Source organism: Asterias rubens, chromosome 4, assembly GCF_902459465.1.
Source record: "Asterias rubens chromosome 4, eAstRub1.3, whole genome shotgun sequence".
Taxonomy (NCBI): domain Eukaryota; kingdom Metazoa; phylum Echinodermata; class Asteroidea; order Forcipulatida; family Asteriidae; genus Asterias; species Asterias rubens.
The window spans coordinates 5,625,460-5,751,485 of NC_047065.1; the positions used below are offsets into that span (position 1 = coordinate 5,625,460).

General features: G+C 40.3%; 9 protein-coding genes across 11 annotated transcripts; 2 read left to right on the forward strand and 7 right to left on the reverse strand.

Annotated features, from left to right (window-relative positions):
• Positions 1–5,813: 5,813 nt before the first annotated feature.
• LOC117289393 (monocarboxylate transporter 12-like) lies at positions 5,814–22,585 on the forward strand. 2 transcript variants are annotated; one of them, XM_033770497.1, is made up of 5 exons: positions 5,814–6,210; positions 7,773–7,916; positions 9,929–10,004; positions 19,945–20,787; positions 21,841–22,585. In XM_033770497.1, the coding sequence occupies exons 4-5, from the start codon at positions 19,983–19,985 to the stop codon at positions 21,966–21,968; spliced, it is 933 nt and encodes a 310-aa protein (XP_033626388.1). In that variant the 5' UTR covers positions 5,814–6,210; positions 7,773–7,916; positions 9,929–10,004; positions 19,945–19,982; the 3' UTR covers positions 21,969–22,585. The 2 variants fall into 2 exon arrangements, with proteins under 2 accessions (XP_033626388.1, XP_033626387.1); XM_033770496.1 differs by lacking the exons at positions 5,814–6,210; positions 7,773–7,916; positions 9,929–10,004 and having other exon boundaries at positions 19,774–20,787.
• Positions 22,586–23,139: 554 nt separating this feature from the next.
• On the reverse strand, positions 23,140–24,290 carry LOC117288871 (beta-1,3-galactosyltransferase 5-like). The gene is made up of 2 exons (XM_033769725.1): positions 24,024–24,290; positions 23,140–23,181 (listed from the first exon to the last, which is right to left on the reverse strand). Exons 1-2 carry the CDS (start codon positions 24,288–24,290, stop codon positions 23,140–23,142), a joined length of 309 nt encoding a protein of 102 aa, XP_033625616.1.
• Positions 24,291–24,345: 55 nt separating this feature from the next.
• Positions 24,346–24,780, reverse strand: LOC117288875 (beta-1,3-galactosyltransferase 1-like). The gene has a single exon (XM_033769740.1). The coding sequence runs from the start codon at positions 24,778–24,780 to the stop codon at positions 24,346–24,348; it is 435 nt and encodes a 144-aa protein (XP_033625631.1).
• Positions 24,781–29,824: 5,044 nt separating this feature from the next.
• LOC117288877 (glutathione peroxidase 2-like) lies at positions 29,825–30,962 on the reverse strand. Its single transcript, XM_033769741.1, has 2 exons — positions 30,627–30,962; positions 29,825–30,364 (listed from the first exon to the last, which is right to left on the reverse strand). The coding sequence occupies exons 1-2, from the start codon at positions 30,960–30,962 to the stop codon at positions 29,825–29,827; spliced, it is 876 nt and encodes a 291-aa protein (XP_033625632.1).
• Positions 30,963–32,295: 1,333 nt separating this feature from the next.
• Positions 32,296–38,049, reverse strand: LOC117288751 (glutathione S-transferase theta-1-like). The gene is made up of 4 exons (XM_033769579.1): positions 37,777–38,049; positions 34,347–34,486; positions 33,738–33,857; positions 32,296–32,815 (listed from the first exon to the last, which is right to left on the reverse strand). Exons 1-4 carry the CDS (start codon positions 37,942–37,944, stop codon positions 32,437–32,439), a joined length of 807 nt encoding a protein of 268 aa, XP_033625470.1. The 5' UTR covers positions 37,945–38,049; the 3' UTR covers positions 32,296–32,436.
• A 1,832-nt stretch (positions 38,050–39,881) lies between these two features.
• LOC117288802 (glutathione S-transferase theta-1-like) lies at positions 39,882–50,303 on the reverse strand. 2 transcript variants are annotated; one of them, XM_033769645.1, is made up of 3 exons: positions 50,031–50,303; positions 46,626–46,765; positions 39,882–40,005 (listed from the first exon to the last, which is right to left on the reverse strand). In XM_033769645.1, exons 1-3 carry the CDS (start codon positions 50,196–50,198, stop codon positions 39,882–39,884), a joined length of 432 nt encoding a protein of 143 aa, XP_033625536.1. In that variant the 5' UTR covers positions 50,199–50,303. The 2 variants fall into 2 exon arrangements, 1 of the variants encoding a protein (XP_033625536.1); XR_004518912.1 differs by lacking the exons at positions 46,626–46,765; positions 50,031–50,303 and adding an exon at positions 40,499–40,573 and having other exon boundaries at positions 39,944–40,005.
• Positions 50,304–52,180: 1,877 nt separating this feature from the next.
• LOC117288878 lies at positions 52,181–62,526 on the reverse strand. Its single transcript, XM_033769742.1, has 6 exons — positions 62,254–62,526; positions 58,827–58,966; positions 58,214–58,333; positions 57,455–57,569; positions 52,727–52,866; positions 52,181–52,238 (listed from the first exon to the last, which is right to left on the reverse strand). Exons 1-6 carry the CDS (start codon positions 62,419–62,421, stop codon positions 52,181–52,183), a joined length of 741 nt encoding a protein of 246 aa, XP_033625633.1. The 5' UTR covers positions 62,422–62,526.
• Positions 62,527–72,097: 9,571 nt separating this feature from the next.
• LOC117289347 (G patch domain-containing protein 1-like) lies at positions 72,098–93,018 on the forward strand. The gene is made up of 16 exons (XM_033770433.1): positions 72,098–72,255; positions 73,390–73,521; positions 74,133–74,218; positions 75,219–75,370; positions 76,065–76,165; positions 76,977–77,200; positions 79,764–79,905; positions 80,962–81,020; positions 81,893–82,049; positions 83,764–84,039; positions 87,533–87,705; positions 88,691–88,818; positions 90,299–90,593; positions 90,733–90,883; positions 91,314–91,678; positions 92,656–93,018. The coding sequence occupies exons 1-16, from the start codon at positions 72,189–72,191 to the stop codon at positions 92,824–92,826; spliced, it is 2,679 nt and encodes an 892-aa protein (XP_033626324.1). The 5' UTR covers positions 72,098–72,188; the 3' UTR covers positions 92,827–93,018.
• A 5,257-nt stretch (positions 93,019–98,275) lies between these two features.
• LOC117289557 (deleted in malignant brain tumors 1 protein-like) lies at positions 98,276–115,829 on the reverse strand. The gene is made up of 10 exons (XM_033770715.1): positions 115,525–115,829; positions 110,879–110,996; positions 109,982–110,320; positions 108,673–109,014; positions 107,498–107,818; positions 106,458–106,624; positions 105,254–105,434; positions 104,257–104,604; positions 101,750–102,082; positions 98,276–99,818 (listed from the first exon to the last, which is right to left on the reverse strand). Exons 2-10 carry the CDS (start codon positions 110,955–110,957, stop codon positions 99,622–99,624), a joined length of 2,307 nt encoding a protein of 768 aa, XP_033626606.1. The 5' UTR covers positions 110,958–110,996; positions 115,525–115,829; the 3' UTR covers positions 98,276–99,621.
• Positions 115,830–126,026: the final 10,197 nt, after the last annotated feature.

The following is a 126,026-nucleotide window of genomic DNA, read 5'->3' on the forward strand; positions in this document are numbered from 1 at the left end:
GTAGGGTAGAGTGACAGCGTGTCTTCTTCAGCTACCAATGGAGCAGTTTCCACGTCCACTATTGTGACAGGGGGCGTACTAGTCGGAGGTGTGGACTTGGCGGGGCCCTCGGAGGTGACCAACATACGGGCAGCTGGGGGTGTCTGCTCCGGTCTCTCTTTCTTCGCATATCTGGCGGCTTTCACACAGATGAGACGGATGAAACCTGGCGTAATGCCGGTTTATCGTTTCCCGTCTCGTTGCTTTGTAATGGCATCTCCTGCAGTACAGATACATAATCGGGCCGTGGTTTTCCTTGATATGTCTCCACAACCCTTGGCGCTGACCTAACCCATCACTGCATTCGTCGCATCGGAACCGTCTTGGTTTGAAGGGTCTTCCTCCTCTTCCTCCTCTTCCTGACATACTTTGTACACTCTTTCTATAGTTAACTCTATCTGTAGACACATAAACCGAAAAAGGGTTGGTTATTATTACATTGCAACCCTGACAAAACACAACAAATCAAATAACCAGCAAACTACCGATACCGAACCGGTAGTCTATGATCCCGCACAGGGTATCGCCTAGGGGGACACTCTATTGAGGGTGTGGTCCCTTCCAACACTTCCCCAGAACTATCAACTGTTGCTGGTGCCGTCTCCTCTACAAAGAATTCCTCTGCCACACTGGGAGACTCTAAGGGGTCAATAGACTGAGGAGTCCCTGACTCCACAACCATTACCTCATCTTTCCTTTCCCATGACTCCCGTTCCCTTCCAAGGTATGGTTTCAATCGGTCCGCATGGACAACCTTACATTTACCACCCTTCTTTAACTGAATGCGGAAAGTAACATCAGACAACTGTTTGATTACCAACCACGGACCCTCCCAACGCAACTGAAGTTTTGGCGTCAGGTACCTTTTCTTGGCTGGGTTAAAGAGCCACATGAAGTGCCCTTCCTTTAGCCCATGGTCTGATGCCCTTCTATCATAGTCTTTGTTTTGCCGTTGGGCACTCTTCCCAAGACATTGTCGAGCTCTCTCATGAGCTCGCCTCATATTCTGCCGCAAACTCTCTGCGAAATCTGTCCCAATACCGTCCTCCACATCGCCACACTCAACCAACAAATCAACCGGAAGGCTCACCTCCCTACCCAACATCATCATATTTTGGGATTCCCCAGTAGATTCGTGGGGAGTGCAACGGTACGCAAAAGTTGCGTACGGAAGACACTCATCCCAATCTTTTGCATTCTTTTGGGGTCGACGAGCACCGCTACCATGTTTACCAGAGTCTTGTTGAACCTCTCCACCATCCCGTCGGACTTCGGATTGTAGGCAGTTGTACGGGTTTGGGTGATGCCCAATACACGGCACATCTCGCTGAAAACACAAGACTCGAAATTGCTACCCTGATCAGAATGTAACTCTTGCGGGACCCCAAATCGGCAGACAAACTCATTTACCAACTTCAGTGCTACTGTACCTGCTGTCGCATCTGGCAGCGGGTAAGCCTCCATCCACTTATTACAATAGTCCCCTACCACCATGATCCATTGATTGCCACTGTCCGACCTCGGCAGTGGCCCGAGCAAGTCTATGGCCACTCTCTCCATAGGGACACCCACACGATATTGTTGGAGGGGAGCCCGCCTCTTTCTGGCGGGTGACTCCCTTTTTGCGCACAAGTCACAACTCCTCAAAAAGGACCTTATGTCTGCTGACATACCGGGCCAGAAATACCGATACTTCACTTTGGCCATCGTCTTATGGACACCCAAATGCCCACTCAACTGCCCTCCATGTAACTCGCCCAATACTTCTTCTCTGAACTGCTTAGGGAGAACAAGTCGCAACCTCACCGAATCACCGGTATCTGACTCCCATTGTCTATACAAGAGACCCTCTTTAACCACTAACTGCTTCCACACAGACCAATACGCCTTGTGACTCTTCGGAAGATGAGACACTTCCTTCCATTCAGGACGATTCTCACCCCTTCCTTTCAGCTTGACCACCCATCCAACAATGTCATCCTCCATCTGTGCTTCTCTTAAAACTTCTGAGGACAAGACTGGTTGAACCACAACACCCCTGACTTTGGGATCTTCCCTTTGAGGAAGCACCTGTTGGACCATAGAACTATTTTGGTCATCAACGGTTCCTTCATCTCTACCACATTGCTTGCATTCCCGCCGGGACAACGCATCAGCATTTCCATGCTTCTTGCCCGGCCTATGCTCAATCTGAATGTCACATTCGGAAACCACTTCCATCCACCTTGCCAACTGGCCCTCCGGGTTCTTAAACTGAAACAACCAACGAAGCGCAGCATGGTCGGTTCTCACCTTGACCTTTCTACCATACAAGTACTGTTTAAAGTGCTTCAAGTAAACCACAACAGCAAGCAACTCACGACGGGTAACGCAGTAGTTCCTCTCCGGCCTGCTGAGTTTACGACTAGCATATTCCAAGACCTTCTCATTCCCTTCCTGGACTTGGGACAACACCGCCCCGATACCATCACCGCTTGCATCGGTGTCTAAGATGAAATCTTGGTTTGGAATTGGATAGGGCAATACAGGTGCAGTAACGAGCATACTTTTCAACTCCTCGAAAGCACCCTGACAAGACTCATCCCATATAAAATCTCGTGACTTCTCGGTTAACGCATGCAGAGGACTGGCTATCCCTGCAAACCCACGGATGACTTTCCGATAATAAGATGCAAGACCCAAGAAACTTCTTACATCTTTCACACACCTTGGAACAGGCCAATCAGCCACCGCCTGTACCTTTTGCGGATCTGTGGCCACACCCTCTGTAGACACTATGTGCCCTAGGTAAGCTACTGACTGTCGGAACAAATGGCACTTGCTTGGCTTCAACTTCAACCCTGCCTGCCCGAGTCTCGCAAACACCACTCTGAGACGCTCTATCATCTCGGTCACTGACTTCCCAAAAACAATAATGTCGTCCAAATAAATCAAAAGAATGTCCCATTGCAGACCTGCCATGACTTTCTCCATGAGCCTCTCAAAAGTTGCTGGTGCATTACAAAGGCCAAATGGCATGCACTTCCAGCGATACAGCCCATTTCTCACAACAAAAGTTGACTTCTGGCTTGCCTCCTCGTCAAGTGCAACTTGCCAATACCCCGAAGCAAGATCTAGGGTCGAGAACCACTTTGCCCCACCCAAGGCATCAAATGTTTCGTCAATGCGTGGGACCGGGTATGCGTCTTTAATGGTGACTGCATTTAATCTTCTATAGTCGACACAAAAACGCTTCGTCCCATCCTTCTTACCCACAAGAACAACATTCGAGGCCCAAGGACTATCTGATGGCTCAATCACACCTCTCTTTTCCAAGTCACGGACTTGCCTGTCTATCTCTTGCTGATTACAGTAAGGTTGACGTCTTGGCCTCTCTTTGATAGGCCTAGCATCACCCGTTTGTATATGGTGTCTAACATCCTCTGTTCGACTAATATCATGGTCACCACTGGAAAAGACATCACGGAAATCACACAAGCATTTCTTTACCTTCTCGTGGTACTTTGAGTCAACACTTGCAGTGCCTCTCTCATATAAGTCACTTAAAAAACCAGGAACTGCCAGTGGTGGGTCTGCTATCAACCCGGGGTTACCTTCTATCAAATCATGCTCAACTTGGCAAATCACACCAACAGTCGTTCCCTTTCGGGCAACTCTCTGTTCCTTACGAGGATTAAACACTCGCAGTGGAACAATGTCGTTCCCTGCCTCTACCAACGATCTGGCCAGTACCAATCCTTACTTTGCCAGTTCACCACCACTCTCTAAAGGTTCACTAGGGCTGGACCTGCAAAAAGATTACTTCTCTTCACTATGGTACCAGTGACAACTGCCTCATAGCCAGCAGGAATCACCGTGTTTTCAAGAACAACCACACGACCAACAAACGGTTCCCCGACACTGCTGGTACATTGTATGTCCTCACCATTCAAACTCCACCTCTTAGTTTGAAAATCTAATTTCCCACCTGTGGGTACAAGGAAATCCATCCCTAAGATTCCAGGACAACGCATCTCTGTGAAAATTGCCCTGACCGACTGGGTGGTTCGACCAATCTGAATTTCTACCTCAGCGATGCCCAGTACTGAAAGTGGACTGCCATCCACTTGTCTCACCTGTATGCTTCCCTCTCCCAAAAGGGGTCTTCGCTCCTTAGGAATTTTGTAGTAAACCTCACTGCTGATTAGAGTGTCGGTTGACCCAGTGTCAACCAGAAATCGACAATCTGAGGCCCTGACTAGCCCATCTACAAAGAAACCATAACGGGGATCAACACTCGACTTAGGCAGATTTATCACTCTTTGCCCATCTTCTACCTTTCTTCTCTTATCGTCCACTATTGAGTTGCCATTGTATTGCCTCTTGGACCCTCTCCGACTTCCAGTCGCCCCGTGGGTCCACCGTGTGGCTGGTTGCCGTTTCTTTGGGGGTTCCTTGCATTCTCGGGCAAAATGACCTTTCTTGTCACAATTGAAACATTTCCAATCTTTCCCCTTGCCTCTCGCAAACTTTTTCCTCTCTTGGGGGAACTCTTCTGCCTGAGCAGGCAATTCAACCGACTGACCTGAAAATCGTCCCAGCAAATCAACCATTGTCTTTAAAGTCTGAGCCTGCAACTCCAAATTGGCCTCCATCTTCTCTACTCTCTGATCCAGACCAGAGTCTATTGCCCTCGCCATCTTAGGAGGTTTACCATCAAGTATCCTCTGCTGCTCCACCTTTTCAAAGTTATCAGTCTCAAGAGCAGCCCGGATCGCCTCGTCCAGATTCTTCGGGCGGGCCAGGTTAATACCCTCCCTTACTGACCGACTATCAACTGCATCAAGAAAATGATTCTTGGCCAACCTCTCACGAGACTCCTCTTGGATCTCAGGGTACGCTCTAAGCGTTAACTCATGGATAGCCTGACCAAGCTCTTGCAGGCTCTCCCTCGGCCCTTGCCGACGATGCCTCAGCTCTACCATATAGTTCTCGCTCTGTCTTCCAGAACCAAATCTCCTCTCTAGTAATTTAACCAATTCACCATAGGTACGCTTGTGACCAGGGAAAGCGTCTCCCAAAATAATTCTGAGAGCATTTCCCTGAAGGCTCGCTGACAAATACCTCGCTGATTGCTCTTCATTCCACCCGTTGACCTCTCGACATGACTCGAAATGTCGGTGATATTCTCGCCACCAAACTTTGCCACTATACCTATCAGGGGTGATATTTGGGCGCCGATTCTTACGCTCCAACATCTTACCCTCTTCTACAACACAAACGTTCGACTTCTTTAAAGGCACTGTACCCGTTACAGCTGAACTCATCACAGGAAGCACTCTTCCCTCAGCAGAATTGTTAGCCACTCCATTTGGACTTTTCAACCTCTTTAGACTAACCACATCTGTGTCCTTCATAAATGGATTTGTACTCTGTCTACCCTGTTCCATAAAACTCTGATTAGACACAAAAGACTGTCCATCCTTGTCAACAGAAAAAGCCTCAGCAGGGGCGGGTGTCTCTGAAACATAGCCTCTTAGGGGGGTACTCTCTCGATCTCCCATCGCCCTATCTTTCATCAGGGGCCTCACCTGGGAGGACATAACACACGACGGCCAACCCGTCGCTCCGCCTACAACACATGCGTAGATCGGTGCAGTCACCGACCAGCTCGCGCACGCGCCGTCGCATAACTTCTTAAACACCTAGTAAATGCACTGACCGTCACAATATGTTTGCGCTTACGTTGATAACTTGCCAGGATAAGTGGGGACATTCAGACAAGGGTGATTGATTGTTGGCTGAGTGCTGATCGGACACAAATGTGTTATCAGAAACAACTAAAAACCTCACTAAAGTTGGGGACGGCCAACACCACAGCTGCGAGCGAGTTTCAACTTTTGACAATTCTTTGAAAGAAGGAACTTCTATATAGCTGAGTGCTGCTTGTTTAGGAGTGTATAATAATGGGTTGCCTTCTCAAAAGTGTTGATTTGGTTGTTAAAATCTTTAAAGATGGCGGCCGTATTGGTTGGCTTGGTGTTACGGGTTTATTCTCGGTTTGGGTTGTATGGATTGGTATGATTAAGGGCCTTGCTCTGATGTTACCGACGCTACAAGAACAGTTCAATGCTTCAACTTGGTTGGTTGGATGGATGATTGCTATTACTGACGCCAGTTTTGAGTTTTCAGGTAGGACAAATTGCTTGGATAAGCTTATGTTCAAGTGGTTGTGTTTTTTACTAGTAAAGTAATAATAATAGATAATTGTAATGCGGCATATCAATATTAAAGGCACCGGACCAAATTTCTGTTCTTATTTGACATTAAGACCGAGCTGTAATATAAAACACATATTGACCGGGCCTGTGAGTGACCAGAAGAGGGGCCTATTTCCCTCGGCCTTCGGCCTCTGGAAATAGGTTCCTATTCTGGTCACTCAAATTCCCTCGGGTATAATAGACGTACACTAGTTACCTCATTGCCAGTCAATATGTTTATAATGAAACATCAATTTCACAAGAAGTTGTGTGATTTTACATGCTTGAGTTCAGGACATCAAAATCTAACGCTGAGGTCTCGAAATCAAATTCGTGGAAAATTACCTTTTTTCTCGAAAACTACGTCACTTATAAGAGGGAGCCGTTTCTCACAATGTTTAACAGCTCTCCTTTGCTTTTTACAAAGTAATTTTTTATGCTAACAATTGTTTTGAGTAATTACCAATTTTGACCAGTGCCTTTTAAAGATGTCCAAGGCGCAGAGACAATGTGGGCCCATAATCAAACAATATGAAAGAAAGCAAAATAACAGTTTTTTTTTAAACATACAACAATGCTAAATATAATCAATGGAAAGCAACAAAACTATTAGAACGAAAACTGAATGACATGTATTTGTTGTTCTTCCGAAGTTTTTTTTTTAAGAAGATGGATTTCTTTCGTGGATTGGTCCTGGACTGTCATGGCCGAGTGGTTAAGAGCATCGAATTCAAGTTCTGGTGCTGATTCACCGGAGTGTGAGTTCGAATCCCGGTCGTGACACTTGTGTCCTTGAGCAAGACACTTTACTATAATTGCTTCTCTTCACCCAGGGGTATAAATGGGTACGTGCGAGGGTAGAGGTTGATATTGTGTATGAATAAAGCCACAAGCGCCTTACAGGCAGCCCAGGGCCGTATACTCCCTAGGGAGCTGAGAAACATTACAGGGATGTTATTGGCCCCATGACCAGGGTACTAATGTAAAGAGCATTGATACGGCTGTAGTGTATTGTGAAATGCGCTATATAAGAAATTTTTATTACTATCACAAGGTGATTGAAACTTCGCGCCACATAAGAAGCCACCATTATCTATATGTGGCAGTGTCATGGCCGAGCGGTTAAAAGCGCCGGATTCAAGCACTGGTGTTTGATCAGCAGGGTGTGGGTTCGGATCCCGGTCGTGACACTTGCTACATAAAATTGGGGAGGTAGTGCTTTCTGCTCTACCGGCCAGGCTTCGAATGGATGATACCCAAGCCTACATTCGTATGGACTGTGAAAGGGGTAACCCTGTTTCAGCCCTAGGAGTAGGTGGCAACGGCCTCTGAAAAAAAAAATTGTAGCCCACACCTTGAAGTGGCCTTCAGGCCTTGTGTGTCAGGCGACTTGCAAAAAAAAGTAAATAAATAAATAAATAGGTTTGGAATGTCCTCAATTTCAGACCCCGTTTCTTTACCAATTATATACACTTTCTCATAATTGTTTCACAGCTCTATTTGCGTCTCCCTTACGAGAGAAATTTGGAGTACGAGTTGTGGTCACTGTGAGTGGTGTACTCATCGGTGGGTCACTGATAGCGTCTTCATTTGCATCCAGTTTGTATCAGATAGCGATCCTCATCACTCTATTTGCCGGTAAGACTGAGTATGAAAGACGCAGACTCTTTAAAGGCAGTGGACACTATTGGTAATTGTCAAAGACTAGCCTTCACAGTTAGTGTATCTCAACATATGCATAAAATAACAAACCTGTGAAAATTTGAGCTCAATATTGGTCGTCGAACTTGCGAGATAAAAATGAAAGAAAAAACACCCTTGTCACACGAAGTTGTGTGCGTTTAGATGGTTGATTTCGAGACCTCGATCAAGTTCTAAACTTGAGGTCTTGAAATCAAATTCGTGGAAAATTACTTCTTTCTCGAAAACTATGGCACTTCACAGAGAGCCGTTTCTCACAATGTTTTATACCATCAACCTCTCCCCATTACTCGTTACCAAGGAAGGTTTTGTGCTAATAATTATTTTTGAGTAATTACCAATAGTGTCCACTGCCTTTAAAGTAAATAAAAGTGAAGAAATGCAATTTGCAGATTTCGGTTTGCATCGTCATTAATCGTTGCACTGCTAAAACATAGGATTCGAACTGCCTTTAGCTACCGGGTTATCTCGGTTGTCTAGCTAACAAGGCACTGTTCTAGAATTGCAGAGGTCGTGGGTTAGAATCTCACCCGAGTAATGTGCCTGTGATTTGTTTTTTTCTCAAAACTCGTGCCAGTACTGACTATGTGCTTACCGTCACATCAGTGTTTATGGGTAAAACCAAGATAAACATCATCTTACTATTCATTTATTGCACCGTGAACTTAACCCATAATATGATGAATCCATGGTAACAGCAAACAAGTTTCGACCTGACACTTTAAAGGAACACGTTGCCTTGGATCAGTCGAGTTGGTCTTTGAAAAGCGTTTGTTGTAAGATGCATATTATTAGAAAGATATTTTTAAAGTAGAATATAACACCCATGATCCACACAAGTTTCACACGAAGTTACGTGGTTTTCCTTTTACCTCATCGACAAACACGGTCGGGGCGACCGTGTTAGTTCGCAAAGTAAAAGGAAAACCATGCAATTTCGAGGCAAATGTGTGTGGATCATTGTATTTTACTTTTAAAACATCTTTCTAACCATATGCATTATAAAACAAACGGTTACCAACGCTTTTCAAAGACCAAGTCGACCGATCCAAGGCACTGCCGTGTTTCTTTAAAGACACTGGACACTATATGGGTAATTGTCAAAGACCAGTTTTCTCACTTGGTGTATAAAATAACAACCTATGAAAATTTGAGCTCAATTGTTCGTCGAAGTTGCGAGATAATATAATGGAAGAAAAAATACCCTTGTCACTCGAAATTGTGTACTTTCAGATGCTTGATTTCGAGATCTCAAATTCTAAATCTGAGGTCTCGAAATCAAACGTGTTGAAAATTTACTTCTTTCTCGAAAACACCGTTTCTTCAGAGGGAGCCATTTCTCACAGTGTTTTACACTATCAACCTCTCCCCATTACTCATTATCAAGTAAGATTTTATGCTAATATTTTAGTAAGTACTTAGTAAGAACTTGGCTTATTACTTAACTCTCATAATTTTCGGATATTGGCGACAACCACCTTCATACTTTAAAAGATTTGGGTACTTTTTGTAACACAAAACACAATGTCCTCAAATTTACATTAAATTTACACCGTTTGAAGGTAATGATAGTAGGCCCCCAGAAACGTATATAAAATATTAGTTGCTGTGGTCCTGTAGTTTTACTCATTTCTCAAAAACTACATCACCTCAGCAACTAATATCATTAATTCTACTATCATTATCTTCAAGTTTAGGGTAAATCTGTGTAGGTTTTTTTTTTTTTTTTTCTCAAACAAAAAGTGCGCAGACCCTTGCAAAAGTAAAGTAGGTTGGTGTCACCACAAAAATCTTTTTATGAATTTTAAATACATTAAAAGAAATTTCATCGCAAAAAAAAATACAGTTATTTTACACTGTTCAAAAACCATTATCGCAAAAAAAAGTGTCATTTTCACTGTCGCGCAAATATCGCCCGCGCGATTCGTAACTTTCCCTCTCGTCTGCAGCATGCAGCAACAAGAACGTCAGGTTATTAGTCCGTGTCAACGTGTGCTGTTGGTGGGTGGTGGAATATGAAATAAGGTAATTAATTTATTTTATTCTGTTGTAATTATTCAGAAATATAATAACATGTTAATAAGTAACGCATAGAGTATGGAACGCCAAAGAGGCATTTAATCATCGGTGATGGTCTTTTGCAACCGGTCAACTTTAGTGATCGGTGGTGGCTTTTTGCAATCGGTCAACTTTAGTGATCGGTGGTGGCTTTTTGCAATCGGTCAACTTTAGGGATCGGTGATGGCTTTTTGCAATCGGTCAACTTAAGGGATCGGAGGTGGCTTTTTGCAATCAGTCAACTTTAGGGATCGGTGGTGGCTTTTTGCAATCGGTCAACTTTTGCAACCGGTGATGGGATTTTGGGATATCCGAATTTTGCGTCCGGTCGGTGCAGGCCTACTTCAAAACCTATGATTGTGTAGATTGTGGATATTAGTTGTCGTTATTTTCTAGTTCACACCACCATGGAGGAATAAATTACACTCACCAGCGGGTTGACTGACTTGCCAAACATTTTTAGAAGAGTACCATTTTATAACTATGTAAGGGGGAACGCAACAAACATCAAATTAATCAGCTCTTTCTAAAAAGATAATAATAATAGGGGAAATCTGAAATCATACAAGTAGCCCTGTGTAAACAGACCCGGAGGTGAGAACATTATGACCACACAAAAACCGTTTTGATGGAAAACACATATTATGTGCATCATGAATGTGATGGACAAACACAGACCGGGACGCACTCAACACGTTTTATAAAAGGCTAGGTAAAGTATTATACAAATATTTCCTTGTAATAAACGGAGAGGCACGTATTAATTGAATCCAAAGCGAAAGACGTACTATATAAAGTTCTTAATTTAGGGGGGGGGTGTATAAAGTATAAAGATAAAAGAGTTAAATCTTATATAAAATTGAAGCTTGAAAATAAGCTTTACTCTAAACGTAATTTTGTTTTAAATTATTAATTAATTAACCTTGTGATCTTCATTTGCATATTTAGTTAGTAAATCTTAGTAGAGCACCATATCTCAAGAAGTATACTTCCGGGTCAACCGGAAGTTGGCCCATTTTTTGTTTCAGTTATACTACACAATCAATCTTCATTTTATGTTTCAGTTATAGACTCCTTTTAAATTTTTACTTTGGAAAACCGTGACCCCATGTTGACCTCTATTTTCGGGTCAACCTGAATTGGGACCAGATCTCAAGACCTATACAACCTATTTCAAACTTGTTCCAGTTTCCGCGACCCCATGTTGACCTCTACTTCCGGGTCAACCGGAAGTGGGACCGTATCTCAAGAACTATACAACCGATTTTCAAACTTTTTTTTCAGTTGCACACTCCTTTGTGTTAAATATTAACTTTGAAAAATGTGTCCCCTTGTTGACCTCTACTTCAGGGTCAACCGGAAGTGGGACCATACCTCAAGAACTACACAACTAATTTTCAAACCCTTTTTTACTTAGAGACTCTTTGAGCATTAAGGATTAACCTTTACAAAATTTGGCCCCCATATTGACCTAGCTCTACTTCCAGGTCAACCGGAAGTTGGACAATATCCCAAGAACTTCACAACCTATGTTCAAACCTTTTTTCAGTTATAGCCTAACAAACAATACAGTATCGGGCCAATGGTGGCATGTACCGGCGTCGAGTTTCGATACGGTGCCGTTAATTATGATGATGATATTGAGCCAGAATTGGGCCAGTGCTGGCCTTCTTCCGGTCAAGCGTCATGTCCTTGCTAGTAAACATTGTAGATATTAATAAATCTTGATTGCAATAATGTAATAATTTGGAATAACTGATTGCCCAATGTATGTATGTTATCTGGGTATAAAATGGTACTCTTCTAAAAATGTTTGGCAAGTCAGTCACCCGCTGGTGAGTGTAATTTATTCCTCCACGGTGGTGTGAACTAGAAAATAACAACAATTAATATCCACAATCTACACAAATGGTGTGCCACTTCGAAACCAGTATTGGCCCAGAAAAAGTTTTCTATACCATTTTGTCAAAATGGCGTGGCGCTAAAAAAAAAGTATTGGCCCAGAAAAGATTGTCTATGGTGCAGCTACAAAACCAGTGTTGGCACAATAGAGGTTTTCTACCATTTTGCCAAAATGGTGTGCCGCCAACAAACCAGTAGACAGATGACAGAAAGTAAAACTTTCATTATCAGACGAAAACTCAACCAGCATTTTAACTCGTAAGTTTTTATTAATAAAATAAAAATGCAAAATGTATATCAAATAATATTAAATTTAAATGAAATTACTTTGCAATAAAAAAGTTCATTACAATAAAGTGTAGTTGTCCATGATAAACACAAAACATAAAAAAATGAAAAAACAGCAGCAATGAATAAATCAAATTAAAAATGCTATGTAAAAACCAATAAAATAATAAAGGAGGTATACATTTTAGAATGTTGTTTTATTAATAGTTTTCGGTTTCTCAAAATGCCGGTACCATCAGGGGTCGATTTCACAGAGAGTTAGGCCTAGTCCTAACTTAGGACATAGTCCTTGGAGATATAAGAAACGTATGGCTAGTCCTAAGTTAGGACGATTAACTCTTCCTAACTCGAGATAAGACTAGTCTTGACTCTTTGTGAAATCCACCCCAGCTTCAATAACTTGCATGGGCTAATTTCTTTTTAAATATCAAGTCGGTTTAGTAATTAGAACATATCTCTTTACCGTTTTGCCAAAGCCAGTATTGACATGACTGGCCCCGAAAAGGTTTTCTATATGACACCATTTTGACAAAAATGGTGTGCAGCTACAAAACCAGTATTAATAATAATAATAATAATAATAAGACTTGGCTCAATGAGAGGTTTTTTGCCTGTTTTCCCAAATGGTGTGCCACAAAACCAGTATTGGACCACTGCAGGTTTTCTACCACTTTCCCAAAATGGTGCACCGCTACAAAACCAGCATCGGCCCATTAAAGGTTCATCATTTTGCCGAAACGGTGTGCCGCACAAAACCAATATTGGCCAAGACAGGCAAACCTCCGTCCTAACTAAAATAGTTTGCCTCTATAAAACCGACATTGGCCCAGTGTGGGCACTTTACTAGCAAGGACATGACGCTTGACCGGAAGAAGGCCAGCACTGGCCCAATTCTGGCTCAATATCATCATCATAATTAACGGCACCGTATCGAAACTCGACGCCGGTACATGCCACCATTGGCCCGATACTGTATTGTTTGTTAGGCTATAACTGAAAAAAGGTTTGAACATAGGTTGTGAAGTTCTTGGGATATTGTCCCACTTCTGGGTGACCTGGAAGTAGAGCTAGGTCAATATGGGGGCCAAATTTTGTTAAGGTTAATCCTTAATGCTCAAAGAGTCTCTAAGTAAAAAAGGGTTTGAAAATTAGTCGTGTAGTTCTTGAGGTATGGTCCCACTTTCGGTTGACCCTGAAGTAGAGGTCAACAAGGGGACACATTTTTCAAAGTTAATATTTAACACAAAGGAGTGTGCAACTGAAAAAAAAGTTTGAAAATCGGTTGTATAGTTCTTGAGATATGGTCCAACTTCCGGTTGACCCGGAAGTAGAGGTCAACATGGGGTCGCGGAAACTGGAACAAGTTTGAAATAGGTTGTAAAGGTGTAACACACACACGAACTGACTCAGTGCAAAAGAATTAAACTTTTAAACAACCACTTTTAATGCTCTTCACAGCTCTTTCTTCATCAAGATATTAAACAAACTTTAACTTTTAGCAAAAAATTGCAAACTGCAATAAAACTCTAACAGATTTATCAGTTCACGAGTTCAATTCCGCGATTATATTCGATTTATCAGTTCACGAGTTCAATTCCGCGGTTAATATCAAGGATACGGGCACTGTAATTCCTCCTCCACTCGACACCTTGCAGCTACGTACATGTACAGATGTAGGTACGCAGTAGGTCAAATAGTTCAGAAGTCCCGGGGAAACTTGTTGCAGCTAGGTAGTACGTCTAGACCCAGTCCAGCAGTCCACGCATTCCACAGTCCAGCAGACAGCGAGTCCAGATGTGGAAGGTCCGCAGTTTCATTCGTCACCAAGTACCAACACTCCAACAGTTTAGAGTTTATTCAACTTGAGAAAGCTGATTATTCATAGAGAAGATCTAAGATTGTAGATCTGAGATCTGAGAGCCAACAACTGCCAATAAATCTTTACTGGTTTGCAGGAACACAAAACCTGCTAACAGAAGGTTATTATTTCTCCCTCAACTATTATATTTCAAAAAACAAAATGATGAGCAAACTTTTACATGACATGCATAACAACAAACATGTCTGCCATAAAACACTCTCACATGGCCTGGACATCTCCAGTCAATTGAGGGCGCTATCCCCTGTTCCAGCCTTGAGGGCGCTATCACCTTTTGAGCTCTGGGCTACATAGGTCTTGAGATCTGGTCCCAATTCAGGTTGACCCGAAAATAGAGGTCAACATGGGGTCACGGTTTTCCAAAGTAAAAATTTAAAAGGAGTCTATAACTGAAACAAAAAATGAAGATTGATTGTGTAGTATAACTGAAACAAAAAATGGGCCAACTTCCGGTTGACTCGGAAGTATACTTCTTGAGATATGGCGTTCTACTAAGATTTACTAATTAAATATGCAAATGAAGATCACAAGGTTATTTAATTAATAATTTAAAACAAAATTACGTTTAGAGTAAAGCTTATCTTCAAGCTTCAATTTTATATAAGATTTAACTCTTTTATCTTTATACTTTATACACCCCCCCCCCCCCTAAGTTAAGAACTTTGTATAGTACGTTTTTCGCTTTGGATTCAATTAAAACGTGCCTCACCGTTTATTACAAGGAAATATTTGTATAATACTTTACCTAGCCTTTTATAAAACGTGTTGAGTGCGTCCCGGTCTGTGTTTGTCCATCACATTCATGATGCACATAATATGTGTTTTCCATCAAAACGGTTTTTGTGTGGTCATAATGTTCTCACCTCCGGGTCTGTTTACATAGGGCTACTTGTATGATTTCAGATTTCCCTTAACACACAAAACTATCGGTAGAGACTCTTGTTCAAAAACATTTCCCTTCACAGAATATAAATATTTGTATTTCCCCGGCATACACCATTTCCGGAAGACGACAACCAATTGTGGGACATAGATAACCCTTCCACACACTCTCCTACCCATTTGTTATTATTATTATTATTATCTTTTTAGAAAGAGCTGATTAATTTGATGTTTGTTGCGTTCCCCCTTACATAGTTATAAAATGGTACTCTTCTAAAAATGTTTGGCAAGTCAGTCAACCCGCTGGTGAGTGTAATTTATTCCGCCATGGTGGTGTGAACTAGAAAATAACAACAACTAATTTCAACAATCTACACAATCATAGGTTTTGAAGTAGGCCTGTACCGACCGGACGCAAAATTCGGATATCCCAAAATCCCATCACCGGTTGCAAAAGTTGACCGATTGCAAAAAAGCCACCACCGATCCCTAAAGTTGACCGATTGCAAAAAGCCACCTCCGATCCCTTAAGTTGACCGATTGCAAAAAGCCATCACCGATCCCTAAAGTTGACCGATTGCAAAAAGCCACCACCGATCACTAAAGTTGACCGATTGCAAAAAGCCACCACCGATCACTAAAGTTGACCGCATGCAAAAAGCCATCACCGATCCCTGAAGTTGACCGATTACAAAAAGCAACCACCGATCCCTAAAGTTGACCAACTGCAAAAAGCAACCACCGATCCCTAACGTTGACCGATTGCAAAAAACCACCACCGATCACTAAAGTTGACCACCGATTGCAAAAAGCCATCAACGGTCGTGAATATGCATGACCGATCGCTATATACCATCACCGATCATGAATATGCATGACCGATCGCTAAAATGGACCACCGGTCGTGTTTTATCACTGCTCGCTAAAGTTGATCACCGATCGCATAGGACCACCACCGATGACAAATTTGATCACCGGTTGCAAAAGACCATTACCGATGATTAAATGCCTCTTTGGCGTTCCATAATAGAGGACTTGCCTGGCTGAGAATGAACAAACGTTAACTTACATAAGCAACATTTTTAGTTTCCCTTTTCAAATTTCAATCTCAACTCAAAAAAGTTTCATGAACTAACGTACTGCGGAGTACATGTATGTTGTACTGCTGTACATAGTATAAAACTGCTATTGCTACACTACTTTTAAGTAAATACACCACCATACACGAGCAACCGGTTTCTGTTGAGCCAGTCACCAGTGCAGTGACGGCAAGTTATGAGCAATTCAGAAATTAGCTGTGAGTCACAAACAAACTAAACAAAAAAAAACAATTTTATTAGCATGATTTATAGTCGCCAAGTTTTTGGGAAAAAGGTGAAAATCACAAAGGGCAAAGCGATGTTTTCAGGAGAGTCGCGTATTAAATAGTAAATACCAGTACTGCTACTGGTCCAGCGCCTCCAATCTAAAGCCAACAAGGTACGAACGAACCCTAATAGCAAGGGTTGCACAAGTAACGGGACAAACAATCAGGGAATTAAACATAAATCAGTTGTAAACCTCAGTCAACGCCAGCTATCTGAAACTTAAACGAATGTTTTATCCTTGGGTATGAATATTGCCCAGAACTAGTGAAGACAATTGCTTTTTATCAATATGGTGTTCTTAAGATTGACGACCAGACTGGTATTCATAGTTCATATTCTTTGGAGTCCGTGACCATTTATTTGCTACCTTTTTTTCTCGATGGATTTGACGTCAGGAACCATTTAAAAAGAAAATGAGCTCCTATGAACCTCTGAAATGTGATATGAACTTGTTTTATTGCGCAATATTCAAAATGGCCGCCGACGCCATCTTGAAAAACATAAATTGTAATAGCTCTGGCCCCAGATGACCTAGACGGACAAATGAGATGTCCTTTTCCACTATTTCTGGCATGTCAAATACACTGGAATGGTAATTGTAAAGTTTTGGGACCATCTTGACCTCTAAATCCAAGATGGCCGCCGTCGCCATCTTAAAAAAACATACAATGTAATAGCTCTGGCACCATATGACCTAGATGGACAAAAGAGATGTAATTTTCCACTATTTCTGACATGCTTAATACACTGGAATGGAAATTGTAAAGTTTGGGGACCATATTAACCTCTAAATCCAAGATGGCCTCCTTCGCCATCTTGAAACATAACTTCCATATTAGCTCTGGCACCAGATGACCTAGACAAACATAGACTTAAACTATCAAATAATACAATAGAGGCATAAATAGGTTTTCATCACTCAGGATGGCCAGTGATATTTTTAGATAATAATCTTATTAAATCTTACCGAATTAAAATGATTAAGACAAACATAATGAGAACTCAGTAAAACATTTAGCAACTAGAGGGGGTACTTCAAGCAATCAAAGAAAAAGTAAACATACATAAAAAAAACAAGTCATAATTACACCTAGCTTCTCATACTTAATTAAAAAACAGCTGATAAATTCATCTTGCATTCAGTCAATTTAAATTAAAAGAGGTTGGATGGTCCCTATAAACAAAACAAAAACCATAATTGATTTTTCATATGTTAAAAATGAAACCCTGATTGTTCTCTCAGTTTATCTGGTGCCAGAGCTGTCACATTTCATAACTTTCAAGATGGCGGAGGCAACCATCTTGGATTTTGTGACCACGATGATCCCTAACTCTACAATTACCATTCCAGTGGATTTTGTAATGGCACAAATAGTGGGAATATACACCTCTTTTTCCCTATCTGGTTCCATATAGCTAGTATAATTTTCAAGATGGCGATGGCGGCCATCTTGGATTTAGAGGTCACGATAGTCCCCAAACCTTACATTCACCTTTCCAGTGTATTTCGCATGCCAGAAATAGTGGAAAAGGACATCTCTTTTTCCCGTCTAGGTCATATGGTGCCAAGCTATTACATGCTATGTTTTTCAAGTTGGAGATGTCGGCCATCTTGGATTTAGAGGTCAAGATGGTCCCCAAACCTTACAATTACCATTCCAGTGTTTTTGGCATGCCAGATATAGTGGAAAAGGACATATATTTTGTCTGTCTAGCTCATATGGTGCCAGAGCTATTACAAGTTATGTTTTTCAAGATGGTGTCGGCGGCCATTTTGAATATTGCGCAATAAAACAAAAGTTCCTATCACATTTCAGAGGTTCATAGGGGCTTTTTTCCTTTTAGATGGTTCCTGAAGTAAAATCCATCGAGAAAAAAAGTAGCAAAAAAATGGTCACGGAATCCAAAGATATGACCCTACTATAAAGACTATTCTTTTACTCATTTCCTAAAAACTATGCCATTTCAAGCAAAACTATTTCAAGGGAAGTTTTCTACCATGACCATCTTTGTACCATGTAAGTTTTGTGCAAATCTGTGAGCATTTATATTTTCATTCTTACCAATGTTGTACACACCCTTTAACCATATATAAAACAGTACAATCATTTGTCAGTAGTCAAAGTCCACTTGTGGAAGAAAGACATCATCATGGCCAATCTAACATTATTAAACTGTGTAAGTGTTAACTTTATTTGATACGCTTTCAGTGCAAAATCTGTTAGCACCCCCAAAACGTGTGCAACGAGCATGTAATTCCAATATGTGGTTCTGTATACTAAATTTCCATAGTATTGCGTCTAAACTGTGTTAAATTAAATTTTTAAACAAACAAATTCCTCTATGGAATGTACCTCTTAAAGTTATTGTTGGCAGCGATTGACTAAGTGATGTTTTCAGTGAAGTCTTTACTGAAAGTTAATGATATCATCAGTGCATACAACTGTTTACAGGGTGGCTGCAGTGGTTTTTTTTTTATTCATTTTCACGATTAAACATGACTTTTTTTTTATTAAATGCGCAAGTATTAAAAAAAATGGTTTTCAAGAGATTAGGGGAACCCACCATCCCTAAAAGGGAGCCTTCATTTGCATAAACGTGACGTCATGTCGGTAACCCGAGCCGTCGGGCCCCTGGCTGTGTGCATATAGAGACGTGTGCACTGTGTGGCCTGGTACCTAGGCGCGTGTAGTTAGGGACCAGACTCTTTTTGCCGACGATATGTTTGAATTCCCGACATGTCGGCGATGGTAGGGGCGGTAACAATCCACAAAAGGGGGGCGTGACTTATTCGCTAATAACGCAAGTCAGATGTGTCGGGAATAAAAAAACAACATTTTATTGATTTATTAGTTCGATACATATATCAGAAGTAAATATACAGCAAAATTAACTGTTTTATTTTAATTCACTGCAGCATCCCTTTAAAACAACTTGGCATAATATTTTTGCCAAGTTGTACTCAACATTTTTTTTGTATAGGCACTGTGTCTTTTTGTTTTGCTGTGATATTATCACAGCAAAACAAGAAGCACAAAAACATGTTTGAACTGACTTGGACTGCGTTTTTTGTATTACTTACAAATAATTCCACGTGAGTTAAAGTGTGTATGTACTTTTTGTAGGACTAAAAACACAATGTCCACAGATTTACACTAAACTTACACAGTTTGAATATAACGATAGTAGAAAGCTTCCCTGAAAATATTATGTGCTGAAGTGCTGTAGTTTTGGGGAAATGAGTAAAACAATGTCATGAAAATTATTGTAAGCCTTTACAAACGTATTTTCATGAAATAATTTTACTCATTTCTCAAAAACTACAGCACCTCAGTAAGTAATATTTGAAGGGAAGCTTTCCACTACTATTATCTTCCAACCCTGTACGTTTAATGTAAATCTATGGACATTTTGAAAAAGTACCCAAATCCTTTAATAAGGGTCAAATTGTGCAGTAGACTCACCTTCCCGAGTTCTGTGAAAAAAAGTAGGCATATTACTCGGGTGGGATTCGAACCCACAACCTATTTTTTGCTATTCTAGAGCAATATGTCAGATCAACTAGACCAATATCCATTTTTTCAACCAGGGCCAGCAGTTGGTGTCACGAGTGTAGTGACCAGAGAGATGATTGGTCATCATTTCAGAGAATCGCTTACAATGGCACTTGGTTTGGGCGGCCTTGGAAGTTCACTTGCCTTCGTCACCATGGTGCCCCTAACACAGTTCTTCTTGGATACCTACGGTTGGAGGGGAACCATGCTGTTACTCGGTGCGATATTCTCCCATCTTGGTGTCTGTGGAGCTTTGATGAAAGAACCCGCTGTAACAAGAAGTTATGATGAATATCAAACAGTTGATGTAATAGAAGAACCGGCTGTTACCGGTGAAGGAGAAGCAGACGCATCAAACAGTCGTTGTCACTCTTGTCTGGAAACTGTTCACTCATTCTTCAGTAAGACATTCAATATTAGTTTGTTATCATCAACATCATTCTGGCTTATAAACTTTATGATGAACATATGGATGATTATGTACACAGCTTGGTTCATTTACTTTGTTCCAAACACCATTTCGAAAGGACTTTCACTTAAAGAAGCTTCCACTTGTGTTGTTATTTATGGAATCGGCAGACTACCTGCAAGTGTCACCATAGGTCCTTTGGTTCGTTACATCCCAGGTATAAACAACTCGGGTTGGCTAGGCATTGGACTTGTCACACAATGCATCTATTACCTCCTCGATCCATGGCTAATTACTTATTGGCCGATTTTCTGGGCTGCTTTCATCTTTGGCTATTTTTCTGCGGTGCTCTTGTTGCTATTTGACGTCATAATTATTGACATTTTTGGTGCTGATCAGCTGGGATCCGTTCTAGGTTTGATTGGACCTTCCGCCGGTTTAAGCAGGATTTTCTCTTTGTATTTTCCAGGTAAGTGTTAAAGTAAGTTTGCAGACATTAATTTGTGGCTTGTGAACATTAAGGTCCTGCCACAAGAGGCAATTTATTGGCAACCAGTTCCACACAATATCCAAGAAGAAAAGCCAGTCACATTTTATTGTTTACCTATTGTTATTACTCGTGGGGATCGTATAGACATTGTTTGAAAATTGTACTCATGTGCTACTAAAGTGTTCCTATAGCATTCACTGCAGTTGGTTGCCTCCAAGTTGCTCGTTAAAGTTGCCTCGTCAGACAAGCCCCTTTAGGAAACAGACTGCAAAACAATGGTGGCGTATTTAATCAACGTATTAAAGGCATGGACACTATTGGTAATTGTCAAAGACTAGCCTTCACAGTTGGTGTATCTCAACATATGAATAAAATAACAAACCTGTGAAAATTTGAGCTCAATCGGTCATCGAACTTGCGAGATAATAATGAAAGAAAAAAAAACACCCTTGTCACATGAAGTTGTGTGCGTTTAGATGGTTGATTTCGAGATCTCAAATTCTAAACTTGAGGTCTCGAAATCAAATTCGTGGAAAATTACTTCTTTCTCGAAAACTACGTCACTTCAGAGGGAGCCATTTCTCACAATGTTTTATACCATCAACCTCTCCCCATTACTTTTTTACAAAGAAAGGGTTTATGCTAATACTTATTTTGTGAAATTACCAATAGTGTTCACTGCCTTTAAAGTTGCCTCGTCAGACAAGCCCCTTTAGGAAACAGACTGCAAAACAATGGTGGCGTCTTTAATCAACGTTTTAAGCATATCGTTTCCCGCAAAAGAAGCCAACACTTAACATTTTAAAAACAAAAATAATTCCTTAAGCCTGCTGAAAAAATTTAAAAGAACATTAACTATTAAGATGATTAATTAACATGACCCAGTAGGCCATACCATCCATATTCGGGAAGGGAAACAAAATATAGCCAACAATCTTTTTTTACAAACTTCTCAGGTCGCGTGAGTATGCGCGCCTTTTTGTCCACTATCCTGATTTCTGTTTTGTGTTTTGTTGTCTTCATTGTGCGCAGGATTAATCTACGACATTCTCGGGAGCTATACCCTAGCCTTTACTGTAATGGGAGGTGTCCAGTGTCTTACAGTTGTGGCTTTATTACTTCTCGTTTGGTTACAAAGACGCCATCCATCTGGACTCTGATGGGAGATGTCTACTGTCGTGTCAGTTGCATGCAGTTGAGCGAAAGGATGTCTTCAGCCTTCTCGGGAATTGGAAACTCCGATTGTCGTCTTCCACGCATCCCGGTCCAGGATCAGCGTCCTAAGCATAGTTGTTAAACCCTAGACTTGACACAAGTCTTAAACTCGTTTGAGTCTTTTTTGTTTGTTTCAATCCCATCGCCGAACATCAGAAAACTCACCAGCCTGTGCCCTGCGGGACCACACTAGCTACATTTTGACGGCGGATATACTTGAATCGTGTCTAATAATAAACCCCATGTATTGTGGGCCGCCATCTTTGATTAATGTGCGCGAGTGAAAAGCTTTCATTGGCTGTGATTCGTGCTGCTCAGCGCGTAGGCCAACGCGTGCACTTTTCCCTTGTTTAACATCAAAGATGGCGGTCAATGACGTCATGTGGATTTCGACTATAGACCCTGATTAATTTGTAATGTTTGTAGTGACGTAACACTATTGGGTGAAACTGTAATTGACTATTGGCATTCTTGTCCTAAATAAGGACTTGACTCCACAAAAATAATGGCAATTTCGAGGCATATTTGTATGGATCATTGTATCCTACTTTATTAAAACATCATTCTACCCATTATGCATTTTATGACAAACGGTTTAAAACGTTTTTCATAGACCAACTCGCCCGATGCAAGGCAATTCGTTCCCTTTCAGTAAGGGTCAACAGGTGAGGTCGCTATCATTATGTTGCACTACATGTATACGTTTAATGTTATTATGTAGTTTTTGTTGGGAAGCATTTCGAAAGAGCAAACAAATCAGTGAATGTATTCTAAGTTTGCTTTTAATTATTAATTAACATAAAAAAAATTAAAAAAAATGATGCCTGAGTCGGTTTACTACAAAAGGTCTTTATCTAAAGGCTAACTAAAATATATTTTTTGTGTTTCTGTTTCTACAAAAATGATTATTTTAGAGTATTTTTGCTAGTAATTTCTTCTCCCAAAAATGCTTAAAATGTTTTCCAATTGCTTGCTCGTAAGTCGTATTGTTTTTTTAGTTGTTACAGTTTTCTGGTGTTCATGCATCTGTTTTTATTCTCTGTAAGGCTTGGATTGCTATTTTGCTTACATTTTTACTGATGTACTTTTCTTTAACTGCTTCTGGTGTAAAAATCATTATGGAACTGTAACTGTCATGCGCACTCGAACAGGCTCGTTCTGGAGAGAGCGCAATATAAAAAATAAAAAATAAAATATATTATTATAGGTTTTCTCGGTCAAATTAAGAAAATGAGCGGTCAATTTCATTTTCATGCGTTCGAGTTAAAGCAGTTTGTCTCTCCAGTTGTTACTGCGTTTCAAATTCAGAATTCGGCCATTCAGTTTCATTTTGAGTCGAGTCAAATTCCTCAATTAAGCATATCGTCATTCTTTTTCGTGACACACACGCTTCAAGAAGCGTCTGTGAATTTGAATGCTGCTTTGATGAATTGTTAAATTGAATGAATATTTTGTTAAATCGAATCACGCAACATTACATTTGATTAATCATAAAATGAAATCGATGACCCTTTTCACTAGCATTTGATTTCGCGCGAAACAGAATAGCTTGGTGGTTAAATTGGCTGATCATTTGCCGAAATTGACCGAGAAAACCTATATTATCATAAAGGAGAGTACAAAAAACCATAATGAATTAATACGCCACAAACAAAATTACTGCAAGTTGTAAATACTAAAGACAAATGACAAAATTCACGACTTAATCCAAGGAGTCCAAGCCGTAAATGGTCCCAGAGCAATCATTATCGTCTTGACATGTTCGCAATTTGTGAGCCAACAATTTTGCGCCACAGTTTGAGCGCTGCTTGGTTGATTTTATGCTTGTTATGGAGTATCCCAACCCCAATGCCTCCTTTCATCGCACGATTCAAACTCTGAGTCTGCTCGTACAGTAAAGAATACCTCAGATGGACACCGGATTTTGTCAAACAGATCCCCACAAATACATCATCGAGACGAAGGAAAGGTACATACTTCGATACATCGAAGACACTTACAGCTGCATCTCGAGACATTGCGTAGCAAGCGCCTTGAAGAAAAGGTGGATACAAATTATCGGCGAACTCCTCCTTTGGCATGTAACACTTATTTGTCTTGGCCCTGCTCACGGGAATGTTGGTCTGAAGATGTCCCTCTGCAAATTTAGTCTTGGGCATTGTAGACAGACGTTTCACCAGTGTAACAATGTTAATCATCATGTCAGAATCTACACTCACCACAAAGCTGGTTTGAGGGCAGTACATCGAGACCCACTTCAGTCCCATCATGTTCTTGTAAGTCAGATTTGTGTAAGCATCGATGAAGTCTTCTTGGATAAGATCATGAAATGTACTGTCCTCCTCTTAAATTTGTTTCCGAATGATGGGGGTCCGTTGACTCCCCTAGAAGAAACATCGTCAGGACCCGCCTGCCGAGCACCTCCTTGACACCTCCCCAAGTTTTCCGGATTTGCTGCCGGTCCAACTTCTCGAACGGCGCACATTTGACGAGCAAAACCAAGAAGAGTGCTCCTTGTGAGTTGTTCCTGTTGAAGCAGGCAGCTTGGTTGTGTATTGTAAACTTAAACAGATGAGGATTGACGACTGGTTTCACTGTGGTCATCTCAGTGGTTGTATGTTTGTTGGTGGGTCTTGGCGTTGTGATTGGCAAACGGCTACCGTCTACTTTACGCGATGGTAGCATAAAATATCCCAGTGCGACAACCACCAAAAGTACGTAAATCAACGCAAAACGGACGGCAGGTATGGTCTTCATCGTTAATTGGATCTCCTTGTCTCAGATGTTGTTTTATATTAACACACAGACTTAAAGACACCGATGACCTTACTTTAGGTATATTTTAAAATCTCCTCATGGGTTACACAAGTATGGGTGTGCGCTGATTGTGCGGCATACTAAACAGGGGTTCATCAACACTTCATCTTATACCCCCTGCTTTTTTCTGTATGCTTTCTAACCCCATTCATGTATTTCCACTTCACTGCTTATGTTTGTTGTGTTGTCATTTTAGCCTTCGAGAAAGACTCTTCCTGGGTCGAAACGTCAGGCCATTAACTATTTTTTTGTAAGGCGAATGCTGCTCCTTTGCTGGGGCTCACTCATGCCTCTCACACTCGGCTTCATATCTTGGACTCTTCCCTATAGTCACCCGCAGCCAAACCTTTATGTCTTAAGTAAAGTGGGCTCAAAGTTGTATATAACAAATTTTAAAAGACTGCTTAGCTGTTAGTATTTGAAAATATACATGTCGTCAGGGAATTAGAACAAAGACCTGAACAAAACTAAATACATTAGTAAACAGATTGTAAAGTAAAAATTTAAATTAAAGTAGATTTGTGCAGAAAGTTAGTCGGAGTGAAGACCAGGCATTCAGGGGACTCAAAGTCTGGTCGAAACCAGCGTGGTGATCACCCATTAGAACCTTTAAGGGGTGGCTATTTCCGATCCCTCCTTTACTTTCCCACCCGGAATAATCACCCTTTCCTAGTTTGGGGAGAGACATGACGGACCCCAATCACTTACTGGTGCCAGCAGTAAAAGTCATGTCCCTTTGGTACGGGAATAGGATTCGAACCGGATGTCCCAGCTCTGGATAGCACGCAATTGAACTATCCAGTGCACCATGTCGCCACAGTGCCCGTTGGTGTTTGAAGCTGGTTTTTAATACTACTTGTATAATTCACTGGCGCCTATAAGGCAAAATAAAGAATATAAAAACACAACCGAGTATCGAACCCGGTTCTGGTGGCTCTCAGCCAATTAGCACTTCATGTAGCTACGACGCGACCTGAAGAGATATCAAAATATAAAAGTATTTAAACCAAATTAATTTTGTAAGCAAACCAAAATTAATCACGCAACTATAGACGGAATTACAGGTGGGGGTTTATAATGTGAGGTTTTGGAAAGAAGTGTTATCGTGAAAGCAGTTTTAAATTGTAGGAATTGACCAAAATCAATTTTGAGAGATCGATTAGGTAACAGTGAGATCTTCTCTCTACTCTTCAGCATTTATACAACCGCGGCAGTAGGCTTGTGGCTAGGGATGGCTGGGTGTTCCAGATGAATGTTGACCTGATAAGAGTCACAGTGAAACCGGTGAGTACAATGAAGAGATTTTGGCTAATTGGAAAATTATTGAGCTAATTATTGGAAAATCACAAGTCCAGCTTTTTAATGATTTTTTTTTGCCAAAATATTTAAACAAACCACAGCATTTATTGTACTTAAAGGCAGTGGACACTTTTGGTAACTGTCAAAGATTAGCCTTCACAGTTGGTGTATTTCTACATAATGCATAAAATAACAAAACTGTGAAAATTTGAGTTCAATCGGTCATCAAAGTTGCGAGATAATAATGAAAGACAAAAACACCCTTGTCACACAAAGTTGTGTGCGTTTAGATGGTCGATTTCGAGACCTCAAGTTCTAAATCTGAGGTCTCGAAATCAAATTCGTGGAAAACTACTTCTTTCTCGAAAACTATGTCACTTCAGAGGGAGCCGTTTCTCACAATGTTTTATACTATCAACCTCTCCCCACACCAAGAAAGGTTTTATGCTAATAATTATTTTGAGTAATATTACCAATAATGTCCACTGCCTTTAACACAGCGGCAGTAGGCTTGTGGCTCGGGATCACTGGAAGTGGGTTCATAGGTGAATGGTTATTATTTTGCTATTTGACATATATTTGATATTTTTGGCTGATCACTTAGTCCAGCTTCTTAATGATTTGGTTGACAAAATATAAAACAAACCACATGTTCAACATTTGAAACAAATCACAACGGGTAAGTCCGAAGTTGAACAAGTCCTCAGTAGAAGGCCTAATTCCAGCAATTGTATCAAAATTTGAATCCCATAATTATTGAAATAAAATTTAAGAGGTAGGCACTATTTATAAGCAAAATCGGGCCGAATTTAAGAGAAACACATGGGGTTAGTCAAACATTGTTGTCCAATGTAGGCCAAATTTGCATATGCAATAATGTCCGCCGGACGGTTTTGCATAAGCAATCGTGTCCGCCCGGACGCTGCTGCATAATGCAATTGTGTCCGCCCGGACACATTAGCACATACAGGAGTTGTGTCCGCCCCCGTGCAAAACCGTCCTTGCAGTAAATTAAACACCCTTGATCAATGGAACACGTTCGCCTTGTTTATCACCTAAGTGCATGTCATGAATGACATGAAATAAATTTTGTTCGGCCGTTGGGTATTCGCTGCAATCATAAAATCACGAATATTCATGATGCACATTATGTAGGTTCAGTGCATGCACGCTCGCTTACGCGGGCACATACATCAGTCATGTACCATGTCCGCCGGACGGTTTTTGCATAACCCCAGACACGATTGCATGTGCAAAAGTGTCCGGAGCGGACAATATTACATGGTGGACACAATTGCATCTGACACCGGCCTTAGACCTCAGTCATTTCAAATAAGATACGCTGTCAACTCAAATTGCGAACGTGACAGAAGTGATTCTTTGGGCACCTATGTCACTGCACGTTTATCAAACGATGATTGGGTGCGTTCGTTTAGCTTCCCTGGGTCGACCCCGATGTGTGGCGTTTTTTTTTTTACCAGGACGGACGTGTGCAGATAGTTACCCACGTTCGTCCTGGAAAAAAGAAACGCCACACACCGGGGTCGACCCAATGGAATCTCGGGCCCAGTCTATACTAACGTTAGTTTCCCATAGGGTAGACTGGGCACCTCTCTAGGGGGCGCTGTACAAGGCCTATACTCCTCAACCAGCCATAGAGTAAGGACAGACTGTCCTTACTCTATGAACCAACCAATGCAAGGCATTGCTAAAACAAGAAATACCTGAACATAAATATATTAAAATATTTAATCCCCTTCAAATCGAAGAAAAAATTACATCATTCCCTGTTTCACCTTTGTTTCTCCTTTTCAATTCAGCAGGCCATTTCTGCGGCTGCGCTCCCCCATTTGCCCAAAATGAAATGAAAGGGTTACGGAGCAATTTTTAGGGCTAACTCAAAGTGTTCCATGTTAAAATTCGACAGCCAAGTGACATGGCCTACCGTTATTAGAAAAACAAATCTACAACAATCCATCGGTAGTCTAGTTGGTAAGACACTGCTCTAGAATCGCAAGGGTCGTGGGTTCGAATCCCACCCGAGTAAAATGCCTGTGATTTTTATTCACAGGACTCGGGAAAGTACTGAGTATACAGTGCTAACACACATCGGTGTATTGATAAAAAAAAAAAAATTAATATTCTTTATCCCCGATGCAAATTTAACATCTCTTAAATCCATAAATAGTTGATTTACAGACAGAAATAAACTAGTTGCAGGTTTAGATTTTATGATATTATAATCAGATACTGAACAGTGTGCCACTCGGTAATAATGGGAAGTTGACACCAAGGACTGATCCTTCGCATGGGTCGGCAGAGGGGTTGATTATGGTCCCGAATACATAGATAAAAACGCAGTAAGCCTATCTACTGGATTGTAAAAGTTTATCTATTTTTATTCTTCTCTGGGTCACATTCTTCCGGCCAGATTGTTCCCACCATTTTTTTTGCTCGACTCGTATGTCATTATTTTTAGATGTTATTTATTATATAGGGTCCTATATGACGTGGATGCAAGTTCGGAGAAGTTTTCAACTAGTGCGGGCTGATAGTCATATTATTAGTATTGCCACAAATCAAGCCTACTGTATGTAGTGTAGTCAGCAAGGAATTCACAAAGACGCAGAGAAGTTAGTTAACAGGATGCTATCATGTTCACTTCATGTCATGTAAAACAAGGTACCGTAAAAAGACAACTCTACCATCAAAGATGGCGTTACCCAAAAACTTGTATTTAACCAATTATAAGGACACAACACCCATGTAGTCAGGTACCAGGCAATCATCGACCTCCCCTGCACAATCCCTTGACCCTTGACAATGTTTCTTGGCGTGTTAATATTGTGTGTGCCACGCTTTTTCAAACCACAGCACAAAACAATTTACAAACGTAACATCCTGGGAAATGACATTTTATGTTTTCTTTACTTCACTGCTGTGTGCCGTCTCCAAGTATCACAGGCTATCAACAATATTTGTTTGTGATGGCTATGGTGTGCGGTTGAGAACAAGTGCACGGTCCACCATTATTATAGGCCTACATAGACCTAATAATCGCAAAATAAAACTCGCTACGCGTGCGTTAGGCTTGGAATGAGCTGCATGCTGTTCTAATTCAAGTTCGATCGCTATAGCTAGACCAGCATGCACTCATTCAACAGTTAGCACTTGCACAACTTTGGGCGAAATCAGGGCCCAATTTCATAGAGCTGCTAAGCACAAAAATTTGCTTAGCATGAAATGTTTTCCCTTGATAAAACAATACCTGTAACAAGCAATATGCAACAAATGAAAAACTGGTTGGTAATCCTATTTTTATCAAGGAAGAAATTTCATGCTAAGCAAATTTTTCTGCTTAGCGGCTCTATGAAATTGGGCCCAGGTATCAAGTAAGTTTGACCATTGTTGGGACTAATAATTATTTTGTGTAAATACACGAGTGGTTTGATCTTTGGTCACCGGTTGAGCGTTTTCGCGTGTTGGGCATGGTTTTCGCGTGTTGAACTGCGGTAACGAGGCTGCTCAGACCAAACGGTAACCGACTTGTTGACTCGGTATGGCTGGGTTGGTGTCGCCAAAAACGCTGCACCCCGGGCATATGGGATTTTTTTTTTAATAAAACAGCTTATTGCTCACTACTAATTAGACGGAGAAAAACCACTTCTCCAATCTAATAGTGAATTCAAAATTCTTTCATACGTCTTGAAGTCTTTTTCGAATGCGTCTTATCTTGCCTAGTGGGATCATACTGAAGAAATTTATTTCCCCCATGGCGACTGTTTGTTGACATCATCACTATAACCGAACGTCTCAATAAGTCTTCAACATCCCCAGCGATAGCTCTCAGCGGCGTGCTGCTCAAAAACCGTTTGTACGGTTTGCCGTCGTAGCTGATCAGAAACTTCTCAAAGTTCCAGCGGACATCCGGAGCCTTGGGCGGGAGCAGTTTCCCTCGCAGTGACCTGATGGTGGCCGAAGGCTCGTCACTCCAGCCCGGGAGCCTCTGCTTCAGGTACTCGAAGACCGGGTGAGACCGCGGGCCGTTCACTTCGCACTTGCCCATCAGATGGAACTTTGGTGCGAATCCCCGGCCGGGACGGACGTGAGACATGCACAATGGTATCTCGTGGTTGTGCCAGGGTTCTTTGTTACCAAACTGGTCGCAAGGGAAGGCGAGAATGCTCAAGCCACGACAGTCGTACGCGGACACAAACTCATTCATCTGTATAATAAATATTTTAAAAAAATATAACAAATGCAGAGTACCAACATTTCTTAAAGCTGTTTTAAAACAGAAAAACAACTCAAATTGGCAAAAATGTCTTTGCTGAGTATTAATTGAGTGGTGCTCCAGTCGCAATAAGTTTGACTGGTATGTGATAGACAGTATTATGTGCTTCGCAAGTTTTTTTGCTTATGAACAGGCCTTCTGAAAGCAGACCCTGTTCTCAAAACGGAATATTTTATAATAGACCTCTCCCCACCTGTGTGAATTCCCTGGTAGCCTGCTCGTCTCCAGTTGCCATGCACATCACCAGCACCACCCGCCCCTCGAACCGGGAAAACTGCACCATCTTCCCGTTCACGTCCAGGGCAGACAGCTCGTAGAAAGACCTCACCAGTGAAACTGGAACCAACGAACCACTGGACACGAAGTACCCTTCTTCGTCTTCCAGGACGGTCCGCGACACCGAGTCGTCTAAACACCCCTGCCGGTTGGTTTTAAGATCATGAGTCACAGCGTTTGAATTTATAGTCGACCGTAGTGATTCAACCGCTCCCTTTTTAACCTGATCACGCTGGACACTTTTCCCTGCCATTATTACTATTCAAGAGTTCTAATTCGTCGGTAACATTCGCCATACAATTTAACACATCATCCAGTTGAAGCTGCTCTTCGGTTCACATCAGCCTCTGGACCAAGCTTCAGAATGAAGCGCAGAAATGAGTACAAACGAGCTCCCAAAATTTACCACCGAAAACATTACTTATACTAAAGTCCATAATCAGTTGCACAATCTCCTATCAGAATCATAAACCAATGATTTCCATTAGTTATTTATAATGAATGGGCACTGACTGGTCACACTACACAAAATAGTCCGTTTTCAAAGTACTCATCGCTCAATATATGTCATGTAGAAAAGAAGTATGAGATAGTTGTTGTATCGAGTATACTCTGCGGGTCAAGATATAGCACACTTCATGTGCAGTGTGCACACAAAGATGCACCCGTTCCAACACTTATTTTGGTAACTACAATACCCCGTCCTGTGGCTAGCAACTGCTTATTATCTCGACTGAGATTGTGTACGGTTAGCAACCCTATCATCCACACAGAGCCAGATATGGAATATTATGTTTAACCAGAGCGTGGCCCCCGGCTAGAAAGTCAATATTGAGTTTGGAATAACATCAATAATTAAACCAATATAGAAGCTGTCGGGTATTGTTTGGGGAGCGTTCAAGTGCACTACTTAGAATGAGGCAATCTGATTTAACCGGATTTTCATTTGCAGACTGAATTAAACATAATTTATTTCACAATAACCAATGAAATGCATTAACCTTCTATATACTAGTTTTTAATGTAGACTATGAAGTAAATGGAACGACAAACCGTACAACTATATAAGATTTATATACAATAAATTAAAACCATTTAACTATGATATAGAAGCAATCTAAAGGCATAAAAAAACATGATTTCGTTACGGTATATTTATGTTAAGATCATTCCATTTCCACGTCACGAATGTGTTACTTTTGTCGGTCACTGTGTTGTGACTCCTTTCATGACTAAAAACAAAAAAAATGAACACATCAAATCCCATATTAAAGGCAGTGGACACTATTGGTATTTAGTCAAACTAATTATCAGCATAAAACCTCAATTGGTAACGAGTAATGGGGAGAGGTTGATTGTGAGAAACGGCTCCCTCTGAAGTGAAAGAGTAGTTTTCGAGAAAGAAGTAATTTTCCACGAATTTGGTATCGAGACCTCAGAATTAGATTTTGAGGTCTCGAAATCAAGCATCTGATAGCACACCAATTACGTGTGACAACGGTGTTTTTCTGACATTATTATCTCGCATTTTCGACGACCAATATTGAGCTCAAATTTTCACGGGTTCATGCATAATTATGTTGAGATGCAGCAACCGGGAAGACTTGCCTATGACAGTTTGAAATTTGAAATAGTGTCCAGTGTCTTTAAGGGACATGTATAAAGGAAAATTTACAAAACTCATGGGTCCTGATGTGAGAAATGACCGAAACGTGTTTAATAGTACTTCATTTGGCAATGTTGTCGAGAGTGGGATACAGTATTCCAGCTCGAAGTTCGGATATAAACGCCACGTGGTTCTTGTGCACTTCGTCCCAGCACTCCTGCCGGCTCACCCTCTCCAACCAGTCAACAACCCGCGGCCAAAGACGCAGTGAGAACCCCAGCCACTCGGACTGCAGGATGACCGTAGCTACAACAGAGTCAGCGAACGTCAGCGAATCTCCGCAGAGGAATTTAGCGGATGCCAGGTAGCGTTTCTCAAGGCGCTCGAGGTGTTTTAAGAGTTGTTTAATGCCAGTCTCGATGAGTGCTTCGTTGGCAGGTTCGGGTTGGAGTTGAAATTCTTCGAAGACCTGAGGGTAGGCGCACCGGTAACCTACTATTCTGAAATAATAAGTGAAAAGGCAAACAGATGAATATACTTTAAACAATAAATGTAATAAAGGGAATATCGGCATCTGTTTTTAATAGTATGTAAATAAGCCCAAATTCAAAGACTTAAACCAACAAGTCGGAAAAGACTGGTCTCAAGAAAACAAATTACAACAACACAAGTTATCACTTTAGTTTATACGCAAGTTATCTTAAAGACACTGGACACTATTGGTAATTTTGTTAAAGACACTTGGTGTATCTCAACATAAGCATAAAATAACAAACCTGTGACAATTTGAGCTCAAATTGGTCGTCGCAGTTGCAAGAAGAAAAAAAATGATGGAAAAAACACCCTTGTCACAGGTCTCAAATCAAATTCGTGGAAAATTACTTCCTTCTCGAAAACTACGTTACTTCAGAGGGAGCCGTTTGTCACAATGTTTTATACTATCAACCTTTCCGCATTACTCGTTACTCTTTATGATTAGAGCTGCTAAGCACAAAAATTTGCTAAGCATGAAATTTCTTGGCCAATAAAAACAGGACTACCAGCCAAATTTTCATTTGTTGCATGGTGCTTGTTAATACTGGTATTCAGCTTTTGTTAGCTTATCTTGAAAATCACATGGAAATTTGGTTGGCAAACCTGTTTTTATCAAGGAAGAAATGTCATGCTAAGCAAATTTGTGTGCTTAGTAGCTCTATGAAATTGGGCCCTGATGGTGGTATATAACGCCATATGGAAAAGTCTTACAATGTGTCCATGGGTGGATTTCACAAAGAGTTAGGACTAGTCTTAACTCGAGTTAGGACCAGTTACTCGTCCTAACTTAGGACTATCCATGCAATTTGTTTATGTCCTAGGAATAGTCCTAAGTTAGGACCAGTCCTAACTCTTTGTGAAATCGACCCCAGGTCACATTATCGTTACCTGTGTAAATCGTTATGTGCCCAAGCGATCAGAGACTCCACCATCATTCGTTCTGATACAGTCACACCGTAGCCCTTGTAGTTTGTGTAGCGAGTCGAGAGATAACGTATAATAGCCGGCCTGCAAATAAGAAGAGGGAAAGGTTAGTTTCGTTATGTTGATAAACAACAATATTAGCATAAAACAATACTTGGCAACGAGTTATTGGGAGAGGTTGATAGTATGAAACATTGTGAGAAACGGCTCCCTCTGAAGTAACATAGTTTTCGAGAAAGAATTCTCCACGAATTTATTTCGAGACCTCAGAATTAGATTCTGATGTCACGAAATAAAGCATCTGAAAGCACACAACTTATGTGTAAAAAGGTTGTTTTGTCTTTCAATTATCTCGCATTTTTGACGACCAATATATGAGCTCAAATTTTCACAGGTTTGTTATTGTATGCATGTAATTGAAATACACCAAGTGAGAAGACTGGTCTTTGAAAATTACCAATAGTGTCCAGTGTCTTTCTGAAATAATATTAAATGTAGAATGCAATTAATTTGGGCGCAGCGAGGTAGTGAGGTAGTGTCATGTTTTTTGTTAAGTACTGTTGATTATCTTACCCTTCGAAGACGGTTACTTCTCCGTCAACCAATATTGGGACGTCCTGGTGTGGAAGACTACTTGGTAGTTCAGGCCTCCGCCCGTTGGAATCTACCGGAGCAGCCGGATCAATATCCACCAGGGCATATGGGATCTTGTTCTGGAAATCAATTTTATTCACAACTGCTCAGTTTAAAATTCGTATTCCTCAATGCATCTTACCACTTATTGTTCAAAAGTTTTAGTATGATCTAAAACACCCCGACAAACGCTAACTCTCTACCTGTGACAAAAAAAAAAGCAACCACCCCCATCGCACCATCTCCAATCATCTCGACAAAATTACCAAGAAACAAACAACAACATGCAAAAAATAAAAATTAATTTAAATGAAACAGAACCATCCGGTCATTATAGCTGAACCTTGCAGAGCTAAACTGAGAATGATTTCATTTGTGAATGGTTTTGTAAAACATCTTTTTGCAAAGCATTTATTTAACTTGGACTATAAATTAGTTTAAAGGCAGTGGACACTATTGGTAATTGCCAAAGACTAGCCTTTGAGCTCAATCGCTCATCGAACTTGCGAGATAATAATGCAAGAAAAAAACACCCTTGTCACACTTCATTTCGAGACCTCAAGTTCTAAATCTGAGGTCTCGAAACCAAATTCGTAGAAAATTACTTTTTTTCTCAAAATCTGTGGCACTTCAGAGGAAGCCGTTTCTCACAATTTGTTATACCATCAACCTCTCCTCATTACTCGTCACCAAGAAAGGTTTTATGCTAATAATTATTTTAAGTGTTTACCAATTGTGTCCACTGCCTAATTGTGTCCAAGCAAACATCCAATGCCATGATCACTGATACACATTCAGTAAATTTTTGTCAAAACTTCTGGGTGTGTAACAAGCTCTTATATTAAATTTTCGATTGACGGTTTCAATTTGGAAGTAAGAGAAAGTATAGCGAGATATGACTTTCCATACTGCCGCCGCTGCGGTGGGCTATACTGACCCATGGCAAACGCGCCCATTCTGGCCGCGATTTGGGGATTACACATGTAAAACGGTGGAATTTATTGCAAAAGTGTTGGAAATTGCCGCGCGCATTGTGCAAAAATACAGCCGCCGTGTTGCTGTGTGCTGGTGGTGGGGAAATAGCAGTACAAGTCCTAACAGGTTGGGTGATTATTTTGTTCAAACATCTTAACTTTCACCGATACCCTCGCTCTACTACTACGTTTAATAATAATGGCAAATAGCATGTTTGACCATCACTTGCCCCTCTTGTTTTATTTAACGGTGGGTCTGGTGTCCATGTCAATTCGACTTAAGATTAGCTTCACATTCTTTGACCATGCTTCGTTGCTTGGATGTGGAAGTTAATCTACTATAGGGGCCTACAAGAATAATTGATTTATTGAGCAAATATTTGGTAGCACTGGGCGGTGTGATTTCTTGCAACACGAGCACTGAATCAATACGACAGTGCAGTGCATGGACACTATTATTATTCGCAAAAATTTTGGTTGTTCAGGAGCTAGGCCAATATCTCATAGCCAGTAGACAATGGCGATGCCATCTTCATTGTGTCCCTATTGTTTGTACATTACAGTAAAACCATCCGTCGGCCTTGATTTCACCAAAGCCTTTTTTCGAAACCATGGCTCGGGAGCTACGGCTCTGCCCAACCGTTGGAAGCTCCAACACACTTAACAACTACAACAACACACTTCTGTAACTTCTCCACACGTCCTAGCATCAATCTTTGAAGAAAAGAAAAATATGCCCCCTGGCCTCATGGTCAACTCCAAACAGCGGGAACCTTCACAAAACTGTGTCCCACTGTCAGTTGTTCTAGAAGATAATTCTCTCTGCCCAATAGACCATCCCTGTTATATCACACCTTTTCACACATAGAGCCACAGAGCATGGACTTCACGCAAACATTATTTTTGTACAGTTTGAAGACAATTTTAAAGGCAGTGGACACTATTGGTAATTACTCAAAATAATAACCAGCATAAAACCATACTTGGTGACGAGTACTGGCGAGCTGTTGGTAGTATAACACATTGTGAGATAGTTTTTGAGAAAGAAGTAATTTTCCATGAATTTGATTTCGAGACCTCAAAATTAGTGCACACAACTTCGTGGGACAAGGGTGTTTTTTCTTTCAACTTTATCTCGCAACTTCGAAGACCAATTTGAGCTAAGGCCAAATAAATAAATAAATAAATAAAATGATCGTCCCCGCCCGCATCCTTTTTGGGGGCCGCATCCTTTTTTTTTCTTCTTTTTTTTATACTATTTTTGTTCCATAACACAATATTAGTGAATGCCTACCAGTAAATCTTGTTAGTGTTATCCGACCCTGTTAGTGTCCTCATGCAACTAATAGGTATAATAAGTTTGCAGTTGATTCAAACTGAAGAATTGGTGGCCTGTTTGATTTTAAATACTAAGCGGCCATCTTGAAAAAGTAAATAATAAATAGTAAGGTCCTCATCCTCCTCTTTTTTTTTTTAATTCGGACGATCAACTGGTATTTTTTTTATATTTGGCCTAAAGTAAAAGTTCACAGGTTTGTAATTTATGCATATGTTGAGAACTGCATATGTTGAGAAGACTGGTTTTTGACTTAACCAGTGTCTGTAAAACATGATGGCGCTCGTTATATTATAATTTTTATTGTAGGTGAACAACTCAAAACTTGTTCACCCGCTGCTTCTTACAACTCTTCCATGTGAAAATTATGATACAAAATGTAAACATTTCCCATATAGTTATTGTCTCGCCTGCTAGAATTGACCGAAAAAAACTATAAAATAATATGTAGGCCTATGTACAAAGTTAACAATTAAATAGAAACATCTTGAAAGGAAATTAAAGCAAACATTGAAGATTTAATAAATTAAAATTGGGTACAAGAACAATCAAGCATGTATGACTGTGAACAAAATATTTAAAAAATATTTTAACTAGAAGGATACAATGGTCTATACTTGAATTTAAAGGCAGTGGACACTACTTGGTAATCATCATAAAACCTTTCTTGATATACGAATAATTGGGAGAGGTTGATAGTATAAAACATTGTGAGAAACAGCTCCCTCTGGAGTGGCGTAGTTGTCGAGAAAGACGTTATTTTCCACGAATTTGATTTCGAGACCTCAAGTTTAGATTTGAGGTCTCGAAGCGAAATCAAGCATCTGAAAGCACACAACTTCGTGTGACCTGGGTGTTGTTTTTTTCACTGTTATCTCGCAACTTTGACGACCGATTAAGCTAAAAATTTCACAGGTTTGTTATGCATGCATAACTATGTTGAGATACACCAACTGTGAAGACTAGTCTTTGACAATTACCAATAGTGTTCACAGTCTTTAATCATTGTATATTTCTAATAGATTTTTTTGAAACTGTGAAACCTTGAGACGTTTCTTACCTGCGCAAGATACAGCCAGACAGCCCTACAGGGCGGGGATAACCGTATTAAATATAAAGTGACTGGCTTATTATTGCCAGGCAGTACAGACGTGCCATTTGTGTCACCACTACCCGTTCCCGTAGAGCTGCTGGGTGAAGACCGAAACTTTCTAAACAGTGAGTCCATTGCGTGTGCCTCCCACTTCGAAACAGACCCGCAAGAGGAAAAAGAAACCTCCGTCTGCTGAGAGCTATCCAGCCGGCCACGTACAATCAAGGTTTACCCTCCCATTGACTCATGCACTAGTGCTCAAAGACATTTCTTGATGATTTCTTTTCCAAGTTTGAAGAGTAAGAATCTCGATCGATGCGTGATTAAGGCTCTCCTTACAATACAATGAGATGTCTCTGCACAAGTGCTTTCTATAAACACAAGTCTCAATGCTTAATGATGCAACGACCATGACAACTTTGTCCTCGTCTCGTAGTTTACGTGACCTTTACTGTGGGTTAGCAAGGAACTGACTCCAAGAATTCGGGCTCGCTCATCACCTTTGACCCCATGTCAACATTCTGCCCCATTTTTTGTTTGGGAGTGCGCGCAAACTGAGCAAATTTGTTCAAACCCGAATCAAACATTTTACAATTAGACGGTATGGTGTAAGCCTTGTTTGAATAAAGGGACTTGCGAAGTGATGAAGACAAACATTGAATAAGGAAATCAATGTGTAGTGAAGAGGAATCAACTAGTGGTTTAATCCCAACGAGGCCTGGTTCTTGATAATTTTACCGAGACGAAGTCGAGGTAAATTATAAAGAACCAGGCCTCGGCGGGTTAAACCCTATAGTTGAAAACCGATTCAACACACTTTGATTCCAATTCATAAATACCTTTTCGGTCAAAACACATCAACACCTTTGGTCAAAACGTAAAATAAATGCAAAAATTATAACTGTTCAATGACTTCTTTCAACACAACACCCCTCCAGCTATGAAATGGTATTAAAATAATGGTAAGGCCCTCCGCCGCCCTCGGGTAAACAAAATAAGGGAATGCTGTGCGCGTCGCGCGTATCGCGTGATGTGGCACAACAACTGTCCTGGCCGTTGCTCTCGACCAATAGGAATGAACAAACTGTCTTATAAGCTCACGTGTCATGCCCGTGTTGTTAACACTTTTTACTGGTCTTCAACAAAGGTTTATACACACCCACGTGACGGTCTCTCCACCAATAGGAATAGCGAAACTGTCAGAGGTATTTATGACTTCTCTTGCTGAGATAGTAGTGGTTTGAACTAAATTATCCATTATGTTTGACTAATGATCTTGACCTAACCATGATGTATAGAGAGGCGCAATTTTGTACCTGACTCTTCCTGGCATATCCCAACGAAAAGATCGCACATAAATACAGGTCATTTCGACCCAAGACTGAAGCCGTCAGGCGCAGATCAAGGGGCGGGGGATGTACGCCCCTCCTACTGTCAGGAAAAAAACAAACATTTTTTTTATTGAAATCGGAGGTTGAGCTATTGTGAAATTCACGTATTGGAGGGTGTCCAAAAGTCGTGTATCTCATCATACCGAGTTCCACCGTCAGGGACGTTGAATGAGTCTTGACTCAAGTCCTTTTATTTCCAGTCCAACTGCCTATTAAACGTCAGAAGAAAGGAAAAAACTGGTTTCTTAGTTATCATTGAATGGAGGTAGTTCCACCTTTCTCAACAATTTCACTGTTTTTCAGGTTAAACTTGTTTTTCGTGAAGGATTTTTTTGTATAAAGTGCGGGTATAAGTTTGGGATCACCACATGAAAATCACATGGAAATTTGGTTGGCAAACCTGTTTTTATCAAGGAAGAAATGTCATGCTAAGCAAATTTGTGTGCTTAGTAGCTCTATGAAATTGGGCCCTGATGGTGGTATATAACGCCATATGGAAAAGTCTTACAATGTGTCCATGGGTGGATTTCACAAAGAGTTAGGACTAGTCTTAACTCGAGTTAGGACCAGTTACTCGTCCTAACTTAGGACTATCCATGCAATTTGTTTATGTCCTAGGAATAGTCCTAAGTTAGGACCAGTCCTAACTCTTTGTGAAATCGACCCCAGGTCACATTATCGTTACCTGTGTAAATCGTTATGTGCCCAAGCGATCAGAGACTCCACCATCATTCGTTCTGATACAGTCACACCGTAGCCCTTGTAGTTTGTGTAGCGAGTCGAGAGATAACGTATAATAGCCGGCCTGCAAATAAGAAGAGGGAAAGGTTAGTTTCGTTATGTTGATAAACAACAATATTAGCATAAAACAATACTTGGTAACGAATTATTGGGAGAGGTTGATAGTATGAAACATTGTGAGAAACGGCTCCCTCTGAAGTAACATAGTTTTCGAGAAAGAAGTAATTCTCCACGAATTTATTTCGAGACCTCAGAATTAGATTCTGAGGTCACGAAATAAAGCATCTGAAAGCACACAACTTATGTGTAAAAAGGTTGTTTTGTCTTTCAATTATCTCGCATTTTTGACGACCAATATATGAGCTCAAATTTTCACAGGTTTGTTATTGTATGCATGTAATTGAGATACACCAAGTGAGAAGACTGTTCTTTAAAAATTACCAATAGTGTCCAGTGTCTTTCTGAAATAATATTAAATGTAGAATGCAATTAATTTGGGCGCAGCGAGGTAGTGAGGTAGTGTCATGTTTTTTGTTAAGTACTGTTGATTATCTTACCCTTCGAAGATGGTTACTTCTCCGTCAACCAAAATTGGGACGTCCTGGTGTGGAAGACTACTTGGTAGTTCAGGCCTCCGCCCGTTGGAATCTACCGGAGCAGCCGGATCAATATCCACCAGGGCATATGGGATCTTGTTCTGGAAATCAATTTTATTCACAACTGCTCAGTTTAAAATTCGTATTCCTCAATGCATCTTACCACTTATTGTTCAAAAGCTTTAGTATGATCTAAAACACCCCGACAAACGCTAACTCTCTACCTGTGACAAAAAAAGCAACCACCCCCATCGCACCATCTCCAATCATCTCGACAAAATTACCAAGAAACAAACAACAACATGCAAAAAATAAAATTAATTTAAATGAAACAGAACCATCCGGTCATTATAGCTGAACCTTGCAGAGCTAAACTGAGAATGATTTCATTTGTGAATGGTTTTGTAAAACATCTTTTTGCAAAGCATTTATTTAACTTGGACTATAAATTAGTTTAAAGGCAGTGGACACTATTGGTAATTGCCAAAGACTAGCCTTTGAGCTCAATCGCTCATCGAACTTGCGAGATAATAATGCAAGAAAAAAACACCCTTGTCACACTTCATTTCGAGACCTCAAGTTCTAAATCTGAGGTCTCGAAACCAAATTCGTAGAAAATTACTTTTTTTCTCAAAATCTGTGGCACTTCAGAGGAAGCCGTTTCTCACAATTTGTTATACCATCAACCTCTCCTCATTACTCGTCACCAAGAAAGGTTTTATGCTAATAATTATTTTAAGTGTTTACCAATTGTGTCCACTGCCTAATTGTGTCCAAGCAAACATCCAATGCCATGATCACTGATACACATTCAGTAAATTTTTGTCAAAACTTCTGGGTGTGTAACAAGCTCTTATATTAAATTTTCGATTGACGGTTTCAATTTGGAAGTAAGAGAAAGTATAGCGAGATATGACTTTCCATACTGCCGCCGCTGCGGTGGGCTATACTGACCCATGGCAAACGCGCCCATTCTGGCCGCGATTTGGGGATTACACATGTAAAACGGTGGAATTTATTGCAACAGTGTTGGAAATTGCCGCGCGCATTGTGCAAAAATACAGCCGCCGTGTTGCTGTGTGCTGGTGGTGGGGAAATAGCAGTACAAGTCCTAACAGGTTGGGTGATTATTTTGTTCAAACATCTTAACTCTCACCGATACCCTCGCTCTACTACTACGTTTAATAATAATGGCAAATAGCATGTTTGACCATCACTTGCCCCTCTTGTTTTATTTAACGGTGGGTCTGGTGTCCATGTCAATTCGACTTAAGATAAGCTTCACATTCTTTGACCATGCTTCGTTGCTTGGATGTGGAAGTTAATCTACTATAGGGGCCTACAAGAATAATTGATTTATTGAGCAAATATTTGGTAGCACTGGGCGGTGTGATTTCTTGCAACACGAGCACTGAATCAATACGACAGTGCAGTGCATGGACACTATTATTATTCGCAAAAATTTTGGTTGTTCAGGAGCTAGGCCAATATCTCATAGCCAGTAGACAATGGCGAGGCCATCTTCATTGTGTCCCTATTGTTTGTACATTACAGTAAAACCATCCGTCGGCCTTGATTTCACCAAAGCCTTTTTTCGAAACCATGGCTCGGGAGCTACGGCTCTGCCCAACCGTTGGAAGCTCCAACACACTTAACAACTACAACAACACACTTCTGTAACTTCTCCACACGTCCTAGCATCAATCTTTGAAGAAAAGAAAAATATGCCCCCTGGCCTCATGGTCAACTCCAAACAGCGGGAACCTTCACAAAACTGTGTCCCACTGTCAGTTGTTCTAGAGGATAATTCTCTCTGCCCAATAGACCATCCCTGTTATATCACACCTTTTCACACATAGAGCCACAGAGCATGGACTTCACGCAAACATTATTTTTGTACAGTTTGAAGACAATTTTAAAGGCAGTGGACACTATTGGTAATTACTCAAAATAATAACCAGCATAAAACCATACTTGGTGACGAGTACTGGCGAGCTGTTGGTAGTATAACACATTGTGAGATAATTTTGAGAAAGAAGTAATTTTCCATGAATTTGATTTCGAGACCTCAAAATTAGTGCACACAACTTCGTGGGACAAGGGTGTTTTTTCTTTCAACTTTATCTCGCAACTTCGAAGACCAATTTGAGCTAAGGCCAAATAAATAAATAAATAAATAAAATGATCGTCCCCGCCCGCATCCTTTTTGGGGGCCGCATCCTTTTTTTTCTTCTTTTTTTTATACTATTTTTGTTCCATAACACAATATTAGTGAATGCCTACCAGTAAATCTTGTTAGTGTTATCCGACCCTGTTAGTGTCCTCATGCAACTAATAGGTATAATAAGTTTGCAGTTGATTCAAACTGAAGAATTGGTGGCCTGTTTGATTTTAAATACTAAGCGGCCATCTTGAAAAAAAAAAAGTAAATAATAAATAGTAAGGTCCTCATCCTCCTCTTTTTTTTTTTAATTCGGACGATCAACTGGTATTTTTTTTATATTTGGCCTAAAGTAAAAGTTCACAGGTTTGTAATTTATGCATATGTTGAGAACTGCATATGTTGAGAAGACTGGTTTTTGACTTAACCAGTGTCTGTAAAACATGATGGCGCTCGTTATATTATAATTTTTATTGTAGGTGAACAACTCAAAACTTGTTCACCCGCTGCTTCTTACAACTCTTCCATGTGAAAATTATGATACAAAATGTAAACATTTCCCATATAGTTATTGTCTCGCCTGCTAGAATTGACCGAAAAAAACTATAAAATAATATGTAGGCCTATGTACAAAGTTAACAATTAAATAGAAACATCTTGAAAGGAAATTAAGCAAACATTGAAGATTTAATAATTAAAATTGGGGTACAAGACAATCAAGCATGTATGACTGTGAACAAAATATTTAAAAAATATTTTAACTAGAAGGATACAATGGTCTATACTTGAATTTAAAGGCAGTGGACACTACTTGGGTAATTCATCATAAAACCTTTCTTGATATACGAATAATTGGAGAGGTTGATAGTATAAAACATTGTGAGAAACAGCTCCCTCTGGAGTGGCGTAGTTGTCGAGAAAGACGTTATTTTCCACGAATTTGATTTCGAGACCTCAAGTTTAGATTTGAGGTCTCGAAGCGAAATCAAGCATCTGAAAGCACACAACTTCGTGTGACCTGGGTGTTGTTTTTTTTCACTGTTATCTCGCAACTTTGACGACCGATTAAGCTAAAAATTTCACAGGTTTGTTATGCATGCATTAACTATGTTGAGATACACCAACTGTGAAGACTAGTCTTTGGACAATTACCAATAGTGTTCACAGTCTTTAATCATTGTATATTTCTAATAGATTTTTTGAAACTGTGAAACCTTGAGACGTTTCTTACCTGCGCAAGATACAGCCAGACAGCCCTACAGGCGGGGATAACCGTATTAAAATATAAAGTGACTGGCTTATTATTGCCAGGCAGTACAGACGTGCCATTTGTGTCACCACTACCCGTTCCCGTAGAGCTGCTGGGTGAAGACCGAAACTTTCTAAACAGTGAGTCCATTGCGTGTGCCTCCCACTTCGAAACAGACCCGCAAGAGGAAAAAGAAACCTCCGTCTGCTGAGAGCTATCCAGCCGGCCACGTACAATCAAGGTTTACCCTCCCATTGACTCATGCACTAGTGCTCAAAGACATTTCTTGATGATTTCTTTTCCAAGTTTGAAGAGTAAGAATCTCGATCGATGCGTGATTAAGGCTCTCCTTACAATACAATGAGATGTCTCTGCACAAGTGCTTTCTATAAACACAAGTCTCAATGCTTAATGATGCAACGACCATGACAACTTTGTCCTCGTCTCGTAGTTTACGTGACCTTTACTGTGGGTTAGCAAGGAACTGACTCCAAGAATTCGGGCTCGCTCATCACCTTTGACCCCATGTCAACATTCTGCCCCATTTTTTGTTGGGAGTGCGCGCAAACTGAGCAAATTTGTTCAAACCCGAATCAAACATTTTACAATTAGACGGTATGGTGTAAGCCTTGTTTGAATAAAGGGACTTGCGAAGTGATGAAGACAAACATTGAATAAGGAAATCAATGTGTAGTGAAGAGGAATCAACTAGTGGTTTAATCCCAACGAGGCCTGGTTCTTGATAATTTTACCGAGACGAAGTCGAGGTAAATTATAAAGAACCAGGCCTCGGCGGGTTAAACCCTATAGTTGAAAACCGATTCAACACACTTTGATTCCAATTCATAAATACCTTTTCGGTCAAAACACATCAACACCTTTGGTCAAAACGTAAATAAATGCAAAAATTATAACTGTTCAATGACTTCTTTCAACACAACACCCCTCCAGCTATGAAATGGTATTAAAATAATGGTAAGGCCCTCCGCGCCCTCGGGTAAACAAATAAGGAATGCTGTGCGCGTCGCGCGTATCGCGTGATGTGGCACAACAACTGTCCTGGCCGTTGCTCTCGACCAATAGGAATGAACAAACTGTCTTATAAGCTCACGTGTCATGCCCGTGTTGTTAACACTTTTTACTGGTCTTCAACAAAGGTTTATACACACCCACGTGACGGTCTCTCCACCAATAGGAATAGCGAAACTGTCAGAGGTATTTATGACTTCTCTTGCTGAGATAGTAGTGGTTTGAACTAAATTATCCATTATGTTTGACTAATGATCTTGACCTAACCATGATGTATAGAGAGGCGCAATTTTGTACCTGACTCTTCCTGGCATATCCCAACGAAAAGATCGCACATAATACAGGTCATTTCGACCCAAGACTGAAGCCGTCAGGCGCAGATCAAGGGGCGGGGGATGTACGCCCCTCCTACTGTCAGGAAAAAAAACCAACATTTTTTTTATTGAAATCGGAGGTTGAGCTATTGTGAAATTCACGTATTGGAGGGTGTCCAAAAGTCGTGTATCTCATCATACCGAGTTCCACCGTCAGGGACGTTGAATGAGTCTTGACTCAAGTCTTTATTTCCAGTCAACTGCCTATTAACGTCAGAAGAAAGGAAAACAACTGGTTTCTTAGTTATCATTGAATGGAGGTAGTTCCACCTTTCTCAACAATTTCACTGTTTTTCAGGTTAAACTGTTTTTCGTGAGGATTTTTTTGTATAAAGTGCGGGATATAAGTTTGGGATCACCACATGAAAATCACATGGAATTTGGTTGGCAAACCTGTTTTTATCAAGGAGAATGTCATGCTAAGCAAATTGTGTGCTTAGTAGCTCTATGAAATTGGGCCCCTGATGGTGGTATATACGCCATATGGAAAAGTCTTACAATGTGTCCATGGGTGGATTTCACAAAGAGTTAGGACTAGTCTTAACTCGAGTTAGGACCAGTTACTCGTCCTAACTTAGGACTATCCATGCAATTTGTTTATGTCCTAGGAATAGTCCTAAGTTAGGACCAGTCCTAACTCTTTGTGAAATCGACCCCAGGTCACATTATCGTTACCTGTGTAAATCGTTATGTTGCCCAAGCGATCAGAGACTCCACCATCATTCGTTCTGATACAGTCACACCGTAGCCCTTGTAGTTTGTGTAGCGAGTCGCGAGATAACGTATAATAGCCGGCCTGCAATAAGAAGAGGGAAAGGTTAGTTTCGTTATGTTGATAAACACAATATTAGCATAAAACAATACTTGTAACGAATTATGGGAGAGGTTGATAGTATGAAACATTGTGAGAACGGCTCCCTCGAAGTAACATAGTTTTCGAGAAAGAAGTAATCTCCACGAATTTATTTCGAGACCTAGAATTAGATTCTGAGGTCACGAAATAAAGCATCTGAAAGCACACAACTTATGTGTAAAAAGGTTGTTTTGTCTTTCAATTATCTCGCTTTTGACCGAATATATGAGCTCAAATTTTCACAGGTTTGTTATTGTATGCATGTAATTGAGATACACCAAGTGAGAAGACTGTCTTTAAAAATTACCAATAGTGTCCAGTGTCTTTCTGAAATATATTAAATGTAGAATGCAATTAATTTGGGCGCAGCGAGGTAGTGAGGTAGTGTCATGTTTTTTGTTAAGTACTGTTGATTATCTTACCCTTCGAAGATGGTTACTTCTCCGTCAACCAAAATTGGGACGTCCTGGTGTGGAAGACTACTTGGTAGTTCAGGCCTCCGCCCGTTGGAATCTACCGGAGCAGCCGGATCAATATCCACCAGGGCATATGGGATCTTGTTCTGGAAATCAATTTTATTCACAACTGCTCAGTTTAAAATTCGTATTCCTCAATGCATCTTACCACTTATTGTTCAAAAGCTTTAGTATGATCTAAAACACCCCGACAAACGCTAACTCTCTACCTGTGACAAAAAAAGCAACCACCCCCATCGCACCATCTCCAATCATCTCGACAAAATTACCAAGAAACAAACAACAACATGCAAAAAATAAAAATTAATTTAAATGAAACAGAACCATCCGGTCATTATAGCTGAACCTTGCAGAGCTAAACTGAGAATGATTTCATTTGTGAATGGTTTTGTAAAACATCTTTTTGCAAAGCATTTATTTAACTTGGACTATAAATTAGTTTAAAGGCAGTGGACACTATTGGTAATTGCCAAAGACTAGCCTTTGAGCTCAATCGCTCATCGAACTTGCGAGATAATAATGCAAGAAAAAAACACCCTTGTCACACTTCATTTCGAGACCTCAAGTTCTAAATCTGAGGTCTCGAAACCAAATTCGTAGAAAATTATTTTTCTCAAAATCTGTGGCACTTCAGAGGAAGCCGTTTCTCACAATTTGTTATACCATCAACCTCTCCTCATTACTCGTCACCAAGAAAGGTTTTATGCTAATAATTATTTTAAGTGTTTACCAATTGTGTCCACTGCCTAATTGTGTCCAAGCAAACATCCAATGCCATGATCACTGATACACATTCAGTAAATTTTTGTCAAAACTTCTGGGTGTGTAACAAGCTCTTATATTAAATTTTCGATTGACGGTTTCAATTTGGAAGTAAGAGAAAGTATAGCGAGATATGACTTTCCATACTGCCGCCGCTGCGGTGGGCTATACTGACCCATGGCAAACGCGCCCATTCTGGCCGCGATTTGGGGATTACACATGTAAAACGGTGGAATTTATTGCAAAAGTGTTGGAAATTGCCGCGCGCATTGTGCAAAAATACAGCCGCCGTGTTGCTGTGCTGGTGGTGGGGAAATAGCAGTACAAGTCCTAACAGGTTGGGTGATTATTTTGTTCAAACATCTTAACTTTCACCGATACCCTCGCTCTACTACTACGTTTAATAATAATGGCAAATAGCATGTTTGACCATCACTTGCCCCTCTTGTTTTATTTAACGGTGGGTCTGGTGTCCATGTCAATTCGACTTAAGATTAGCTTCACATTCTTTGACCATGCTTCGTTGCTTGGATGTGGAAGTTAATCTACTATAGGGGCCTACAAGAATAATTGATTTATTGAGCAAATATTTGGTAGCACTGGGCGGTGTGATTTCTTGCAACACGAGCACTGAATCAATACGACAGTGCAGTGCATGGACACTATTATTATTCGCAAAAATTTTGGTTGTTCAGGAGCTAGGCCAATATCTCATAGCCAGTAGACAATGGCGATGCCATCTTCATTGTGTCCCTATTGTTTGTACATTACAGTAAAACCATCCGTCGGCCTTGATTTCACCAAAGCCTTTTTTCGAAACCATGGCTCGGGAGCTACGGCTCTGCCCAACCGTTGGAAGCTCCAACACACTTAACAACTACAACAACACATTCTGTAACTTCTCCACACGTCCTAGCATCAATCTTTGAAGAAAAGAAAAATATGCCCCCTGGCCTCATGGTCAACTCCAAACAGCGGGAACCTTCACAAAACTGTGTCCCACTGTCAGTTGTTCTAGAGGATAATTCTCTCTGCCCAATAGACCATCCCTGTTATATCACACCTTTTCACACATAGAGCCACAGAGCATGGACTTCACGCAAACATTATTTTTGTACAGTTTGAAGACAATTTTAAAGGCAGTGGACACTATTGGTAATTACTCAAAATAATAACCAGCATAAAACCATACTTGGTGACGAGTACTGGCGAGCTGTTGGTAGTATAACACATTGTGAGATAATTTTGAGAAAGAAGTAATTTTCCATGAATTTGATTTCGAGACCTCAAAATTAGTGCACACAACTTCGTGGGACAAGGGTGTTTTTTCTTTCAACTTTATCTCGCAACTTCGAAGACCAATTTGAGCTAAGGCCAAATAAATAAATAAATAAATAAAATGATCGTCCCCGCCCGCATCCTTTTTGGGGGCCGCATCCTTTTTTTTCTTCTTTTTTTTATACTATTTTTGTTCCATAACACAATATTAGTGAATGCCTACCAGTAAATCTTGTTAGTGTTATCCGACCCTGTTAGTGTCCTCATGCAACTAATAGGTATAATAAGTTTGCAGTTGATTCAAACTGAAGAATTGGTGGCCTGTTTGATTTTAAATATTAAGCGGCCATCTTGAAAAAAGTAAATAAATAGTAAGGTCCTCATCCTCCTCTTTTTTTTTTAATTCGGACGATCAACTGGTATTTTTTTATATTTGGCCTAAAGTAAAAGTTCACAGGTTTGTAATTTATGCATATGTTGAGAACTGCATATGTTGAGAAGACTGGTTTTTGACTTAACCAGTGTCTGTAAAACATGATGGCGCTCGTTATATTATAATTTTTATTGTAGGTGAACAACTCAAAACTTATTCACCCGCTGCTTCTTACAACTCTTCCATGTGAAAATTATGATACAAAATGTAAACATTTCCCATATAGTTATTGTCTCGCCTGCTAGAATTGACCGAAAAAAACTATAAAATAATATGTAGGCCTATGTACAAAGTTAACAATTAAATAGAAACATCTTGAAAGGAAATTAAAGCAAACATTGAAGATTTAATAAATTAAAATTGGGTACAAGAACAATCAAGCATGACTGTGAACAAAATATTTAAAAAATATTTTAACTAGAAGGATACAATGGTCTATACTTGAATTTAAAGGCAGTGGACACTACTTGGTAATCATCATAAAACCTTTCTTGATATACGAATAATTGGGAGAGGTTGATAGTAAAACATTGTGAGAAACAGCTCCCTCTGGAGTGGCGTAGTTGTCGAGAAAGACGTTATTTTCCACGAATTTGATTTCGAGACCTCAAGTTTAGATTTGAGGTCTCGAAGCGAAATCAAGCATCTGAAAGCACAACTTCGTGTGACCTGGGTGTTGTTTTTTTCACTGTTATCTCGCAACTTTGACGACCGATTAAGCTAAAAATTTCACAGGTTTGTTATGCATGCATAACTATGTTGAGATACACCAACTGTGAAGACTAGTCTTTGACAATTACCAATAGTGTTCACAGTCTTTAATCATTGTATTTCTAATAGATTTTTTTGAAACTGTGAAACCTTGAGACGTTTCTTACCTGCGCAAGATACAGCCAGACAGCCCTACAGGGCGGGGATAACCGTATTAAATATAAAGTGACTGGCTTATTATTGCCAGGCAGTACAGACGTGCCATTTGTGTCACCACTACCCGTTCCCGTAGAGCTGCTGGGTGAAGACCGAAACTTTCTAAACAGTGAGTCCATTGCGTGTGCCTCCCACTTCGAAACAGACCCGCAAGAGGAAAAAGAAACCTCCGTCTGCTGAGAGCTATCCAGCCGGCCACGTACAATCAAGGTTTACCCTCCCATTGACTCATGCACTAGTGCTCAAAGACATTTCTTGATGATTTCTTTTCCAAGTTTGAAGAGTAAGAATCTCGATCGATGCGTGATTAAGGCTCTCCTTACAATACAATGAGATGTCTCTGCACAAGTGCTTTCTATAAACACAAGTCTCAATGCTTAATGATGCAACGACCATGACAACTTTGTCCTCGTCTCGTAGTTTACGTGACCTTTACTGTGGGTTAGCAAGGAACTGACTCCAAGAATTCGGGCTCGCTCATCACCTTTGACCCCATGTCAACATTCTGCCCCATTTTTTGTTTGGGAGTGCGCGCAAACTGAGCAAATTTGTTCAAACCCGAATCAAACATTTTACAATTAGACGGTATGGTGTAAGCCTTGTTTGAATAAAGGGACTTGCGAAGTGATGAAGACAAACATTGAATAAGGAAATCAATGTGTAGTGAAGAGGAATCAACTAGTGGTTTAATCCCAACGAGGCCTGGTTCTTGATAATTTTACCGAGACGAAGTCGAGGTAAATTATAAAGAACCAGGCCTCGGCGGGTTAAACCCTATAGTTGAAAACCGATTCAACACACTTTGATTCCAATTCATAAATACCTTTTCGGTCAAAACACATCAACACCTTTGGTCAAAACGTAAATAAATGCAAAAATTATAACTGTTCAATGACTTCTTTCAACAAACACCCTCCAGCTATGAAATGGTATTAAAATAATGGTAAGGCCCTCCGCCGCCCTCGGGTAAACAAAATAAGGGAATGCTGTGCGCGTCGCGCGTATCGCGTGATGTGGCACAACAACTGTCCTGGCCGTTGCTCTCGACCAATAGGAATGAACAAACTGTCTTATAAGCTCACGTGTCATGCCCGTGTTGTTAACACTTTTTACTGGTCTTCAACAAAGGTTTATACACACCCACGTGACGGTCTCTCCACCAATAGGAATAGCGAAACTGTCAGAGGTATTTATGACTTCTCTTGCTGAGATAGTTGGTTTGAACTAAATTATCCATTATGTTTGACTAATGATCTTGACCTAACCATGATGTATAGAGAGGCGCAATTTTGTACCTGACTCTTCCTGGCATATCCCAACGAAAAGATCGCACATAAATACAGGTCATTTCGACCCAAGACTGAAGCCGTCAGGCGCAGATCAAGGGGCGGGGGATGTACGCCCCTCCTACTGTCAGGAAAAAAACAAACATTTTTTTTATTGAAATCGGAGGTTGAGCTATTGTGAAATTCACGTATTGGAGGGTGTCCAAAAGTCGTGTATCTCATCATACCGAGTTCCACCGTCAGGGACGTTGAATGAGTCTTGACTCAAGTCCTTTTATTTCCAGTCCAACTGCCTATTAAACGTCAGAAGAAAGGAAAAAACTGGTTTCTTAGTTATCATTGAATGGAGGTAGTTCCACCTTTCTCAACAATTTCACTGTTTTTCAGGTTAAACTTGTTTTTCGTGAGGATTTTTTGTATAAAGTGCGGGTATAAGTTTGGGATCACCACATGAAAATCACATGGAAATTGGTTGGCAAACCTGTTTTATCAAGGAAGAAATGTCATGCTAAGCAAATTTGTGCTTAGTAGCTCTATGAAATTGGGCCCTGATGGTGGTATATAAACGCCATGGAAAAGTCTTACAATGTGTCCCAGGGTGGATTTCAAAGAGTTAGGACTAGTTAACTCGAGTTAGGACCAGTTCTCGTCCTAACTTAGGACTATCCATGCAATTTGTTTGTCCTAGGAATAGTCCTAAGTTAGGACCAGTCCTAACTCTTTGTGAAATCGACCCCAGGTCACATTATCGTTACCTGTGTAAATCGTTATGTGCCAAGCGATCAGAGACTCCACCATCATTCGTTCTGATACAGTCACACCGTAGCCCTTGTAGTTTGTGTAGCGAGTCGAGAGTAACGTATAATAGCCGGCCTGCAAATAAGAAGAGGAAAGGTTAGTTTCGTTTATGTGATAAACAACATATTAGCATAAAACAATACTTGGTAACGAATTATTGGGAGAGTTGATAGATGAAACATTGTGAGAAACGGCTCCCTCTGAAGTACATAGTTTTCGAGAAAGAAGTAATTCTCCACGAATTTATTTCGAGACCTCAGAATTAGATTCTGAGGTCACGAAATAAAGCATCTGAAAGCACACAACTTATGTGTAAAAAGGTTGTTTTGTCTTTCAATTATCTCGCATTTTTGACGACCAATATATGAGCTCAAATTTTCACAGGTTTGTTATTGTATGCATGTAATTGAGATACACCAAGTGAGAAGACTGTTCTTTAAAAATTACCAATAGTGTCCAGTGTCTTTCTGAAATAATATTAAATGTAGAATGCAATTAATTTGGGCGCAGCGAGGTAGTGAGGTAGTGTCATGTTTTTTGTTAAGTACTGTTGATTATCTTACCCTTCGAAGATGGTTACTTCTCCGTCAACCAAAATTGGGACGTCCTGGTGTGGAAGACTACTTGGTAGTTCAGGCCTCCGCCCGTTGGAATCTACCGGAGCAGCCGGATCAATATCCACCAGGGCATATGGGATCTTGTTCTGGAAATCAATTTTATTCACAACTGCTCAGTTTAAAATTCGTATTCCTCAATGCATCTTACCACTTATTGTTCAAAAGCTTTAGTATGATCTAAACACCCCGACAAACGCTAACTCTCTACCTGTGACAAAAAAAGCAACCACCCCCATCGCACCATCTCCAATCATCTCGACAAAATTACCAAGAAACAAACAACAACATGCAAAAAAAAAAATTAATTTAAATGAAACAGAACCATCCGGTCATTATAGCTGAACCTTGCAGAGCTAAACTGAGAATGATTTCATTTGTGAATGGTTTTGTAAAACATCTTTTTGCAAAGCATTTATTTAACTTGGACTATAAATTAGTTTAAAGGCAGTGGACACTATTGGTAATTGCCAAAGACTAGCCTTTGAGCTCAATCGCTCATCGAACTTGCGAGATAATAATGCAAGAAAAAAACACCCTTGTCACACTTCATTTCGAGACCTCAAGTTCTAAATCTGAGGTCTCGAAACCAAATTCGTAGAAAATTACTTTTTTTCTCAAAATCTGTGGCACTTCAGAGGAAGCCGTTTCTCACAATTTGTTATACCATCAACCTCCTCATTACTCGTCACCAAGAAAGGTTTTATGCTAATAATTATTTTAAGTGTTTACCAATTGTGTCCACTGCCTAATTGTGTCCAAGCAAACATCCAATGCCATGATCACTGATACACATTCAGTAAATTTTTGTCAAAACTTCTGGGTGTGTAACAAGCTCTTATATTAAATTTTCGATTGACGGTTTCAATTTGGAAGTAAGAGAAAGTATAGCGAGATATGACTTTCCATACTGCCGCCGCTGCGGTGGGCTATACTGACCCATGGCAACGCGCCCATTCTGGCCGCGATTTGGGGATTACACATGTAAAACGGTGGAATTTATTGCAAAAGTGTTGGAAATTGCCGCGCGCATTGTGCAAAAATACAGCCGCCGTGTTGCTGTGTGCTGGTGGTGGGGAAATAGCAGTACAAGTCCTAACAGGTTGGGTGATTATTTTGTTCAAACATCTTAACTTCACCGATACCCTCGCTCTACTACTACGTTTAATAATAATGGCAAATAGCTGTTTGACCATCACTTGCCCCTCTTGTTATTTAACGGTGGGTCTGGTGTCCATGTCAATTCGACTTAAGATTAGCTTCACATTCTTTGACCATGCTTCGTTGTGGTGGAAGTTAATCTACTATAGGGGCCTACAAGAATAATTGATTTATTGAAAATTTTGGTAGCACTGGGCGGTGTGATTTCTTGCAACACGAGCACTGAATCAATACGACAGTGCAGTGCATGGACACTATTATTATTCGCAAAAATTTTGGTTGTTCAGAGCTAGGCCAATATCTCATAGCCAGTAGACAATGGCGATGCCATCTCATTGGTCCCTATTGTTTGTACATTACAGTAAAACCATCCGTCGGCCTTGATTCACCAAAGCCTTTTTTCGAAACCATGGCTCGGGAGCTACGGCTCTGCCCAACCGTTGGAAGCTCCAACACACTTAACAACTACAACAACACACTTCTGTAACTTCTCCACACGTCCTAGCATCAATCTTTGAAGAAAAGAAAAATATGCCCCCTGGCCTCATGGTCAACTCCAAACAGCGGGAACCTTCACAAAACTGTGTCCCACTGTCAGTTGTTCTAGAAGATAATTCTCTCTGCCCAATAGACCATCCCTGTTATATCACACCTTTTCACACATAGAGCCACAGAGCATGGACTTCACGCAAACATTATTTTTGTACAGTTTGAAGACAATTTTAAAGGCAGTGGACACTATTGGTAATTACTCAAAATAATAACCAGCATAAAACCATACTTGGTGACGAGTACTGGCGAGCTGTTGGTAGTATAACACATTGTGAGATAGTTTTTGAGAAAGAAGTAATTTTCCATGAATTTGATTTCGAGACCTCAAAATTAGTGCACACAACTTCGTGGGACAAGGGTGTTTTTTCTTTCAACTTTATCTCGCAACTTCGAAGACCAATTTGAGCTAAGGCCAAATAAATAAATAAATAAATAAAATGATCGTCCCCGCCCGCATCCTTTTTGGGGGCCGCATCCTTTTTTTTCTCTTCTTTTTTATACTATTTTTGTTCCATAACACAATATTAGTGAATGCCTACCAGTAAATCTTGTTAGTGTTATCCGACCCTGTTAGTGTCCTCATGCAACTAATAGGTATAATAAGTTTGCAGTTGATTCAAACTAAAGAATTGGTGGCCTGTTTGAATTGAAATACTAAGCGGCCATCTTGAAAAAAAATAGTAAATAATAAAGCCCTCATCCTCCTCTTTTTTTTTTAAATTTCGGACGATCAACTGGTATTTTTTTTATTTGGCCTTAAGTAAAAGTTCACAGGTTTGTAATTTATGCATATGTTGAGAACTGCATATGTTGAGAAGACTGGTTTTGACTTAACCAGTGTCTGTAAAACATGATGGCGCTCGTTATATTATAATTTTTATTGTAGGTGAACAACTCAAAACTTGTTCACCCGCTGCTTCTTACAACTCTTCCATGTGAAAATTATGATACAAAATGTAAACATTTCCCATATAGTTATTGTCTCGCCTGCTAGAATTGACCGAAAAAAACTATAAAATAATATGTAGGCCTATGTACAAGTTAACAATTAAATAGAAACATCTTGAAAGGAAATTAAAGCAAACATTGAAGATTTAATAAATTAAAATTGGGTACAAGAACAATCAAGCATGTATGACTGTGAACAAAATATTTAAAAAATATTTTAACTAGAAGGATACAATGGTCTATACTTGAATTTAAGGCAGTGGACACTACTTGGTAATCATCATAAAACCTTCTTGATATACGAATAATTGGGAGAGGTTGATAGTATAAAACATTGTGAGAAACAGCTCCCTCTGGAGTGGCGTAGTTGTCGAGAAAGACGTTATTTTCCACGAATTTGATTCGAGACCTCAAGTTTAGATTTGAGGTCTCGAAGCGAAATCAAGCATCTGAAAGCACACAACTTCGTGTGACCTGGGTGTTGTTTTTTTCACTGTTATCTCGCAACTTTGACGACCGATTAAGCTAAAAATTTCACAGGTTTGTTATGCATGCATAACTATGTTGAGATACACCAACTGTGAAGACTAGTCTTTGACAATTACCAATAGTGTTCACAGTCTTTAATCATTGTATATTTCTAATAGATTTTTTTGAAACTGTGAAACCTTGAGACGTTTCTTACCTGCGCAAGATACAGCCAGACAGCCCTACAGGGCGGGGATAACCGTATTAAATATAAAGTGACTGGCTTATTATTGCCAGGCAGTACAGACGTGCCATTTGTGTCACCACTACCCGTTCCCGTAGAGCTGCTGGGTGAAGACCGAAACTTTCTAAACAGTGAGTCCATTGCGTGTGCCTCCCACTTCGAAACAGACCCGCAAGAGGAAAAAGAAACCTCCGTCTGCTGAGAGCTATCCAGCCGGCCACGTACAATCAAGGTTTACCCTCCCATTGACTCATGCACTAGTGCTCAAAGACATTCCAAGTTTGAAGAGTAAGAATCTCGATCGATGCGTGATTAAGGCTCTCCTTACAATACAATGAGATGTCTCTGCACAAGTGCTTTCTATAAACACAAGTCTCAATGCTTAATGATGCAATGACCATGACAACTTTGTCCTCGTCTCGTAGTTTACGTGACCTTTACTGTGGGTTAGCAAGGAACTGACTCCAAGAATTCGGGCTCGCTCATCACCTTTGACCCCATGTCAACATTCTGCCCCATTTTTTGTTTGGGAGTGCGCGCAAACTGAGCAAATTTGTTCAAACCCGAATCAAACATTTTACAATTAGACGGTATGGTGTAAGCCTTGTTTGAATAAAGGGACTTGCGAAGTGATGAAGACAAACATTGAATAAGGAAATCAATGTGTAGTGAAGAGGAATCAACTAGTGGTTTAATCCCAACGAGGCCTGGTTCTTGATAATTTTACCGAGACGAAGTCGAGGTAAATTATAAAGAACCAGGCCTCGGCGGGTTAAACCCTATAGTTGAAAACCGATTCAACACACTTTGATTCCAATTCATAAATACCTTTTCGGTCAAAACACATCAACACCTTTGGTCAAAAGTAAAATAAATGCAAAAATTATAACTGTTCAATGACTTCTTTCAACACAACACCCCTCCAGCTATGAAATGGTATTAAAATAATGGTAAGGCCCTCCGCCGCCCTCGGGTAAACAAAATAAGGGAATGCTGTGCGCGTCGCGCGTATCGCGTGATGTGGCACAACAACTGTCCTGGCCGTTGCTCTCGACCAATAGGAATGAACAAACTGTCTTATAAGCTCACGTGTCATGCCCGTGTTGTTAACACTTTTTACTGGTCTTCAACAAAGGTTTATACACACCCACGTGACGGTCTCTCCACCAATAGGAATAGCGAAACTGTCAGAGGTATTTATGACTTCTCTTGCTGAGATAGTAGTGGTTTGAACTAAATTATCCATTATGTTTGACTAATGATCTTGACCTAACCATGATGTATAGAGAGGCGCAATTTTGTACCTGACTCTTCCTGGCATATCCCAACGAAAAGATCGCACATAAATACAGGTCATTTCGACCCAAGACTGAAGCCGTCAGGCGCAGATCAAGGGGCGGGGGATGTACGCCCCTCCTACTGTCAGGAAAAAAACAAACATTTTTTTTATTGAAATCGGAGGTTGAGCTATTGTGAAATTCACGTATTGGAGGGTGTCCAAAAGTCGTGTATCTCATCATACCGAGTTCCACCGTCAGGGACGTTGAATGAGTCTTGACTCAAGTCCTTTTATTTCCAGTCCAACTGCCTATTAAACGTCAGAAGAAAGGAAAAAACTGGTTTCTTAGTTATCATTGAATGGAGGTAGTTCCACCTTTCTCAACAATTTCACTGTTTTCAGGTTAAACTTGTTTTTCGTGAAGGATTTTTTTGTATAAAGTGCGGGTATAAGTTTGGGATCACCACATGAAAATCACATGGAAATTTGGTTGGCAAACCTGTTTTTATCAAGGAAGAAATGTCATGCTAAGCAAATTTGTGTGCTTAGTAGCTCTATGAAATTGGGCCCTGATGGTGGTATATAACGCCATATGGAAAAGTCTTACAATGTGTCCATGGGTGGATTTCACAAAGAGTTAGGACTAGTCTTAACTCGAGTTAGGACCAGTTACTCGTCCTAACTTAGGACTATCCATGCAATTTGTTTATGTCCTAGGAATAGTCCTAAGTTAGGACCAGTCCTAACTCTTTGTGAAATCGACCCCAGGTCACATTATCGTTACCTGTGTAAATCGTTATGTGCCCAAGCGATCAGAGACTCCACCATCATTCGTTCTGATACAGTCACACCGTAGCCCTTGTAGTTTGTGTAGCGAGTCGAGAGATAACGTATAATAGCCGGCCTGCAAATAAGAAGAGGGAAAGGTTAGTTTCGTTATGTTGATAAACAACAATATTAGCATAAAACAATACTTGGTAACGAATTATTGGGAGAGGTTGATAGTATGAAACATTGTGAGAAACGGCTCCCTCTGAAGTAACATAGTTTTCGAGAAAGAAGTAATTCTCCACGAATTTATTTCGAGACCTCAGAATTAGATTCTGAGGTCACGAAATAAAGCATCTGAAAGCACACAACTTATGTGTAAAAAGGTTGTTTTGTCTTTCAATTATCTCGCATTTTTGACGACCAATATATGAGCTCAAATTTTCACAGGTTTGTTATTGTATGCATGTAATTGAGATACACCAAGTGAGAAGACTGTTCTTTAAAAATTACCAATAGTGTCCAGTGTCTTTCTGAAATAATATTAAATGTAGAATGCAATTAATTTGGGCGCAGCGAGGTAGTGAGGTAGTGTCATGTTTTTTGTTAAGTACTGTTGATTATCTTACCCTTCGAAGATGGTTACTTCTCCGTCAACCAAAATTGGGACGTCCTGGTGTGGAAGACTACTTGGTAGTTCAGGCCTCCGCCCGTTGGAATCTACCGGAGCAGCCGGATCAATATCCACCAGGGCATATGGGATCTTGTTCTGGAAATCAATTTTATTCACAACTGCTCAGTTTAAAATTCGTATTCCTCAATGCATCTTACCACTTATTGTTCAAAAGCTTTAGTATGATCTAAAACACCCCGACAAACGCTAACTCTCTACCTGTGACAAAAAAAGCAACCACCCCCATCGCACCATCTCCAATCATCTCGACAAAATTACCAAGAAACAAACAACAACATGCAAAAAATAAAAATTAATTTAAATGAAACAGAACCATCCGGTCATTATAGCTGAACCTTGCAGAGCTAAACTGAGAATGATTTCATTTGTGAATGGTTTTGTAAAACATCTTTTTGCAAAGCATTTATTTAACTTGGACTATAAATTAGTTTAAAGGCAGTGGACACTATTGGTAATTGCCAAAGACTAGCCTTTGAGCTCAATCGCTCATCGAACTTGCGAGATAATAATGCAAGAAAAAAACACCCTTGTCACACTTCATTTCGAGACCTCAAGTTCTAAATCTGAGGTCTCGAAACCAAATTCGTAGAAAATTACTTTTTTTCTCAAAATCTGTGGCACTTCAGAGGAAGCCGTTTCTCACAATTTGTTATACCATCAACCTCTCCTCATTACTCGTCACCAAGAAAGGTTTTATGCTAATAATTATTTTAAGTGTTTACCAATTGTGTCCACTGCCTAATTGTGTCCAAGCAAACATCCAATGCCATGATCACTGATACACATTCAGTAAATTTTTGTCAAAACTTCTGGGTGTGTAACAAGCTCTTATATTAAATTTTCGATTGACGGTTTCAATTTGGAAGTAAGAGAAAGTATAGCGAGATATGACTTTCCATACTGCCGCCGCTGCGGTGGGCTATACTGACCCATGGCAAACGCGCCCATTCTGGCCGCGATTTGGGGATTACACATGTAAAACGGTGGAATTTATTGCAAAAGTGTTGGAAATTGCCGCGCGCATTGTGCAAAAATACAGCCGCCGTGTTGCTGTGTGCTGGTGGTGGGGAAATAGCAGTACAAGTCCTAACAGGTTGGGTGATTATTTTGTTCAAACATCTTAACTTTCACCGATACCCTCGCTCTACTACTACGTTTAATAATAATGGCAAATAGCATGTTTGACCATCACTTGCCCCTCTTGTTTTATTTAACGGTGGGTCTGGTGTCCATGTCAATTCGACTTAAGATTAGCTTCACATTCTTTGACCATGCTTCGTTGCTTGGATGTGGAAGTTAATCTACTATAGGGGCCTACAAGAATAATTGATTTATTGAGCAAATATTTGGTAGCACTGGGCGGTGTGATTTCTTGCAACACGAGCACTGAATCAATACGACAGTGCAGTGCATGGACACTATTATTATTCGCAAAAATTTTGGTTGTTCAGGAGCTAGGCCAATATCTCATAGCCAGTAGACAATGGCGATGCCATCTTCATTGTGTCCCTATTGTTTGTACATTACAGTAAAACCATCCGTCGGCCTTGATTTCACCAAAGCCTTTTTTCGAAACCATGGCTCGGGAGCTACGGCTCTGCCCAACCGTTGGAAGCTCCAACACACTTAACAACTACAACAACACACTTCTGTAACTTCTCCACACGTCCTAGCATCAATCTTTGAAGAAAAGAAAAATATGCCCCCTGGCCTCATGGTCAACTCCAAACAGCGGGAACCTTCACAAAACTGTGTCCCACTGTCAGTTGTTCTAGAAGATAATTCTCTCTGCCCAATAGACCATCCCTGTTATATCACACCTTTTCACACATAGAGCCACAGAGCATGGACTTCACGCAAACATTATTTTTGTACAGTTTGAAGACAATTTTAAAGGCAGTGGACACTATTGGTAATTACTCAAAATAATAACCAGCATAAAACCATACTTGGTGACGAGTACTGGCGAGCTGTTGGTAGTATAACACATTGTGAGATAGTTTTTGAGAAAGAAGTAATTTTCCATGAATTTGATTTCGAGACCTCAAAATTAGTGCACACAACTTCGTGGGACAAGGGTGTTTTTTCTTTCAACTTTATCTCGCAACTTCGAAGACCAATTTGAGCTAAGGCCAAATAAATAAATAAATAAATAAAATGATCGTCCCCGCCCGCATCCTTTTTGGGGGCCGCATCCTTTTTTTTTCTTCTTTTTTTTATACTATTTTTGTTCCATAACACAATATTAGTGAATGCCTACCAGTAAATCTTGTTAGTGTTATCCGACCCTGTTAGTGTCCTCATGCAACTAATAGGTATAATAAGTTTGCAGTTGATTCAAACTGAAGAATTGGTGGCCTGTTTGATTTTAAATACTAAGCGGCCATCTTGAAAAAGTAAATAATAAATAGTAAGGTCCTCATCCTCCTCTTTTTTTTTTTAATTCGGACGATCAACTGGTATTTTTTTTATATTTGGCCTAAAGTAAAAGTTCACAGGTTTGTAATTTATGCATATGTTGAGAACTGCATATGTTGAGAAGACTGGTTTTTGACTTAACCAGTGTCTGTAAAACATGATGGCGCTCGTTATATTATAATTTTTATTGTAGGTGAACAACTCAAAACTTGTTCACCCGCTGCTTCTTACAACTCTTCCATGTGAAAATTATGATACAAAATGTAAACATTTCCCATATAGTTATTGTCTCGCCTGCTAGAATTGACCGAAAAAAACTATAAAATAATATGTAGGCCTATGTACAAAGTTAACAATTAAATAGAAACATCTTGAAAGGAAATTAAAGCAAACATTGAAGATTTAATAAATTAAAATTGGGTACAAGAACAATCAAGCATGTATGACTGTGAACAAAATATTTAAAAAATATTTTAACTAGAAGGATACAATGGTCTATACTTGAATTTAAAGGCAGTGGACACTACTTGGTAATCATCATAAAACCTTTCTTGATATACGAATAATTGGGAGAGGTTGATAGTATAAAACATTGTGAGAAACAGCTCCCTCTGGAGTGGCGTAGTTGTCGAGAAAGACGTTATTTTCCACGAATTTGATTTCGAGACCTCAAGTTTAGATTTGAGGTCTCGAAGCGAAATCAAGCATCTGAAAGCACACAACTTCGTGTGACCTGGGTGTTGTTTTTTTCACTGTTATCTCGCAACTTTGACGACCGATTAAGCTAAAAATTTCACAGGTTTGTTATGCATGCATAACTATGTTGAGATACACCAACTGTGAAGACTAGTCTTTGACAATTACCAATAGTGTTCACAGTCTTTAATCATTGTATATTTCTAATAGATTTTTTTGAAACTGTGAAACCTTGAGACGTTTCTTACCTGCGCAAGATACAGCCAGACAGCCCTACAGGGCGGGGATAACCGTATTAAATATAAAGTGACTGGCTTATTATTGCCAGGCAGTACAGACGTGCCATTTGTGTCACCACTACCCGTTCCCGTAGAGCTGCTGGGTGAAGACCGAAACTTTCTAAACAGTGAGTCCATTGCGTGTGCCTCCCACTTCGAAACAGACCCGCAAGAGGAAAAAGAAACCTCCGTCTGCTGAGAGCTATCCAGCCGGCCACGTACAATCAAGGTTTACCCTCCCATTGACTCATGCACTAGTGCTCAAAGACATTTCTTGATGATTTCTTTTCCAAGTTTGAAGAGTAAGAATCTCGATCGATGCGTGATTAAGGCTCTCCTTACAATACAATGAGATGTCTCTGCACAAGTGCTTTCTATAAACACAAGTCTCAATGCTTAATGATGCAACGACCATGACAACTTTGTCCTCGTCTCGTAGTTTACGTGACCTTTACTGTGGGTTAGCAAGGAACTGACTCCAAGAATTCGGGCTCGCTCATCACCTTTGACCCCATGTCAACATTCTGCCCCATTTTTTGTTTGGGAGTGCGCGCAAACTGAGCAAATTTGTTCAAACCCGAATCAAACATTTTACAATTAGACGGTATGGTGTAAGCCTTGTTTGAATAAAGGGACTTGCGAAGTGATGAAGACAAACATTGAATAAGGAAATCAATGTGTAGTGAAGAGGAATCAACTAGTGGTTTAATCCCAACGAGGCCTGGTTCTTGATAATTTTACCGAGACGAAGTCGAGGTAAATTATAAAGAACCAGGCCTCGGCGGGTTAAACCCTATAGTTGAAAACCGATTCAACACACTTTGATTCCAATTCATAAATACCTTTTCGGTCAAAACACATCAACACCTTTGGTCAAAACGTAAAATAAATGCAAAAATTATAACTGTTCAATGACTTCTTTCAACACAACACCCCTCCAGCTATGAAATGGTATTAAAATAATGGTAAGGCCCTCCGCCGCCCTCGGGTAAACAAAATAAGGGAATGCTGTGCGCGTCGCGCGTATCGCGTGATGTGGCACAACAACTGTCCTGGCCGTTGCTCTCGACCAATAGGAATGAACAAACTGTCTTATAAGCTCACGTGTCATGCCCGTGTTGTTAACACTTTTTACTGGTCTTCAACAAAGGTTTATACACACCCACGTGACGGTCTCTCCACCAATAGGAATAGCGAAACTGTCAGAGGTATTTATGACTTCTCTTGCTGAGATAGTAGTGGTTTGAACTAAATTATCCATTATGTTTGACTAATGATCTTGACCTAACCATGATGTATAGAGAGGCGCAATTTTGTACCTGACTCTTCCTGGCATATCCCAACGAAAAGATCGCACATAAATACAGGTCATTTCGACCCAAGACTGAAGCCGTCAGGCGCAGATCAAGGGGCGGGGGATGTACGCCCCTCCTACTGTCAGGAAAAAAACAAACATTTTTTTTATTGAAATCGGAGGTTGAGCTATTGTGAAATTCACGTATTGGAGGGTGTCCAAAAGTCGTGTATCTCATCATACCGAGTTCCACCGTCAGGGACGTTGAATGAGTCTTGACTCAAGTCCTTTTATTTCCAGTCCAACTGCCTATTAAACGTCAGAAGAAAGGAAAAAACTGGTTTCTTAGTTATCATTGAATGGAGGTAGTTCCACCTTTCTCAACAATTTCACTGTTTTTCAGGTTAAACTTGTTTTTCGTGAAGGATTTTTTTGTATAAAGTGCGGGTATAAGTTTGGGATCACCACATGTCCCCCTTAATAATTATGCATGACGTACGTCACAATGCTAACCCTAAACGACCATGGGCGCAGCCACTGAAGTGTTGGCGGACGTGCGGCACCCATAGCCTCATTTTGGGTAAGAATTATGACATCATGCACAAAATATTAAGAGAGGCGTATAGCGTGCAATTGACGTATACTTCCCCCATCAATGCTATAGGCCATAGAACTCTACTATCTTGTTTACTTTTAAGTTTTCTACTTAAAGTACACTGTTGTGTATTTTTAACAAACCATAATTGCTATTTTTGCTCATGTTTTTTAATCCTGCATTTTAATAATTTTCTTGACTGTACAGCGCTTTGAAACAGTGTTAAAGCGCTTTATAAATGCATTTAAGTTAAGTTAAGTTAAGTTTGACCTTATCATGGATTGGGCATCTTGCTTTTCTTCTATTCGACCCAACGCAACCAAACCGAGGCTTGTAAGCAAAAATAGTGTAATCCCTTTCATGACGTGAGAAATAGACCTGGCCCAATTTCATGGCTCTGCTTACCGTAAGCACAGAATCGGCGCTTACGGAAGCAGGAAATTCTGTGCTAACGGCAAGACTATTTCACGGGTTAGCGGTGAATTTTGGCTTCTGCGCGTGCGCACTCCACGTTACTAGGCATTCTATGCTTACAAGGCTAGCGCAAAAATTCGGCGCTTGCACGTAAGCGGGGAATCGTGTTCGTAAGCGCAGAATTCGGCGGTACGTAAGCAGAGATGAAATTTGGCCCTTATTGTCATTGGTGTACGGTCCTGACACAATCAACCACAGCATGAGGTCTGTGTAGACATGACGCCCAAGGTTTTTTCCAACCAAGATGGAAATTCTATGGAAAGCCACACATGCAAACTAAAAACAGAATATCTACACAAACATTAAAACAATAATTGTATTGATTTTGTTGGATACAAAGCAACCAATCTTTGGATATATTTGTTATAATTTGTAAAATGTTCAGAGTGTCGAATTTGGACAATATCTATTTGAAACACGATAACATAATTTGCTAGCATTCGGGGTCCATGTCATGTGTTGGGTAATAATACACAAGGTATTTACAGCGCTCTAACTATCAAAAGAAAGTACCACAGCGCATCACACATATAAAATAATAACAAGCGAGGACAAAAACGGAAGCAAACGAATCGGATCGTACGTGCAGTGTGCGCGTATCACCAATAAATAAACGCGCGCCTATTTTGAATTGTTACGTAGTTTGCACGTGTCATAATCAACAAAGCAACAAATAGCAACAACAGACACAGTGAACTACCTGTAAACAAACCTAAAATAGAAGATTACAGTTTTAATCTTGTGAGCGAATAGCGAGCATCGATTGCGAATCTTTCTGAGAATTCAAGTTCAAAGCAGTTTATTTTTGCGAAGTATATCTTCTCTGTTTAAGAGACACTTCACCCCTTACTCCGGTGAACATGTCCAACCCAAAACCAGTAAGTTATATTCTTGTTTCAACATTTTCAATGAATTTATAAAGGCAGTACAATGTCTTCCAGTATTAATTATGATACATGTATATTAGGACGCAAATATGGAATAATAATTAGTTTTCGAGAAAGAAGTAATTTTCCACGAATTTGATTTCGAGACCTCAGATTAAGAAGTTGAGGTCTCGAAATCAACCATTTGAATTGTACACAACTTCATGTGGCAATTGTATTTTTTCTTCAAAGACCAATTGAGCTCCAGTTTTCACAGGTTTGTTATTTTATGTATTATGTGGAAAATGTGACAGTATTACTACAGAAGTTATAATCTCGTGTTTTCTCGCAGAAATCCGGTTCCAGCCGAGGATTACGTGCATGGCTGCGGGAATACGTGCAGCGGCCTTCGGCTGATTCACGACGTGTGTCCCATACGAAAGTACAGGTAGGCTTTTTAAGCCATTCAAAAGAAAAATATTAAACCCAAATATAGATTCCAAGTGTTCCTATTTTGGTGTCTCTTCAGTAAAGGTTTTCTCGGTCAATTTCGGCAAATGAGAAGCCAATTTAACCACCAAACCATTTTCGTGCGAAATATTGAATGCTGCTTAAATTTGTCATTCAATTATTGTTACCCACTCTGTGAAAATGAGTCACATGTCGCCCAATGCAATATTAAGTTATGGCGGTTTAATGTGGAAATTATTTTTATTTTATTTTTTTAAGATCTTTAGTTGCATGGTTAACCTTTAGAACACTTACTTTTAGGCAATAAAGCTATGAATACAACAATTGTGTGATCATATTTATGTCTAATTTGTATCCTTTTGCACACAATGGTAGTTTAAAATATCATTTTACTTGTAATTCGTTTTTCACAAAAAATGGTGTAGTGGCTAATTTCAAACGGGAGTAACTCAGCAACGCGATACACCCCAAAGCTTAGACACATACCAAATTACTGCTGATGTGTTCTTTCCAGCCATGCATATAACTCAATTCCTGAAATTGCCTACATCTGACTCATTTTCACAGAGCGGGTCACAAATTCGTTTTGCGTTTAACAAAATAAACATCTAACTTAATATTTCACAAAACAGTAATCTAATTCGCAGGAGGTTTTCCAGTCTAACCAGCTTTGCGTTTGAATGTTATGCTAAATGGAACACATTAATGAAGAAATTCGAATGACTCGGACACAAAACTAAATTGAGTGCACGAATTCTGAATTTAAAACGCAGAAACAACTGGTGAAGCAAAATCGCTTTAATTCGTTAGCATGAAAATTTGCTGTACTTTTACCGAAAATGACTATAAAAACCTATGGAGAATTTTTTTTTTTTTTAAAGCTATTCGATTCATTGTTTTGTCAAAGGATTGAACTGTTTGTGACGTTAATTCGTCCTTGTCCCCAGAGTGATTCAATATTTTTTACTGCATTTTTGGAATGTTTAATGTATATTATATAAATGTGTATTTTTTATGAGCCAGGTCTGGGAGGGCACATCTTTTTTGATGACAGTTTTTTTTACTTTTGCCCTTCTCTGGACGGCCTGTGCTTGTTTTATTGTTTTGCTTGTCCGAAGAGTAAAAAAAAATAAAAATGTTTAGTGTCAGTCAGTCTGCTATTGCGCTATAGGGGTTGTCTTTTGTTTTATTCGATCAAATTCTATGGTTCCAGGTGCTTTCCAAAACAACGGGAGATCCATGGTCAAATCCATCTTCCAGTGAAAACTTCCAGTATCCATGGAAACGCATCTCTGATATCAGAGGTAAAGATAAGAGCATTGCCACGAAGCTGGAGACCGCTGAACTTTCCCAACAAAATGGCGCGAAGGTGAGTGGTGAAAAGACTAGCTTTGAATTATCTCAGCACAGTGTTCAGTCTGGTTTCCTGTCATTCTATTGTCATCTCGCTTTATCTACAATTGTATAAGTTGAAATAAATAAGAAAATATGTAAGTATTACTTTACTTTCTTCATTTTGACCAAACAGAATACATCTGATGATGTTCCAGACTGCTTAGGGAAATCATCGAGGAATTCTCGGTCATTTTGGCAAGCATTACTTGGCAGCAGAGACTACCGACGTTCAGCCAAAGTAGCACCACTTCCTATCAACAACTGTGAACAAAAAGGAATACTTATGGTAAGACTTTAACAATAGTTTATAGAATAACTGGTCTTTTTATTATTTTTACAATCTCAGTCTTGTTTTTGTGCAATGTATAACTGATGTTATCCTTTGCTTTCCTTTGTCTTTAACAGAAAACATATAATGCTCCAACATCTGCAGGGAAACTACCCAAGGAATTTGGGTCATTATCTACACCGAGATTTCCTAATTGCCGAGAAAACCAAAGTACCGGCAAATCAGCCCCAACTCCTGTAGGTGCACGCAAGTCTTGCATGAGCAATGGTAACTTTGCTCGAGAGCGAACCACCCAGAGTCTTATCCTGTCTGACCTCAATGATGAAACCACACTCAAGAAACCACAACATCTTCATTCAGTTGGGAAACAGCCTGAACTTGAGCAACGAATTCGTCAGTTTGAAATCCTCGGTAATGGTTTGTTGCAAAGAAAAAACGAATCAGGAAAATGTGAGGAAAAGAAGCTGCTCAGTAAGAAACATGAACCAGCTAAGCACTTTAGAGGTCAAGAGAGCCAGATAAAAGTTAGAGGAGAAAGGAGAGTCACGGTTCAAAAGGAAAAGGGGAGCATGATCTCACTTAATAACGGTGACAATAAATCGTACACTTCTCCCGGATTTCTTCTTCATTCTAAACCAACTCGAGGAGGAGCTACATCACCCAGCCGTAGAGGGCGACAAGTTCAAGATGTAGACTCAATTCAGCGGGAGCCTACACCATACAGCTGGACCAGTCAGTCCTCGATGTATGACATCTGGAAGAGAACTGAGGAATATGAAGACAGAACCAAACTGGCAGATGGGGACAGCGAAGAAAGCCTCACATCTTCAGAGTATATAGAGCAAGAAGGCAGTGTTAAACCATCTGAGTCTGTTGGGAGATCCCGCACCACCATGAAACCAAAGTGGTTCACAGATTTCAACAGGACCAACGACGTGTCTAAGATGCCTAAACCCAAGACTCGCCGAGGTCTTGTAGCAAATGAGGCCTGTGGTAAAGAACACTTGGAGTTCTTAAGCCATGGTAAATGCAGTGACAAAATAGACGCTGCACACGGGGAACAAGCGATAGGACTAAATCATCCAATGGGAGATCTTGGAGTCAGTACTGAAACCAAGAAGAAAGATATCGACATATGGAGAAATGATTTTGAAGAAAACCAGACTCTTGTAAACATTCTTGAGGAGGAAGAGGATGGTGAACAATCTTCTGTCAACTCGTCAAGTATGTCCGTGTACGATACTTGGTACGGTGGTGATAGATGTGAGGAGAACACCGTGCAGGTTCATGGGGGTCGGAGCTCCGCTACCCCCCACGAGTCCTCTCCCATGAAGGCCATGTCTGAAATGGTAGATCGAGAACACAGTCTCAAACCTTCATCAGAACAAATACGCCAAGAATCCATCGCTGGAAAACCATCTCATATTGACAATAAATTCACCGAAAACAACAGCGAGAATGATGAGAGCAAAATGATGGCTCGACCAAAGACTAAGCGCGGTCTAGTGGTGAAAGGGGGTGTTGATAAGAACAGTCCAGCCGGAGAGCTTGGAATCGTTATTCGTGAGATATGCGATGGCCACGAAAATGTGGGTCCATGTGGCAGAAACGAAGCACAAAGTTTACTTTTAAGAGGCCAAAAGAATGAATTAACAAATGTCGACATCTGGAGAAACGATCATGTTGAACACTATGAGGTTGGAGGACTTGAAAGAAATGTTGAGAAAGGTGAAGACTCTAGGGTTGATAGTAAAGAAAGGGAGCTGACAATAAAGGAACTGGAGAAGTTAAATGAGAGCCAGAAGGAGCAGTGGGAGCTGGCTGCTCTAGGCGAATGGTCTGTGATCTGCCACGATGATGAAGATGATGAAGAATCAACCAATATTTACCTTATGAAGGATGAGTTGCATAAAGAGCAAGAGGTAAGACAGAATCTGAAGAGCATCATCTGCGAGTTTCAAGAACTTCAAGTCATCGAAGATTTACAGAAGATGCTGACCTTTGCAGGATGTCCAAGAGAGCAAGTTGAGAGAGCTCTGCGTCAATATGCTCGTATCTGCCATGGTCCAGTTCCGCTCACCGTATCAGGACAATCAAAAGCAGAGGCGGTTGAATCTCTCTCCATGAACCTTTGGCGTCGAACCAAACCCTTCGTCCAGGATCGACCGTCGTGTAGCTTCAAAGAGTTTGCCAGTGTAATGAAGGAGCTAGACACTCTAAGAGACAGACAAGACAGTGTGGAGGATTACCTGAAAATAAATCTAAGAAAAGAGGAGGCAAGAAGGAGGAAAGTCCAACCGTCTAAGAGAAGAAGAAAGACACCACGATGGGCACCAAGCAGAAAATTGTTTCAATGGGAGATAGACATGATACTCATGGAAACGTATGTCTTTTACGAGGGAAAGATTAAATCTAGCTGTCGTATTGATGTATTGCCAATCATTTTAGAATAAAGTGAGTTTTAACAATAAAAAGCGGTTACAATGCCAACATACAGTCATGGAATGTTTGCCTGTGGGGGTACCAGGGTTTTAAGCCAGGATTTGATAAAAGGGTGTCCCAAATTGGCTGGAAATTTTGAAACTTGGTGTCCAAATTGTTCACTAATATAACAATACTGTGTCGATTGATAGGCCATATTCACAATGTGACAGAATTGTGGTAGCTACGGGAGTGGGGATTGAACGAGAGCAAGTGATGGTTAGGGCTGCCGTCAGACCAAGTGACTGAAGACACGGGCTGAACTTCAAATGTTTCTCAATCAATTTGGAAATAAAGTAAAATATAGCTTTTCATTAATTTTAGACCGATTTCGAAGCAATGTGTGACGTCACAATACAGTACAATGCACTAATAGCAGTATTGGCAGTGGACACTGTTGGTTATGACTCAAAACAATTATCATCATAAAACCTTACTTGTTAACGAGTAATGGGGAGAGGTTGATAGTATAAAACATTGTGAGACACGGCTCCCTCTGAAGTAGCGTAGTTTCGAGAAAGATGTTCCACGAATTCAATTCCGACACCTTAGAATTAGACTTTGAGAGGTATCGAGGGTGTTTTTTTCTTTCACTATTCACTCGCAACTGCGACGACCAAATGAGCTAAAATTTTCACAGGTTTTTTATTTTATGCATATTATTGTTTGTTTGTTTGTTTGTATGTTTGTTTGTTTGTTTGTTTGTTTGTTTGTTTGTTTGTTTGTTTGTTTGTTTGTTTGTTTGTTTGTTTGTTTGTTTGTTTGTTTGTTTGTTTGTTTGTTTGTTTGTTTGTTTGTTTGTTTGTTTGTTTGTTTGTTTGTTTGTTTGTTTGTTTGTTTGTTTGTTTGTTTGTTTGTTTGTTTGTTTGTTTGTTTGTTTGTTTGTTTGTTTGTTTGTTTGTTTGTTTGTTTGTTTGTTTGTTTGTTTGTTTGTTTGTTTGTTTTGGTGTCAGTCCTGGCAAACCTGGATTGTTGATGTTTTTCTGTTGCCCTCAGTCGTGTGGTTCTTTGTTTTCTCTTTTACTGCCTGCCCGTCTTATATCTTGATAAATCCCCCTTTGTCCTATTTTCCAATCCAGATGTATATATTTATATATTTTTAATGTTTTTAAGAGTTTTCTCCTTTTCGTATAAAATGTTTGTAATTTTTAATTTTTATGTGAACTGCCGAATAAATAATAATAAAAATAAAAATAATAGTAAAGACATTGTTCGTGTAAAAAAAAAAGATTAAAAAAACACACATAATAATGTGAAAATAATTCCTTAAAAATACGAAAACTTCATAGTGTATACCGTAATACATTTCTTTTTTTTTGTACTTTGTTTAAATTTGTATACCCAAATAATGTAATTAAAAGCGTTGTTTTCAGCATCAAATTACTTTAAAATCTCAAGTGAATTTGTCTAATAATTATTATGAGCTTGTAGGCCTACTCCCTCCCTGAACCTACCTTTTTATGAGCTTGTAGCCCTGCACCTACCTTCTTTTCTTTTTTTCTTTTTGTTTCATTAGTAATGCCACCCCCCCCCCCCCCCCCCAGTAATATGGAAATAATATGTGTAGGCCTATTAAAGAAACAGTACAAATGAACGTTATTACTTTCTCACCATGCACAGAGCATCTATAGAGTTCAAAACAATCCAGCTAGGGGCCCTTAAGCGGGCCCGGACCCCCGGACCCCACGCCGGAAAAGGCTTTGCGCTACGCGCTCGCATCGACACCTTCCAAGTTTTTCCTTGCATTTATTTTAAGAGTGTTTGAACACGTACCCTCGACATATATATGACTTGTTGTGCTTAATAATTCATTCTGAAATATAATTGTGACTCCTAATTTGAAGAAGAAAAAACGACGTCGGCCGCTCCTTTTTGGCTAGTCTACCGAAGTTTCCATTCGGGATCAGGCAATATTCGCAATTGGTCTATTTATAGATGCTCGGCTGACGTCAAGTAGACCGACAGCAGTCCAAATTTGTCTTCGCTCTGCTGCCAGATCTATAGTTTTACCTAAATTTTACACGATTCCAATTATAAGTAATGGCAGATGACTCTGATGAAGATGATTTGGTCACATACGGTACTTCGCTTGAGCCGATCGACGACGGTAAAACAAAAGTTTAAATTCTTCTAAACTACTCCTCGCGTGTTAAATCACATTGACCAGTTACGATATTACATTTTCAGTCCTGTGTTTATGTGTTATGTGTAGCATTCTACCTCCATGCCATGTGTGTAGCAATGGCAGGTTGTTGATGAACTGCTTTAATTTACTGCGTTAACTTACCCATAGACTAGAGCAACCAGAGCCTTATCCAAGGCAAAACCCTTTAGTTTTCCTGTTATTATGTTACTGTGTATGCGGTCAGGGCTTTATCTGGAGATTAATAAAATTTATCGTTTTATTTATGCCGGTTTATAATAATATTTAATAATATTTTAAATAATATGTAAAAATTGTAGGCAGACCTACCAAGCCAAGTCTCACGTATTAGGCGTGAGACTCACGCATTTGGGCTCTGTCTCACGCTCACACGCAAAAAAATCTCACGCATAGCTGGCCTCTGGACTTGGCATCTCTTTGAGGCCAGTTGCGATAACGTAACCCTCCCGCTAATGCAGGAGGGTTGCGTTATCGCAACCAATATTATTGATTAATTATAAATAAGGGAATAAAGCCAAAGGGTAGCGAACAAGTTCTTGCCTGGCCGTTTAAAGCCGGCAGGGTCGAATTGCTGTGTGATGAAGGCACTCACCTTCGGCTCGGGCCTTTCACACGACCCCTTTCAAACGACCCTGCAAGGTTGTAAACGGACGTTTAAGAACCGTTTAAACATCCGCTCTCCACCAATAGGAGTAGAGAAACTGTCTGGGGGTATTTATGAATAATGGGATAACTTTCCGTATGGCGCCACCACTTTTTCACTCATTTTTACAAAAAGGGATATAATATCAATCAGGTAAATAAGTTCCTATTATTTTATATCGAATGAAAAAGTGGTGGCGCCATATGGAAACTTTTCCGAATAATGTATTAGGTCCCTAATTATTATAATAAATAGATTTAATTTGGTCATATTTAAACTTGTTAAGGCAGTGGACATAGCTATTACAAGCATCTTGCTCAAGGACACAAGCGTCACGACCGGGATTCGAACCCACACTCTGGTGACTTAGCACCAGAACTTGATTTCGATGCTCTTAACCACTCGGCCATGACACTCTAATTATCCCTTTTCAGACGCAGCTCGACGCAAACCAGTCCTCCTTGAAGATCAGGTGGTTACGGACAAGCAAGGACGTCGTAGATTCCATGGCGCTTTCACAGGTGGCTTTTCAGCCGGCTACTTCAACTCAGTCGGTTCCAAGAAAGGTAAAAATGCAAAAAGAAATCAGACAAACAAAAATAGCCTTCTCAAAGTGTACTTCTTTAAAGATGTGATAATATATTTGAGTTGTGTCGGTAACCGATGGTTAATAATAATATTAATATAATGTCAAAAGTCTTATAAACATTAGCACACGGATACACCAAGCAAGGTACTCAAGGCGCGGAGTACAATATACAAACTTTCAGAAAGTCCAGCACGATGAATTATGAGACCCAGTTATTCAGCACCTTACAAGGGTTTACGAGGTGCTACAGCCCATACAGCAGCCACAGCCAGGAACATCGGGCGAACCCCTTCTCTTTTTGATAAGTACACTGGGTTCTTTTATGTACTTGTGTTACACAGCACATGGGACTAACAGCTTTACGTCCCATCCGAAGGACAAAGCAATGGTTTAATTAGTGTATTGCTAAAGGACACAAGTGTCACGGCTGGGGATTCGAACCCACACTCTGCTGATCAGAAACACCAGAATTTGAATTTGGTGCTCTTAACCGCTCGCCCACGACACTTCCACTTTGTTGACAACTCAACTGTTAAAAGATGAATTCCAAATTGCATTGCTAAAGCTTTCTTACTCTTTCTTACTTAGGATGGGAACCATCTACCTTCACATCGTCCAGGGGTCAGAAGTCAGGAGCATCTAATCAGAGAGCAGAAGACTTTATGGATGATGAGGTATGGTAGACGGACTGCATGCATTTCAGAAAAAATAAGTTCATAAGTCGAATACCACTTTCAGTTGAAATCCTTAGGTTTGGAGCTAGTTCTAGAATTCCACTTGTCTGAAAAACTTGTCGTTTTATCAGTTGAACTTTTTGAGCTACATGCAGTTGTTGAAGTGGTAATAATTGGATTCACCCAGTTTTCAGGGAAAGTTACTTTTGGCTTCTTGAACTTCTTGAAAAGAGGCCTTATTGTCTTTTTGTTTTTTTTAAAGAGATAATAGCCTAAGGGCCATGTCACAGGAGGCAATTTAGGGGCCGGGCAATCTCCAAGAAGAATAGGCATTCCTATTTGAATGTTAACTTGTTTCTTTTGTGGATCGTAAGATGATGTTAAAAAATTGACTCATGTGCTACCAAAGCAGTCTAGTAGCAAGCACTGCAGTCGGTTGCCTCCAAGTTGCCTGTAAAAGTTGCCTCGTGTGACAAGGCCCTACATCACAAGACCAGATGGACACTGCAAGATGAAGAGGACACTTAAATGATGTGAGCAAATCACCCATCATCTGCGACAAGGGGCATGTTCCCGCCTACTCCTTTCACTGTTATTAAGACATCCACCAGGAGCCTGGGGCTTTTCTCAAACCTCGGCTTAGGCTCCGGCTCAGGCTCCGCGTGCTGATATACAATCAGCAATTCGTGCTGAAAAAGCAGGTTAAAGGCCGAGCTGCGTACACAGCACGCGGAGCCTAAGCCGGAGCCCAAGCCGTGGTTTGAGAAATGCCCTTGGCTGGTAGAACTAGTGAGGTGGAACTAGTCTGGGGCCGATTTCACAAAGCAATAAAATTCATTGCAGAAAATTTCTCAGTATCTTCATAGTGATTTGTATCGTGACATCACACTTTACTAATAGCAACTACGATTGATTTGCAGTTACGATCAATCTTTAGATCTTTGTGAAATCAGCCCCAGGTATGAATATGCCTCATACTATCTTCTTTTTTGTTCTGAAGGACTTGGGTGATTTTGGAATTGCTCCACGAAAGATTGTGACTACGGGTAAGTTCACCAATGAGGAGACGCGACGGAAACGTCCAGCGCAGGTTGTCGGCCCTAGCGTTATACCCGGGGAATCTCCATTACAAGATTTGATTGTTCCAAGCAAGTAAGTTGGGTTTTAAGAGATGTTTTTAGGAAGACTGAACCAAAAAGCAGGGTTCTTTGTAAGACTTTCTGCGGAAATTATTGATAGGATGTAAGTGTTCTGGCAAACTCAGAGCTGTAGGGACTTTTACACTTTAAAACAAAGGTCCCGAAACTGTTTTTTTTATGTTAAACTGGGTCTCCACATTCTTTAGCAAATTGAATAGTAGGACAACAATAGCCAGATGGAAGTTACAAGTTTTATATATTCAGTGTTTAAAGACACTGGACACTATTAGTAATTGTCAAAGACCAGTCTTCTCACTTGGTAGTTGTCAAAGACCAGTCTTCTCACTTGGTGTATCTTAACGTATGCATAAAATAACAAACCTGTGAAAATTTTAGCTCAATTGGTAATCGAAGTTGCCAGATAACTATGAAAGTTAAAACATTCTTGTCACACGAAGTTGTGTGCTTTCTGATGCTTGATTTCGAGACCTCAAAATCTAATTCTGAGGTCTACGTTACTTCACAAGGAGCCGTTTCTCACAGTGTTTTATAATATTTACAGCTCCCCATTACTCGTTCCCAAGTAAGGTTTTGCGCTAATAATTATTTTGAGTAATTACCAATAGTGTCCACTGCCTTTAAGTACAATTGGATAACTTGAAAAACCATTGAAGTGTTTCTTTGTATTTTCATGTGTTTCTCTGTAGTGATTCCATGGGGGCTAGGCTCTTGCGTAAGATGGGATGGAGACACGGTCAAGGCATAGGGGCAAAGGTCAGGAGAAGGAAGAAGAAAAGCGCCCTCATTGGTGAGTATTGGGTCAGATAGGTTTATCAATATTATTTATAAAATTGTGGTTAAGGAAACTAGAGTGCCTCATAAGTGAACTTTTAAAATCACTGTAGCTCACCAGCAGGAAACTTGTACAAAAATTCTTGCAATGTGAACCAATGGGAGTGTCGTAGCCGAGCGGTTAACAGCACCGAATTCAAACTCTGCTGTTGCTGATCAGCAGAGTGTGGGTTCGAATCCCCAGCCGTGACACTTGTGTCCTGAAGACACTTAATCATTGCTTCGTCCATCGGATGGGACGTAAAGCCGTTGGTCCCATGTGTTGTGTAAACGCATGTAAAAGAACCCAGCGCACTTATCAACAAGAGTAGGGGTTTGCCCTGGTGTCCCTGGCTGGATTGGCAGCATATTGCGCCACAGCACATTGTAAACCATTACATGGTGCTTAGGGACTAGGTCTTATATCTCAAAAATTGGCCCCACTCCTTGCAGTAATAATACCTCGCGCTTTGTATCCTTTGACAAAAGGCGCGTTATAAATTATACGGTTATTATTAAAGGGCTCAGTATTTTTTTTGCAAGGACGTGGAGCTATGTTTTGAAACTGTATGACACCTACATGTATTTCTTTAAAGCACCATGTACATGTAACATTTGTAATATAGTTTACTAGGCTCTGTGGCACAATATGCTGCAAATAAAATCAGGAACACCGGGGCGAACCCCTTAAGAACAGAGACATGATCTTGGTTATCGGAAAAAAATACGTGATTAGGGTACCACCAAGACTGGTATGAATTGTGAAACTATTTTCAATTATGATCCAGGAGCACCAGAAAGTGATGGCAGTGGTGGAGAGGAAAGCAACTTCTATCAGGGGTTCCTCTTTGCTCCTGCTGATGTAGATGAGATCGCTATGATGCCCAAAGATGACCACCACGGCATCGGGTACAGGGGTTTAGACCCGACACTGGCTGGTATGGGGCGTCATGTTTCGCTGTTCGAGGAACCTGTGAACAGTCGCGGTGGAAAGCGTGGCATCTCAGGACAGGTGGGTAACATAATACCATAGAGTAAGGAACGTAGATGGAGTTACAACTAGTCGTCTTCACAGGTTCCATGTGTGTTACCGCGGGCAATAACGACCAGCGCTAATCGGCAGAAACATCTGTGGGCGCATTTACTAACGAGCAAAGTATAAAGAACTAGCTACCCAGTTAAGCTACAGAAAAATACACAGATTGCGATGCGTTCAAGCGTCCTTCTCAACCAACAACATACGGCAAGGATGATTTTAGCTATGAATAACGACATTTCAATGATTTTGGCAAACAAAAATGCAATAGGAATTACCTCTTTGTAGTATTCTTATAAAACAAACACAAAATCAGTTGAATAATTACGGCTCTCTCAATCTTCTCAACCAAAAATATCCTACGCGAAATTGTACAAAAGTAAAAAAAAAAAGGAAAAAAAAAAAGGTCATTTTATAAAAATTCCCCTTTTTCAGTTTGTGTCTAATTGTGTCTACCGTTCAAATGCATATCCCCCGCTAGGAAAAGCGTTTGCAAACAATCTCAATTCGTTTTCAACGGCCGGAGACCACCGACATTCTTTTCATGATAAAACAATCAATACCACATATTTCATAATTTTCCCGATCAGCAAAACCTAACAAATGTCATAATTCATTACAGGAAAGGCCGATTTGTTTGCTTCAAAATTCAGTCAAAAGCTCAAAGTCTACAGTTTCTAATGTAGCATTGTGCGCATGCAACGTAGGTGACATTGTTTACTGCGCACGCGTTGAACTTGTGTGTTGCTACTTTACCACTCCAATAATTATGAATGGAAAACGACGTGATACCAGCGACGGCAGCGAAAGGCGGTAACACACATGGGGTACAAAGAGCTCGCTGCAGTCGAAATGTGTACAGCCTTTTACAGGCGCTGCGGTTCACATCCATAGTGTTTCCACTGGAGGTGGATGCAGCACTAATCGGATTAATTTGAGCTTCGGGGATTAAGACTGGAGTTGTAACTCCTTCTGTTCCTTGCTCTATGATAATACGTAGACAAATAATATAAATATTGATGGACATGTAGTGTGCCTTGTCTGACAGAAAGACACTCCTGGGCATAGAAGGATGAACAGTGGACACTATTGGTATTTACTCAAAATAATTATTAGCATAAAACCTTACTTGGCAACGAGTAATGGGGAGCTGTTTATAGTATAAAACATTGTGAGAAAACGTAGTTTTCGAGAAAGAAGTAATTTTCCCTGAATTTGATTTCGAGACCTCAGAATTAGATTTTGAGTTCTCGGAATCAAGCATCTGAAAGCACACAAATTTGTGTGACAAGGGTGTTTGTTTCTTTCATTATTATCTCGCAACTTTGATGACCAATTGAGTTAAAATGTTCACAGGTTTAGTTTTTTGTGCATATGTTGAGATACGCCAAGTACGAATACTGGTCTTTGACAATTGCCAATTAAAGGAACACGTTGCCTCGGATCGGACGAGTTGGTCTATAAAAAGAGTTTGTAACCGTTTTTTATAAAATGCATATATGGTTGGAAAGATTTTTTAAAAGTAGAATACATTGATCCACACGTATTTGCCTCGAAATTGGTTTTCCTTTTACTGTGCGAACTAACACGGTCGGCCATTTATGGGAGTCAAAAATTTGACTCCCATAAATGGCCGACCGTGTTAGTCGACGAGGTAAAAGGAATTTGTGTGGATCATTGTATTTTACTTTTACAACATCTTTCTACCCATTTGCATTTTATAACAAACAGTTAAAACGGTCAAAGACCAACTCGACCGATTCAAGGCAACGTGTTCCTTTAAAACCAGTGTCTTTAAAGTCAAGACTGAACAAGTGAGATTTTAAGTTGCAGAAAGTTTTAAGCTGCAGAAAGTGTCTACCACTCTAAGGTTCAGTGGAAGAGCATTCCAAAGAGAGGGTGCAGCTGGTGAATAAGAATGCAACAGCGGGTAACAAGTTGTTTTTGAGACCCCAAAACACTGCTAGCTCTTGTCATTGTGGAAGTGACTAGTTCTGCTAGTCTGGTTTTAGCCATGGTGCTCCGTTATAATACTATCAGAAGCATTACATGTATGATGCCAGTGTAATTTGTTATCGTGTTTAAAAGGCAGTGGACACTATTGGTAATTACTTAAAATAATTATTAGCATAAAACCTCACTTGGTAACGATTAATGGGGAGAGGTTGATAATATAAACTATTCCCTCTGACGGCTCCCTCTGAAGTGACATAGTTTTCAAGAAAGAAGTAATTTTCCACGAATTTGATTTCGAGACCTGAAGTTTAGAATTTGAGGTCTCGAAATCAAGCATCTGAAAGCACACAACTTCATGTGACAAGGGTGTTTTTTCACCTTACAACTCCGAGGACCAATCAAGCTCAAATTTTCACAGGTTTGTTTTTTTGTGCATAGATGTTGAGATACACCAAGTGAGAAGACTGGTCTGAGTGTCCACTGTCTTTAATGACCATAATGTTAATGACCATACATGTAAGTTGCTTGTACAAAATAATAATAATTAAAAAAAAATTATGAGTTTTTCATTTATTTTCACAAGGCTTTTGGCATCGGAGCTTTCGAAGCAGCTGATGATGAGATTTATTCCTCGGGTAATTTGGCCAACTACGACCGCGTTCTTGGAGGGGAGGAGCCGGGGAAAAGCAAGTATGGCTGGACAGCGCCCTCTGACAGGCAAAAAGGTACGAAGAAAGGGAGGTCTGGATTCATGTGAGTGGGCTTTGCAGCCGGAATTCAGACGTTTGATGTCAGAATATGCTGAAAATTGGGGGAAATTACATCTAAACTGCCGTCGATTTCTCAAAGAGTTAGGACTCGTGTTATCTCGAGTTAGGACGAGTAACATGTAGCACACCAAGCTATTAACATCAATCATAAGAACCATCTCTGCCTTCACAGGTACCCATTGACACCTAAGTGAATAGAAGCAAGTATACATGTAGTATACAAATATTGACTGCTTCGAGTGCTATGGTTATAACTATGACTCCCTCGGTGATCCCCGAAGCGTTCCCTGAGCGTTCTATTTTTCCCGAGGGGGCCTCGGGAAAATAGAACGCTCCGGGGATCTCCGAGGGAGTCATAGTTTTAACCATTGCACAAGTAAAAACAGTCAATATTTGTTTTATAACACCCCAAACATTTCTAAATACTATTAAGTTACAGACCTGAATGCTACAATCCACGGACGTCACGAATACAGGTTGCGAAAACCTTTACTGTGCTGCATGTAGTGTCATGTAATCCGAAATGGTTACAGACTATTAGGTTATCATCCTCGTACACGCAACGGACGTCTGGGTACTGCACGCCGTGTGATAGTCTTCGGACTAGCGCACGGCAAACCGATGCACTATCACCCGGCTGTCGTCTAGTAAAACTAAGACATATCATGTGACGCGCTCTAAACCAATGAAAAGGCAGAATATTGGTAAGGGATGTTATAAATACACATACATGTACAGTAAGTAAGTGTCTTCACTTTGATTTGAACACACACCCAGATGATTATGCAACTTGAGTCCAGTACATTTGATCACTCGGCCACACCACACCCACATTGATTTCCAAAAAGGATGGTCAAATTCAAAAATATACCCTGTGCGTGGGACCCAGACACCCCTCCGGTTAAGTTAACATGGCCCTGAAGCAATGCAGGAATGACTGAATACAAGTAGGTAATTTTAAGTATCCACCGAACTTTATTGTTATATGTGTGTCTGTTTTTTTACGTGTAGGAAGTCCTGGAGTGCTGGAAAACTTCAAAGCCTCCGGAGAAAGGAGAAGTGCAAATACGGTATGTTTGCAGATGGCTACAACGGCATTACCAATCAATCTGAGAATCCTTTCCCTCTAAAATTCCGTCAAAATTTAGAATTTGCGTACGTGGCAATCGCCATGGTCTTAAAAAAAATACAATATTTGTTATGTAAACTATAGTGTCCCATCCCTTTTAAGGGGCTACGTAGTGGTATCTTCAGTTTGATTCACAGATGTGAAAACGAGAAGCCAGGAATCAAGATGTCTGCCAAAATATTTAAGGAATATCTGATGTCTTCATAACATTTTGTACGCATAGTCTATAAATATTGAAGCAACTGCTTTCTTTTTTTAAGTAACTCGTAGATTATGGGAGATTACAGCGTGACTTTGTTCAAAAAGATTCTTTGTGATTCGAGCCACCTTTTGAACCCTCAAATTACCCCCAAAGTCACTCAGGCATGTACGTGTATAAAGGCCAACAGGTGTAAGGAATCCTTTCGGCCTAGTGCAATTAAACGTTTTAAAAGTATATTGTCAAGATAACTTGTTTTTTTTTTTGTTTTTTTACTGTACTTTTTACATACCCTCACTCCTTTAAGGCAGTGGACACTATTGGTAATTACTCAAAATAATTATTAGCATAAAACCATACTTGGTAACGAGTATTATGGGGAGAGTTTGATGGTAAAAAAACATTGTGAGAAATGGCTCCCTCTGAAGTGGCATAATTGTCGAGAAAGACAAGGTGTGACAAGGGCGTTTTTTCTTTCATTATTATCTCGCAAGTTGTTGTTATGCCTGGGGGTGTATGTATTCATGTGATACACATGGAAGACAAATTTCACGTGGTTTTTTTTCATCACGGTAATAAATATTTTTAATTTTAATCTTAATCTTCTTTCAAAGGTGTACCCTCCTCCTGTTCTTCCAAAAGATTTCCGTCCCTTCCACATCATGAAGGCATCCTCCAAGGAGAACCAACCGCCGACTACAGACTATCAAAGCCGGTTCAAGCTGAGTGCAACGCAGAGGGGCGCGATGCTCGGCGAAGAGGAGCTTCCCGGTAAGAAATTATGTGTTTCATACACTTCCTATAATGGAGTTTGCAGAATCCTCTTCTAGCTTATGGGTGGCATGGTTGGCGTGTGCGTAAAGCGTCCGCCTCTCACCAAGGTGACCCCGGTTCGATTCCCGGCCGGGGCCATATGTGAGTTGAGTTGTGAGTTGGTTCTCTGCTGTGCCACGAGGGTTTTCCCAGACCGTCCGGTTTTCCTTCCTAAGGTAAAATCAAACACTTTCGATCTTGGCTGTGCTCCGTGGTCATAGTGGGTTGATGTGGCTGGCAGCCAAAGGCGCCCTTGCATGCCTGCTTCTCGAACACATTGTAGCCACGTCCTTCGCAATTCAGCTCTTAGCTGCCAGTAAGGATGATGAGCCCCCCAAATTATTTTTATAGCTTTGGAAACTCAAGGAGGGAAGTTTGAGTCGTGGCGTTTTAGATTTACTCCATTTTGTTTGAGGAGCGACTCAAAACCTATGGAATGATGGAATGCTCCTTACGGACTTCTCCCAGAAAAAACAAACTCCCCCTAGAAGGAGAGTGGAATCAACTGCCCGAAGCTGCTACCATGCCTAGAAGAAAAAGTCTGGATTTATAAACTGCTCCAGTAGGGGACAGGTTTGGACCAACAAAAGATGTTCAATAACCTACCTCTCATACTCCAGTGTCATGGCCGAGCGGTTAAGAGCACCGGATTCAAGCTCTGGTGTTTGATCAGCAGGGTGTGGGTTCAGATCCCGGTCGTGACACTTGCTACATAAAATTGGGGAGGTAGTGCTTTCTGCTCTACCGGCCAGGCTTCGAATTGAAGACACCCAAGCCTACATTCGTATGGAGTGTGAAAGGGGTAACCCTGTTTCCGCCCTAGGAGTAGGTGGCAATGGCCCTGGAAAAAAATAATTGTAGCCCACACCTTGAAGTGGCCTTCAGGCCTTGTGTGTCAGGCGACTTGCATAAAACAAAACAAAAACAAAAAAAAACCTCCCCAATGACATGTTTCAAAAGAAACAAAAATATCAGTTTTGAATCTAAAGTACATACAGTACATGTACATGTAGTCGGCAACAGACACATCGCACCAACTTTTTGTAAAGAAAACAATAGCGAAATTTCAGTTTTATACATGGGAGGACAACCCCTAAATAGAGAAAAACAGATAGGATCTGAAAAACCCAGGCTAGGCTTCGGTTGCAGGTATCAAACCTACTGTAGGTCCACAGAGGGGGAAAGGCAGAGACAGAAACCATTGAGCCAACCCGACTGCCCGGTTAAAAGCAGTGGACACTATTGGTAATTACTCAAAATAAGTATTAGCATAAAACCTTTCTTGGTGACGAGTAATGGGGAGAGGTGGACAGTATAAAACATTGTGAGAAACAGCTCCCTCTGAAGTGCCATAGTTTTCGAGAAAGAAGTAATTTTCAACAAATTTGATTTCGAGACCTCAGATTTAGAACTTGAGGTCTCGAAGTCAAGCATCTAAACGCACACAACTTTGTGTGACAAGGGTGTTTTTTTCTTTCATTATTATCTCGCAAGTTCGATGACTGATTAGGCTAAAATTTGTACAGGTTTGTTATTTTATATGCGTATGTTGAGATACATCAACTGTGGAGGCTAGGTTTGACAATCCCAATAGTGTCCACTGCCTTTAACTGTTCCTGTTTAGTTGCCTTCTCTGTAGCTCCATTTTAACGGTTGACACTTTCTTTCACAGGACCATCGTCTGTGTTTGACTTCCTGTCGCCTGAAGATCAGCAAAAGTTAAAAAGTAGCGTCCCTACCCAAGTACCCACTCAAGAGGAAGGTAAACCTTCCAGTTTACGGCAAAGAGGGTTTAGCCAGACACCTCCGTCTGCTGCCACTATTGTCCCTACTGCGAGTAACCCCCAACATAGCTGGGCAGTAGGAGCTGCCTTCAAACCCTTTGCCAGTAACCCAGCAAAACAAGAGAGGTACGACAAATTCCTTGCCAAGAAGAGAGATGGAACAGGTGAGTGTCTGAGAAACTGGTGAGGGTTCAAGTGATTATCTACGGAATCGTTTAAAGGAACACGTTATCCTTGGATCGGTAGAGTTGGTCTTTGAAAAGCGTTTGAAACCGTTTGTTATAAAAATGCATATGGTTAGAAAGATAATTTAAAAGTAGAATACAATGATCCACACAAATTTGCCTCGAAATTGCGTGGCTTTCCTTTTACATTGCAAACTAACACGGTCTGCCATTTATGGGAGTCAAAAGTTTGAACTGTGTTAGTCGACGAGGTAAAAGGAAAACCACGCAATATCGTGTAATACTTGTGCGGATCATTATATTCTACTTTTGAAATATCTTTCTAATCATTACGCATTTTATAACAAACGGTTACAAACGCTTTTCAAAGACCAACTCGACCGATCCAAGGCAAAGTGTTCCTTTAACATATTTAAGGAATCTTTGTTAAAACATACAATACAGTACAAGTGGCGTGTTGTAGCCGAGTAGGTTAAAGGCAGTGGACACTATTGGTAATTGTCAAAGACTAGCCTTCACAGTTGGTGTATCTCATCATTATGCGTAAAATAACAAACCTGTGAAAATTTGAGCTCAATCGGTTATTAAACTTGCGAGATGATAATGAAAGAAAAAACACCCTTGTCACACAAAGTTGTGTGTGTTCAGATGCTTGATTTCGAGACCTCAAGTTCTACATCTGAGGTCTCAAAATCAAAACACTAAAGCACTTCAGAGGGAGCCGTTCCTCACAATGTTTTATACTGTCAACCTCTCCCCATTACTCGTAATCAAGAAAGGTTTCATGGTAATAATTATTTTGAGTAATTACCAATAGTGTCCACTGCCTTTAAGAGCATCGGACTCGAGCCCTGGTGTTTCTAATCAGTCGAGTGTGGGTTCGAGTCCCAGTCGTTACTCTCGTGTCCTTAAAGCAGTACGCTTGACCATTATAGCTTTGTTTGTTGGATGGGGTGTAAAGTCATAGGTCCTAGGTCGTATGTAATATTGGTAAAAAGAACCCAGTTACACTGATCCTTGTACAGTGGGTTCTAAACGCTTTTGAATTTACACTTTCCCCATAAAAGTGACACTCGGCAGAGGAAAAATTGCTCTTCCCCTTCAAGAGCGAAGTTCAAGGCATGCGACACAGTTCTTTTGTTTCTTTCATCTAGAGTCCCAAAACCAGCTAGGTCCCTTTAATTTCACAATCAATCAGCTTACAGAAGAAACCACTGTAACAGACATTTACCTGCAATCTTTCTTTCCCAGAACAGTTTAAAGACACTGGACACTATTGGTAATTGTCTAAGACCAGTCTTCTCACTTGGTGTATCTCAACATATGCATAAAATAACAAACCTGTGAAAATTTGAGCTCGATTGGTCGTCAGAGTTGCGAGATAACTATGAAAGAAAAAAACACTCCACTTCAGAGGGAGCTGTTTCTCACAATGTTTTATACTACCAACCTCCCCCCATTACTCGTCACCAAGTGAGGTTTTATGCTAATAATTATTTTGAGTAATTACCAATAGTGTCCACTGCGTTTAAGGACAATCAACAAACCCTACAGTGCACCATAGATGCCCCAAACCACAGTACCATTAGGAAAGTTTTAATAATAATAGTTAATGTAGCGCACGTATCTACCAAACAAGATACTCATACATGTACAAGGCGCTGAGTAAACGTGAAGTCTCATATACATGTAGCGCACGTATCTACCAAACAAGATACTCATACATGTACAAGGCGCTGAGTAAACGTGAAGTCTCATATACATGTAGCGCACGTATCTACCAAACAAGATACTCATACATGTACAAGGCGCTGAGTAAACGTGAAGTCTCATATACATGTAGCGCACGTATCTACCAAACAAGATACTCATACATGTACAAGGCGCTGAGTAAACGTGAAGTCTCATATACATGTAGCGCACGTATCTACCAAACAAGATACTCATACATGTACAAGGCGCTGAGTAAACGTGAAGTCTCATATACATGTAGCGCACGTATCTACCAAACAAGATACTCATACATGTACAAGGCGCTGAGTAAACGTGAAGTCTCATATACATGTAGCGCACGTATCTACCAAACAAGATACTCATACATGTACAAGGCGCTGAGTAAACGTGAAGTCTCATATACATGTAGCGCACGTATCTACCAAACAAGATACTCATACATGTACAAGGCGCTGAGTAAACGTGAAGTCTCATATACATGTAGCGCACGTATCTACCAAACAAGATACTCATACATGTACAAGGCGCTGAGTAAACGTGAAGTCTCATATACATGTAGCGCACGTATCTACCAAACAAGATACTCAAGGTGCTGAGTATATACAAACTTTAAGAAAGATCTATGGTTATTGCAGAGATGAATTCTGAGACCCAATTATTTAGCACCTAAAACCTAAACATAATGGTTTACAAGGTGCTATGGCGCATACAGCAGCCACAGACAGGAACACCGGGGACAACCCCTTCTCTTTTCGATAAGTGCACTGGGTTCTTTTACATGCGTTACACAACACATGGGACCAACGACTCTACGCCCCATCCGATGGACGAAGCAATGGTAAATTGTACACAAGTGTCACAGCTGGGGATTCAAACCCACACTCTGCTGATCAGAAACACCAGAGTTTGAATTCGGTGCTCTTAACCGCTTGGCCACGACACTTTCTACCCCCCCCCCCCCTCCTTGTTCGAGGAATATTCAGAAGAAAACAAGTACAGAAGTGCCAAAGTCGGCTGCCAATGGAAGACTTTTGAATGCTAGGATGCAGCTAATATACCAGGTAAATCTTCCATTGTTTACGGTAGTCTGCATGAACATACTTATATTTCAAAGAACAATGGATTGGTAAGTCTTCTATCACTTGGAGTCCCCCAAAGTTTCCCTTGGTCAAACTTTAGGAGTGTTCAGTTTGAAATTTCCTTCACCGAAATCATTTATGTACTTGACGAATAAACCATTCAATTCAATTCAATTTAATTCAATTCAATTCAATTCAATTCAATTCAATTAATTTAGTATATATTATACCTTGTGTCGGATTTTCCTGTGATTATAAAGCCATTATACACTTTCGGTACAGAAAAAGAAAATAAAAGTTCACAGATTTACAAATAATTTTCAGGGTTTACAGAAGGTAATGGTGAAAGACTTCTCTTGAAACATTGTTCCATGAAATGCTTTACTTTTTGAGAAAACATTAAAACAATATCAATTCGCAATAGCGAGAATTACAGATTTATTTTAAACACATGTCATACGGCGAAACGCGCGGAAACAAGAGTGGGTTTTCTTGTTATTTTCTCCCGACTTCGATGACCGATTGAGCCTAAATTTTCACAGGTTTGCTATTTTATATATAAGTTGTGATACACCAAGTGTGGGACTTGGACAATACTGTTTACCGAAAGTGTATAATGGCTTTAAACCGACTTTTTTTTAAAACCAAATTCTGTATAGTTTCGGACAAGGGAGATGAAGGTCTGACGGAGTGGGAACGACAGAAAGAAACGGAGGAGTTTAACCGAGCTGCTTCTCTCTATCGTCCACTGAGTGGTCTCATGGCAACCAGATTCGTCACCGCCAAGAACGACGACAATGATGACAAAGTGGATGTACAGGCTGAGGAAGGGGTGTGTATTGTGGTCTGTCCAATAAGTGGATGTACAGGCTGAGGAAGGGGTGTGTATTGTGGTCTGTCCAATAAGTGGATGTACAGGCTGAGGAAGGGGTGTGTATTGTGGTCTGTCCAATAAGTGGATGTACAGGCTGAGGAAGGGGTGTGTATTGTGGTCTGTCCAATTAGTGGATGTACAGGCTGAGGAAGGGGTGTGTATTGTGGTCTGTCCAATAAGTGGATGTACAGGCTGAGGAAGGGGTGTGTATTGTGGTCTGTCCAATAAGTGGATGTACAGGCTGAGGAAGGGGTGTGTATTGTGGTCTGTCCAATATGTGGATGTACAGGCTGAGGAAGGGGTGTGTATTGTGGTCTGTCCAATAAGTGGATGTACAGGCTGAGGAAGGGGTGTGTATTGTGGTCTGTCCAATAAGTGGATGAACAGGCTGAGGAAGGGGTGTGTATTGTGGTCTGTCCAATAAGTGGATGTACAGGCTGAGGAAGGGGTGTGTTTTGTGGCCTGTCCAATAAGTGGATGTACAGGCTGAGGAAGGGGTGTGTATTGTGGCCTGTCCAATCAAAAGGACCAATATGATATTATAAATGCCAGAAAATAGTTATCAGTTCCGAAACATAAAATTTGTAGTATTATCAGCATTTATGTCTGGAATAATGAAACAAAGGATGCCTCGTAAGTGAACTTTATCTCTGTAGCTCACAAACTTTGAGGAAACCCTCGTCTTAGACTGAATTTCACGGCTTACCACAAACACAGTCCACAGCATTCTGGAATAGATAAGCGGCCATAGCCACCTTCCGTCTTCAAGGGGTTATGCATTAAATATTGCTTGAAAACAATTTCTCTGCTATAGTAGAAATGAACAAATATTACAAGTGACATGGTAGTTTGGCTGGTAATCTTATTCTAGTAAGCAATTTTTTTTTGCTTAATCAGAATTGAGCCTGGGTGATAAGGTCAGGACTTTGTTCTTCGTCCACAGGGAGATAAATCTGAGCAGGCCAAAGCAGCAGAGATGAAGATGTTTGGTAAACTGACTCGAGACTCCATGGAGTGGCATCCAGACAGCCTCCTCAGTAAACGCTTCAATATCCCTCACCCGTACCCAGGGTAAGACTAATTTGCATTCCCGATGAATATATGAATACTTGACAATGGACACTATTGGTAACTGTCAAAGACCAGTCTTCTCACTTGCTGTATCTCAACATGTGCATGAAATAACAAACCTGTGAAAATTTGAGCTCAATTGGTCATTGAAGTTGCGAGATAATAATGAAAGAAAAAACACCCTTGTACCATGAAGTGGTGTGCTTTCAGATGCTTGGATTTCGAGAATGCAAATTCTAAATCTGAGGTCTCGAAACCAAATTGGTGGAAAACTACTTCTTTCTCAAAAACTACGTTAATTCAGACATGTCAGAGGGAGCCAATTCTCACGATGTATTATACTACTGTATCAACCTCTCCCCATTACTTGTTACCAAGAAAGGTTTTATGCTAACAATTATTTTTGAGTAATTACCAAAAGTGTCCACTGCCTTTAAAACTTATTGTCCTGGACTTGTCATCGATATCTGCGTATTGTGTTGATCAAAGTTTTTTCTAGCTGATTTGCATGATTTGTAATGTGTAAACCACCAAAAGAAAGCATGATTGAAATATTTAATAGATGTTCTTGTGCTAAGTCAACAGTGTGTGGGTTCGAATCCCGGTCGCGACACTTGTGTCCTTGAGCAAGATACTTTACTATAATTGCTTCTCTTCACCCAGGGGTATAAATGGGTACCTGCGAGGGTAGAGGTTGATATTGTGAATGAAAAAGCCTTTGGAGCGATATAAACTGTTGCCCAGGTTGTATACTCCCAAGGGAGCTGAGAAACATTTAAAGGGATGTTATTGGCCCTATGACCAGGGCACTAATGTAAAGCACATTGATACGGTTATTGTGAAATGCGCTATATAAATTGTTGTATTATTATTATTGTTATTATTATGTTAGTTATGCATCAGGGCTCAAGAAAATAATTTGTTTTTGCCCTTACACCGGTGTGTATTAAGCACTGTATTATTGTCCTAAAGCCCGGTTCATACTTCCTGTGAGTGCCAAGAGAATTTGACGTGAATTTGACGTCACAACCCTCCTTTCGTAGCGATATTCACATGTGAGTTGAGCAAAGTTGAACTGCTGCGAATTTTTCGTTGCGAATGTTTGACGTCAACATTCTAATCACATTTGCATTCGCAGGAGGTATGAACCGGGCTTTACTCCTGTGTTCTGTGAACCACTTGAGTGGGATTCAAACCCAGGCCCTGTGTATGTTCAAGCAGATGTCTTGCCACTAGACCATCGAGCAAGACCAGTGGCTCGAGGCAGTTCGAATCCTATGCGTTAGCAGCGGGATTAAAAGATGTTAGAAATATGTTTGAAATGTGTTTTAGAATTATGTTTGAAACATGAGTGAAATGTTTCTCACACATCAGAACTAAGAAAACAAAATCTCTCTGAAGTTTATCTTGAGTGTTCAGAGTGTTTTAGTTTAATAAATTGTCCTGGGTTAATATTGCTTTGTGTATATTGACACTGCAGCTCCACCACTGTCGGTTTAACTAAGGTGAAGAAAGACAAGTTTTCCATCTTCAATTTCCTCACTGTTGCGACGCCAAGTGCAGAACAACCTCCACCCCAAGCAGCCCCTGACAAGAACAAGGAAAGAGTAGGGTCACTCGACAGGGAAAATCCCCTGGACGAGAAGGGGTCCCGTTGGGATAAGAGATCTTCCCTTCTTGCAAATGTGGGAGTGTCTGAAGGTGGAGATGTTTCAATCAACCCAAAGGCCTCGAAAGGTTCAGAGGAGCAGAGTAAGACGCTGTCCACTCTTCAGGTATGGATAACGCTCAAACCGTGTTATATAAACACCTATAAACAAAATTACTACCAACTACATTTCTAAATAAATAAATGATCAAGGAAGTGTTACTTCTACAGTAGTTTGTGATGAATCTTTTTATTTTTATTACTAGCCCCTTGACGATCCAGACAGTGAAAACCGACCTCCAATGGACTTATTCAAAGCCATCTTTGCAAGTTCAAGTGAAGAGGAAGAAAGTAACGATGAGGATGAGGATGAAGAGGAAGGGGTTGCCAAGGAACGGCAAGGTCAAATGTCAAATGGTAAGAAACAGGAATAGACCTTTACACATGTTGCATATCAGTAGGGCGCCCTCACTTAGAAGTAAAAAAGTGGCCGTTCATTGGCCAAACCTGTGCGGTGCGTACAAATCTGTGCGTTGTGATCATTTTACCACTAAGATGGCAGTTGGTTGTCGTCAATTCATTAGGTCTATATATTATATATTGGCCAATGGGGTATTCCGGCATAATGAGCTCATATTATTGTTGACAGAATGGTAGGAAAGAGACAGAGACTAAAAAACAAATGCCAGGATTTTGAACTGTCCTTTGAGAGATCCCTGCTTAATCTTCACCACAAAATATACTAGAACAAGCAGAAATGTCAATGATTTGACAATACGTTTCCACAAGGTGCTTGCTTTTATTCTTGAGAGATCCAATCGATTTTAACTTTGAGTTGTTTCCATAGATGAAACAAACGGCACAACATCAAAACCCACTGCATTGTCAACGGCGAACCAACACCTTGCCCATGTAATTTCAACAGCCACAAGCTCCCTTCATGCTGCCGGGAAAAGACAGCCTGAAGTCTTACACTCCACTGCAAACTCTGGTTCAGAATCAGACGGGTACTACGGTCCTCAACTTCCCCCTCCCTCGTCCGACCCGACACAATGGGTCAGTGATGAGGTCAGAGGTCACCGGGAACCAGCAGGTTTAAAGAAGGACACGAATGGGGTGCGTGTTAAAGCCAAGACACACCATAAAGAAAAGCGTAGGAAAAAACATGACAGGCAGAGTACGGGCAAACACAAACGAAGCAAAGATAAAAAGGTAAGTTAGATAGTTTGGTTCTGTAGTGTGTTGTGGCCGAGCGGTTAAGAGCACCGGATTCAAGCTCTGGTGTTGATCAGCAGAATGTGGGTTCGAATCCCGGTCGGGACACTTGCTAAATAAAGTTGGGAGGCAGTGCTTTCTACCAGCCAGGCTTCTGATTGATGATACCCTAGCCTACATTTATAAGGACTGTAAAATGGGTAACCCTGTTTCAGCCCTTTGTGATGAGTAGGTGGCAACGGCCCCTGGAAGAACACAAATTGTAGCCCACACCTTGAAGTGGCCTGCAGGCCTTGTGTGTCTGGTAAAATATATAACACAAAAAATGAAATGTCTCTAGCTAGTTCATAGGTCAAATAGAGTATTTGCACAATGTGTCATCGACCGCCATGTTTGATGATAAACAATGGAAAAGTGCATGCGTGTAACAGCTGTAGAAAACTCTCAGCCAAGCATGATAGCCTTTCACACGTGCAGATTTCATCAACAATGATGGTCAATGACGTCATGTGCAAACCATATGTAGACCTTTGATGACAACACAGTTTGTTTAATACCACTTTGCAGAAGAGTGGGAAAACATTGTCTCTGCTGTCGGAAATGCAGTACTCAGTTACAGCACTTAAGCAATGCAGTCAGCAAACCTTGAAAGCAACAGTACAGGGGTCTATAGACCGTTATCACGGTGCAGCCATCTTGAATTTCTCCCATTGCTATCAATGTTACCAAACCGAGGCTGGAAGAACAAAATAGTCTGGTTCCTAATTTCAAAATGATAGTTAGCATTCATTATCATAATTTGATACGAGGAACATGAATAAGATTGAGGCAGTATGGTAAAGGTCTACAAATTACAACTTGGGATGAAAATTGGCTATCGAGTATGGTTTTGACTGCTTCCTGAATTCTCTTTAGACACTAGGCTCAGGAATTTTGTCATGAAAGTATTTTTTTGTTGACTTCTTTTTACCCAGCACAAGTCGAAGAAGAAAAAGAAAACCAAAGACACTAAAGTGAGGCACAAAGGTCATCACAGGTCACCATCAAGGTCAAAGTCAGGTCATAAAGGTCATAGGAGACAGCCAGCATTAGAGAAAGACTACGATGCAAGCGGAGACAGCACAAGCAGCAGTGATTCCAGCTGATAAAGACTTAAACCAATGCAGCCACAAATCTTATGAGGCAAAACAGTATGGTACTTGTTTGATATAAAATGAGAATCGGCACACATCAATGCTTATGGAAACTTGACAAAGATGGCGGGAGTATGAAGCCCGGTTCATACTTCCTGCGAATGTTGCCGTCACAAAATTCGCAACGAATTTCGCAGCAGTTCAGCTCTGCTCAACTCACTTGCGAATATCGCTGCGAAATGATAGTTGTTACGCCAAATTCGCTTTGCATTCGTATTCGCAGGAAGTATGAACCGGGCTTGATTCATTTGTCTTGAGAATGAGAAGCAAGTCGGGAGTCCGAAGCATCCAGTAACACATTATATGAATCAAAGCAAGCTCGACAATAACTCTTGTAAATCACAACAGATCTTGAACAAATTTTACTTTAATGAGAAAACCTTTTTTTTTTTTACCTTTTTATAAAATCGTCTTCTTTGAATCAGAGACACTGTCTATTTTTAGCAATCACAAATCCTATAAAATACATGTGAGATTAGTCCGAGCTACTGGACCCAACAACATTAAACATTATCTGGTGAAGTTAGTTTACATGTGATTTTATGTATGTCTGTTGGTAACAGTGTACAAATGACCACACAACTCAAAACCCTAAAAACAGGGAGTGACAAAATCTGCTGATCTCTATATATACGTTTCAGATATATCAGATAACATTTTTTGAAAGAAAAGTCTTTGACAAATCTGAACCGTCCAACATAGACTGCATAGACTTGCACAACGTGTAAATCTGTACAAGTCATGTGTGGTCAATTTAGGCATCCATTCTGATTTAAAAATATTATTGTTAACATATCTAGCATAACATAATCGTTTTAAGTATAGAGAAGTCTTTGATAGATTTGGGAGAATTGTTTTGTTATCACCCCTGTTTTGAACAATATGGGGCCTTTGTCTACAGCTACTAACAAACATACGAGTATTTAATTGAACCCGTCACGCCAGATCAAGTCCGACATGTTTTAAAAGCATTGCCGGGTCCAGTAGATCAGACTAATGTGAAATTAGTTTTCTAACACATTTTCACAACTTTGTAGCATGCTTTGCACTTCACAGACATAACGTTTCAGTTAAAAATAGAGTATTGGTCGTACAAAAATAATCAAACGGTCAAAGTTTTTGTGTAATAAATCTCCTTGACGCTGATGGTGATATTTATATTTATAATCTAGAAAAGATTATGAATACAGCTTGTGAATACATTATCGTTATTTTGTATCCAGCTTGAAGTTGGAAGAAATATTGTTTATCAAAGTACAGTACCAATTAAAAAAAGGAAAACTGAATGAGCTTCCAGTAAACGAAAAGAAATATTTCATATTTCAAAAATATTTCCTATAACATTACATTGAATACAGTATATGGACACATTGTCACTAACAATTGTTAAAGTCTCCACATTTGTGGTAAAAGGGGCTTTCTTTCCCCTTAAAGACAATGAGTACAACAAATAAATACAATAAATAAAACTTCTCAATAAAATTATGAGACAATAGGCTGCGAGTCTGACAGGTCATTAATCTCAACAAAATGTTTTTGAAGAAAACAAGCATACATGTTAACCTTGTCCCAGTTTCATAGACCTGCTTAAAGGCAGTGGACACTATTGATACATGTAATTACTCAAAATAATTAGTAGCATAAAACCTTACTTGGTAATGAGTGATGGGGAGAGGTCGACAGTATAAAACATTGTGAGAAACGGCTCCCTCTGAAGTAACCTAGTTTTCGAGAAAGAAGTTATTTTCCATGAATTTTCTTCCATCATTTTCTTGCAACTTCGATGAACAATTGAGCCCAAATTTCCACAGGCTTGTTATTTTATGGTTATGATGGGATACACCAAGTGAGAAGACTGGTCTTTGACAATTACCAAACGTGTACCTTCCCTTTAAACCTCACTAAAGGGTGAAAGTAATGAAAAACAATACTTTCCCATCATAAGTGTTATAGTTGAAGAAAACCCAACAGTAGTCAAAATTTTCACAAAAATTTGCACAAAAACATCCCCCAAGGACAGCGTTTCATGCTACCTAATGCTTCCATATCATATTGCTAGCTTATTGGACGGCTAAAAATCACTACCCAAATACAAACACATACATTGTTACTTTAATTGTTTAAGTCTTAGTTCCAAACCAGAGCCCAATTCCACGGCTCTGCTTACCACCAAATTATGCGCTTACAATCACTTACGGGGCAAGGGCGAAATATCTGCGCTAGTTATTTATTAGCAAAGAATGCGTAGCCACAAGCAGAACATCAGTGCTAACCTGTGGGTTACCCGTGAAATAAGCTTGGAATTCCCTGCTTCCAAAAGCGCTGACTGTTTGCTTATATGAACCAGCAGAGATCAACACCAGCCTACAAGGTGTTGATACCCAGGCATAACAAGGGACCAAGACCAAACTAAAACAAACAATACTGCACTTATGAGTAACAAAACTGCAGTACAAAAAATGACAAAAAGTCAAACAACACTCAACTTCTTTGTTATATAAAATAACTACATAAAAACAACTGTATCAAATACAATATAATAATACTGAATGCTAAAACATGTAAGGTATAAATTTCAAAATAAGTTTACCGAGGCTGTGCACAAAACTGGCCAGTCATACTCTGGTATTAACATAACTAAGGAAAGGCAAGGTACCAGACTCGCACTCAAAATACTGACTAGCAGTAGCAATAAGAAAACTTAAAACTTAAAAAGTACGAAAATGTTGCCACCAAAAATCATTTTTGGTCAATGCTGTAGTACTACAGAAACAAAGTTAACAATATTTTTCACATACAAAGTACTGGAAGGAGGATAGCCCTCCAATAATATCAAATGGTGGGAGGAATAATCATAATGCTAAATTCACTTGGAGCTCATAAATAAAACTTCAATACCTCTGAATGATTACCAGCCAAGATGCCATCAAATCCAATACCTTTTTTGTGACTGGTTCCTTGACTCTGCTGATTGATGTAAAAAAGATGTTTAAAGGAACATTACAGAATTGGTTTTGCAAGCAAATAAGCTGCTGGCAGTGTAAGCACTTCATGTAATCCACCATATACATACATAAACTGGCAAATCTGTAGAAGTTTGGAGATTGATCGGCCATCTGGGTCACAAGAGATTAGTGAAAAACCGATACCAAATTTTGCATTGCATTGATGCCCCCAAAAAAAGAATAAAACGCTCACTGAGCGATGAACTCCAAACACAAAATTAGATTATTTATTTCTCATCAAATATGACAGTTCCGACAGAAATATTTCAAGGGATGTTTTCAACTACATGTATCATCATCCTTAGACCATGCAAGTTTTATGTAAATCTGTGATCTTCACAATTGTTATTTTTTACCAATTCTGTAACGTTCCTTTAACAATATTTTTTACATACACAAGTACTGGAAAGATAGCCCTCCAATAATAACAAATGGTCAGAGGCATAATCCTAATGCTAAATGCACTTTGTTCAGTGTGCAGTCTAGGAGGCTCTATAAATCAAACTTCAATACCTCTGAATGATTACCAGCCAAGATGCCATAAAATCCATAAAACACATGAATACATGTACAATAAGAACACCAAAAGTGCTTGACAAAGCAACCTCAAAAGCAGGATATTGGGGAAAAAATACCCTAAAAGAGAAGTATTTGAAGTAATACATGTTAATACAAATGAATTGCTCGAAACAATTCTGGGACTCATTATTCAAAGTTGAGTTGTTAGAAAAAACTTTAATTAAAAATGCTTGAACAATGACCCTGTACACTTCATGTTGGCCTTTAACGTGACATACATGTATCCTTTACAAAACTACAGAGTTACTTTTCTGTTGTAATTTCTTTTCAAATTCTGAACACATAGTAAGATAATAATATGTGACCATCCACCACCAATAGGCTGTAAAGTTGCACTCGCACATTGCAGAGCCTATTAAATTGTTTGTGATTCAAGAAATCTTTGAGAAATCTGAATAAAAAAGTAGGTGGCTTTGAGAAATCATAACTTCGTCAAGAAAAGTCGGATTTAAATGTGGATGGTATCATTTTAAAGCCGATTACACACTCTCTCCAAAAATGCATTAAGCCCATACCAGTAAAAGTGTCAACTTTACAGCCCATTGGTGGTGGATGGTCACATATTGTATGCTGTTGGAAAACAGTTCAATTTTTTTTACATATTAAACAACTTGATTAAAGAATGACCTCAAAAGTGCCATTTATATCTGGTCAAAGTTTAAAGTTCAAATAACAACAACAATGCTTTGGGGGGTAACTCCAATTCTTCATAAGCAAAATATGGGGAACGTACAAGGTTGCCCCTTTTGCTTAAAAACAAACGAGAACTTTTCTTGAGACTGGCAAGTCGTCTGTTCCATGCTTATAAATGTCACAACGTCTTTGGTAAAACACTAACACAACTACACCCTTCAAAATCCACAAGGTTGAACCAAATTTTGATGGATTCAGTACCTCAGAATTAAACTATCTATAATAACACAAGCATAGCAACGTTTTTTTCAGTCAAAAGGACTAATTTTGCATGCAAAAGGACCAATAAATATTACGACCCTGGTTCAGATGTAGAATATTAACATACTAATCCTTACAAAATACTCAGAATTTTAACAGTTGGTGCCCTGACTTCATGCTGATTTTAGGAATGAAAACCAAGCCGTGATCGACATTCACCACTTGAGGCACCATAGCCTCCAGGAGGCGCACCAGTAAATCAGTCAACTCTGGGAGGTACACCACATACAGTGGGCGAGGCTTTAAGTGTGTCATACATGTAAAAGAACCTTCATAGAAGCCCCCTAGATGTTCATAAATATTTTAGGCTCACCACATGGGCTGCAAAATACCAAAGCACTTTTCACATGACAAATATGTAGCCAGGGTCCCTTGCTACAAAGTTTAAGAGCGTGGATTGTTTATTCCGCTAGTGTAACATTTTGTTGAAGGTCCAGACCTTCGTCAAAATGTAGCAATGTCAGACAAATTACAAGGGACCCTGGACACTCCAAAAATTGTTGCCATTTCACACAATGTATAATTCGTAAAATTTTTACAACCAAGCTATAATTTAGCAAGGGACCCTTAAAGGTAATGGACACTATTGGTAATTACTCATGAAACCTTATTTGGCCACGAGTAGTAGTGGGGAGCTCTTGATATAATAGTATAAAACCCTGTGATAAATGGCTCCCTCTGAACTTAATACATAGTTTTCGAGAAAGAAGTAACTTTCTACGAATTTGATCCCGAGACCTCAGATTCAGAATTTGAGGTCTCGAAATCAAGCATCTGAAAGCACACAACTTCGTGTGCGAGGTGTTTTTTGCTTTCATTATTATCTCGCAACTTTGATGACCAACTGAGCTCATGTTTTCACAAGTTTGTTATTTTTTGCATATGTTGAGATACAACAAGTGAGAAGACTGGTCTTTGACAACATTACCAAGAGTGTCCCACTGTCTTCAAGATTCACTACAATCTGCAGAAGTATACCTCATAAATGAGCCACCGTGGGGTTGATCTTCCTCCGTCGTGTGGTCTTTATTCCGATTGAGTCACTCTTCATATAAAGTCTCTATAGACCGTATTGAATAACCCCTTTTTTTGCTATGAAAAGTCGCCACCATGTAGGGCAAACTGTATGCGCGTCCAAACGCCTAAATCATCGGAGCACGCAGCACGCAACATTCCCTGTTTGATTTCTACGGCACATGTATGCACACACACAGGCATGTTTATGGTGCAGACCGAGGACCTCTCTATGTTCTCCCATTGTTTGGACATAATAGTTTATTTTTCAATATCAATAGTAGACATGCCCACGCACACACGCACACACACGAACGAATAGCTGAACGGTGACGTCATATTCAATACAGTCTGTAGAAGGTCTAATTGATATACCTACCTCACAATGTCCCTGGCCCTCCTAGCCTCTTTGAGGGCAATTTTTTTTTATAATCTCCTTCGCTTTTCTGGAAATCACTTCAAGAGGTGCACCAGCTTATAAAGCAAACTACCTCTCAAGTGATAAAAGCAGTAAACCCAAACCTCATATAGAGGTGTACCTTTTGTAATCTGTCTTATAGTAGGCATCTATGTATAAGGAGAAGGAACGAATGGTCTCCGAGGCTTACTTCATTGGTGAGGCACACTGACTTTATGACAAAACTTCCTCAATGAGGTTAATGCAACAATGTGAGGTTGGCACAGTGCTACCCCTCACCATGGAGGCTTACTTCATTGGTGAGGCACACTGACTCTATGACAAAACTTCCTCAATGAGGTTAATGCAACAATGTGAGGTTGGCACAGTGCTACCCCTCACCATGGAGGCTTACTTCATTGGTGAGGCACACTGACTTTATGACAAAACTTCCTAAATGATGTTAATGTAACAATGTGAGGTTGGCACAGTGCTACCTCTCACCATTCCCACTTTTCACATCTCATTGCTGAGGCACACTGACTTAAAGAGGCTAATGAGGCTAAAAGAAGAAGCCTCATTGAGGCTAAATATGAACTTCTCACACTGCTGCCTTAAGACGCCAGTCCACTCCTCATACCGCATCCCACCTAGACACAGCCGTTTCAAACTCGCTTCAAAGGGGAAAAAAACCCTTCAAAGCCAGGCATTGTGATTTGTCTTTACTGTGTTCTACAAAAGCGAGGCAATTTCAGACGGCAAGTTTGCAACAAAATCTATTTACAAGGGAGTGCCTCATCAATAGGCAGAGGAGTTATCCTGTCTGTCAAGAACGGCGTACCTCATCTGGGTCGCAGCTTCAGTGCGTCGTGATCGCCTCACAAAGAGGCAGTAGCCAGCGACGGCGGAGAGTACGAGGGCCATAATGGCCAAGAGGAATGCCAGCATAATGGCTAACTGGGACTTTTTTGATGTACTAGATGTAGCCTCAGAATCTGTGAAAGGAATTATATAAATAGCTTATTGTAATGTGGAGGGTATTGTTGCTCACTCAACATTTGAGAAAGATGTAATTTTCCATGAATTTGATTTTGAGTATAGTCGTATAAAACATTGTGAAACACGGGTCATTCTGAAGTAATAACATAATTCACAAATGGCTTTAATAGGCCCTAACCACAGCTTTGGCTTCACATTCCGCTCAGGCTAGCTTGGCGTAAGCAGTTGTTTCGGGAATTCTGCGTGGTTTGCGTACGCGCTCAGGGCATCAAACCAGAGAGCAGAGCCTGAAGCAGAATCCAAAAATACGTAAAGGGCCTAGTCGAAGCTGTGGATACGTAAAGGGACTAGCCAAAGCTGTGGATACGTAAAGGGACTAGCCAAAGCTGTGGATACGTAAAGTGCCTAGCCGAAGCTGTTGAAATGTACAATGTAAAGGGCCTACCCGAAGCTGTGGATTTGTAAAGGGCCTAGCCACAGCTGTGGATACGTAAAGGGCCTTGCCAAAGCTGTGGATTCGTAAAGGGCCTAGCCAAAGCTGTGGATACGTAAAGGGCCTAGCCAAAGCTGTGGATACGTAAAGGGCCTAGCCAAAGCTGTGGACACGTAAAGGGCCTAGCCAAAGCTTTGGATACCTAAAGGGCCTAGCCAAAGCTGTGGATACATAAAGGGCCTAGCCAAAGCTTTGGATACCTAAAGGGCCTAGCCAAAGCTGTGGATACGTAAAGGGCCTAGCCAAAGCTGTGGATACGTAAAGGGCCTAGCCAAAGCTGTGGATACGTAAAGGGCCTAGCCAAAGCTGTGGATACGTAAAGGGCCTAGCCAAAGCTGTGAATACGTAAAGGGCCTAGCCAAAGCTTTGGATACCTAAAGGGCCTAGCCAAAGCTGTGGATACGTAAAGGGCCTAGCCAAAGCTGTGGATACGTAAAGGGCCTAGCCAAAGCTGTGGATACGTAAAGGGCCTAGCCAAAGCTGTGGATACGTAAAGGGACTAGCCAAAGCTGTGGATACGTAAAGGGACTAGCCAAAGCTGTGGATACGTAAAGGGACTAGCCAAAGCTGTGGATACGTAAAGTGCCTAGCCGAAGCTGTTGATATGTACAATGTAAAGGGCCTAGCCAAAGCTGTGGATTTGAAAGGGCCAAGCCAAAGCTGTGGATTTGTAAAGGGCCTAGCCGAAGCTGTGGATTTGTAAAGGGCCTAGCCACAGCTGTGGATACGTAAAGGGCCTTGCCAAAGCTGTGGATTCGTAAAGGGCCTAGCCAAAGCTGTGGATACGTAAAGGGCATAGCCAAAGCTTTGGATACCTAAAGGGCCTAGCCAAAGCTGTGGATACGTAAAGGACCTAGCCAAAGCTGTGGATACGTAAAGGGCCTAGCCAAAGCTGTGGATACGTAAAGGGCCTAGCCAAAGCTGTGGATACGTAAAGGGCCTAGCCAAAGCTGTGGATACGTAAAGGGCCTAGCCAAAGCTGTGGATACGTAAAGGGCCTAGCCAAAGCTTTGGATACCTAAAGGGCCTAGCCAAAGCTGTGGATACGTAAAGGGCCTAGCCAAAGCTGTGGATACGTAAAGGGCCTAGCCAAAGCTGTGGATACGTAAAGGGCCTAGCCAAAGCTGTGGATACGTAAAGGGCCTAGCCAAAGCTGTGGATACTTAAAGGGCCTAGCCAAAGCTTTGGATACCTAAAGGGCCTAGCCAAAGCTGTGGATACGTAAAGGGCCTAGCCAAAGCTGTGGATACATAAAGGGCCTAGCCAAAGCTGTGGATACGTAAAGGGCCTAGCCAAAGCTGTGGATACGTAAAGGGCCTAGCCAAAGCTGTGGATACGTAAAGGGCCTAGCCAAAGCTGTGGATACGTAAAGGGCCTAGCCGAAGCTGTGGATACGTAAAGGGCCTTAAAGTGGTGGATATGGGTCTTCCTCACCTCCTTTTGAGCAAACTATCCTGGCAGTCTTCTTCTCATCACAGACATGCTTACTGGCATCATACCACTCAATGGTGGCACAGTCCTGCACCAGCAACTCTGTTCCGACACAGGAAAAGGCCCACATGCTGATGTCACCGGTGCCACTCCCGTAGTACCCAGTCTCTTGGACGACTTTTCCTTCTTTGTACCCAAGCTGACGGCAAGCCACCTGGGCCTCATTTTGGGTAAGCCCCGCCCCGCAGACTGACCCCCAAATGCTGTGGTGGTACACCTCCACTCTACCGTTGGAAACCTTTGAGCCATTGTTGAGCCGGATGACTATGTCCAGCTCTGTAAAGAAATCAACATTAATTGTTCATATAAGTATTTAGTTTTGTCATAGTATGAATCAAAAATGACTTATCTATTATAATGACCCCTTGACGCCAGTGACATTTTTCCCCTAATTGGGTTTGAACACAGTTCTCCAGCTTTAAGGCAAACTGAGGACACTATTTTCCACATCAAATAGCCGCCACTGACAGCACGATTCCTTTGTCGTGCGGGTTTTTTTGACCCCCGCATTTTTCAGAAATTTGGCTTGGGGCGTTCTGGAGAAAAACAATTTTTACCATGTTTTAATGTGAGGTAAGAGACTCGTTATATTTTTTTCAAATGTTTCCTATGGACTGCAGCTACTAGAAAATTGTAATATCTATATATTTGAGATCATCCTTTATTGGCTGTTTAATGTGGGCAGTAGCATACATGGATAGTCTACTTCTTAAGATCAAACCACACCTGATACTGCTCTCATGCTTTAATGCATGATTATTCATCTAGGTCAGTTATGTAACTCAATCATTGCGGTTGAACATGGCCACAATCATTACAAGTACACAGACCATAAAAGATTTTTTTTTTTTTTTTTACGTTTTAAAGCCACTGGACATCTTTGGTTATTGTCAAGGACCAGTATTCTCACTTGGTGTATCTCAAATTATGAATAAAATATTTCAATACCGGTGATCTATTCATGGTCTGGGGTTGAAGAAGGCACAACCAGTGTACACAAAGAGTCCCTTTGTACGCCATCTAAACGCATTAAAATTAAAATTGCCCCAAAGTAAACACGGTACCGAACATGGTGAACGAAAATGCAATGTGCAAATTGTGTGCATTATTTTATACGATGAGTCGATGATAAACTGGCACGTTGACTTTATTATAACTTTAAGGGGGTTCCTTTCTGCATTTGACTAGAGCTCCCTTTAATACGTTTTCGTTTACGTTGGTTACTCGGCAGACTCCTGAAGGGAGGACCCGATGTATACAAAAGGCCGCAATTTATTTGACCCGGCTGACATGGAATATTTTAAATGGATGAAAAAGCAATGAAATGATGGTATCCACTACCAGCTCTGAAGGAAAACTTTCTCCGTGTGCCCCCTATGTTAATACTCCCTGATGTGTACCAGTAAGAACCATTCTGCTCTAAAACCGCACTGCTGTGCCATAGGGCATGTTCTACAATAGAGCAAAGAGACACACCAAGGCGGTACCGACGATCCTTCTTCGTAAACTAACCCCTCGCCTGTGCCAGCAAACTTAAGGCTGTAACACGGCGGAAATACCCCGAATAAAACATGTTCACCTTTTCTGGGTTTTACCCTTAGTCACCACAGGATTCATTGTATACATCACCCATGAATCCCTTCAGAATAATGCGCTCAATAAGGCCTCTGTGTGTTTCTGATCCTCCGACCGGAGACGAACCAGTTCACGTCCAGCTGCGGGCACGCCAGAAACGCGAATGATTTGAATCGTGCGCCCTCTTTGTTCACAGTGGTGCAAATAGCAAACCTGTGAAAATTTGAGCTGAAAGCCATTACACACTTTCGGTAAACAGTATTGTCCAAGTCCCACACTTCGTGTATCACAACTAATATATAATATAACAAACCTGTGCAAATTTAGGCTCAATCAGTCATCGGAGTCGGGAGAAATTAACGGGAAAACCCACTCTTGTTTCCGCGCGTTTCGCCGTGCCATGACATGTGTTTAAAATAAATCCGTATTTCTCGCTATCGAGAATTGATATTGTTTTAATGTTTTCTCAAAAAGTAAAGCATTTCAAGAGAAGTCTTTCACCATTACCGTCTGTAAACCCTGTAAATTATTTGTAAATCTGTGAAATTTTTTTTCTTTTTCTGTACTGAAAGTGTATAATGGCTTTAACTGGTTATCGATGTTGCAAGAAAATAATGAAAGAAAAAAAACACCCTTGATGCACAAATTTGTGTGCTTTCAGATGCATAATAAAATGCTTCATGTTTCAGTGAGAAACTTGGTTACTTCAGAAATGTCAAATGTCAACAGCTCTCCATTTTGCTCGTTAAGTATTTATGCTAACAATTATTTGAGTAATTACCAGTGCCATTAAACAAAAACCATGCTTTCTCAAACTTTCGGTGAATGTAACATGAACTGCAATTTTTAGAAACCTGCAGGTCCAAACTACCTACCACTATCAATCATTGACCCATAGCAGACAACAGCTGCCGTCTCCTCTGGTTTACAGTTATGCCAGTCGTGTCGATACCACTCTAGAGGGACACAGTTAGCGACGCTCTCCTCCGTACCGGTGCGACACGGGAGTTTGTCCAACAGAATCGGTTTCCTCCCATCGCTGAACCGTCCATCTGAGGGTATGTACCTAGCTGCGTAGAAACCTAGCTGCTTGCAGACGACGTTGGCGGCATGCATGTCAAACCCAGTCACGCAGATGGTTCCCCACAGTCCGTCATGGTACACCTCCACCTGGCCCTCTTTGTCGCTGGGGCTGCCCGTTAGTCGGACGTCTACTGACACAACTGAAATTGTTCACAGAATTCCTCATAAACTCTTGTAACGGAAGCTGTGTTCACTCACTACCAGTAATATAGTGCATTTCACAATGACATCTCAATGCCTTTTACATCAGCAAAAATGCTTTACACCAGCAAAAATGCTTGCCAAAACTTAGCTACAACTTGAATCTACCAGTTCAAATTTAGCGAGACTAGAATTAACCAGATGCAGTATGAGCCGTAGTTTCCCTGTTGTTTTGACTTTCAAAGTAGTACTCAAGTAGTTCTGCAGCCGATTTCACAAAACTTTACGCAACTGCGTAAGTCTACTTGCGCAACGTTTATGGCCTAAGTTGCGCCATAAACGTTGCGCAAGTGGACTTACGCAGTTGCGTAAAGTTTCGTGAAATTGGCTGCAGATTTACTTGAGTAATACTTAAGTAGTTCTGAAGTAGTACTCAGGTACTACTCAAATAGAACTTGAGTAACACTCAAGTAGTTCTTTACGTAGTAATCAACAAGTACTCAAGTACCAGTACGAGGTACAAGTACCAGGTAAAAGCCCTACAACACTGTTATTCAACATACGTACATGTCTATGAAAGAGTAACATTTCCCTGGGTATTCCTTTTTCAAAATTGTCAGTGAATGAGCGTTTTGTATCGTAGCCCACCTCTTATTGGTTTAGACTCCACGTCGCATCTGAGGCCTGCAGTGTCATGTGATGTGCATACACTGTGTGCTGGGTACCACTCGGTCAGCTGGCAGTCCTCCAACTGTTTTACATCCTCTGTGCATTGGACACCGCTTAGGATTATTAAATCACCATCACCATAGGAACCTGGTTCTTTAACCTGCACAGAAACAAAATAACTTCTTGACATTACGTTTCCATAAAAATCATGTTTTGAACTGAGTTACAAGCCAAATGCTTTTCATAAAAGGAAGGGCCTAGTGCTTTTGACTAGCCTACATGTACATGTAGTTCCTTGCCAGTTTTTGCTGTGTAAAAGTACAAAGCAATATATCCCACTAAACCACTTCCATCTGTTATTCTGTATTAGCATTGGTAATTTATTTTTAAAATAAACATGGGCGCCAAAAAGCAGAATGTGCGTTGTGACTAAGTAAGGAATGTAAGGGGTGACATAGACCATGGAGGAAGGAAGAAAAGGAGCTCGAACAAAGGGACTTCAAAAGCCGAACCCATGGTACCACGGTCGTTTAACAACACCTCGTACTCAACCACATACCTTACGCAAACAATGGGCGTAATGGATATACCAAAGAAAAAATAACCTTTTTTTGAGACCTGATAAAATTGGTGTATGCTTCGCCCACCAAATCGAAAAACACAATTGAATACCAACCACCCTCTTGTGCTAGTCCCCCAATTTTGAAGCACCGCTAGTGACAGGAAAGTTGCTAAAAATGTAAAAAGTATGCTATGATACGTATTTCCATGAAAACACCACAAACTGTAAATAAAGAAGTCAAGTACAACTCACCTTCTACAACTCAGATTGTCATGTGAAAAAAAAAAAAAAAAGAACCAGCAAAAAATAATGCAACCGTTTGTACCATGTGCGCATCCATGACAGAAAACAAAACAACACTGCGCATGCAAAAACTTTGTATTTTTCGATTTTTTGTCTCTAATGATTCATTTTTACACGCAAGCAACAATGCAGAGTGGCGGTACCACACCTCCTGTACAAAGAGATCTAATCGTGCTCACTTATCGACCGTCCTGCAGGAGGTCTCCTATCTTTTCCCACTGGTCAGACAGGGGCATTGTCAGGGTTTTCTTTTGTTACTCTGCGGGTTTGGCGGGTCGTTCGAACTCCTTCTCTTCCTTCCTCCGTGCATAGACCTACCTCAAGGGCTTTCCTGAATCCCAGCTGGCCACAAACCACATCCGCCTCGAGTATGGAAAAGGTCTTGCCGCAAACTGCTCCCCATTCTCCGTTGTGATAAGCCTCCACCATACCCATACCAAGTGATTCCTGCCCACCCTGCACAAGTCTCACTGTCACTGTAGGATCTATACATAACCAAAGAAAGAAAAGAACATTCTTAAAAGGCCCTATCCCATGTGGTTCAAATGATGTTGTTGGTGCGTTAAAGACACTGGACACTATTGGTACCTGTCAAAGACCAGTCATCTCACTTGTTGTATCTCAACATATGCATAAAATAAAGATCATGTTAAAATTTGCGCTCAATCGATCATCGAAGTTAGTTTTTTGTCGGGATCCCGACAATATATCACGTAACCAATTCTTATGTGTTGTAAAAGAAACATTTTAGATTTTTGTCATGGTTCCTGACCATTTAAAGTAAAAGTTAAACTTTTTTTTCGTTAGAGCGGGTGATACTCTTTGAAATACCATTCACTCAAAAAAACAAATTTTTTAATGATTGGGGCCGAAAATCTTTAATATTGAGAAGTCAATCAATCCACTAATCGAGGCAACTCTACTGCACTGCAGCGGAGTGAGTCTTTAATCGGCTAATAGCTACCTAAACGAAGACAGATACATGTACATGTATGATACTGTATGACATCGGCCAATGGGCCATTTTTTTTTTTACCGTGCAAGGGCGCTCTCAATCTTTTCCGAGGGTATATTCATTCATACCCAAAACACTTATTAATCACTGGAACACATTACAACCCCAGCCATCTAATCTGTCACGGACAATAAGACTTTTAAAAAAGCTGTTTTAATCCACCTTTAAAGCAAACTACGACGCAACAAAAGTAATAGAACGTCTATTAAAACTGTGCAGGACTAATCGCATTTACCTCCGGAAAAGATAAAACTACTAATGGGAGCGCCCTCATATGGTCAAAACTTTGGCCCATTGGTTAACAAAAGGGAACGCCAAAGGGAAGAGGAAATTTAAAACCCACCTTCAGGAACTCCACATATCACTCCCGCATCCTCTCTATGATGACAGCTCGTCTGTGGGTACCAACCCGGTTGATCACAATCCGATATCGACGTCTCTGTCCCCTCGCAGGCCACATCAGACAGCAGAATGGGCCCCGTACCCCTGCCGTAGTGGCCTCCGGTGGAGACAGCCGGGCCGAGACCGAGCTGACGACAGACAACCTGGGCGTCGTTCAGGTTCCACCCGTCGTCGCACACTGTTCCCCATTCACCGTTGTAGTAGACTTCAAGCCGACCATTGTACAGTGATGTGCCATCCATTAATCGCACCATGGATGCCTCTGCAAGTAAAGACAACAAAGAAGAAAGTTGTCCCAATATGCCTCAGCGCACTACTCTTCGAGCATGATATTCTTCTTAATACTTAAGTCTGTTGTCAGAAATATTGCTAGTAAGAAGGCCTAAATAGTCTATTAGAGCTTACACCTGGTGATGTTGTACAGCCCTTCTACTCGATCAAATGACAATGTTCCTACTTTTTGTCCAGCAACCAAACATCATGTCTGCTGGTACGAACATAAAAAGCTTTGACTTAGGGTAAATAATGAAAGCGGCTTCTTTTACTACATGCTCAAGTCTGCACTCAGTGATGCTTATGGCGCTCAAACATTTGATGACTAATCCTGCAAGGTATGGGGAGCTACATTTAAAAGTTAGAGACATTTTTCCTTAACATACGCCAATGGCTTTACAAGGTGCCGTGACGTAATACGAATCCAATTAAAGCCATACACTTTCTGGACAAGAAATTGCCTTTTGTGACACCACCTAAAAAGGTTTGGGTTAACTTGCACAGTTTAAGGGTAATGATGGTAAACATGCATGTAAAAAAGCTTCCCTTAAAATATTACTTCCTGACCTGCCGTAGTTTTTTTGAGAAATCAGTAAAACAATTTTTGAAAAATAATTTTCCTCTCAATGAGACGAATTCTTTTTTAGACTCTCCTCGAAACATTGCTCTGTGATTTTCCCTTTTTTTTTCTTTCAAAAAACTGACAACTAATGAAGGTGAAACTTCTACAGGTAAAATATATAACATACATGTATGCCTACATCTGCATTCACGGTGAGTATGGATTCATATCATGGTCAATAACCTGATCTACAAAAGATATCAAAACCCTTTAAGACTCACCTGACTGCATCACTTTACAGATGACCCCGGCATCGTAATAATGGTCACAGTTGTGTTTGTACCAGCCTTGGTGACTGCAGTTACCGAGAAAATCCTCGCTGCCATCGCAGTCAACATACGACAGCATAATAGTTCCGTTGCCTACTCCGAATGGGTCATAGTGGTCCCTAACCCCAACAACATCGGAAAAGCCGAGCTGGCGACAGACGACTTGACCATCTGTGTGTGACCAGCTGTTCTGACCACAAACTGTTCCCCACTCACCATTGTAGTAGATTTCTACCCGGCCAGAGTAAGCTGTTGTCCCGTTGACCAGACGGATAGACATTGGGTCTGGTAGAACTAAACGGGAAACCACAAAATAATATTAATAAATAAAGGCAGATCAATCGCATTATGAACCACAGTTTCCTCAATGCGCCTACCGGTAACTTGAACTAATGCAACAATAAGGCTAAATTAATTGAACCATTGAACAAGCTCAAAGATCCAGGTGATGTCATCGGGCATTTGGGAGGGCAGTAGTTAGGGTCTCAGATGTCCAGCGTGCCAAGCTCTCCGGGATGACGTAGCATGCTGTCGTTGCAAGCAAGAATCTCCAGTACTCTGCTATAGGCCTACATGTACCTCCCTTACGTCCCGAATAAATCTTCAGGACTTCTTTTGTTATCGTACGAGTGCTTTTTAAAAATGCAACCCCAAACCCCCTTCTGGCTTTCAGAAAAACCTTCTTTGTAATTCCCGCTCCTCAAATATTTTATTATGTTATTACTTTTCTCGCAATACTGTCGTGGACGCTCCACTCGTTCACCTCGTTCACCACACGGTTTACTTGTGGACACCCCCATGACATCTACATGTATGGTCAGCTAGAGCAAAAAAATCGACTCAGCACGACACTAAAATCGACTACTTATGCTTGCTGTGCGCAGGCATGGCATGACGTAATACTACTGTATTTGGTAATCTGGATCTTTGAGCACACCAGATATCTGAGTCCGCCACATGGGGACTGCACAATCAGTTACAATCTAGGTCAAGGCCTACTCTATTTACTAATGGGGGTAATATATTAAATCTTTTCAGTAAGGTTTACATCCCAAGGAATCTAAAAAGTCATCAAAAGCGTAGTGAACGATTTCCATTGTATAGCAGAGCAAAACGCTCAAAAATCAGGATTTGCTACTCAGTATTATTAGCAATCAGTGTGCACAATACTAGGTTCAGTCTAAATTTCTTGCTATACGGAAATTGCTGGACGAAGTTTGGGTAACCATGGAATCACTCTTTTAATCCAGTCGTGACTTACCTGGGGGGTTAGGTCCACCCTCTTGATGACATGCAACTGCCGCCCTGTAGGTTTCAGGACAAAGGTCGTGTGTACCGTTCCCTTGGCGACTACAATTCAACAACGATGCCTCGTCTCCTACGCATGACACCATGTCATTCCAAACAGGGTGTGAGGGCGCTTTGTCTTTGTAGTTTGCGTATGGCGAAACCAGGTAGCCGCAGCCAAGCTGACGGCATATGACCTGACCCTCCGGCTTGTCCCAGTTGGTGCGGCATACCGAGAACCATGTGTCCTGGATGTTGATCTGGACCTGGCCACTGCAGCGGGTCGCTCCGCCTATCAATCTGACTGTAGCATCTAGTACAAATAATATAAAAAGTTGTTGATGAGATTGGAGACCTTCCGAGCTTCCAGACCAGGGCTCGATTTCACAAAGCACTAAAAATCCATCGTAAGACAAATTGTCAGTATCACCGTAGTGATTTACATTGTGAGGTCACACTTTACGCATCAAGTTACTACTACTAGCAACTACGATTGATTTCCAGTTAAGATCAATCTTAGCTCTTTGTGAAATCGACCCAAGGGCCAAATTCAAAGTAATTGTAAATATTCAGATAAAATAATCTGCTATATTGTAGATGTGCTATGGTTTGTTTTGTTTTTTGTTTTGTTTGTTTGTTTGTTTGTTTGTTTGTTTGTTTGTTTGTTTGTTTGTTTGTTTGTTTGTTTGCTTGTTTGTTTGTTTGTTTGTTTGTTTGTTTGTTTGAATGATTTTGCCATTAAGGGAACTCGGCAAACTCCCACAAAGGGATATAAACACCAAGCTTGCAACAGCCAATCTCTCTCATACAAATCAAGAAAATGTGATTCAGTAACTAGACGACAATATATTTACTCTAGTCATCCACTCACCCTGTCCCTCTTTGCCTGCCCGTGATTGTTGAATCAAAAGAGCAAATAACAGCACCCCTAAAAAGACGACCGCTTCCATTTCTGTAGTCCTTCACTCAGGAATGTCTGCACTGACAAACTGTGGTATGTGTAGAACATTTTGTATAGTAAAATTAATCAACCAGTCAGCTCATCTTGAAATCTAGGAAACCACTTACAACCTTACGAACACTTTTTTACTCATAACCCCCAAAAGAAGTATCATTTTATAGGCCTACTGTAGGCCACATTAAATTATAGGCCTGCAGTAAATTTTAATGTAAACTTTCACTATAAATGTTACTATAAATTTTACTAGGCCTATAAATTCTTAATTTAAAATTTATACTGTATTTATACTGCGCTTAGAGGCTTTTGCATTAGGCGCTTTACAAATGTCTTATTATTCTAAATTTTATACTGTATTAAAGTTTAAAGGCAGTGGACACTACATGTTTTGGTAATTGTCAAAGACTAGCCTTCACAGTTGGTGTGTACTCAACATTTGCATAAAATAACTAACCTGTGAAAATTTGAGCTCAATCGGTCATCAAAGTTGCGAGATAATAATGAAAGAAGAAAACACCCTTGTCACACGAAGTTGTATGCGTTTAGATGGTTGATTTCGAGACCTCAAGTTCTAAATCTGAGGTCTCGAAATCAAATTCGTGGAAAATTACGGGTTGTTCTAAAACCCCCTCGACCCACGACCCACGACCCCCCTCGACCATCCACTTTTGCGCGATCTTTTTTTTTGTACACCGAAATTGCCACAGTTCACAACCTCAGCCAATCACACACAACATTTTGTATGCTGACATCGACTACCATGCCTTGCACATCACAACAACACAGCGTACGAGACACGTTGTATGCACGAAGCAAACTTCACATGATTGGCTGCCGAGATCGGGCCTGTGGCAATTGTGATGTACAAATAAAAAACCGCGGTATTTCCACGTGTATCTCTTGGCTGATCCGAGATTATTATCCCAACTGGGAACCTGCGTGTACCGCCCGAGTACGATTACGGCCAATTCATTACGTGATGATCAGGCGGACCCATTTCCGGCCGATCGCTCTCGTCCTGTGTACTATGGTACTACTAGTTGCTCCAAGTGGAGCTCAAGGTTGTAGACCCGACCGACCAAATGGCCACACGGACGTGTTTGGGGTCCCCAATCGGTGTGCACTTGTCGTGCGGAAGCGTAGAGTAAATACTCCCAATTCTGTGTGGCTGATGCAGATAAATACCGCAGTCTCAGACTTGAAGTCAAACCTAGTCGTGGAAGGAAGTTGCGTCGCGGATCACACACTGTGAATTCTAAATCGGGGACTTAATTCTTGATCGGCCGTAAAGCGACATTTTATGAATTCGGAATTGGGACATTCTTCGAACACGGGGCGGACGTCGGAGAGTCGTGGGTCGTGGGTCGTGGGGGTCGAGGGGGTCGAGGGGGTTTTAGAACAACCCGAAAATTACTTCCTTCTCGAAAACTATGGCACTTCAGAGGGAGCTGTTTCACACAAGGTTTTATACCATCAACCTCTCCCCATTACACGTCACCAAGAAAGGTTTTATGCTAATAATTATTTTGAGTAATTACCAATAGTGTCCACTGCCTTTAAATACTGATACAGCGCACTGCCCATGGTAGGATGCCTTGCGGTGATGGCATTTGCCTGTTCTTTCTGAAATCTGTACATTGTATTTGAGTTGCGATCTCCTCTCGACCAATCAGAATGAATCAACTGTCCCGAGTATCTGTGAAAATTTGCTCCTACTCCTGATCTTTGTGTTTGTCTTTTCATAAAACGCAGTGTCACTTTGGAATAGCTGACAACAAAGACGGTAACAACAAAATACAATATTGAGCATCAGTAATAGTCTAACGAAAGACAACAAAATCTATACTGTGTCTCTGTCTCTCTCTGGTTAACGGAATACTGAGCATTAGCTCTAATATACGAAATCAAGCATCTTCGTGTAACAAGGATATTAGGCTATTCTTCATATTATCTCACAACGCTGACAACCAATTGAGTTCAAATTTTCACAGGTTTGTTATTTTGTGCATTTTATGATGAGATACACCATGGAGGAATAATTTATTCCTCCATGGATACACCAAGTCAGTGAGAAGACTGGTCTTTGACAATTACCAAAGGTTTCCGAGTGTCTTTAATTAAAGAACACTTGTGATTGTGTTAAATACATTTCCCTGATCATCTTAAGGAGGCTTGCATCCTGCCACTTCTGAAAAAGCAACATTTGGACCCAGAGTGTTTGTCAAATTATCGTCCTATCTCTAACTTGAGATTCATCTCCAAATTGATTGAGCGTGCTGTTGTTAGTCAACTTCATGATTATCTCCATGAAAATAACCTCCATGCTAAAATGCAGTCTGCTTATCGTCCTTTCCACAGTACTGAGACTGCTCTTGTTCGTGTGCAGGACGAAATCTTACGTGCACTGGACAACCATAAGGAAGCAATCCTCGTGCTGTTAGATTTTTCAGCTGCATTTGACACTATCAACCATGAGCATCTCATCCAACGTTTATCTTCACGCTATGGAATTACTGGAACTGCCCTTAACTGGTTCTCTTCTTATCTGAACAACAGAACCCAGCATGTTCTCATCAACAATTTTAAATCAGATCGCCATCATCTCTGGTGTGGTGTTCCACAAGGTTCTGTAGCTGGGCCACTTGAATTTATATTGTTCAGTGCACCCTTGCAAGACCTCATTGCTGCCCATGGTATTTTTAGTGTTGCTTACGCTGACGACACCCAGCTTTACATTACATTTGATCCAGCTGATCGCGCTTCTGCCATTGCAAAAGTTGAAGTGTGCATTCAAGATGTCAAATCTTGGGCGTTGTCAAATAAACTTGCTTTGAATGACTCAAAAATTGAGATTTTATTTTTGAGATCTCGTTTCGCTAAAAAGATTTCGCCGCCAACAATACAAATTGCCCAGTCTTTCATTGAACCATCTGAATTTGCCCGTAACCTCGGTGTTATTATGGATTCATCATTGTGCATGAGTAGACATTGTGATAATGTTTGCAAAGGAGCGTTCATGACTATTAGGAAAATATCACAAATTCGCCGCTACCTGGATGAAGCAACTACTCTTCGTCTTGTTCATGCCTTCAACACTACTAGACTTGATTCCTGCAATTTACTTCTGTATGGACTCCCCGATAAAGATCTTGCTAAAATTCAACGTGTACAGAACACTGCTGCTCGCCTCGTTTCTTGTCTGCCTCGTTCTCACCATATTACACCTGTACTAATGCAATTGCATTGGCTCCCAGTTAAGTTTTGAACAGTTTACAAAATTCTTCTGTTAACTTTCAAGGCTCAAACATGTCAATCTCCTGCTTATTTATCTGAACTTGTTCATCATTATTCCCCTACTCGGACTTTACGATCATCTCAACAGTCATTGCTTTCTGCTACTAGAGCTTCTTCCATTTTTTATGGCCACAGATCTTTTTCTTACGCAGCACCGTTTCTTTGGAATAGTCTTCCTGTGCATATTCGCCAAGCTAATACTTTACAATGTTTTAAGTCCTTGTTGAAAACTCATTTGTTTAAAGCTTCTTTTTTGTAATTTGCCTATTTGTATCTTGTATCTTTCTCTAATTGTTTATTTTATTGTTTCTTTAATGCGCTTAGAGGCTTTTGCATTAGGCGCTTTACAAATGTCTTATTATTATTATTATTATTAAATAAAAAAATGTTTACCCTGCAAAAAAAAAAGAGTACTGCTAGCAGGTTTCTGTTTTACAGTTCATTTTGTTCAAACAACTGACACTACACCACTGACAACGCACAAAGACATTGACACATAACATTCAATCATCATGACTTAGTAAAAACAAAAACACTGAACAAGGACGGACAATTAATGACACTAAATCATGCATTAGTAGCAACACAATTAGGACAACAAAGACAAGCTGAAAAATAACAATTAACATTCAATCATGACTTAGTAAAAAGCCACAACAAAGCCAGCCAATTAATTACATTAAATCTTGCGTAAGTAACAACACAATTAAGAAAACAACGACAAGCTGACATGACATTCAATGTCAATAATGAGTTACAAATTACAAAACAAAACAATAACATTCAATTACATTGAGTTAGCCTACTTTTACAAAAAAGCACTGTCACGTCAGCAAAAAAAACCAAAAAAACATAAGTTTAAAAAAATATTACTGGGCAACAAACATGACAAAGACAGTGGCAAATGACGTTCCATTATTTAGTTTCGAAACAAAACAATCAACTGCCAACAAACGCCAAGTCGAAGACCATATTAAATGGGCAATGAAAAAAGCAATGAGTTTATGACACTCATTCATTCAATGTCAATCATGACTTTTAATAACTATTTCCATAATCAATCAATCACAATGTCAATCACTAGTATAGTAATGGTATTCAGTTACAAAATAAAACTGGACAACATCAATCAACACGAACAGTTACAAATCACATTAATTAAATCAATTCAACTCACTCTCTTTTTTGTCAGTTAGTATCATTGTTTAGACAATGTGTGTGCTTTTTGGTGATGTTTTATTAAATTAAAACACAAAAACACTTACCCGACACCCGACCACATGTGCAAAGGCCAGTGCAGTGCAGTGACTGCAGTCAGTGAGAGCTTCGTTCGAGTATTTTATCGTCGACGGTTCGGGATCGTATAAACTCCTTAAAAATGTTCTTGAAATAATTTCTCCGATGGAAACATTCAACACTTCGTGAGAGCATAGAGCAAGACCGGAGGGATAGAGGCAATCTAACATGGATGAATAAAAAACTGTGCTCGTATAGAAAATATGAAAAGGAATTAAAGTATCAAAAGCAGAGCCTGTGTTTATGAACACAACACAACTAAACACACACTCAGTTTGATGACGCCCTCTACCGCTTCAATTATTACAAAAACAAAGTACAAAGAAACATTATTAGAGGGCGCTGTTTTAACCAACAAATGTTGCAACTAGTTGGGGGCGTGGCAGTATTGGTACGGGGGGGGAAGGTATAGGCATATACTTTGGTAAAATACTCAACAAATTAGTAACCATAACAAAAACTGACTTACTTGGCTCAAGCTGTTGATAATGTATACACTTTTGATAAGAAGTTATTATCAAAGGAACAATGGTTTTAAAGGGACTCAAACAACATTAACTCAATCCCATTCTGAGAAACGACATAAAATAATTGAAGAATTATGTTTGCGTGGACTAATTCAAAAACGTCACCACATTGGGAAATGAAATGTTTGCAGGTTAGTTTTATTGTATTCAGTTATCTATCAGATTCAAGGGATTAGGCCAATACACGTTTGGATTATTACTCAAAGCAAAACTAACTTAAAAACTGCTTGAGCTGTCGATACTATAAAACACTGTGGGAAACGACGGACGCCCTCTGAATATTAAAAAACTTTCAGCTAGGTCTTGTATTCCTATCTGAAAGCACACACATCATTGTTGTCCAACAAGGGTGTTTTTCGTTCACCATTGCCTCGCAACTTTGATGACCAATTGAGCCCAAATTTTCACAGGCTTGTTTTTGCTTATGATGGGATACACCAAGTGAAAAATAACCCTGTTTTTCGACAATTATTATTACTAAACGTGTCGGCGCTTTTAAACAATCGAGCGGTTCCGAAAACCAAAGGTGTAGGCCTACTTGCCTTGGATGTATTTCATCCTCGTGATTATTTATATTTTCAGCCCGATCTAGGCCTGGGCCAATCAGTGACATTACATTTTTTTTAAATGAATGTGCAAACGAAAACAGAGAGTCTTACACAAGTGTCTACACTTATTATAAGACCGCTCAACTAAACCAACCAAAAAGTCTAAAATGATTTTGTTATCGATGTTTCATGTTTTCGTGAACATTGCTGACGACATTGGTTGACACATTTCAAAATGAACTGTGGGGATGTCTGTCTAAGGCCTATAACCATACATCAATTCGATCTTGTGATATGGAAAGGTCTGCAGTATAACACCATGACTATCTCTAAATGAGTTGGGGTGGTTCTGAAAACAACCGTTGTTTTTAACTCGACGTTTCGATCAGTATGCTCTGATCGTCTTCTAGCTTTCTCCAGGCGAGTTGAAACCAACGGTTGTTTTCAGAACCACCCCCAACTCATAGAGATAGTAATTACATGGTGTAACCGCAAACCGTTGGTTTTAACTCGACGTTTCGATCACTATGTTCTGATCGTCTTCTAGCTTTCTCCAGAAGACGATCAGGGCATACTGATCGAAACGTCGAGTTGAAACCAATTCAGAACCACCCCCAACTCATGTAGAGATAGTAAACACATGGTGTAACCGCAAAATTGTCCATAAACCGTATTTCCATCATGTAAAGTTTCAAATCCTACTTAATAATCTTGCGCAAAAGCAGAATAGGGACATTAATTAGCGTGCAAAACCACAAACAACGTGTTTAATATGTTTTGACAGACTTAAGTATACGCAGATCTCGTGTGGTTTTAAGTTCTCCATATAAACCAAAGTAGTCTGCATCATTAGATTCATGTATGCTATCCCCAATGGACACTTCCATTCCAAGAAAACTAAAAAATAGTCTATTATAGTTTCGCCACTACGCAACACGCATGTTAATAAAAGGGAAGCATGAAGTATTGGCTCGATCGGGAAAAAAAATTAGTCAAATCAACCCGACCCTAGGGACAAACAAGTACTAATTGAGTTTTTTGGTTGAGTTGTTACCGCTCCATCTGCAAAATAAACGGAATGCTAATAATCATCTTTTGTTTTGGACTTTCTACCATCCTTGTCAGGTACTTGCCAGAGCCTAACTTGGCCGTGTTCCCCTGTTCAAGGTTGAGTTATTACCGCTCCATCTGCAAAATAAACGGAATGCTAATACTCATCTTTTGTTTTGGACTTTCTACCATCCTTGTCAGGTACTTGCCAGAGCCTAACTTGGCCGTGTTCCCCTGTTCAAGGCAGTGGACACTTTTGGTTATACTCAAAATAATTTTTAGCATAAAAACTTACTTGGTAACGAGTAATGGAGAGCTATTGATAGTATAACACACTGTGAGAAACGGCTCCCTCTGAAGTAACGTAGCTTTCGAGAAAGAAGTAATTTTACACCGATTTGATTTCTAGACCTCGGAATTAGATTTTAAAGTCTCTAAATCAAGCATCTATAAAAGCACACAACTCCTTGTGACAAGGGTGTTTTTTTTATTTCATTCATATCTCGCAACTTCGACGACCAATAAATTGAGCTTAAATTTCACATGTTTTTTATTTTATATAATATAATAATTATGTTGAGATACACCAAGTGAGAATATTATTAGTCTTTGACATTTTACCAATAGTTTCCGTTGTCGCTAAAGCATGAGCGGTTCGTGCGATGTACGAATAGTTCAAAACTATTTTGTTTATTTATTTCTCATTTTCAGTGTTGGTCTTCTTCAACTTTACCCGAATTGGCGGCTCTTCTCGAAATCAATTATCTGAAAGCACACAACTTCGTTTTTGTACACTTTTTTTCCAATCTACGACCCTACCTTTAAATATCCCCAAGTGCGTTGAAAATATCCCTTCAAGCCGACTACCTTTGACTTTGCCAACAAATTTCCCCAAGGACTACGGTAATACTCAAACTGATCACATCCTTATGCTAAACACGTATGCCGCCTCGGTTCACTCAACATGTATCATCAGCTAAACACAAGAAAGAAATGGAATTAGACATGCCACGTTAATGTCTGACGCCTCTGCATTTATTTACGAAACCCATCGAGGCAGATTTCCAAAAAGCTCTGGAAGTGCAATTCGACATCCCGATAATAATAGATTACTGTCAGATGATGACGTCATAAACGTAAGATGTCGACATCCCGGGATAAGTATACTTATAATGGAGATGTCGAAACCCTGAACGAAGAATATAGGATAATAACATCTTTCGAGAACCAACCCAAAATACACACTTTCGAGCTGTCGTAATCCAGAGATTGTGCGTTCATCTGGAACACGACATCTTACTTTCAATCATGTCGTCATCCCGGCCATATAAATCATCTCAGGACGTCGTCATCTTACGTACATGACGTCATCATCATGCAGTGAGCTATCACAGGATCTCAACAAGTTGTACAATGGCACTTCCGGGGATCCGTATAGGATCTCAATGGGATTTCAAAATGTGATCTCTCCTCGCAAATCCACCTTTGTGATGGCGTTATGAACCATCTAGGTCGTGTTCCTTGGTTACCATCCACCGTATGATGTGGGTTTTGTTGGTACTTTGACATTGATTAAATTGTGACACGAGACTTGCAAGATTTCACCAGTTTTAAGATAATGATGGTAGAAAACTTCACTGAAAATTTACTTTCTAAGGTGCTGTATTTTTTGAGAAAATTTGTAAAATAAGGTCATGAAAATAACTTTCGTCTCAGTGATCATGAGACGAAAACTATTTTAACATGCAAAGACGTACGTACATGACTTTGTTTGATTCATTTCTCAAAGTACAGCACCTCATAGCAACTAATATTTTAAGTTACACGCTTTATGTCTACTATCATTATCTTCAAACGGTGTAAGTTTAATGTAAATCTATGGACATGGTGCTTTGTGTTACAAAAAGTACCCAAATCCTTCAACGAGAGTCTAGAACAAACACGAAACAGTGCCCGGGTCAATGTTGTAAGTATATTAGTTTATCAGTCTGAAATGTTAACTGGAAGGTTTCATCGCACCATAACCCTTCCCGGTCAGAATTGATCCGGATCCGGGTCCCATGTCTGGGTCAGTATGACCCGTTAATCAATATAAAAATATAAAAAATGTCACAGAAATGGTTCAGACTTACACATAATCTATGTCAAAATCCCTTTTAGAAATCACATTGAATCTGACTTCCAAAAAATGGGCTAGGCCCCTTAATTTGAGGCACTGGAATCTGATCATTGTGACCAGGAAGTTTTTAGAATGAACGCAATTTATTTCCAGCTGAGTTTGTAAGAGAGCAATCTTCTCAAACTGAAGGGCACTTCCCTAGACTAGATGACAAGTGGTTAGGCGCTGTCTATTTCTCTGTCCTTACTCTATGATGCAACAGTCACAGTGCGATTATACATTGTATGCAACGGTCGTAGGTAGCGCGTGGCAGCTCTAAAACTCACTGACTCACACACATTATTATTGGAAACGAGGATGAGTGTACCGTCCCCGTAGCGATACCGCGCAACTACACACCGCGCTTAACAATATTACCGTTTGGCTTCAAGGCTAGGCACTTCCTAGCTCCCATTAAAATAAAATAAAAATGTCCTGGTCAACCTGAACCCACAATGGGTCAGGGACCCCCTGGGACCCGTAATCCGGATCAATTATTCTGACCCATGAGTTTTTGGAATGAAGACAGTTCTCGTTTATAAGAAGCATTGGATTCCCAATTTAAAATCGCTCATTCCAATCAGGTAGGCTAACGCATCACACCTTTAAAGGAACATTACAGAATTGGATTGTGTGGCGGTGTAATCACTTTACGTAATCCACCATATAATACATTGACAAACCTGTAGACGTTTGAGATCGATTCGGCCATCTGGGTCACAAGAGAATAGTGAAAAACCGAGTACAAATTTTGCATTGCATCGATGCCAAAATGAAAATGAATAAAACGCTCACTGAGCGATAAACTCCAAACGCGAAGTTAGATTATTTATTTCTCATCAAATAATATGATATTTCAGACAGAAATACTTCAAGAGATGTTTTCAACTATCATGATCATTAGACCGTGTAAGTTTGTTTAAATCTGTGATCGTCAAGATTTTTGTTTCTTACCAATTCTGCAACGTTCCTTTAAGTTACAAATCGGCCAACAACAAGTGACGGTATTTCCGGTGTTTAAAGAGATGAAATAATAAACCCCATATCAATATTATTAGCCGTATTTTTTTCATTGACAGAGAAGTGCACGGACTCAGTTCGTAATCTTACGGGTCGTGGGACGGCCGGTCGTCAAGCAAGGTATCGCTTTCCTCGTGTCACTTGGACCATCCCTTGACAGGATTTTATTTCTTGCTTTTTGTGTAAACAACGGTGATCATACACCCGTTAAGAATTCACTGCCGGACGGAGCGGAGTGTGAAATAATTCGCGCAGCATGAAAAAAAATCAAATCTTATTATGTCTGGTGATTATTTATTTTTCTTCGGGCAAAGGATAATTGTAATACCCCCCCCCCCCCCCCTTTTTTTAATTTGAGAAACCAGTTTGAAATGTTTTATGCTTGATTTCGAGACCTCAAAATCTTATTCTGAGGTCTCGAAATCAAGATCGAGGAAAATTACTTCTTTTTCGAAAACTAAGTTACTTCAGAGGGAGCCGTTTCTCACAATTGTATTATTACCAACCTCTCCCAATTACTCGTTACCAAGTAGGGTTTTATGCGAATAGTAATTTTGATAAATTACCAATAGTCTCCACTGCCTTTAAAGGCAGTGGACACTATTGGTAATTACTCAAAATAATTATTATCATAAAACCTTTCTTGATTACGAGTCAAGGGGAGAGGTTGGTGGTATAAAACATTGTGAGAAACAGCTCCCTCTGAAGTGACGTAGTTTTCAAGAAAGAAGTAATTTTCTACAAATTTGATTTCGAGACCTCAGATTTAGAATTTCAGGTCTCGAAATCAATCCAAGCATCATAGTGTCCATCGTGTTTAAGCTGACGAACTGGTAAACTGGTCCTATACTGGACTGGGCAGTCTCTATATACAGAAAGTTAATAACAAACTCTGGGTTTTCAACTAATCTGAATTGTAAAGGTTCACTCCAACTTCCCCGTTGGAGCGATACAACTATTAAATTCGATGACTGAAACGTGCGTGTATTTTATGCGTACTTGAATTCTGTATCCTTTCACCCTTTTAAACGAAAGGAATAATAAAGACGTCAAGAATTATTGACTGCTTGATGAGATAGAATCTAACAGTTGAGTGTCAACAATGTCTACTTTTTAAAGGTTAAAACACACTCATCACTGCATGCCTGGTGTGCCTTCTAGCCGGATACATGCAGTGCAGTGCCGGGTTTCCGAGTAACCCCTGTCTTCGTTTTTAATGGAAGTAACGCCAGTGCTACACTGTGTGACATGGCCTTTTAAGGAACACGTTGCCTTGGATCGGTCGAGTTGGTCTTAGAAAAGCGTTTGTAACCGTTATTTATAAAATGCATATGGTTGGAAAGATGTTTTAAAAGTAGCATATAATGATCCACACAAGTGTGCCTCGAAATTGCAAGGTTTTCTTTATACTGTGCGAACTAACACGGTCTTCCGTTTATGGGAGTCAACTTTTTGACTGGAAGACCGTGTTAGTTCGCGACGTAAAAGGAAAACCATACAATTTTGAGTGATACTTGTGTGGATCATTGTATTCTACTTTTACAACATCTTTCCAACCGCATGCATTTTATACAAACGGTTTTTATAGTCCAACTCGTCTGATCCAAGGCAACGTGTTCCTTTAAGACCATGTCACGACACACAGGGCAATTTTGACAGGCAACTTGAAAGGCAACCAACTGCATTAAATGCAAAAAGGAACACTTCGGCTGTACGACGTACATTTTTATAACAGCATTTTTGTTTCCAAAGTAATCTACACTCAACTAACGTGTTCTTCTTGGAGATTGCCTGAACTGCATGGTTGCCTCGTCTGACATGGCATTAAAGACATTGGATACTATTGGTAATTGTCACAGACCAGTTTTCTCACTTGGTGTATCTCAACATTTATGCATAAAATAACAAACCTGTGATAATTTGAGCTCAATTGGTCGTCTAAGTCGCGAGATAATAATGAAAGAAAAAATACACTTGTCACACGAAGTTGTGTACTTTCAGATGCTTGATTTCGTGACCTCAAATTTCTAAATCTGAGGTCTCGAAATAAAATTCGTGGAAAATTACTTCTTTCTCGAAAACTAGGTCACTTCAGAGGGAGCCGTTTCTCACAATGTTTTAAACTACCAACCTCTCTCCATTACTCGTAATCAAGAAAGTTTGTTATGATGATAACTATTTTGAGTAATTACCAATAGTGTACACAGCCTTTAGTGAGTGAGTAAAGTCTGTAGACGTGTGTAAGTCCACTATTTTTAAAAACAAAAACAAACATCCATTCTGAACTAACGACGAAACCATAAAGATTCGGAATTGCAAGACAGCATCTTCATATATTGCATCATTTCTTCGGGGTCATTGAGGGGGCCCATAACTTTGCGATGCCCTCTTGTACGCGAACATTCCTCATAATAATTTTCGCTGAAACACGTTATTTCCTTTCCTGAAAAGGGGACAAAGGAAACCGTTACAAAATGTTCATTGAATTTTTTTTCTCAAACACAGACAATCTCAGATTGCAAAGTAGGGCAGTGTCATTTCTGTAAGACTAGCATACTTTCACACTTGTGGCAATGGATCGCCCCCCTCCTCCTACTACCGTCCAACCTGGATTTACGCCACATAGTTATAGACCTCTCTTTGGCTAACCCAGGTTGTGTATTGAAATAACGTCAGCATGTAATTGTTGCAAGTTTAGGCGACATAGATGAGGGCTATTCAATTGGAAATGCGCTCAGTTTGTCTGCCTTATCTAACAAACACCACTTGGCAACATTTATATTGTGTCAATACTGATCTTAAAGGCAGTGGACACTATTGGTAATTACTCACAACAATTATTATCATAAAACCTTACTTGGTAACGAGTAATAGGGAGAGGTTGATGGTATAAAACGTCGTGAGAAACGGCTCCCTCTGAAGTAATTTTCCACGAATTTGATTTCGAGACCTCTAGTTTAGAATTTGAGGTCTCGAAATCAAGCATCTAAAAGCACACAACTTCGTGTGACAAGGTTTTTTTCCTTTCATTGTATCTCGCAACTCCGACGACCAATCGAGCTCAAATTTTTTTCAGGTTTGTTATTTTATGCATATGTTGAGATACACATAGTGAGAAGACTGGTCTTTGACAATTACCAATGATGTCCAGTGTCTTTAAGCACCACCAGAAGTAGAGGTAATCAGTAGTTAGACATTTCAAGCGCAATATCCAAACATAAGTCAGCTGTCATGACGTGCCTTTGACTTATTACTGACGTAATGCCCTGGAATGACTGATAGTTTGTCGCAGAGGGCGTTCCTACCCCAGTGGACAATTACTGTTTCACCGGAGTGCAACTCGTGCAGTAAAGTGAAAACTTGTAAATGCCACTGGCCTATCTTAACACCTGGTCCAACCCCATACCCCATCCTTATTATCCATGTATGTAAATATTTATTCACATACAGCAACCGCCATAGTGTTCACAAGATTAACTTACACATATCTAATCATTAATTCGCATTATACACTATACCAGAAGCAGATCCTTACGAACCTCTCCGGAACTAATATCATGTCAATTTTTGCTTGTACAGTCCTCGGTCATTTTATCGGCTGTTCTTGAAAATAGAATAATATCATTTTGCAAAACGTGGAAAATGAAATAGTTTGTAAAAAAATACTCGGTTCCGATCCCATAGTTTCAAACAAAGAAAGTAAGATAATTGGAACATGTCATCGAAGTTTAAAGCAGCGTTTAATTATGCTAATTTATTCATAATAATTTTCGCTGAATCACGTTATTTCCTTTCCTGAAAAGGGGACAAAGGAAACCGTTACAAAATTTTCATTGACATTTTTTTCTCAAACACAGACAGTCTCAGATCGCCAAGTAGGGCAGTGTTATTTCTGTAAGACTAGCCTGGGGCAATGCATCGGGTCCCAGTCCAAAACCCCGTATACGGTTCGCGATCAGCTGTTAAGACCATCTTTCACGTTAATAATTGATATGCATACGTTCTTTCACACTTTTGGCAATGGATGGCCCCCTCCTCCTACTACCTTCCAACCTGGATTTACGCCACATAGATATAGACCTCTCTTTGGCTAACCCAGGTTGTGTATTTTGAAATAACGTCAGCATGTAACTGTTACAAGTTTAGGCGACATAGATGAGGGCTATTCAATTGGAAATGGCTAAGTTTGTCTGCCTTATCTAACAAACACTTGGCAACATTTATATTGCGTCAATACTGATCTTAAGCACCACCAGAGGTAATCAGTAATTAGAAATTTCAAGCGCAATATCTAAACATAAGTCAGCTGTCATGACGTGCCTTTGACTATTTACTGACGTAATGCCCTGGAATGACTGATAGTTTGTCGCAGAGGGCGTTCCTACCCCAGTGGACAATTACTTGTTTCACCAGAGTGCAACTCGTGCAGTGAAGTGAAAACTTGTAAATGCCACTGGCCTATCTTAACACCTGGTCCAACCCCATACCCTATCGTAAATATTTATGTATGTAAATATTTATTCACATACAGCAACCCCCTGTGTTTGGTACTCTCGCATTATGTTCACAAGATGAACTTGTACATGTCTAATCATTAATTTGCATATACACAATACCAGAAGCATATCCTTACGAACCTCTCCGGAACTAATATCATGCCAATTTTTGCTCGTACAGTCCTCGGTCATTTTAACGGCTGTTCTTTGAAATAGAATAATATCATTTTGAAAAACGTGGAAAATGAAATAGTTTGGAAAAAATACTCGGTTCCGATCCTATAGTTTCGAACAAAGAAAGTAAGATAACTAGAACACGTCATCGAAGTTTAATGCAGCGTTTAATTATGCTAATTTAAGTCTGCTATGTACATGTTACGTTTGGGTAGGGGAATCAAAATGGATTCAGAAACAAAATTTGCAAAAGATATTTCAGATACAATGACGATAATGTATGACAAATCTTTAATTTAAACTATTTCCTACAGAAGGCCTTCGCACACAGCACGTGACATTTTTTTTAAATATTGTACAAATGAAGCGCAGGTTATTATAATTTTTGTGCGTATGGAGTTTTAAGAGAGTTGTACAGCATCTGTAACATTTTTTATCAGTTTTCCAGAAAGCGGTGACCTCAAGATGTGAAATCAGAACAAAATATTTGCCTCCAAG

Bases quoted from the DNA above. Each gene is read 5' to 3' on its own strand.
- LOC117289393 (XM_033770496.1), top strand. From the start codon at position 19,905: ATGTCAGATCAACTAGACCAATATCCATTTTTTCAACCAGGGCCAGCA. The intron at 20,788-21,840 runs GTAAGTGTTAAA...CATTGTGCGCAG, and splicing joins TTTCTCTTTGTATTTTCCAG to GATTAATCTACGACATTCTC.
- LOC117288871 (XM_033769725.1), bottom strand. From the start codon at position 24,290: ATGGGACTGAAGTGGGTCTCGATGTACTGCCCTCAAACCAGCTTTGTG. The intron at 23,182-24,023 runs GTAAGTGTCTTC...CGCTCTCTCCAG, and splicing joins CAATGTCTCGAGATGCAGCT to AACGAGCCTGTTCGAGTGCG.
- LOC117288875 (XM_033769740.1), bottom strand. From the start codon at position 24,780: ATGAAGACCATACCTGCCGTCCGTTTTGCGTTGATTTACGTACTTTTG.
- LOC117288877 (XM_033769741.1), bottom strand. From the start codon at position 30,962: ATGGCAGGGAAAAGTGTCCAGCGTGATCAGGTTAAAAAGGGAGCGGTT. The intron at 30,365-30,626 runs GTGGGGAGAGGT...TTTATTATACAG, and splicing joins CTACCAGGGAATTCACACAG to ATGAATGAGTTTGTGTCCGC.
- LOC117288751 (XM_033769579.1), bottom strand. From the start codon at position 37,944: ATGGACTCACTGTTTAGAAAGTTTCGGTCTTCACCCAGCAGCTCTACG. The intron at 34,487-37,776 runs GTAAGAAACGTC...ATTGATTTCCAG, and splicing joins TCTGGCTGTATCTTGCGCAG to AACAAGATCCCATATGCCCT. The intron at 32,816-33,737 runs GTAACGATAATG...TTATTATTTCAG, and splicing joins GCACATAACGATTTACACAG to AATAGTAGGTTACCGGTGCG.
- LOC117288802 (XM_033769645.1), bottom strand. From the start codon at position 50,198: ATGGACTCACTGTTTAGAAAGTTTCGGTCTTCACCCAGCAGCTCTACG. The intron at 46,766-50,030 runs GTAAGAAACGTC...ATTGATTTCCAG, and splicing joins TCTGGCTGTATCTTGCGCAG to AACAAGATCCCATATGCCCT. The intron at 40,006-46,625 runs GTAAGATAATCA...TCTTATTTGCAG, and splicing joins GAAGTAACCATCTTCGAAGG to GCCGGCTATTATACGTTATC.
- LOC117288878 (XM_033769742.1), bottom strand. From the start codon at position 62,421: ATGGACTCACTGTTTAGAAAGTTTCGGTCTTCACCCAGCAGCTCTACG. The intron at 58,967-62,253 runs GTAAGAAACGTC...ATTGATTTCCAG, and splicing joins TCTGGCTGTATCTTGCGCAG to AACAAGATCCCATATGCCCT. The intron at 57,570-58,213 runs GTAACGATAATG...TTTTCCTGACAG, and splicing joins GCACATAACGATTTACACAG to TAGGAGGGGCGTACATCCCC.
- LOC117289347 (XM_033770433.1), top strand. From the start codon at position 72,189: ATGGCAGATGACTCTGATGAAGATGATTTGGTCACATACGGTACTTCG. The intron at 74,219-75,218 runs GTATGGTAGACG...TTTGTTCTGAAG, and splicing joins AAGACTTTATGGATGATGAG to GACTTGGGTGATTTTGGAAT. The intron at 77,201-79,763 runs GTGGGTAACATA...TATTTTCACAAG, and splicing joins AGCGTGGCATCTCAGGACAG to GCTTTTGGCATCGGAGCTTT.
- LOC117289557 (XM_033770715.1), bottom strand. From the start codon at position 110,957: ATGGAAGCGGTCGTCTTTTTAGGGGTGCTGTTATTTGCTCTTTTGATT. The intron at 110,321-110,878 runs GTGAGTGGATGA...TATTTGTACTAG, and splicing joins GGCAGGCAAAGAGGGACAGG to ATGCTACAGTCAGATTGATA. The intron at 99,819-101,749 runs GTGAGGAAGACC...TTCCTTTCACAG, and splicing joins GATAGTTTGCTCAAAAGGAG to ATTCTGAGGCTACATCTAGT.